This window comes from Anolis carolinensis, chromosome 2, assembly GCF_035594765.1.
Source record: "Anolis carolinensis isolate JA03-04 chromosome 2, rAnoCar3.1.pri, whole genome shotgun sequence".
Lineage (NCBI taxonomy): Eukaryota > Metazoa > Chordata > Lepidosauria > Squamata > Dactyloidae > Anolis > Anolis carolinensis.
In genome coordinates, this window is record NC_085842.1 from 153,592,563 (window position 1) to 153,736,741 (window position 144,179).

The following is a 144,179-nucleotide window of genomic DNA, read 5'->3' on the forward strand; positions in this document are numbered from 1 at the left end:
CACTTCCTTATTCTTGGGAAGGTGGCAGCAATCCATCTCCTCTTCCTCCCTTCTTCACGACCCACTGAACCCAAGCAATGGGTGTGCTGCCACCCAGTTCGTTATTCATTCAACTTTGTCTCTCTTTGTGTAGCAGAAGACATGCAATTCTAACAGAGCTAGACACTTCTCCAGCTCACCCTTCCCTTGGAGGGGCAGCACTAAAGAAAAATAAATCAAGCCCAGTCTCTCTCCTTCATACACTTTTCCTTTTTGCCTTCTCCTTTCTGCTAGAGAGAGGCAAATGAGCACAACTGTAACAAGGCTTGGTTCTGGGCAAGGGGACTCCAGTTTTCTCTCTCCCTTCACCTGGAGCACTAACATTACTGTAATATGCTAATCTAATGCACACACTAATTTTCTCAATGTAATTTGGGAAAAAAAGATGAGCATTAGAACTGTGTAAACATACGGTAGTTGGGTTTTTTCCCCTGACTCTTAATGGAAATGTATATTTTAAAGTTAATATTGCAAAGGCTCTTTGGTAAGGGCGTGATAACAGACTCACTGGAAGTGGCATTTGGCTTGCACTCTGCCATACTATGACTGCCTTGTTCACTTAATATAAACAAGCATACCTATGTATTCCCCTCTGTCAACCATTGGAGAGAACAGCTCAGGCAATGCAACCATTATCACCATAGGTGTTCATGATTATTTCCACATTTCCCTGGAACTGTTACACAGCTGTATCCAACCCAGCTCTGTTGTGAATTGCAACAAATTTTGACCCTCTTTGCTTAACTGTTGGGAGCCACCATCATGTCTTCCACTTTGATTTGTTGCTTACATGACCTACAGCTCCAGTCATGGGCAAGGGGATACAGACTGCTTCTAAATTATGTTCAACTCACAACCAATGTTAAGTTACAACCCATCAACTAGTTGTTCACATCTCATTGCATAATGCAACATTATTTAAATTGAAGTGACAAACAAGGTCTTTAATAGTTAATGGTGTATCTTCAGCTCTGTGCAGTACTATTGCTTTAAGTGAGAACATTCCTCTGCTTTTCTTCACAGCATTAGGCAGGGGTTCTCTCCTGCACTTCAAATATACTTATTTGATTTTAGAGCTTTCCCTTATTTATGACAAGAGCAGTCTTGTCACAATTGCACCTCTTTTTTTTTACAAAGAGCATTCTTATAACAATGGCCTAATTTTCAGCCTCAACTGAATCCACATTCCTTCGCTAGACCTAGCCTGTTTTCGTTTAACTGTTTCATGAGGATGTCTTTGATCAGATCTTTAGGATGATAGCGTTGATCCTTGATGTGGGAGGAAGGAAGGACTGCTGGTAGTGTTAACCATCTGTTCATTGGTGCATATATGGCATAAGCGAATGTCTGTGCCCCTGGATTTCGCATAAGGACCCCCTCACATAACCTAACCCAAGCAATTTCCTGTATCATTGAGGGCATACTTCATCCAAAAAAGCATAAATGTTGATTTATACAATATTGATTTATTAGGTTTCCCCCACACCACCTTTTCAAACTGAGACTCAAGGTGGCTCATAGCAGGATAAAAGGAGGTACAGACAAAAAAAGAAAGAAAGAAAAGTCATAATGTTAAAATATAATGAAAATGTCATATTAAAAAGTACCTGTTAAAAGCCCCTTTCTCAGCAGTAGACAGAAGGTTGCCTGAATTAAAAAGTTTTTTTTAGATATTGACAGAATAAGCCTCCCCCCCCACCCCCGTTTTGACATATTGCACAGCCTGGTAATGGCTATCAGAACAATGGCTACCAGAGTCCTTGGTTGGGCAGGTAGAGAAATGTACTATCTGGGGGACGATGGCATTGCCTTCATCAATATGAATTCTGCTCTTTCCCAAATACATTTCCATTTGTCCTTCAATTTCTATATTTGCAGTAATATAAAAATTTAGTTGAGTATTTTGAAATCGAGTCTGAGGATCCAAAGAAAAGGATAGCTGGCAAAGGTACCAAGGGAACATGGACACAGCAAAGAGAAAAGCCTGAAGTGTGAATGACTGGCAGTGTCTCATTCTTTGCAATGCCAAAATATTTGGTGATTAAAGTAAAATTTCTTTGGGGTGGGCACACCATTCCTGCTTGGATGGTCTAGTGCTCTTATTTTTACCCCAAGCCATAGCTAAACTTCTGGCAAAGGGCAGATTCTCCATTAATTTTGTCTGAGACAAGACAACTAGTTTGGACATTGTAAGTGGACATGTTGCTTGTCTCTATAAAATGAGATATATTCAGCAGAAAATATTCAAATGCACAATATTTTTTGTCACTCTAGGGAATGAAATATAAAAGTCTATTTGCCTAAAGTTAGATTTCTATATTTATTTTAAGGCTCTGATTCAGATAGTGGTTTTATATTTATTTGTTTCATATTGTTTTGTCATGCCTCTCTGATTTGAATTGTTATGCCAAAATGTTACATTATGTTACATGTTACATCGTTGCTTCAAAATGGCTCTTTGTATTTCACTCTAGAGAAAGGTACAGTACTTCTTCTATAGAATGGAATCCCCTATTTGATGAATGTTTCCGTTTGTTTAACAATGTGATATGCTAAAATGTGCAAAAAGGACATAAACAACATAAACCTAGAGGGATCTGTTCAGGACAAACTCTTAGTTGGTTTAATAGATTTACTCCCAGATCTGGTTATTAGGATTACTTTTTCTATTATTATGAAATTCTAGTAAGCCAATGAAGCCTTCCGGCTACAGGATGAAGGAGTCAATGCATAAGATCTCACAACTGTATGTCAAAGCTATGATGGATCGATGGGCGATGTACAGCTGCAAGCCACACATTCAGGGCAGTAGCTCACTTGTTTAGACAGCTGAGATGGAGAAAATGTTTGTCATTTAAAAAGTACTTTGCTCAGTGCGGTATAATAGGAGTTGCTGAAGCCTGGGAGCATGGATCAAGTCCTATTAAACCACCATCACCCCCCCCTCCCCCAAAGCCGGCTAGAAGAATTTTAACTGCATTGTGCCGTAATGAGCCGTGCCCAAACTACTGTTTTCTGTCCCACTGTTTATTTTATCCCTTTATTGTAATGAATCTCAGATGGCCATTGTTTATACTAGGCCAGGGCAGAGAGAGCGTGCTGGAATCAGTCTAATTAGCTACAAGTGGCTTTCAGAATTAGGGCATAGGAAAGAACAAATTTTTCGTAACTACTTTAAATTGAAGTCTTCATTTATTTTCATACGGTTAGACAAAAGAAATTGAGTGTTTTCCCCAACTCCAATGTCTTAGCACAAGGCTCTTTGATTCTCCCAGTGGGCACTTGCATTCAGTTTTATTGTAGTCTCTCCTTTCTCATCAAATTTGCTCAAATTTTAGTCCAGGAAACATAGCACAAAGAGCTGCTCACAAGTTACAAAGGAGGAGATACAGACATCAGAAGATTGTTTATAGCCCTGCTCCATGCATCTTTATCCAAAGCCCCACTAAGTGCAGTGCGATTTATATTGTTGTATTCATCTCACATTTTAATTAAATCTTTTAGCAGTTGTCAATAATAATAATAATAATAATAATAATAATAATCTGAAAAGGTTACTGAGAATGAACATGTCAAGCTACTCTGGGACTTCCAAATTCAGACAGACAAAGTTTTGGAGCACAATACTCCTGACCTCACAATCGTGTTAAAAAACAAAGTATGGATTGCCGATGTAGCAATCCCAGGTGACAGCAGGATTGAGGAGAAAGAACTGGAAAAGCTGACATGATATGAGGATTTAAAGATCGAATTGCAAAGACTCTGGCACAAACCAGTCAAGGTGGTCCCAGTGGTGATCGGCACACTAGGTGCAGTTCCTAAAGACCTTGGCCTGCACTTAAACACAGTTGGCGCTGACAAAATTATAATCTGCCAGCTGCAGAAGGCCACCTGATTGGGATCTGCACACATTATTCACCGATACATCACACAGTCCTAGACACATGGGAAGTGTCCGACATGTGGTCCAATACAGCAGCCAGCAGGATGTCTGCTGTGGACTCATCTTGTTGTGTTTCAAATAATAATACACTTTATTTATATTCTGCTTTATCTCCCCAGAGGGACTCAGAGCGGTTTACAGTATACAGATATAAAGCAACCATTCAATGCCTTTTACACAGTGAACAACAATGACATATAATACACCAACAAAGGTAAAGGCCTTCCCCTTTCATCTCCTGTGTCTAGAGGTTATGCTTGACTCATGAAACCTCACAACAATACTGCAGGTTTACATGAGGCAGTCTGAAAGATAGTGTAATGTGAATGGTTGCCAGATGAGTTGGAATTCCTATTTAAATATTCCTCATTTCAATGAACAAACTCATGTTAATTTTAGCATCCCAGTTACATAACAAAGAGTCACTCACATGGCACATAAAATGGGAGAACCCTCCACAAATAAATTAGGTATCCATTTCAGTTGCTTTAAAAAAATGTCACCACCATAGCAGAATTGACAGTATCATTGTATTACTAATGATCATTAAGACTACAATCTTAAATACATCTATTGGGGAACAAGTACCTGCTTGAGATGACCCATGAAAACTGAGATTCATGGCCTAGCCCTGATACCTGATGACCTCAATTTTCACTAACTATATTTCTGGCCATTCTAATTGAGGAAAAGAACAAGTTATTCCACTGAAATTTAAAGGAAGAACAGTCACTGATTAAATTCAAATCTTGTTTGTTTTGCTCATTAGAAAATAAAACAATTGTTTTTTTAAAGCTAGTGCTAGTTTGAAGAAAATGTATCTTTCTCAGATTAAACGAGCCCTGTAAAAGAAATTAGCTAACATATTTGGGAAAGCTACTTTGGGTGAAAGCACATTCAGATTAAGCCATGGCAGATATTATTTACAATAGATTTATTTTCCACCAAAGTCTCTGCATGTTGGATTCAGTGTTGCCAACTGTCAGTAAATTTACGAACAGCTAGTAAATTTAAGTGCTTCCCAGAGAGCTATTGGTATGTGTATAAAATACTGAATTTGTTCCTAAAACATAGAAATTTGTTTCTATATATGAAAAATAAGATAAAAAATACATCCATATAGAATATAATTAGTAGTCTTTAATGATTAGATCCTGTGGATTTTAAATCAACTGCAATAACCTGCCTTGCCAATGCTAATAAGTTAATAATAAGCTAATAATATTTCCATTTGGAGGAGAAGTAAGCAACCATAGTGTAGCAGATGGGGGGGACGGGACTGTAACACCCAAAAGCAATGATGCAGAGGGCTATTGGAATTTGTCACCTCAAAACAGTTTCCCACTGCTGAAGCAGAGCCATTACATTTGAAGCAGAGTTCTGGACTTTGTGGTATGGATCAGAGGGTTTGTTCACACCAGAAAAATAATACAGCTACAATAATACAGCCACTCAAAGTCCCTGCACCGTCCCCTGATTTGCTAAAAAATGGTCAGACATGGATCCAGGTTGTCACTGGCTGGGAAATCCTTGTGACATCAGGGGTGGATGGAGTCTTTCTCATGGTGGGAAAAATGAATAGCTGTTATTTGTCCATTTGAAGTTGAATCCATTTAAAGAGTCCACCCAGAAGGAGAGGGCTGGACTGGCGATATGATTTGAGGCAATATGTAAACTAATCCAAGATAGGATTATTGGCCAAGTCTCGTCTACAAAAAGAAGTGAGTCCCTGAGACAATGGGGCAGTTATTTAAATATGAACAGTCCAATAGAAGACATATAGATTTCATCAGCGAGCTATTTTGTTTCTGGTAGTTCCCATCCTCTGGATCCTCTCAGGAGGTTAGGTTCTTTGTTGACAGGATTTGACCCTTCATGCCAGTATTGTCTTCTTCAGTGAACTCACACCACAAGGAGGAGCTGGGAAGATTCTGCAAGCATACACATAATATTTCATTTAAGAGTTTCCCAGATGCACTGGACCATATCTAGGCACCTCCACTTCAGCATACTTTGGTTCTTTTAATACACACACACACACACACACACACACACACATATATACACACACACACACACACACACACACACACACGAGTCCCAAATAGAATATAAGTATGTGTATTTCATACAGGACATTTCCAAAGAAACCAGAGATATATAGTTCGAAGGTATGGACTGAAACTCTTTTTTAAGGGGATTTGGGTTTTGATTTATAGTCTTGTAGTGAGTTAATTTCTGGGGAGGGATCAATTTTTTTGACAACAATGTAATTGCCTTGGACTAGACTGCAATCCTAATTGGCCAAGATCAGAAGCAAATTGAATCAAAACCAGTTCTGCTGAAGATGTGTTGTAATCAACACCATTCAGTGAGGTTTGGGGAAAAATATTTAAAACTTCAATTATCCTGTCATAACTATGCCCAGTGCTGATGGCAAGCTATTTTGCACCTTAGGCAAGGCCATCCACTACTCTCACAATTTCTAACTTTGATTTGAAAAAGAGATGTAGAAAAAAAATGAAAAATACAATGTCTGAAATGGCTACATTTATTTTAAATTGCAAGAATATTCAGCTGTACACAACCCATACTATCAGTATGTGATTTATTTCAGGCAAAACTATCACTAAATTTCAAAAAATAAAAATGCATCCAGTATGCCCTTGTTATCCACTGTGATTTGGTCCCTTGAGCCCCTGAAGATACAAAGATTTACAGGGGCATAATTATGCTATTATATACAGTGACATAATATATTTATGACCATTATATAAAATGGCAAAATCAATATTTGTTTTCTGTGTTTTTGTAGGGGGGATATTTTCAAGCATGAATGGATACAGAATATGTGGATACAGAAGACTGTCTGGATTAAAAAGATACATTTAAAAACCCAGAAGATTTGAATATAGATTTTTTTTCATAAAATTTCATCATTTATTAAATTCAGTAGTATTGTTTCCTTATTCATCTAAAAATTAGAATACATTGCTATTTGCATTTTTACAAAGGTTTAAAAACTTAATCCATGTAAAATTGTGTGCCTAAAAGCTCAGCATTATTCCCCTCTGTGCCTCAGACAGCAGCCTAATGATAGCATTGGCCCTGACTATGCCCAAATTATTGCCATGGATCTGGCTAAGCTCTTTTGCTGCAGACCTCCTTACCCCATGGCCTTTTTTGGCTCTTTAGTCCTCAGATTTTAGCTCAATCTACAGATCTCTGTGACCAGCTGACAGAAGAGGCATTTCTGTTGGTAGGAGGGGTTTTTTTTTTGCTGTGAAAAGAGACTTGTACCTAATCCTAATCACTTCTAGCCAACACATTTCTGGGTTACAATCGCTTTGCCTGAAAGTCTATTTTGGGTGTCATGAAATGGCTTTACATTCTTTATTATTTAATTTGGTTTTATTGTATTTTTATGGCCAGGAAGGAGAAGAGGTGGTTGTGGGATTTTCTACTTCAAGTGCCAAAATAACTTGGTTGACCGGGTATATAGGCTTTGGTACATTTATGCATAAAGAAATGAAATAACTATGAAAGAAAGGATAAGTTCCCTCTCCCTGATAGATTCATTAAAAAAGCACAAATCAAAACCAAGTATGTGGGAATCTTTTTAAAAAGTAACTTTCAAACTGCAATCTTGAGTTGTCCAATCAAAAGTTCTACTGGTTCAGCCTACTGCTACATCAACTCAGTGCCCAGAACCGTTCTTCTGACACAATCTTTTTACTTCAATATGCAGTCCCATTGAGTTCAGTGACTCTTACTTCCAGGAAAACAAAACCTCAGAAGCACATAAAGAATATGTCACTCATGAGTCATTGGTCTCATATTAGGAAATGTTGGAAATATGGAATGTGTACAAAATTTCCCCCACAAGATGGCAGAAAGAAAAGTATATATGGTAAAAGACAAAAATTGGCGGATTATGTAAGGCCTTGCTTATTTGCAGCAAAGTGGGCAAAATGTGGCACCATAGATTTAATTTCCAGCAGTCTCAACCATTATATTGAGGTACAGTTATATGTTATGCAAAATACATTATCAGACATCCTATTGATGCCATACTGTAATGTAATTAAATCAGCATAAGTGACAGAGATGGAAAGAAAAAGATCTTGACAGCCATGAAGAAAGTTCACCCCTGATGGTTTGGGGAATAAGAATCAAGAGGGTGTTCAAAGATCTAGTAATATGCCTCCTAGTGGCAGGATTGACCAGGAGCACCCAGAAGAACAATCTACCCCTAGCCCCAAGAACGACCTGCGGTAGGGAAGTAACAAGTACCCCTTTCTCTGGCCCAAGACAATCTAGGACAGTCGTCACTGAGAATATGGCCCAGAGAGTGAACCTTCTTAGGAAGATTCAGACAATTGGGGCAATCACTGACAGTACAATGAGCCTTGATGTCACCTGTAGGGGAATAGCTGAGGCAGATATCCCACCATTCCCAGAAACTTTGTCCCCGGAACTGTTTTCAAATAGTCTCAATTAGTCTTTTGAACTGTTGCTAAGAGAGTTGTCAGAGAAAACACACTCTCATAGTGCTATGGACTGACTAGGCCAACAATCTCTCTAATTCTTCATTCCATCAATTAATGGTATGTACGCAAACCTAGGACCGTGCAGCCCCCCCCCCCAAATTACCCCTCTCAACTTACCAACGGTGGCGGTGCTCTCTCCAGCCATTGAACTCCAGGAAGTCTTTGCTATTTTCACGAGATTTCATGAGATCTCGCAGAAATCTCGTGAAATCATGTGAGAATAGCAAGGACTTCCTTGTTCCTCGGCGAGCGACCCAATGGTCGCCGCCGTCGTGAGAGCACCCAGCAAGGGCTGCACCCGAAGCAGCGGCTTCAAGGGCTTCCATAACGAACCGACCGTGGTGGTAGGAGAAGATATGGATTGAGGAAACAGGATATGAGATTCCCCAAATCTGCCCAAGATTCCCATCAGACACCCTGCCTCAACTACCATGGATAACTCTGGTAGCCAACACCACACTTGCTGCTGGTAAATGCTAGGTCGGTCAATGGAAAAACAGCAACCATCCAGGACATGATTCTGGATGGCTAGACCGACCTGGGACATATCACAGAGACCGGGCTGAATGAGAGCGGAGGGCTTAACCTTTCTCAACTCTGCCCTCCAGGCTTCATGACCCAGCAGCAGGCAAGGTTGGCAGATTGGGGAGTGGGGGGTCACAGTGATCTATTGGAGTAACATCCCCTGACCAGGATCCCCTTGCCTGGTTCATTGGATTTTGAAGGTGTGTCTACCTTAGATTGGGTGACTGGGACAGACTAGGCATCTTGTTGGTGTACCGGCCACCTCGCTGCACAAAAACCTCCCTACCTGAGCTAATAGGATTGATTTTGGTCCTGGCCTTGGACTCAAAAGGCAGTCCAAAAGATCAAAAGGCAACTTGACAAGATGGCACTACCTGGAGGAATCAGAACTGTGGAGCAGAACAAACAACTCCACATATGTATGCTTGCCCACAATGTCCTGCCTTATGTACAGAGGAGGAGTTGTTTAAAGCTACGGACAATGCGGTTGCTGTTGCCCGCTTTTGGTCTAAAACTATTTAGTGGCTTGTGATTCCTTTTTTTATCACTTTAAAACTTACTTATTATGCAATGCTTTTGACATGAAATAACATAAATAAACAAGCAAACAAAGAAATAAGGTGGAGTTTGTGAAAGACATTGAAAACTGAAATCCATTTCAATAGGGGAATAGCGTCTAGATCCAGGGAAGTTATGCTTCCCCTCTATTCTGCCTTGGTCAGACCACACCTGGAATACTGCGTCCAATTCTGGGCACCACAGTTGAAGGGAGATGTTGACAAGCTGGAAAGCGTCCAGAGGAGGGTGACTAAAATGATTAAGGGTCTGGAGAACAAGCCCTATGAGGAGCGGCTTAAAGAGCTGGGCATGTTTAGCCTGCAGAAGAGAAGGCTGAGAGGAGACATGATAGCCATGTACAAATACGTGAAGGGAAGTCATAGGGAGGAGGGAGCAAGCTTGTTTTCTGCTGCCCTGCAGACTAGGACACCGAACAATGGCTTCAAACTACAGGAAAGGAGATTCCACCTGAACATCAGGAAGAACTTCCTCACTGTGAGAGCTGTTCGACAGTGGAACTCTCTCCCCGGGGCCGTGGTGGAGGATCCTTCTTTGGACGCTTTTAAGCAGAGGCTGGATGGCCATCTGTCGGGGGTGCTTTGAATGCGATTTCCTGCTTCTTAGCAGGGGGTTGGACTGGATGGCCCATGTGGTCTCTTCCAACTCTACTATTCTATGATTCTATGATTCTATGATCTCAGCATAATTACCATAGCATCCTACTACATAAGCCTGAAGATCAGGCCTGGATAAGGGATACTCAATCTGTAGTAACAGACAATTAATTCACCGGAGATATAGAATAATTATTTGTATTTCTTTAAAAAATGAATAAATGAGATCAAGGTTATACAACAACATCAGTAGCAAATTCTGGATTATTCTAATTCTAGTGGCTCCTAATGCTGCTTTAGTACCACATTGCCACAGCTTACTACTTTGCTACTGGAGATATCATCAATACTTTGCTCTAAAAGACATGGCTGTATTACCTTCAAACACACTGGAGAATAGTAATAAACATGATTATTATAAAAAGACTAGCTGTGCCCGGCCACGCGTTGCTGTGGCGAAGTATGGTGGTATGGGAAATAAAGTATCGAGGAATTGGTGGTAGTTAAGGTCAAGGGTAAAGGTTTTCCCCAGACATTAAGTCCAGTCGTGTCTTACTCTGGAGGTTGGTGCTCATCTCCATTTCTAAGCCGAAGAGCCGGCGTTGTCTGTAGACTCCTCCAAGGTCATGTGGGATGACTACATGGAGCGGCGTTACCTTCCCGCCGGAGCAGTACCTATTGATGCACTCACATTTGCATGTTTTCGAACTTCTGGGTTGGCAGAAGCTGGAGCGAACAGTGGGGGCTCTCTCCGCTCCCCCAATTCAAACCTGTGGCCTTTCAGTCCAGAAGTTCAGCAGCTCAGCGCTTTAACATGCTGCGCCATCAGGGGATATTATTTCCTAAAGGTTGTGAATAACCAATATTTCTGATTGGTTTTTTTTGTTTGTTGGAGGCAAGTATGAATGCTGCAATTAGGAAAAATGATTAGGATGTAATGGCCTTGCAGCTTTAAAGCCTGGCTGTTTCCTCCCTGAGTGAATTTTTTGTTGGGAGGTGTTAGCTGGCCCTGATTGTTTCCTGTCTGGAATTCCCTTGTTTTCAGAGTGGTGTTGTTTGCGATATTTTATGTGCTTCTACTGTCTGTGGCCCTGAGAACACAGAGGATTTTCCAGACTTTGATGATGGGAATACTTTGTTGGGAGGTGTTAGCTGGCCCTGATTGTTTCATGTCTGGAATACCTGTGATGTCTCATGGGCCTTGTAGTCCCGTTCCTAGTACTATGGTGGCAGATGAAGAGGAAAACATGGGATTTACACCGTTTCAGCCAGAAACGGAGCCCCTGCACCTGCAGGATGTTTGCCCTCAAGAATCCAGCCAAACAAGCCTTGGGCAGAATTCTCCCCCGTTTTCTCGAAAAGACAATTATAATAGAGATAGAGGGGCGAGGGAGGCTAATCGCCGCTCTCTCAGAATCGCTGCCAGACAATTAGCTGATTAAGCCTGTTTCCCTTGGGAAATTCTAAGGAGTCATGCATCTGGACACAGTTTTGGGTTTCACTTCTTGTTCTCCAGGGAAAGTGTTCCTTGGCGGGAAAACAAGATCCTATATAGGTGTTTTACCGCAAGGAGATCCTTGCGGAGTCAATTCGTCAGCTTGAGGAGTGAGATCGTGTGTGGACTTCGCAACTCCAGTTCCTTGTTTCCAAGACCAAGTTCCAAGCCTGCCTTGTTCCCCGGACCTCGCCACGGACCTTGTTCTTGCTTCTTGCTTCTTGTTGCCGCGTATCAAGTCTTGTTTGCCAAGAATCTAGTTTGTTTTCCAGCCTTGTTGTCAAGCTCCAATGGACTAAAGGACCTTGTCATTTCCCCACACTTTGCTCGGCAAAGTGTGTGTTTCGGTTATTGGATTATAACTTTGGACTCTAATATCACATATTGGACATTGTTTTCCTGGACTATATTTGACCTTTCCTGAAAGGTCTACTTCTGAACTATATTCTTCACTTGTTTTTATTGACTTTATATATTCCTTTAATAAAGATATTAGATAGATTCTGGTCTCTGCGCATGGTTATTGGTGCTCTGCAGCCTGAGTTCTGACAATACCCTTGTTTTCAGAGTGAGACAACAAATTTGTCAGAAAAAGTAGTTCAGTACACAGTAATGCTATATAGTAATTACTGTATTTATGAATTTAGCACCATAATATCACGATATATTGAAAGCATTGACTACAAAAATGCGTTGGATAATCCAGGACGTTGGATAAGTGAGACTCTACTGTAAATACTACATAGCATTACTGCGCATGGAACTACTTTTTCTGTCAAATTTGTTGTATAATATGATGTTTTGGTGCTTAATTTGTATAACGATTACCCAATTTGATGTTTAATTGGCTTTTCCTGAATCCCTTCTTATTATCCAACATATTCACTTATCCTGCCGGCCTGTTTACATTGGATAAGTGAGACTCTACTGTATATTTCTAATCTTATATTATTTGCTCAGAACTGGATTATCTGAGGCCCCTTCTTCACAGCTGTATAAAATGCACACTGAAGTGGATTATATGGTAGTGTGGAGTCAAGATAATCCAGCGCAAAGCAGATAATATAAGATTATAAATGGGTTATATAGCTGTGTGGAAGGGCCTTGAGTCTACACTGCCATATAATCCAGTGCAAATTAGATAATCTGTGGAAGAAGTCTAAGTGAGGCCTAAATCTGCCTGTCCCCTAACTGAAACCTGGCTGTCCCTTGGTTGCTAGGCAACCAAGTGGGCATAGATTAGCCCTCTAAACTGGCAGCAATTGGATAAAAAAAATTATTGCTCTCCCTCTAATTAGGACTTTATTTTTCTTTTCTTTTTGTTGTATCAACCTTGAGGCGTGGATGATGGGTTGTGTTGTCAAATTTTGAGGTTGGGGGGCCTGTACTTTTGTTGTTTTGTGAATTGCCGTGATGCCATCACTCTTTTATATATATAGATAAGGTTACTGAAAACTGCCTATTGCCAAGCTCTAACTGACTGTAGCTTTAAGTTTTGGCTAAAAAAGGAGCCAGGGAAAATTTAAAATTCAGCAGTAGTAGCTATTCAGTGGAGTTGTTCTAGTATTTGTGCCAGGAAAAACTCCTACTGAAAGCTCTAATTTATCACACACTGAGGTTACAAACCTGTGCTCCTGGTATATTGAGGCAAATGTGCACCAGGTTTCAACACACACACACATACTCATATGAAAAATATGGAGGAATCTCTGTCTTAAGTGACAAGAATCCTGTCTGCTATTCTCAATAAGTTGCAATGTTGGTTGAAGAGATATTTATCTTACACACACACACATTCGAACACACATGGGGGGCAAACCTAGACTAAGTAGACTCAACATTCCTTTGCTACTTTGCTGCCTTGTTAAGTTTAGAGTAACGCATTTTTGAGGTCTCCAAATTTATGTCGGATTTGTTAACTTTAGGATCAAATGTTGACTATTCGAAGGAAATATCATTTTGAGCCCGCACATTTACTAGAACATTTACAGCAGACTCTGCCTTTACAAATACACACTTTAAAATTACCAGCCTTTCCAGGAGATTAAAAAGATATTTTCCACAAGATAGAAGCTAGAGTTCTATCAAGGACTGCTCACACCTGCCTGGTTCTTTAACATCAGGTATGTAAGACTTGCTTTCTGACCTATCATTTTTGCAGTTAGATAATCAAAACAAATATTTTCAATAAAGACAAGATAATTACTGGTGTCTCATGGACCAAAATTGGTAGTGTGAGTGTATGAATTCAGATAAAGCCCACACTTCCATATCCTGCCTCGACCACAAGCCAATCAACTGATATGTCTGGAATTTGCTCCTTGTGCGCCCATCTTTGTTCATTTTAAAGAGAATTGTTAACATATCTTTTGTTCAATTTATTGTTGTATTAAATAAATTAATCACTACTACAGTAGAGTCTCAGTTATCCAACATAAACGGGCCGGCAGAACGTTGGATAAGTGAATATGTTGGACAATAAAGAGGGATTAAGAAAAAGCCTATTAAACATCAAATTAGGTTATGATTTTACAAATTAAGCACCAAAACATCATGCTATACAACAAATTTGACAGAAAAAGTAGTTCAATACGCAGTAATGCTATGTAGTAATTACTGTATTTACGAATTTAGCACCAAAATATCACGTTATATTGAAAACATTGACTACAAGAATGCGTTGGATAATCCAGAACGTTGGATAAGCGAGTGTTGGATAAGTGAGACTCTACTGTATTTAGGTTTTGAGGCAAGATTTAATGATAATGATGTTATTTTTGCAAAAATGTATGCAGTTACTTTGCAATACAAAGTACTGTAACTGCATAATTTTTGTGAACAATTTAGCTAGAGTAAACATATTAAATCAACACTTGGATTGGGGTTATGGATTTTTAATTATTTCATGACTGTTTGTACAGAACTGCTGATATATTAAAAATGATCATCTACTTTCTGCTTGCTTTTTCTTCTTTGTATATTGGGAGGATCAACCATTTGCTTCACATTCAGAGCCCTACTTTAAAATGGTGGCATACCCAGATTGAGCTGGAAATGGTGAGGAGAGGTAGATCCTGCCAGAAATCCTGACAAGAAGCCATCAAAAGTACCAAAGTGTGGCCAAACAGGTTGATTCCAAAAGGCTCCAGTTTCCTACAAAATTATTTTATGTTAATTCAAAAAAGAGGGGGAGTTGTTATGTTGCCAAACTGATCATGATATCATCCTCTCCATTTTGTTTAAGACTCAGCAAGAAAACAACTCATAAACTGGGACAGGTGAGGGTGAGGAACAATTCATTGGGGGGGGGGGGAGTCTTTCAAGATCTCTTAAGGAACAATGGAGCCCTCTATCTCTAGTTGCCCAATTGTGTGCCTAGATCAATGGCTCTCAACTTGGGGTCCCAAGATGTTTTTGGCTTTCAACTCCAAGAAATCCTAACAGCTGGTAAACTGGCTGGGATTTCTGGGAGTTGTAGGCCAAAAACATCTGGGGACCCCAGGTTGAGAACCACTGGGCCAGATGAACCACTGGTCTGACAATTTCCTCCTATGCTACTGATAGAACCTTTTCTAGTAATTTACTGCTTGTTATATCTTCAAGGATTATTCTTGTTTTTCCAGGGAAAAACAAACTTGCAACATTTTGACTTGACATGCTTTCTTTCACAAGATGTTATGGGGGAGAATGGGGGAGTTTCCTGCTTTTTCATAGCAAACTCATATCTCCTATGATATCTTGCTCCAGCCTTGTTTTGATCCCCTGGTTTTGTTGCAATGCAACTGATGAAACATGGTGCTATTTCCAGCATGTTTAAAAATAAAATATTCAACACTATTCATTTGTTCAACTACATCTTATTGCATTGATGGTTTCAGGAAAAAAATCAAACAGGAGAAATGAGGAATGTAAATAAAAGGGAAATGTATTTTCTCCTCTTACCAACCATTGGGAAACACTAGAAATCCCCCAACTCGAAATGTTATTAGGACTTGTAGTGAAGATGATAATAAAAAAGACAATGTGTGCACAACAAGATTTTCTAAAAAGCTACCAATCACAAACTAGGTGATAGATGACTTCCTGTAACAGAAAGTAGGTCTGTCTATTCATTGACAGAGAAGTTAATATGATTTTGAGTGTTTGTGTGACTCTGTTTTCTGATATAGGGTGTTTTCTTTTTGCAATTAAAAGCTCCCTTGGTCTGCAGCCATGGAAGATAATTCTGTAATGCCTTTTGCATTTCCACATTGTGATATCTGAATTGCCCACTTGGGGAAGCAGAGGATGCATTTGTGTACTGTTCTGTTAAATAATAATAGCAATAGCAATAACTTATTAGGTAAAAGTGACACTGTGAATTACTTTGCTGGGTAGCAATGACTAAAGTAACTTGATCCTTTTAACACAGTGGTTTTCAACCTGTGGGTCCCCAGATGTTTTGGCCTTCAACTCCCAGAAATCTTAACAGCTGGTAAACTGGCTGGGATTTCTGGGAGTTGTAGGTCAAAACACCAGGGGACCCACAGGCTGAGAATCACTGTTTTAACAGATAACATCATGGCTTTTGTGTAGTTGTCAAGTATCTGCAATGAGAGTATCAACAAGTGCTGCAAAGGTATCCTCTGACTGTGTAGAATTGTATGGATCTCTCCATGGGTAGAATAGTATCTTCAATAGAATAGCTAGACCCTTGTGAATGTCCTCCTACCAGTCATGGCAAGCTCTACAACCATTTTTTTTTTGCTGCCAGTGATGGTTAAGAAAGACATGTTAACAGGTGGATCATAGGTGAATTGCTGAATCTAAAGCACTCTCATTCCCCAAAAGTGGCACTGGAATGAGCTGGAATATTTTCATGAGTGATTGGTACATAGAATTGTTAGAATTTTGCTTCATCCCTTTCATGGCCAAATGATCTTACTTGCAGAGGATTGTTCTGTGCCTGGACACATAATCTATTTGAAGAAGCATCACACTACACTAGAGTAATGTGAATTATATGACAAATTGTGTGTGTATGTCCCTTCAGGTTGTTGACTTATGGCAAGGAATTTTTAGGAAGGAATCCTCAGAAATAGATTTGCTAGTTCCTTCCTCTGAAATATAGCCTACACTGGTATTTGTTGTAGGCTATCCATCCAAGTAATAATCAGGACTGACACTGCTTTCCTTCCAAGATCTGATGGAATCTGGTGACGTTAGGGTATTGTAGTGTCTTGAAATGGCCTCACAACCGTACTATGTCAGCACATCACATGGTCAGCTTATCCCACTACAGTATCATTTTTTCTTAAATTACGGTGTTTCTCCCTCCCATTTGCATCTAAAACATATGAATTATAATGTGTGCATTTTATAAAATATTGTGCTATTGTTTGTTCTCTCTGTGTCTTTTACAACAACTTAAGTGATCATCCTGCACCTAGAACTTTCAGGGATTGCAGGAACGGCCAACCAAAGAAATGCACACAATCTCAGAAGCAATTGGAAACCAACTTCTGGACATTTTCCAGTGCACCCACTTTTCAATTGCTGGAAGCTTTTGATGAAGCCAAAAAAAGTGCTTGCAAGAGAAGATGCTACAGATGGATCCCACATGCTGCCTTTGTCCCACTGAATGAAAAAAGATAGAGAATTCCAAAGACCATTACTCAAACTGGTTTAAACAGTCTCATTCTAAACCCGACTAATGGAAGTGATGTGTGAACTGCAGAAGGGTGCTGTATCCTGTGTCTGTGACATTTCTGATGTTCAGGGTTTGTAACATAGCTAAAAACACTGACAGAAAGTCATTCTATCTGGCTGTGGCATGATGAATTGACACTACGATTAGAGCCTATGGCTCATTCATAAATGGACTTTCTGTACTTGCTTTGTGTGCAGGGCCATTATGGTATGTATTTTTATATAGTTGAATGCTGCCATGCGTATATTTCATGCATATATCAGCGGGCAGGACTTTGTGGTCTATATATCAGATTCAAAATACCTACTGTAGACTCCCTGGAACCACAGGTTAAAATCCTGGCAAAGCAACCTCAAACCTCCAACCTCCTGAGGTAGACAAAATGAGTAGAAAGACCTTTTCAGGCAGCATATTTAAAGCAAAAAAAAAAAAGCCTATCTACTCTGGGCACCTATTAAAATCCCATTATACTTTTGGTAGGACCAGAGTTTTTGCTGTGGTGTCACTTGGCTGAAAGTTGTTTCCCACCCACAGATGTAGTATACATGCCATTTGGCCAGACTAGTTGCCACACAAACACACACATATCTCCGCCTTCACCATTGGCTGCATTCTGGTCGGGGCTGAGAACCAGATGGTGTTAGACTTGCAAATAGTTTTGGATGGAAGGTGTAATATTGCTGTTGTTACACATGGAGTGATGTATAGTATTTCTGTGTGGGCTATGACATAAGAGTTGGAATATCCACCATCTTGACTGCATTAGAGATGGATGACTTTGTGGGAAGATCTTGAAACCATTGTTAATGCAGAACCGCCATATGGTTCTGAGAATGGCTGAGCCGACAATAACATAGCCATTCCAAGACAGTGATTCACTAAATACACAAGTCCTCCCCCCCTCTCTCACACACACATACACACACACACTATTTCTCTTGCTTTCAGCAGCTGGAAAAGAAGACATCTTTAAAGAGGTCCATCTAAACATGTAATAATAAAGCAAATTCCACAGGACAAAAATATGTTGCAACAGAAGATCTTCACTTCTTAAACTGTGGGTCCTGAAGCCAAATGGGGTACCCTTAGCTCAATGCTGGGGTCGTGAAAGATTTTTCTGAATGTCACATCTACTGGCTGTTTTAGACATTCACATTAATCTGTTGTGCAGTGGATTCTGAAGAAAATGCTTCAGTTGTACTTCATAAAAAGGAAAATCAGCCTGTTTAGCAAATGCAAATGCTGATTTTTAAAATTGGTATATGTTTGATTTTATACCTATTTTTATACCTATATACCAGGGATCACATAAACATTTCCTGAGCAAAATGAGGTCCTGAGTGGAAAGTTTAAAGAAGCTCCGCTGTAGAAGACCCAGCATATCCATCACCACATTAGAATATGAGCTTTTAATACAATCTATAAGGGATCACTTGTGGTCAAGTATGATTGTCTTCCAAGAGTAGAGTCTTGGTGGTGAATCTGTAAGTGATTACAGAGACCTATTCTGGATTTTGCAGTGAGGATATTGATTTCCAGATGGAAGGCAGTCATGACAAGGGTTTCATTGATGTGCCTTCCTCTTGGCATGCTTTTTCACCCTCTATTTGTGCCTCTTCAAAATCCATAGCACTGTTGGCAAGAGCTGACCTCCAGTTACAACACTCAAGTGCCAGGGTTTCTCAGTTCTTGGTGTTTGTTCCACATTTTTTTAGATTAGCTTTAAGTCCTTCTTTAAATATCTTTTTCTGTCCACAAACATTATATTTTCTGTTTTTGAGCTGAGAATAAAGTAATTGCTTTGGGAGATAGTGATTGGGCATTCAGACAATGTGGCCAGCCCAGCTACTTTACTGTGGAGGATCATCGCTTCAATGCTGGTGGTCTTTGCTTCTTCAGAACACTGATGCCTATCTTTCCAAGAAATTTGCAGGATTTTCCAGAGGCAACGCTGATGGAATGTTTCCAGAAGTTAAGAGTGATGTTTGTAGATGGACCATGTTTCACAGGCATACAACAAAGTTGGTAAGACAATAGCTTTAGAAACAAACATCCTGGCATTCCTATGAATGTTCTGATTTCCAAACTCTCTGCTTCATTTAAAAAATGATGTTCTTGTAGAGTTCAGACGGTGTTGTGGAGAGGTGTCTACTGTTGTGGAGAGGTGGCTGCCTAGGTAGTGGAAACAATTAACATTTCCTAGCATCACACCATTAAGCTTTATTGATAGCGTTACATAGGGATTGATTGGTGCCTGCTGGTAGAACACTTTGGTTTTCTTGATGTTCAGTGAGAGACCAAGCTTTTCATATGCTTCTGCAGATATTTTTAAGGTGGCTTGTAGATCTTCCTATGAATGAAAGCATTATCACTAATATATTTGAGTTCTATAATAGAGTTGTGTGTGGATTTTGTTTTCCCCACTTCATCCGTTTCCTTCAGTACTTCAGGAGCATGTAACAGGAAGGGCTCTCCCAGTACGAAAACCTGCCCGATATGAAAGCAAGCGAGAGCCGATCTCAGCTTCTCCTCCCCTATTTGGCATCGCAGTGGAATCTTTTTTTATTTTATTTTATTTTTTATTTTCCTTTATTTTCCTGAGTCTTTTTATGTAGTGGGACTGACTGGGTGATGGGGACCTGAGGGATGGTGGGTGGGGTGTGTGCACCTGCGTTTGGGGAGTCACCCTTTAACCTTTTTTTCTCTTTGAGCCTGGAAAGCCCCAACCCACGTAATGGGCCAATAGAAAGCGGATCTTTCGGCACCCCAGAGAGAAAACAGATATCTGCCCTCCTGTATTCGGGAGGCTCCCAAAAACTGATTGGGGCCCCCACCGAAAGCCAGGACATGAAACAGCCCAAGGTTTACCTGGATTGCACAACTCTATTCTATAACAGAGGTTGTTGTGACATTCCTTTTGACTTTCAGGATCCTGAGTTTAAAAAGCTTGCCATTTGTCGGATAAGTGATTTCCACACTGATGGAAAGCTTCCTGTTAACAAGGTGCATACTCATTGCTATGAAGATGGAAAATAAGGCTGTGGCAATAACGCATCCCTGTTTGACACCTGATCCTACCTTAAATGAGTCACTTTGAGACTCATTGCTGTCCAAGACTGTTGCCATTGTGTCATCATAGGGAGCCACAGGATGTTCAGAAATTTATCAGGGCATCCAATTTTCAAGTGGGTGTAGTGCCAGAGAGCACTACAACTCACTATGTTGAAGGCCTCTGCAAGGTCAATGAATCCATGTACAAAGGTTGATTTTGTTTCCTGCATTTTTCTTGGAGCTGTTGTGCAGCGAAAATCATATCCACTGTTCCTCTAGAGGGGCAGAAGCCATTCTGGGATTCAGGGAAGATGTCTTCTGAAATAGGCATTAGGTGGTTTGCAAGGATTTTCTTAGTGGATCTTCCTCTCTTTCTGAAAACAGATGATAACAGAATCCTTTGAAGTTTGTTGGGATCTTCTTGGTCACCCACACTTTTTCAATGAGTTTATGGAGTTGTTGTGTCAGCGCAGGCCCACCCTCTTCAAAATTTCAGCAGGAATCCCATCAGGTATACTGGCTTTGTTATGTTTTAGTTGGTTGATGGCTTTGTTGACTTCCTCCAAACTTGGGAGTGCTGGAAGCTCATCCTTGGTTTGTTGTTGGAGGATTTCTTTTATTTTTTTTATTTTTTTTACTAAATTATATGGGGGCCAAAATTTCCTATAATCTTTTAGGCATTTTAAACTTTTAAAATTATTTAAAATTCTGTTAATCTAATCACATTATTTTTATCAGTTTTCATTACAAATTTCTACAATTTTGGCATGAAATGCATAAATATATATTTGCTTTCATGGGCTTTTCCCAACAAGTTATGAATTTTCCTCAAGGTATTTTATGTTTTCAGTTTCCATTTATGGTCTGAATGACAGGACTATAAAGGCATAACTCCCCAGCAGTAAAAGATCAGCAGAGCATTTTGTGATCTCGGAGAAGGGGAAAAAGCAGAGAAAGAAAAGTTTGGGGTTAGCCTGGTTTCTGAAGTGGTGAAGATCTGATATATGCACATTTCAGCACCCGAGCAAGACAATGGCACCTCAGTTTGAGCCAGTGGTGACAACCGTCCTGCTTCAAACTAGACCCAATTGAACCACCTCCTCCACTGTGGAGACTTTCTATAGCTCATTTGAGTATTCTTGTTCTGCCTACCCCAGTGATAATTAGTGTCAGCTGTGGTGGCGAGTTGGCAGATGTGGACATATATCCATGGGGATTTGAACAGAGACCACCAACTCAATCCCCAAATATATTTTTATAATGCTACCTTTGCTCTACCATATACCTCAACTTGTTTAGCTAAACCAATCCTCCTAGGAGATGTGGGAGAACGTACACATACCTATCCCTATCCCAACACCTACACATTATACACACAGGGCATATATCACATGCTAATGAGAATTTTACTGCTGATGTCCATCAAAAGAGCTTACTACAGCTAAAGGGTGACAGAGGGAAGGGGGGCAGCTTCTGTGTTTTTGCAAGGTTGATGGATAAGACACATCCTTTTATTAACTCTAATTATAGAGATCCCCACAAATTGATGTTAAACATTTTCAGGCTATTTTTCTGTGATGGAAAGGGGAAGAACTCCACCTTAGCAGGTCAGGGGTTTTTTTTTCTCTCCTGTCCTTGTTTGTTTTACTATTTCCACTGTTTTCTTAATCTTCAAGAGATCAAGGAGGAGGAGGAACTGAAGTGGGGGGAAATAAGGAGGACAGGGGGATTGCCTGCAAAAGTTACATGCCCTCTAACCTCTGGCTGAAAGCAAATATTTGACACTGTTGGGGGGGAGGGGGAGTCAGAAACAACTATTGTGAATGAGTTAACCTGAAACATGGAAGGTAAGAGGAAGTTTCTTACAGTCTTACTAGATGCTACAACTACTTTCAGTCCCACTGCTATAAATAAGATTGGACTATCCAGCAGGTAATGCTATATTTGTTTAACATGACAATAGGTGCGTGTATATACATGTGTGTGTGTGTGTATCTGTTTACTTGCCATAAGTCTTTTTTATTTTGTTGCAGTTCAGTTAAGTAGGTCTTGGAAGAAACCTATAGGTCCATCTTGAAAGTATTTGTTACCTACCATGCAAAGTCCCCAAACAAATAGCAAAAAATGCTAACAATAATGCCAAATCATGGGGAGCTTAAGCTGAGTTGATGTGGTTGCCATGAGCATGTCCCAAAATTGAGTTAGATCACCACAAGACTTATGCACTTCAGCAGTTTGCACTCCAATTGGCATTGGTTCTTCAGGGTGTAACACTCACCGTGTAGGGAGGCAGATCTGTGACTTACAAGTCAGCTACAACATTATCTGTAAGGATGTCATGTAGAACATGGAGCAAACTTTATTTCTACCATCATATCATTGTAAAAAAACAACAGAACTCACAAATGGACCCCGAAGCCCAGGGCTATGAGAGTGGCCAGAAACAGAGTCTGCAATAACCTTTCCCACAGTTTCAGGTGACTTTGCAATGAATACGCCAAAGTTTGCACAAGCACCACATACCCTCTCCCAGTCAATATCCCACCATTTACTCTAAGAAAAAAACATAATCCTTTCACAATATCCTAATGATCACATAATGGGCTTAAGATGAGCCATAGGGTTTTTCCAAGATTTTATCTAGCCCATCCCTGAAAACATTTCCTGATTCCAGTTGCTAGATCAGACCCTGTTCCCTGGGGTCTCCACTGAAGTGCTGCCAGTGTCCCTGGCACACATAGTGTAAGCAGCCAAAGCCCATTATTCTGTTCCGGACAGACAAGAACAGAGCCATCAGTCCAATTAACATTAACCTAGCCCAAATTCCTTTCTTTCTACACCCCTTTCATGGCTTGACCAAGAAACAGCCACCAGACTTCAAATCAAGCAATGACAGTTTATTATATTTTCTGCCACACCTGCAAGGCAATCAACAGTGATGATGAACAGTGCTCCTGCAGGAATCAATGAATGGATCCTAGCTTACATCAGTTTGGACCAATCAGTGGCCAGAGAGGTAAAACCCTTTATTTCACATAGCTGTCAAAGCGCTATAAATAAATCTGTATGTTCACAATTGAGCTTACATCAGTTTTTGGAGCTCAGACTCTGGTGAGATCCACTTTGGACAAGGTGAACAAGCATCTTTGTTCTTTGCCTTCAACCCATCTGTGTCTTATTCAGTCTTTTGGAGCTTGACACACTGGGACTCTGAACCCATGATTCTTGCAGACCTGAAATCGCATCACAAAATGGAGCAGAAATTTACCTAAATATAAGAAAGAATTTATTTGGTATTAGAGCTGTTCAACTATGTAATGAAATATCCCAACAGATGGTGGACTTTCTTTTCTTGGAAATCTTTAAACAGAGATTGGATGGCATTCTATCTGGAGTCCTTTAATAATGTACGTATTTCTGCATAGCATGTCCTCATCCAATGCTAAGATTCTATGATTTTCTGATTCTATCATAAGAGGTAAAGGTAAAGGTTTCCCCTGATGTTAAGTCTAGTCATGTCTGACTCTGGGGGTTGGTGCTCATCCCCATTTCTAAGCCGAAGAGCCGGTGTTGTCCATAGATACCTCCAAGGTCATGTGGCTGGCATGATTACATGGAGCGCATGGATTTGATCATATATCATATATAATTCAGGAGGGGAAAATCTAGTTTTAAAATGAAAGGAGCTCTGCAAGATTAGAAATAAATTTGGCCGAGTAGAAAATATGACAGGAGGGGCTGCAGAAAGGTACCATAGCATTACCTGTTACATCCCCTTTGCTCTTAAAAACCTATGTAGTACTCTGAATGGAAAAGACTTGGGAATGTTGCCTGCTGCTATCCCACCAACTTTTACATTCCATCCAGGTTCGTGATTTGCATCAATTCACATGCAACATTTGAATATTCTACGTTTCTTGATGCTTGCTGTCACTTCCCAAACTGCTCTCTTAACTTTGAAAATACAAACTCTTCATTAGAAAGCTAGCACATTTTGGTCAATTTGTGAGCATCTTCCTCATGATGTGTGTCCAATCTGTTCAAATCCCTGAAGTGTTTTTCCATGTTCAGTTTGGAGAAGAGAATAATGAGAAAATTTAGAAAGGGGCAATTTCAATTTTCAGCCAGAGAACTCTTTAGGCCTCACTAAACTACAAAATATAGAATTCCATAGAATTGAATGGGATGGCAGTTAACATGGAATGTATGCTATAATAGTGTAGTGTGATATAAATATGAGACTGAAAACAGAGAGAGTTTTCCCAGTAAAACTTGGTTTAACAAACTAAACTATTTTCCCAGCACTGCAAGATGGGAAAGTTGATCGGTTAATTCTGAATACAATTGTAAGATCGCTTCTCGGCCTTTTGGCTAAGATCAAGTGTAGTACAATTGTAAGATCATTTTGAAATTTGTCGTGGGTCTGATGAAATCCTGCATTGTCTAATTCTGGTATCTGCCAAATTGTGTTCCTAAAATGATGAACTTTGCAAGATTACTGCAAGACATAATATATGTGATAATACTGAGAAAATACATGCAGAATGAACACTTTAAACATTCTGTCAAATACTATTGTCATCCCTGTCAAATACTATTGAACAATGCAATACACAGAATAATTTCAGTGTTGGTATTAAATAATATAATAACTGACTGTGTCCATTGATGATGGTTATTTATTACTATTAATATAGTACCAACTGTACTCAGAGCTGGAGTAAAAAGTGGGCCCTATATACTGTCTAACTTTTATTACCAATGGGCATTGGCTAATACTTTGTGTATTTTGGTTTTCCTGACTCTTTTCTTTTTCCATCATTCACATATGTTTTTTGGAACACTGACTGTATCCCAGATCCACATTTTAAGGAACCTTTAGCATCACACATTTAAACCTTATTACTCTTGGCTAGGTAATAAATGATATTTTATTCACTCATAAACAATGACACTTGGGAATTATTCTACATTTAGAAAGCATTATGGTTCAAATTATGGAGTTTAGTGGTATGGAAGATTCAATATATAATACACAGCCCAACAAGAAGTATTATTGGTCTTTTGGATTTTAGGCCTGTTCTTGGGGTTATTTATAGAGGTGTGCAATATGGTGTAAATCCTGTGCCATTTCTGGTGTCCAATTGTTGGGTGCTCCCATTCTTTTTTGGGCGGGGGGGACTGCCCAAATTCGAGAGGGAGGCGGTGAAATACCATTTATTGATCTGTCAGCCAGAAGTTCTGTTTTTACTCCAGGAAGACCTGGCCCATTGGCAGCAATGGGGGAACTTCCTAGGCTCCGCGTTCTGTCATTTTTAGGGCTCTTGGGATGAAAATTGCCACACTTGGAGGACACATTTACTACTGCAAGCCCATAAAGTTTCAGAACATTTGAGCCATCCATTGATTTTTAAGAAAATCTTAAACTTTCTAGAATAAAATCCTCTTTACAAAACCCCCCAAAAGGTATCCCTTGGGATTTTTCTAGAGTGACAATATAGGAGGAGCAGCAAGGTATCATTCTTATCAACTTTCATAAAGATCTGCATAAAGATTTTATTTAATGAATCTCAGTGGAACTAAAGGAAATGTCAATAACATTCATCACCCTTGATCTCTGATTAAAAGCTGTCAAATGAGTTTATGATTGGCTACATTTGTGTTTGTATGTCTTTAGGCACATGTGCTTTAGCGCATATGTATATGACATGGAGCAATCCTGTATTTGCCATTTCTAACCCCCTTAGACTGATAATAGTTTCAGAAACAGTTTCCTAGTACCAGGCACAAGGAGGGGGCTTAGTAATGCAACTCATGCTGTGTTTTATGTTTTCCAAAGGCCAACCACTACTGGAAACAGGGTGCTGGTCAAGAGAGAACACAGAACTAGCAAGACTTTTCTTCTGTTCTTAATTTATTAAAAACCAGCTGTGGTTTTTATTCTTAATCTTATACACTGACTGTGTTTCTTTGTATTTCAGTGTCTTGAGTTTTATAAGAGCTCCCTTAAAGCTTTAAAACAGAGATGGGTCAAGGCTCAACATGATGTTCGCTGGGTATTATTCACCATAGAGACTATTCAGGTCAGAAAATTTCATAGCACATTAGGAAAACTGTAATGTTTAATGAAGAAGAAAAGCCATTGACTTTCACAGAGGCGTTGATTCACGGAAAAGCCATATGACTTGACAGACTGCGAAAGCTGAAGTGTGTGGGGAGGGGAGGGGAAAATGTGCTTTTCCTGCATGCTTGCCAACATTTAGTATTTCCAAACCTTGGCTTCACAACTCTATATAGGCCCTGGGTGGTTTTGTTCTTTCAGCAAATCTGGTACAGTGGCCTATCAAAACAGAGCTGAGGCTGTTGCACAAGATGGGAGGGATTTGAATATGTTATAAACGTTTCCAGGGAGTGGTTGTCTATAGGCCACAATGTGATTCCTCACCACAGGAGGCATTGTTGTGGTTAACCTTCCGATCAATTTGCATCATATCAGCGGGAAAAAGCTGGATTAATGTTACATTATCACATAGCGCTGCGGGAATTCTGGCTTGCATTTCAGTGGTCAGCAAAGTGAGGCAAGCCATATTCTTCCTAAAAGGAGAGCAGAAGAGAACATCATGTAGTCCTAGTAACAACATGACACTGAAATATAGTGTTCAAGTTTCTACTTCCAAAAACTAGTCACATAAATAAAATAAAATAAAATAAACTTAGTTTTAATTACTATTTTCCAATAGGAAAATAACTACTTTCATTTACCTATAACAATAGTTCTTGGAATTATAACTAATCACTTTTTAAAGTTTCCAAAATTTGGTCTTTTAAACACTGAACAAAATTATAATACTCAAAGAATTTGCCTTAATTATTTTACACCTTCCTTCAGATGCCCTACCAACTTCTAAGTACTTAAGCATCATTCCCAAGACCTCCTACTGTCAGTATCGTACAGGGATTAAATTGGGAGAATTGCTATACTGCTTCTTTCCAAACTGGTGGAGTAGAGTCGAGACCATCCAGTGGGGCCAAAACCATTTTGGCTCCACTGAACTGTCACTTTAACTTAGCAGTCCTCTGCCACTACTGGTGGTCCTCCACAAAGCAATGGTGGCTTCTTGGCCATTGCTGGGTGCCTTTACTAACATCAGCAAAGGTTCTTGCATTTTTTAGGAAGAAGGAGAGGCAACGACCAGATGCTCTTTACGGAGGTATGTCATGGTGATGGGAGGGTGACTTGGTCACAGAATGCAGGAAAAAGAGGATGGGTATGCCTTGCCAAAACAGTGGATCAGTTAGAATTAGATTAATCTTGTTCTTTACTCATTTCCATAAATTGATAACTGATAAATATATTTATTTATATTTAAATATAACAGCAAAGAATGGAGCAACAAATGGCATTTTCCCCAAATCAGAATGAATCACATGAGACATGAGGCAGACCCCCCCAGCACCTTTCTTCATCCTTGATAGCAAAACACATAATAATAACAAAGTAAATAGCTCACATTTTACCACATTTTTGACCCCACATATCAGTTACCTAATGGTAGAGCTGGCACCATTTCTATGAATGAAGCTTGGATCTGCACCACATGGTTTAATTTATGACTCATGCTAACAAAGGCTGTTTCCCTTTCCTACCCTGCTTGATTATGTGTAACCAAGCAATGGAAAAACCCGAGGCCATATGGGAACAGCACAGGCTCAGAAGCAGATTGAGACTGACAGTGGAGCAAGTGAGTGACAGCCAAATCTGATGCTGTTCAGCAATTGAAAAGGCTGACGTTTAAATTGCAGGCAGCCCATGGTCTCATTCCAGGAGCTGCTTGCTGTTGTACAATGTTTTGATCATCTAAAGGGACTGGAGGTAAGAGAGAAATCAAATTGTTCTCGGAAATCACATTTAATGTAGAAATCTGGTTAATATTAAATTGTAATCTGCAGTTTTCAAGTGAACTACTCCTCAAGGAAAAGGTTTCCTGCTTTGAGACTGCTAGAATTAACGGTTCCCTACATAACATCACTTCCTAAGTCAGGCCCAGCTAGCCTTCAGACTATATTAGTGCATTGATAATGTTAATTTCTAACTCATTTTGTGCTGGTTTTTTTTCTTTTTTAAAAAAATTTGGGAAATATTTCAATCATCTGCATCAGTTTAGCATTCTGATGTAGAAGTCAAGATGGAGCACTGACCAAGGAAATGTTAGTTGCATTTGCACACACACACTTTTCAATGGGCTTCACTGAATGCAAGTCCATGCTAAATTCTAGTTTCTACAACATATCTAATAAAATTTAACATTTGAATGGGGGTTACAAGGAAGACAGAGGGATACAACATGGGAACATTGCTCATAGAAAGGAAAAATACAAATAACAAAGTTAATCATTGGCTTAGAGATTTACATGGCATTAAATTTGGGGGCAGAGAAATTACTACCATAAATATAATGTGTACATCTACAGCAATGAATATTGCAAATATTATAATTCTGTCCAAAAGACCACCGATTCCAAGAAGGGAAGGCTTGGTAGCCTTCTATCACTTCAACCAAAGTAGGGTTGAAGTGATGACCTTCAGACAGAATTTTCCCTGAAGAACAATATATTTTTGAGCGGTACCTCTATTATAATCAAAAGTATTTTGTGGTAGGCTTGATCACAAATGGACAATTTAGTTGGACAAAAAATTAACTATGTATGAAGATGAAAAATGGTTGAACTACTTTGTTAAAACGGTTCAACATAGCTGTGCCTTCACTTTGGGGTCTCTTTGAAGATGTGGCTATTGGGAGTCTTATAATGAGTGCCTGTGCTTTAGAGCTGAGTCTTAGATCATTTGGAAGGACTCAATACATTACAGGAGCAGCAAGAGCTCTAGTAAATTAATATCTACTAATTTATTAGTGGTAGCAGTAGTTTTTGTAATTTATATCACATTCATCTTATGGGTTTACCATAAATTATTGTTTACATTAGATAAATCATAACAATTTGTTATTAGTTGTTATGTTCTTAGATAGTTTATGTTATCTAGTTTATGTTAGATAGTTTCTCCTTATAAAATCATAAATCAGGGTGCTTCTACTGATCTAAAATACAATTTGGTGTTTCATGAACAATTTCCTCTTCTTACATATCTCCAGCTGCATATAGAGATTCTGTCTGAGGCCAATTCTACACAGACACTATAATGCAGTTGGAAGCCAGCTCAAGAGCAGGGTGTCCACAAAATGCACACCCCAATGTGTGCTGCAGTGTACATGAAGCCAAAAATAGCACATCAAAAACTCACTGGAAAATCCAGAATAAGCCAGATAATGTGTTGCAGCCAAGCAGAGTATATCCCATGCTCAAAACCAAGATCAGAAAATGCAGACCACTTGTCAGGACACCCCTAATGCTGAAGCACTTTTAAAATATTGAAACTCAGCTGGCTGGGAAATAATAATTACACCCCCCCCCCCCCCGGGAGAGGAAAGTACATTATTCCCATGGGAATTCTTGTTTTCTGCCCCTTTGTTCTCCTTTCCTGTGCCCTGTCACATTCCGGACATGCACATCAGATCAGATGCAATCAAGACATATGTCATCATAGCCAAATCTGACATTTTAAGGGATTGGTGCAGCTGGCACCAAGTTGTTCTCAGAAGCCCGGAGGGGGGGAGCATGTGGTGGCTCTCACCTCTCCAAGGTTCCTGTGGATATCCTTAAGCTGCAGAAATGGAAACATATCCAATAGTAAAGGCACCAAGATGAAACCTACAGGACTTGTCTCAATTATAGTATTCAAGTCAGAGCGGATCTCAGGGGTGCTGTAGACAGTTTCATTTAAGAAAAGGTGTCCACGGTCGTCTTTAACAGAGATTCTCTCTCCTCTTCCTGGTTTGCTTTTTGCATGTTCAGAAAATACTATTCGGAGGAAAATGTAAAAAGATAGGTGAAATAAAAGGGGCTACCCATCTTTTAGTCAGAATCTCCCCTGATCAAAGTCCCCTCCCTGACCTGGCAGGCATTTCTGATCTAATATTTTGCATGGAAATAGCTATACATTTAATACGATGTACTCCTTGCAGTGATTGTAATTAGTGTGGCACAAGACCATTCAAATTGCAGGCAGGCTATGTATACTCTCATTACAGAGAACACCTTTTTATCAACATAGGATGCTTGTGCATGTTCAGATATTCAACACAGTTGCTGCCATGTGTTAAATATTATCACATGGGACAATATTCATATTGTTTAAATTATGTGGTGTTACTCCCTACATTTTAGCATATAATGTCACATAATATACATTAAAATACCATGAAAATTATCTGCTTTTAGTCATTCTAGAGTTTCATGCATGTATTTTCTGTCACTTTCCCTCTATTTATATTTTGTCATTTTTGACAACCATTATAAGTATATTTTGTTAACAAAGTGAGGACATATTACCTCATGAATTGTTTCTCTATTAAAATTGATTCTTTCGGAGCCCCATTGAACTGAATGGGAAATCTATTGCAGGTGTATAAACTGGAGTTTCCATAATCATAACTAGTCACTGGCCTGAAGCATTATGTATGTTCTATAGAAATGTATGCAGGAGATTTTTGCTTGTGTAGTAGTATAAATAATATTAGTAGTAAAAAATACATCATCCCCTTTTCATCCCAGTTGAGAACTCAAGGAAGATTCCAAAGTTTAAAACAGATAAAGTTTTAAAATTCCAATCATGGAAACATTTGAACATATATGCCAACTAACAATAGAATTAAAAGCAGTTAAACACAATGCCAGTTCGAACAAAACAACAAAGGGTCAATCTGGCATATTTTTGCTCTTGAACATTCAGCTCTCAAGCCCTGCTGAAATAAAAACATATTCACTTGCCTATGAAAGGACAGTAAGGAAGGTGGCTATCTAACTTCTATAGGAAGAATTTTCCATAAAAGCTAAAGAAGCAATTTTTCAGTAGCTTTCCAAATTCATTTTAGTATAAATACATAGTGCAGAACAGGTGTGTGAGAGATAATAGTGCTAATCCAAAAACAAGAAATCAAAGAAGAAAGAATGATGTTACGATAACTGTTTTTAAAGAACTGTCAAAAAGAAGATGGAGCAAGTTTGTTTTTTGCTGCTTGGAGGAGAAGATCTGGATTCAATAAAAAAGAAAGGAAATTCTGACTAAACACTAGGAAGAACCTTCCGATTGTTATTGCTGGGTGAACAGGCTACTTTGAAAGGCTCTCTTAGTTGTAGAGGGGGGGAAAAACACTTCAGTGTGGAAAGAAGGCAAGCTGGTAGCATGGACCTGTTTAAGTGGAGAACCATGCTTCATGAGTTTTTTTGGGAGTGATATCCCCCTTTTAAAGAAGATATGTGCAAAATGTACACACTTGTTTACTAGTGGGAGCTCTTATAGGTTGCAAAAATGATAATGTGGGAGCCGAGATTCCAAAAGATCAAAAACATGTGTTAAATCTGAAAGGTGTCTTTGGCTGCCTTCAATAGCCCTGTCACCAAGCTGAGCAAGGACACTGTATTTATTCATTTTGTTACACATTGCAATATCTTCAGAAAGCTATTTTGATGAGCATAGCAGTGCCTTGAGTTCACTAGGACAAAGTAATTCTTTCAACATACATTTTCCGCACTTGTGATTATACTGTTTGAAGTGACCTTAAGATTCAAATATAACACTTTTTTTTTACCTTTAGTGATGGAGGCAACATTTTATATGATTATACTGTCTGCAAGATTTGGGAGCCCTGTCTGTTTAACCATCCTTCATAAATTCTGAAGGAAAATGAAATAAATATGAAATCAATTGGCAAAATTACAGCATAATAACCTATGTCCTGCTTTGTTCTGACCTCATTTTTTTCTCCTCCACCTTTAAGTCCAAGATAAATGATAGATAATGACTCACTCATCTCAATCTACCACACTAAGCCTAACAATCAAACCTTATTGTAAAGGCATTTGAGGTATGTAATTTTAAAAGGGGGAGTTGTCAGGAGTGATACAGAACAAAGCAGACCTAAAGTTTAGTCAAACTGCAATCTTATTGGACTTATTTGGAGTAGACATGCATAGGGATGCTCTCTCAATAATTCCACTTTGTTACAAACTGGTGATTTCCCTGATTCGTAGTGTTACATTGCTTCAGCTTTTAACTTCTTCTTCTTCTTCTTCTTCTTCTTTTTTTTGGTCAAATGCTCTTTTGAAAAAGGGAGTGATCGGTTAGCTGTGTTCCCTTGTTGAGGGCTATTGTTGTAGGTATGGTTTCAATATACCCACAGTACTTGGCATTGAGGGCCATTTTCTGTGTCCAGGAAATCTTGAATTGTTTATTGACTCAAGGCAAGGAATAGAACATTGAGATGGAGCTAATTGGCAGGAGACATAGTACATAAGTCAGCTAAATATGTATTCCCATTAATTGAGACCCTGCCTTGCAGTTAAAAAGCTGCCTGTTCTAATATCAGTAACGTCTTGAAGGTTCTCTCTTTTTAAAAAATTAGTCAGACTTTCCATGTGGCAGACAGAGCAGCTATGCCAACTGAAATATTGTTGCCATATCACAAATTCTACAAAAGCACCACAGGAATGGCCAAAGAAAACATCCTAGGGTGTTTACTGGCTATCCCCATCATCAGCATAAGTAAATTAATTTCAGATTTACTACAGAGCAAGGATCAGAAGGAGATAAACATGTTAGACTGGCTTGATGGCTGTGCAATGCAGACACATGTAAATGTCCAAAGTGAGGGAAATGCCTGTATACTTTGTTGCTCCATGGTGATCATTTTTGAAATGTTTTCCTAACGATCTCCTCTTCCCCATGAAGGTGTTGTCAACTTGACTTTTCCAATATAATCAATATCTAGTATCATATTTGGCTGTAATTTCTTTCCATTTTCCTCTTTTAGAACCAAAAGCAAAGAATAACTATTGCTTAGAAGTGCATGTTATATATCAGGGGTTCTCAAACTGTATTGGCTATTACCCGTCACTGGCTATTATTTCTGCAAAGCATTGAACTCTTTTTTTTTCCAGGCACAGAAATTGTTATTAGAACTGAAAAGTGGTTTTTCAGGCATGAAAGTTCCTATATGGAATTGAACTGGCTTTGCAGACATAAAAACTATTCTTCTGTGGCTTACTCCAGAGTAGTTAATATCCACATACTGAACTGTGCTGTTTTTGAAAGGTTCTGATTGATTTCTTTAAAAATCTCAAATTTTTGAGTCAGCCTCAGTTACAATCAGCTCCCCATAGTCATATTCTGTGAATTTGATTATTCAAGAGTCTGTAACTGCTACTTAACTAGCTCAGCTTCCTTACCCGACTTCTTCTGCTGCTCTTCTGCTTGTCCTTCAATATCTTCCCAGAACTATCAGCCTCTCATTCCGTTTATCACCCTTCCCAGCACATTCACCCTGATTTCAAACACCTCTTCCATCAAGCACCTTCTTGCCTCTCTCCTGATGCCAGATTTTAAATTTCGTATCCACTGAAGAGGGATCTAAAATCTGGCAGGAGGAATGAGATTGGTGGGAAAGGGTTTAAAACTCTACTTGGGAATAATGGGTTGGGTCTGTTGGTGGCAAAGGAGTCTGTAGTAGGCATGGGAGCAAGGGTTTTTGATATTTGAGAGTTTTTTTATTAAAAAATGTGAGTTCATGAGCCCCTACACCAACAAAAGGGTTCTGTGTGCTTTTAGAATGCAACCCTTCCAAAATTGAAATTTAGCTCTTGAGCCAAAAAACATTTTTTTTTCTCCTGATGTACAGAATAGAGTTTGCTTGCATTTATGATTGGATCAACCAACTGCTTTGCTGAGAAAACTGAAATATATGCATATCTCTTTTTAAAAAAATAGTTTTTATTAATTTTGACAAAACAAAACACATTGGGGATGGGGGAAGGGAGAAACAAAAGGAAAGGAGGGGGGAAGGGGAGGTGGAAAGTGAGGGAAGGAAAGAGAAGGTTTTGACTTTGATAAGGGAAGGGTATGTAGATAGGGCTAATGGGGAGGGAGGAAGGGGAAGGGAGAAGGGAGTTTGGGTGAATCTAAGGTATGATAGGTACGGGTCAGTTAGGGGGGGGAATAGGGGGGAGTGTGGCGACTTCCTGTCTTAATGCTTCTGTCTTCTTACTCTTCTGTCGTTTTTGCCTTCACTTGTTTACAGTCTCTTTATTTCTTTAAATAATCCTCCAAACAGGACCAGTCCGTCTCTTTTGTTTTTCTGCCATCCTTCTTCTTTAATAAGAAGGTTAATTTGTCCATATCTTTTATATCAGTCACTTTGTCAACCCACCCGTCTTTCATCAATGGTTTCTCGGATTTCCAGTACTTGGCGATTACCATTCTTGCTGCCGTGATGAAAAAGGTGAAAAGTTTATCTGTATTAGAATCCACATTATCCTGATGGTCATATAGCCCTAGTAGGAGAAGCTCGGGTTTAAGTTCGAATTGTGTTCCTAAAATTTTATTGCATTCCTCTAATATCATTTCCCAATACTTTTTTACTTTCTTGCAACTCCACCACATATGTATGTATGAACCTATTTGTTCTCTACACCTCCAGCAGCTTCCATTAACATTTTTATACATTTGTCCTAATTTTTTTGGTGTGAGATACCACCTATGTATGGTTTTCAACCAATTTTCCTTCAGATCTGTGGAATAGGTGTATTTCATTTTAACTCGCCAAATTGATTCCCATTCCTGTATTAAAATAGATCTTCCTATGTTTCTAGCCCACTGGACCATAGAATTGGTAATTATCTCTGATTCTGTCATCCAGCTCAATAGTTTGTTATATAATATGGAAATATTTTTTTTTCCTATTTGAAGGAGTTTTTCCCAAAACCTTGCTCCATATCGAATCCTATAATTAGATCTTTTTTGTAGGCTTCTTTTAGTTGGATATAGTGATACCATGTTATATTCTTATTTATCCTTTGGATTTCCTCCAACTCTTTTAGTTTCGGTGCTCCCACCTTCCCTGTTTCAACCAACAAAATTTCTTTGTATGTGGGCCATTTTAACCAGCCCAGTAGCCTTCTGTGGTTGGCTTCTAATGGTGACAACCAAATCGGAGTTCTGGAGTGAAAGTATTTTTTATATTTTTCCCAAGTTCTGAACAGGGCTGACCTAATGTAGTGATTTCCAAATTGTTTTTCAATTTTTGACTTTTCGTACCAGAGGTACCCATGCCACCCTCTCCTTAGGTCATGACCTTCCAAAATTAATAATTTTTTTTCTCCAATTTAATCCAGTCTTTAATCCAATACAAAGCACTACCTTTGTGGTATAATCTCAAGTCAGGGACACCAAATCCTCCTGTATTTTTTGTGGATATCATTGTGGTATACTTTATTCTGGGTCTTTTATTTTTCCATATAAATTTCATTATTTCTTTCTGCCAATCTTTGAATAGTTTGGGTTTCCTAATAATCGGGATATTTTGGTACATTAATCTGGGAAGAATATTCATTTTGATTGCTGCTATTCTTCCCATTAATGAGAGATTCAAGCTAGTCCATTTCTTTAAGTCTTGCTGGATTTCAGACCATTTAAGTGTATAGTTTAGGTCTAATAGTTGATTATTTTTGGCTGAGATCCAAATACCCAAATATTTGATTTTAGATGGAGTTTCTAGTCCTGAAGTGTCTTTCAATTCCTTTTGTTTTTCCTTGGACATATTTTTAGTGAGAATCATCGTTTTCTTTTTGTTAATCTTAAATCCTGCTACCCTCCCAAATTCCCCAATTTTATCGAACCAATTATGTATATTCTGTTTTGGATATTCAATAATACCTATAACATCGTCGGCAAAAGCCCTGTATTTATAATTTTGTTTATCAGTTCTTATCCCTTGTAACTTCTCATCCCTATTGATCGCTTTAAGGAGTAATTCTAGCGCAAAAATAAATATTAAAGGGGATAGCGGGCATCCCTGTCTCGTACCTTTTTCAATTCTGAATTTCTCTGTTACATCCCCATTTATTATGATCCTAGCCCATTGGTCACTGTAAATTCCCGTTCTGGAATTGCAGGCCCATATCTAATTCCTGAAACATTAATTTGAAAAACTGCCAATTTAAGTTATCAAAAGCCTTTTCGGCATTTAATGCTAAAAATCCTACTTCTTTTTGAATGTTTTGGTCATAGTATTCAATTGCATCAATTATTGTGCGTACGTTATCTTTAATATTTCTTGATGGCAAAAACCCTGTTTGTTCTTCACTTATCCAGTCCGATAAAAATTCATTTAATCTGTTTGCTAAAATTTTGGTAAAGATTTTATAGTCCGAATTTAATAGCGATATGGGTTTGAAGTTCCTAACATCCGTTAAATCTGATCCCTCTTTCGGGATCATTGTAAACCTTGCTTCTTTCCATGAATCCGGGACAACTCCTTCTTGTAAGGCTATATTCATTAATTTTCGTAAATATCTAATTACTTCACTATGTTCCAATTTATAAAATCCTCCTGTAAAGCCATCAGGCCCTGGAGCTTTGTTGCTTTCTAATTTTCTAATTACTTTAAGGATTTCTTCTTCTGAAATTTCTTTATTAAGTTTTAATCTTTGTTCCTCTGATATCTTTTCTAGTCTCTGTTTACCTAGATACTCCATCACTCTTTCGGGGTTAATACCTTCATCCTTATACAAATTTTCATAGAAAAATTTGAATGCTTCCTTTATCTCATACATTTTGGAAAAAATATTGTGTTTTTAAAATCCACACGTAGGGCATTTGAGCAGAGTATTTATGAATTTATTTCTTGAGGTCATACCTGTAATGGCTATAATAGTATATATATGAAAATCAATGGCAAAATCTTCTTTCTAGTCTCCAGTTGAGGAAGCCCATGAACCCAATAATACAATAATAGTCTGCGTTGTTTTATCAAGTTTCTATTGATTCATTGGGTCTACTTTAGAGGGGACTAACAACTAAATTTTAGCCAGACCATCAGAACAAGTAATATCCATATATTTCTCAGGACTAATCTTGTGAGCAGGATCAATTCAAAGAGCTATTGTCTGAAAAACAACAATAGCATCATATAACATCCTTCTACAGGAACATAGGCATAAAACCGACCTTTCAAAATACACAAGAGGAATTGTAGATGTGTTTCTTTTTATTTCCGCCCTGTTTAGATGATTCCAGAGAAATCTGCTTCCTCTGATTACCTTCTCTCAAATGTTAATTTACTAGTCAGGATGGAAAATGCTATGGGTTTAAGAGGGCAATAAAAAGACCTCTTTGACTGATGCAGTTACTGGGAAGTTAGTGAACTTTTTTTCTCCATAAGTAGGCCATGAATCATTTCCTTAATTGTGGGTGTTATATCATAACAAAAACTTCAGATAAAGGTCAAGCGCAAGGCAGGTAAAATGAAATCCCACAAGGTACACAGAGTTATCTATATTATGAAGAATAATCATGCTGGTGGAATATAATGGCCTTACAAATCTTGTTTGGTTCCCAAGAACGGAAGTATCCCATTATGTGCCATTTAATATTTGATAGCCTTGGAGGATTATTTGCCAGTCAGAAAGGGAAAAGAGTTAATGGACTGTGACAAGACTGGGTGTTGCCTTTGTAATCTCCCTGCTTTTCTTCTAGCATTAGAGAGGCAAACAGAAAACCACAATGCTGTTCAGCAAAGCATGTAGAATAGCAGCATTGTGGCATAACGCTAGAGGTAACTGTTGATGAATGGCCTGACATATAAGCAATATCATTGCATAATTTGATCCAAATAAACAATATGTGTTGATCAGTTACATAACAAAGGAAAGAGGTGTTTAGTGCAGGGGTGGAGAAAAGTGTGGCCACATGTAATTGGGCTGGAACTCCTATCATCCAACACCATTGACTGTGCTGGATGATGGAATCTGTAGGCACCTTGCCCATTGCTGGGTACATAGATAATATATCTGAGATGAGGGCAGGCATAGTGAAGCAACGGCTGCTGATGTCACCGAGATATAGATGGCATCCTAAAGCAGGACTCGTCAACCTGTGGCCCTCCAGATGTTTTGGATATCAACTCTCAGAATTCCTGACCATTGAACAAGCTGGCTAGAGCTTCTGGGAGTTGGAGGCCCAAACACCTGGAGGGCTGCAGGTTGAAAAGGTTTGCCCTAAGGGAATGAAATTTTACTTTGCCAGAAATAGTTGGTGGATTCCGTGACAGTGGATGACGGATCTGTTCTGGATTTTGAACTCTGAATGGGCTTGCATCAGATCTCCTGGTCCTTCTCCTGTTTACTTTATATGTTCTGGGCTATCAGTGGGAATGATTCCACTCCCATGCCAGCTGCCAGACTCACCCTAGCTGTACTCACTGAGATGTTCATCACTCTAAAGCAGCCATAGTTTATCTTGAACTAATGTCAGTGTCCACCAGAGCCAATACATTGAGCTCATTATTGCTAGCAAAACTGCATTCCTTTCCGATTGTGCCCCTCTTGCGGGTTGATCAATAAATGCACAGAATCGTCAACATAATACAATTGCAGTTTATTTGAATTTCCCACTACAATGGGGACCAACAAGTGATGACATTTGAGGGATTTTCAAACCAATTATGAAGCAGACCCTAGCTGGACAGTTTCTGAGCTAATCAGGAGCTTGCATGTGTATCTTGAATAGCTGTTAAATGTAATAAATATGCTCTGTATTCAAAATTGTGGCATGTCAGTTCTTTGGAGTGCTTTCTTCACTGACATCCTCTCTGACCATAAGATTTTTTCCTTCAACTTGTCTGTGTTTCATTCAATCTTTTGGAAACCAGGAACTCTGGGCCTTGAACCAACAATTTAGTGGAGCTGAAATCACACAACATTTTTTACACACAATTCAGTTCAATATATAGTTCCTTTATTTCATTTGATTCAATAGGACTTAATCCCAAGCAAGCGTGTCTTGGATTGTTGCCTAAACCAAGGGTTGTAGTGGGTATCTAAATATGTGCATAAAGTTGCAGTGGAAAGATCTTGGAGTCCTTGTGGACAACAAGTTAAACATGAGCCAGCAATGTGATGCGGCTGCTAAGAAAGCCAATGGGATTCTGGCCTGCATAAATAGGGGTATAGCATCTAGATCCAGGGAAGTCATGCTCCCCCTCTATTCTGCCTTGGTCAGACCACACCTGGAATACTGCGTCCAGTTCTGGGCACTGCAGTTGAAGGGAGATGTTGACAAGCTGGAAAGTGTCCAGAGGAGGGCAACTAAAATGATCAAGGGTCTGGAGAACAAGCCCTATGAGGAGCGGCTTAAAGAACTAGGCATGTTTAGCCTGCAAAAGAGAAGGCTGAGAGGAGACATGATAGCCATGTACAAATATGTGAGGGGAAGTCATAGGGAGGAGGGAGCAAGCTTGTTTTCTGCTGCCCTGGAGACTAGGACGAGGAACAATGGCTTCAAACTACAGGAAAGGAGATTCCACCTGAACATCAGGAAGAACTTCCTCACTGTGAGAGCTGTTCGACAGTGGAACTCTCTCCCCCGGACTGTGGTGGAGGCTCCTTCTTTGGAGGCTTTTAAACAGAGGCTGGATGGCTATCTGTCGGGGGTGCTCTGAATGTGATTTCCTGCTTCTTGGCAGGGGGTTGGACTGGATGGCCCATGAGGTCTCTTCCAACTCTACAATTTTATGATTCTATGGAAAGAATGGCAGTACATAAGCTCTGTTATCTTTGTGTCAAATTGGGTGGTGGTGGTGGTGATGATGATAATGATGATCATGACTCCTCTATTTAAGACCCAATTTTCTCTCAAGACTTGGATTCAGTGTGGCTAAATTGGGATTTAAGATAGTATACTGGAAATGCTTAATATGTTTTAAAAAGAGGTCTTCCCTGAAGTAGTTTTTAAAGTGTTTTGTCACAGAATGTGATTGATCTTAGCTATGTATTCTACATTGAGTGTACTTTGTTTTGTGGTTGCTGTTTGGAAGGTAAATATGGTCTTAATTTACAAGTTTGATTGCAAAATTGCACTTTCCAAATTGTAGATTCTTGATTGCTGACGCTTGTTTCTCAGAGGAAAACCTGTTGTGAGACAGAAAATACGTTTATTGCAGGAAATATGCATGCCCCTTGATATCTAATTTTACCTTTGTCAGTCTTAATTTCTTCTTAACTCAGAACTTCAATGAAGCTTAAGTTGTTTCTGTCATTTTGCTGCTTGGCACACAAATATTTTTGAGGTGTCAAGTTTACTGAAGTTGCAAAAGTACCATTGGATTCCTAAAACAGTGAAGTCTCCTGTACTTTCAATATTCCCAAATGAAAGTTTCCTAATGCTATTCTGGCAAAAAGCATGATCTATGCATTCCATCATTTCCCTCTTATTTTTTCCCAGCAAGAAAGCAACAGGAAAGAGAATTGGATAAACACAGATGAGTTGCACTGAAAAGACAATGCCATCTGCAGTGTTTTTAACATTTTGTGAATGAAACAGGGTGATTATACAATAAAAACTTCAGCTGGAAACATTCAGTCCCAGGTGAAACTTACAGGTGCCAGAAAATCCATGTGATGGGGAGTGTAGGACTGAACCATCTCACTCTGCTTACACAGCTGTGCCCCATACTGTTTCTCCTCTAAATATATTGGAAAATCTCTTCAGTGAGGGAATTCCTCCAAATGTGCATTGGACTCTCCCCATGATTAAGAACAAGTTACTATAGTTTCTGCACTTGGTAGGCTTCCTCATTGTATATGTCATTTTTCAATATGTTAGCCTTATGTAAATATTCACTGTGTCACTGCAGGGCTAAAGTAGGGACATAAAGATTGCAATTCCATTACATTTTAAGTATGTTCATTCAAATGTACATAAAAACCTCTTTTCGGATTTTGTACCAAGCTATCGTATAACCAGAGTATTGACCTTCTTGGGACTAGGGCATATATAATCATGCAGTCTTGGTTACATAAAAGTCTTTGTGATGCCTTCAGATGTGCAGTGACAATATATACTTCCCCTTTCTCATGTGGTCGCTACTCATGGGAAGGGAAATACCCAATGTCCACAAAGACTAATGTCCTTATCACATCGGCTGCTGGAACCACCATGGATTGTGGTGAATCCGGTGGTGCCTGGCAGGGGGCAGGAAGAACCCATCGCTCCATGCCTCGTATTGCCTGACTTAACCTCATCCCAAAGGGGGAAGCATCTGCAACCCAGCTTCCCCCCCATTGTTGCTAATGCAACATAGGAAGTTTCCTGTCTTGCTGTGGCAGTGGCATATGCCAGTTCTGGTTTAGTTTAGCCATGGAGCCCCACAGGAAATATCTGTATGTTGTGGTATGGGAGCCAGTGGGCTCTGTGGCTAAACTGGAGAAGAACTGGCATATGCTACTGAATTCAGCCCCATCTTATGAGGTCGTAAGAGAGCAGACAGGTTCTAGAAAATTCTTTGCTCTCTACATAAACACATATTGGTTGTGAATAATTATGAAATTCTATAAGGTATCCTTCTCATGGTTAGCCTGTTGCGTAAGGGCAGTTTGCACCCTAGAGGCTAATCTGCATTGACCATGTAGGCCAATTCGCAGAAACTGGTTTTGCAGGGTGGATTATTAGATTGCCATTTCTGAAACAGAAGGTAGCTTCAAACCAGTTCCAAATTCTGCAATACCCATAACTTGACTGCCATAATTTTTCTTTCTCAGTTTCCTGGCAGGATGTGCATGTATGCTTCAGAAACACTCAAGGTGGACCGAAAAGAAGAAGAAAATGACAATTAGTAGTGGAAGTATTCCCAGGAAGTCAATTGGTCACCTGCTACCCAGCCATGTCCTTGGACATTTTTTGTTAGCCCCCGCATTCCAAAGGTTACAACTTGTATCAGCATATTGGGTGTACACAAGGCTCTTTGCATTCTGCAGAGCTGATTGTGTGGCCATGATGCTTATTTCAGTCTGCCCCCTGATTTAGCTCAAGTCAGTTTAAAGTCTGTAAAGTGACGTGCATGCTTGGCTACATATGTGATACAGCTGCTGCAGTTTGAAGCTAGCTTTGAACTGCATTATTTGTTCTGTGTAGATGTGCTCCCAGCAAGCAATTTGTAGGTATTCCAGAAACCTGCAAATATCTACCAGACTTTTGCACAGAGACGTGATCAGCATAACACCAACGTAACTACAGTAGTGTAACCTTTCGCTATGCTATAGGATCTTAGCCAGCCAGAGTTGCAGTGGTTTGAGCTGTTATTATATATTTTCTTTCTGTTTCTGGGCAGTAATAGGAAAAGCTGTCTTATAATCATACAATCGTAGAACAGGAACAGCCAATAAAATGCTCCCTCCCCCTTTAAACTTGCTACTGATGCTAACTGATGTGTTTCAATGTACATTAAAATGAAGGGAATGCTTAGGGAGTTTACTTGAGGCAAAGTTCACAGTTTAGAAATAAAACACTCCCATTCCCCCCCTCCTCTTATATGTACCGTGAATGTAGCCATCTGCAAGAGTTCAGCTCTTTTGCTTATCATTTGACCTTGTTGCTGCTATCGTGTTTACCCGAAACTCATAAAGTTAGCCGTAGCAGGATTTCTAAGCATTTGTGCAATATAAGCCATACCCTGAAAATAAGACATAGTGATAGGCAGGTTACTGGCACAGAGCGGAAAAGAAGGCAGCCACCCCTTCCCTCTGCTACAGCCATGGCTGACTTACCAGCTCACACCCGTATGCCCTCCTCCCTGCTCAAACAAGGAAAGGGTGCAAGGCACTCCAAAGTCTCCCAAATGGAGGGAGCAGGAGCAGTGGCAAGCCCTGGTAAGGGGAAACACTGCAAAAAGGTGAAGCGGGCAGGACCTGGTCAGATCCCCACCCTGCCCACAGTACAGATGCAGGGCTCTTCCCCAGCGCTCTTGCTGCCGGAGAAGGATGCTGGAGCGTTACTCGCTGAGCCACCTCTCCCTCTGTTGCAGGGCTGGGGCACCACTGTGTTCCCTCCCTGACAGGAGCAGCAACCCCATCCCGACTGGAGGCATCTGGCCATCATGCCATCTGATTGCTTGAGGATGGCCATGGATATAAAAATAAGACATCTCCTGAAAATAAGCCATAGTATGTCTTCTTGAGGAAAAATAAATATAAGATAGTGTCTTATTTTCAGGGAAACATGGTGTTTTGCTGTTGTTGCAAAACCTGTTGAGAAGGCAATGTCAGAAAAACAAAATTGTCCCTTTTCAGATTCTGGCATTTTTTGTTTCACACAAAGTCCTTCCTGCTTCCTGTTTGCAGTCCCACTGTTGATTCCAAAACAGAAATTCCAAGTTTTTATGGAACATAGAGCTGTGCTAGGACAGAATGTGAACTTGGAGTTAAGAGTGATTTGGAAAAAGATGTCATTAATTCAATATTGAAGGAGAGCAAATCTTGAATATTCTAATAGTCACAAGGTTGGCATATGAACATTTTGAAATGCAAGACAGAGTGGTGGTGATGAAGGTGTAAACTCCTCCTCTTAGCTTTACATTTTCCAAACCCATCTTCCATGCAGCCAGGAAAACAAAAACCACAATGTATGTATATTAAGCTGCATATTAATTCAAAAGAGCCAATGTTCCCATGTTTTAATGGTTTCACAGAAAAAAAGACATTCTGAAAATTTTATCTTGCCATAAAAACTTGGGGAAAGTGTTGCCTGCTGAACTTCCTTTTCTTAATCAAACAGTAAAAATTAAATGAGGTCTATCTTTCTTTGAATTAACTCACCCAACATAAATATAAAGGCAATTAATAAGAACATTATCCTGAAAGAGGCCCAAGCCAGATAAATGTAATCATTAGGCATGGGCGAAATAATTGGAACTGTCATTAATCGTAATAAAATTGTATCTATTTTGGGTTCCAAATGGGGTTCTGAGGTGATTTGATGCTTCTGAATTAACCTTCCAATTCGAAGCATTGGAGCCCATCCCCGGAATACCTTCGGACATATGAGAAAGCATTTTCAACCAATCTCCTGGCTAGCATCGGGCTTAAGAGCCCCAAAGAAACCAAGCCTGGAGTGTTAGCATTGGGGTATAAGAGCCTCATAGAAACCAAGCCTGGAGAGTTTTCACTCCTGGATAGCATTGGGGCATAAGAACCCCATAGAAACCATGTCTGGAGCGTTTTTACTCCTGGATAGCATTGGGGCATAAGAGCCCATAGAAATCAAGCCTGGAGCATTTTCACTCCTGGATAGCATTGGGGCATAAGAACCCCATAGAAACCAAGTCTGGAGCGTTTTCACTCCTGGATAGCATTGGGGCATAAGAGCCCATAGAAATCAAGCCTGGAGCATTAGCATCAGGGCATAAGAGCCCCATAGAAACCAAGCCTGGAGCATTAGCATTGGGGCTTAAGAGCCCCATAGAAACCAAGCCTGGAGTGTTTTCTCTCCTGGCTAGCACTGGGCCGTTTTGAGACAGCATAGTGTAATGTACTGGTTTGAAAGTTGGACTACGTTTATTGCTTGATTCCCCACTCAGCCATGGAAACCCACTGCGTGATCTTGGGCAAGTCACACACTCTCAGCTCCAGAAAACCCAATGAAACAGGAAATAACACTTTCAAACAAGGAACAGATTTCTTTATTCAGAGGCTGATGGCCATCTGTCAGGAGTGATTTGATGGTGTGCTATGATTTCTGTTTTCTGCTTTTGTTTGATAAATGTCATTTCCTAATTGGTTCTGTGATAAAAACAGCAAGGGACGTCGTCCTATAAAAATAGCACATTATGGTTTGTTGAGTCTCTCTCCACCAATTTAACAAAGTATCAGCCACAAAAACCAAGTTTCCAAAGTAGAATGACAACTTTCAAAGTAAATGCAACCCAATGAAACAAGAAATAACACTTTCAAACCAGGAACTGATTTTTGTTATTATTAAAAATGTTTTTTAATAAAAAATTGAATATTCACCAAAAATCTGAGGATAAGTCAAACATTCTTAGATTTGGTGAGCTAACAGTGGTAAATGTGTCCTATCACTGTAGCAAATTTCATTAGGATAGCTCAAAAAATGAGGGAGAGAGATGCCCCTCAATTTTCCCCATTGGCAGTAATGTTTTCCTTCATGCGCATGAGCATCCGCCATTAATGAGGTACATATGAAGATTCGGAAGTTTCGAAAAGTTTTAAATTTTTTCCTTCAAAATTCAGAAATGACTTTAGAAATGAAGCGCCAGCACCCCCTACTTTCAAAGAGAGTTTAGAACCATTTTTTTTGGATCGCACATGCCTAGTAATCATGATTAAAGAGCATTAAATACAATGAGATATTAGGCATAATGATGTTTCAATTGTTTGAACAATTTAAGATTTTGAAATCTCCAATTTGCCAATATTAAACCAGCAATTTGAAGAGAAAAGAGTTTCATAAGTTTCTGCTTTCTTCCAACACTTACTTGGCTTTTATAATTCGCTAGCATGTTTTTTTAAGTGTAAGAAAATGGAACCTTTTGGAGTGTATGTAAGTGTGATTATGTAAATGTGGGTCTTACACTGTTGCTTACAACAATTTTAGCTGGATCAAAGAAATTGAAAATGTTTCTCAAACTGAGAGGTGTGGTTAAAAAAATAAGTAGACAGTGGAACTCATTTTAAGCTCTGCCCATTTAATTTCTGCAACATGCAAGCCCCTAGTCATTTCACTAGTAGGTCCATCGATTGGCCTTCCTTTACAATTTTTGAATGATCTAGGACCTAGGACAAAACAAATGCTCATGCAACACACTCATGATATTTATGCTCAATTGGACCTAGCAAGTATAGGTAGGTCTTCTGCCACAAAGTTTTTAGCCTCCCACAAAATGAATATTCATTTAGAACACTATTTGACTATTCCAGTTCCGTTACTCTTAAGAAGAATATATACCAGGACCAGGTTTGAACAACTCGGTATTATGATGCTAACTGGTCGCTACTGTAACATCCCAAGAAATGAGAGATTTTGTGTCTGGGGAGAACAAATAGTGGAAGATATCGAACATTTTTTGATTGACTGCCCAGCATATGCTGAGCTTTGACACAGATATTTACATCCATTACTATCTAATTTTAGGTCCCCCAACAGAAATGATCTTGCAAGGACAAGAAAGATCCACCATAATCAGAGTAAGCCTTTTTATCCTGAAAGCTATCAAGAAAAGAGCACATTTCCTGAAAGAAGAATCAGGAAAATAAGATTTTGATAGCAAACAGAAGGTCAGCTGCTGTCCTCCCATCCTTTTTGCCTTGTTTTTATTTATGTTGCACTTTGAAATGGTCATATGACTGGTCAAACAAATAAATTATTATTATTACTAGTAGGTCCATCAAAGTCAAAATACCCCATCAGCCAAATCATTTTCATCCAATCACTTGGGAAGGCCAAGAGCTCGAACACTGTTTCCATCCTAAATATCTTGGTGTCACCTTAGATCGAACACTAACATATAGGAAACACTGCATGAACACCAAGCACAAAGTAGCGGCACGCAACAACATCCTGCGGAAACTGACTGGCAGCGCATGGGGTGCAGACCCACAAGTAATAAGAACATCAGCCCTGGCCTTGTCTTTCTCAACTGCTGAGTACGCCTGTCCTGTCTGGCAAAAGTCTGCCCATGCAAAGCAGGTGGACATAGCAATGAACAAAACATGCAGAATAATCACAGGATGCCTTAAACCTACACCTGTTGATAAACTCTACAAGTTAGCTGGCATTGCCCCTCCTGACGTGCGACGAGAAGTTGCTGCTAACTGTGAGAGAAATAAGGTCGAACATTGTGAAAGCCATCCACTGCATGACTATCAGCCTCCTTCCACCAGACTCAAATCAAGGAAGGGCTTCATGAGAACCACCACTCCTCTTGATGTTCTTCCAGCAGTAGCAAGGGTGTCCCTCTGGGCAGCTAAACCTGGCAATTCCAACTGGATGGCCCCCCACGAGGGTCTTCCTCCTGGGGCAAACCAAGAATGGGCAACTTGGAAGTCCCTGAACAGACTCAGAAGCGGAGTGGGCAGATCTAAAGACAACTTGGCGAGGTGGCATTACCTGGAGGAATCCTCCACCTTGTGTGACTGTGGAGCAGAACAAACAACTCTGCATGTGTATGCTTGCCCACAATGTCCTACCTCATGTACAGAGGAGGAGTTGCTTAAAGCTACGGACAATGCGGTTGCTGTTGCCCGCTTTTGGTCTAAAACTATTTAGTAGTTTTGTGATTTCCTCTATTTTTTCATCATTTTAAAAATGTATTTGTTATGCAATGCTTTTGACACGAAATAAATAAATCCACTTTAAATGCTGTGACTGTTTCCTGCAGAATTCTGGGGCTTGTAGGTTAGGGAGGGGCCTTTCAACTGCTCATCCAGAGAAGCCCTGGGCCTCCCTAAACTACAAGCCCCAGAATACTGCAGGAAACAGTCACAGCATTTAAAGTGGAAAAATGCTCAAGTGTGATGAGGCCACTGCTGTTTCCAGTTGTTCCCATTAAAATGTATCAACTGAATTAATGGAACCTGCTAGAATTATCAACTTCCCATGGATCCAGTAGGTCTTGTTTAGATGAGATGATTAATTGAACTGAAGATACTGAGGCCTGGTGGAAATTAAATGCAACTGGGACTAAAAAGGATAATTACTAGGCTTGATCGATCCATGAAAAATTTGATTCTAAACTCGTTTCAAAACTAGAGGGGGCAGTTTTTCGTTTTTGTTGCTATTTACGAATTTTGTCCCCAAAATTTTTCGAAATTAACGAAAATTCGTTATTTTCTAAATTAATTCGTTAATGGCGGACGCGCATGCGCAATTCCCAAAAACAGCACAGAGGGAGAGGACTTTACAGGACTCTCCCACCCTCATTTTTTGAGTGATCTTCTTCCAACTTGGTACAGTGGTAGAACACATTTAACACTGATAGCTCACCAAAATTTTCATAGCTTTTATAATAAACCATTTTTTAATAATTGCAGAAATCTGTTCCTGGTTTGAAAGTCTTATTTCCTGTTAAATTGGGTTGTCTTTACTGTGAAAGTCATTGTTCTACTTCAGAAACTTTGTTTTTGTGGCTGAAACTTTGTTAAATTGGTGTGTGTGTGATATATACTGTGTAATATATATATAGTCCCTGCATAATGTGTGTGTGTGTGTGTGTGTGTATAGGTAAAGGTAAAGGTATCCCTTGACGTTAAGTTCAGTCATGTCTGACTCTGGGGGTTGGTGCTCATCTCCATTTCTAAGCCCAAGAGCCAGTGTTGTCCATAGACACCTCCAAGGTCATGTGGCCGGCATGACTACATGGAGTGCCATTACCTTCCCGCCAGAGCGGTACCTATTGATCTACTCACATTGGCATGTTTTCAAGCTGCTAGGTTGGCAGAAGCTGGAGCTAACAGCGGGCACTCACTCTGCTCCCGGGATTTGAACCTGGGACCTTTCGGTCTGCAAGTTCAGCAGCTCAGTGCTTTAACACACTTCGCCATCGGGGCTCATGTATATATAATATACATACACATACACACAATGTGGAGAATATGTGGAAAGGTAGATAGATAGATAAGTTGGGAGCCACAGCGAAGGCACCTTCCTGGGAGCAAGGTCTAATAATAATAATAATAATAATAATAATAATAATAATAATAAAAAATCCCTTACAATATCCAAGATGGGTACCATTATTGGCAGAGAAAGCCAAGCTGTAGGAGTTGAAATCCAATCATTTATCCTCCCTATAGAATCAATTTTATATGCATTTTTAGCTACAGAAAAGCTAAAATCAGGACAGTAAAAGAACAACACCCAGAAAATGGGAATTCCAGACAGGAAACAATCAGGGCCAGCTAATACCTCCCAACAAAGGATTCCCCCAGGTAGGAAGCAGCCAGGCTTTGAAGCTGCAAGGCTATTCAATGCTAATCAAGGTGACCAATTGCAACATTCACACTTGCCTCCCACAGACAAGAGTTCTTTCTCCCACCCTGGACCTTCGCACAGACGTCAAAACCTCACCGCCGGGCCCCTCTCTGTCTCTCTCGGTCTCGGCTCCATCCGCCGCCTTCCCGCCTCAGAGAGACACCAGGCCTGAGCTGAGGCGAGGCGGCGGCGGCGGCGGCCATTTCCCCCCTCCGTCTTCCTCCTCCTCCTCGGCCTCCTTCCCCCTCGCCCCCTCCCATTGGCTGAGCCCGTGACGCCCCTTTTGCTGAGGGGCAAAAGGAAAGGGCCTGAATGGTTTGGGTGATTTGCAAAAGCTTTTTTTTCCTAACGAAGAAAACGACGACATAACGAAAAACGGCCTCTCGCGATTCGAAACCGCGATATCAGACGTGTGGACAACCAATGCTTCAAAATTGCTTCAAAACAAACGAAAATAACGAATTAATAACGGTTAACGGGGAAAACGAATTATTTGAGCAAGCCTAATAATTACCATATTATCAACCAATTACCAACAGTTCTGGCCCAGCTTACCTGTCCGAACATATCTTCCCTTATGAGTCACCTCGAAGATTAAGATCATCTGGGGAGGCCCTGCTCTCGGTCTTGCCTGCTTTGCAAGCACGACTGGCGGGGATGAGAGATAGGGCCTTCTTAGTGGTGACCCCTCAGCTGTGGAACTTCCTAGTGATATAAGGTACGTCCCTTACCTCCTGGCCTTCAGAAGGAAAGTAAAAACCTGGCTCTGGGGTCAAGCTTTTGGATAATAGTGCAGTGCAATAATAATATGCAATGCTTTTGACACAAAATAAATAAATAAGCCAAATCATTTTCACATATGTGGCAGAATGATCTTGTCAGCCACTCTGCTCATCCCTGGAAGTAAAACACAACAAGTACAAATTAAAGAATTTACAATATGTCCTTTCTTGATAACTCACATCTTGAATATTACATTGTAAGCCTGGGGATAAGGAAGTGTTGGGTTTTTTTTTTGTTCTTCTACTTTAAAAAGCGCTATGTAAGGTAACTAGCTGTGCCCGGCCACACGTTGCTGTGGCAAAGTGGTGGTGGTATTGGTTAAAAATTGTTGTGTAATTTTTATTTGACGTTATTTCTATTTTTTAATTAATTTTATTGTAAGTTATCTTTTTATTTATTATATTTTATTATTTTCTTGTATAATGTTTAGTTATTTTTTGTTATTATGGTATTTTATTGTATTAATTTTTTAGTGTTTTTAATTATTTTTTAGTTTTTTTATTATTTTTTATTGTGTTGCTAGGAGACCAAGTTGGAGGAGCTTAGCCTTCTAACTGGCAGCAATTGGATAAAAGCAATTATTCCTCTCTCTCTAATTAGGACTTTATTTTTCTTTTCTTTTTGTTGTATCAACCTAGAGCGGTGGATGATGGGTTGTGTTGTCAAATTTCGAGGTTGGGGGGCCTGTAGTTTTGTTGTTTTGTGGGTCGCCGTGATGCCATCACTCTTTTATATATATAGATGGAACTATATAAAATAAATGAGGATAGTGCTTCTGATGATGATGATGATCATCATCATCATTCCTCACTCCAACTATTGCTGGTTCCAGTTCGTAATAGCCATGAGATGCATTAGAAGAAAATGTGATTGAACTTCTTATATATTCATAATATATTTATTACTAAGGTTACACTGTAGTTGACAATATTATTTGGGCTTTTTGTACCTAAAAAAATAGTTACTGTTCACTTCCCTTCCTGTTGAGAAATATAATTTTAGCAAATCCCATCAGTTCCAACAAGCTTTCAACAACTGTTTGTCATTCCTTCATTCATTCATGCAATATCCTTTCTTTCCATCATAATCGTACTCATGGCATAGCATAAGAGTAAATCAAATCCAAGCATCACATTACAGAATAATAAATCTGATTAAAATAGAATGAAGGTACAATAGATAGGAAGCCCCCTAAGTATGAATTTAATGAATTTGATATGACTTATGATGACTAACGAAAAAATGCACACCCCTAGTCTCTGCAGCCACCTACAGACCCACCACTAAGGTCCTACACTTGGAAGGCAATCATACTGGGCCACAAGGGGAACCCAACACTGATGATAGGTGCATCCCACATTGATAGGAGAGGGACAGCGCTCTTTATAGTTGTGTTTTTTTCCAGTGAAACCGAAGTGTTGGAAGAGTCAAGCCTGAATGAAAATGCATTTGTGTGCTTCTACCCTGTTTATGGAGACTATATGGCAAGGGCATTTGCTATATTTTCAAACTGTGGGAAAGTAGGAATTAAAAGACAATTATTGGCAGAAGATGATGGGAGTTGTAGTCCAGCACCCAAGTAGGGAAGATATGGTATGAAACCCAGTCCAAATTTCAACTTTTCTTTAAAAATGATCCCTTTGTACACGAATGCTACAAGCACATTTCAACCATGAAATATGGCATATGGTCTTATGATAATCCTGAAAAGTATAGCACTACTCAAAGGAATTTCAGTTCTATGTCTACAATAATTACATTGCAGCAATTTCCAAATCTAAGGAGGTTACTGGAATACAGATAGTAAAGCAAAGAAGCAACAAGTCAAGGCAATGTTGTCCTTCCCAGGAACATACAGTCCCGAGAGCTAAGAGGCAACATTAACCTTCTCTGTACTGTTGTTCCTCACTGCATCCTCACATTTAAATGTTTCTTTGGAGTAAGTTTGATTCAATTTACTGGGATTAAGTGCAAAGGAGGACATTTACTTAGGATCGGTGTCTTAAATACTGAAATGTTAAAACCAGAATTTGGTTAATATAAAATAAAAATTTGGGAGAAATTCAATCAACATGCTATTGACTGAGGCTGATCAGGGTATGTTCAACGGGATTATTATGAAGACACAGGTCCACAGTCTGGGGGTCCTCCTGGACTCAGCACTGACACTTGAAGCTCAGATGTCGGCCGTGGCTGGGGGGACCCTTTGCACAATTAAAACTTGTGCACCAGCTGCGACCGTATCAGTAAAAGCCTGATTTGGTCACAGTGGTCCATGCTTTAATTACATCTAGAATGCAATCTATGTGGGGCTGCCTTTGAAGCTTTAAAACTGCAGTTAGTGCAAAGGTCAGTGGCCAGATTACTAACTGGAGCTGGTTATAGGGAGCACACAATGCTCCTATTACAGCAGCTGCAATGGCTGCTGACGAGTTTCCAGTCCCAATTCAAAGTGAAGGTTATTATTTATATAGCTCTATATGCTTCAGGTCCAACCTATCTTTGAGACCGCATCTCTTTTTATGAACCAGCGTGGGTGCTTACATCTACTGGAGAGGCCCTCCTCTCGGTCCCACCTCCGTCCCTGGTGCAGTTGGTGGGAATGAGAGAGAGGGCCTTCTCGGTGGTGGCTCCCCATCTTTGGAATGCCCTCCCGAGGGAGCTCAGGCTGTCCCCCACTCTGCAAGTCTTCAGCACACAACTGAAGACATGGTTGTTTTGACAAGTCTTCAACTATAGTTTTGGATTTCCAGAAAACCTATACCATGGTATAAAATTACAGATGCTTAATGTTCAATGAGCTTTTTTTTTTTAAATTGATTGGAGAAAAAAAATCAGTACATTGTCTAATACTACAATTCTTTGTGAATTCTCCAGCAGTTAAATCAACAACCAAATATATTTATCTGACAACTTAAGGATTAAGTGGGGCTCATTATGCCATATTAGGTCTCTAAACAATGTTGTGCTCATCACAAATTTAGCAGGTGATATTTCCTCAACTTTAATGGGCGAAGACATATTCTTAAATTTCTTCATTTATCTCTTAAAGATAATGTCAGAGAAATGCTGGAAACTGTAATCATAGCTCATGCCAGCAATTAAGGGACCAGAGCAAAAAGAAATGGTAAAGTAAATGGTATTGTAAGATTTTTTTTTTTTTTAAAAACCATCACATATTTTTTTGTTATTGTCATTAGATCAAAAATAGAAGGTTTTCAGTTTTGCCAAAAGAGGGTTGGGACTTCAGATGGAAAAATATGATTTTCAAGTGATGGAATGTATTCATTTCTGAAGATTGTGTGTGAATGATACTACTGAAGAAATGGTGCAAATTTTGGATGGAGTTTTTTAAAAAAATGATCTTCACTATAACTGATGTTGTGGCCTTTACTCTCAAAGTCAGAGGTATTTCCTCATATTTGTTCCAGTTCTGTGTTATGCAACAGCTTACATGCCATCAATTATTGTTCTGAATAAATACCTTTGAGAGTGGCTCAGTTCCAAGTGGGATGATTTGATGCAACTTCACAGGTTACAGCCTGAAAACATAATTATGGGAATTCACCCCATTCCAAAGCACAAGTGGGATAACTGAGATGGCTTACAGCAATATCTCTTCAGATTAAAACAAAACAAGTGAAAAGTCAAGTCAACAGTTCAAAGTCCCTAAAAGAACAGAGGCAGGTGGGAAAGAGAATGCATACCTCCTCTGATACACTGCTCACCTCTTGGCCCTGAGATATTTGCACAAGTTTTTCTATCCCTAATATGGACCATGTTAATCTGCCCTGATTCCCGCCCCTTTTAATGATACGGTTTTACCGTATTAAGTTATTGTATATTGTATGTTGTTTTGCACTGGTTGGAAACTGCCCTGAGTCCCTTCGAGGAGATAGAATGGTATACAAATAAAGTTTTTATTTATTTATTTATTTATTTATGCCAGTGACACTGGCAGGTTAGAGCAGAAACGGGTAGACAAGATATTAGGAGTCCAGAAGTACCTGATGAGAAATGCTGAGAAGGTTTGGAAAAAAAGTGCAAGGATCCAGAAAAGGGCAAAGAAAACTGTAATCTAAAATGAGAAGGTGTACAACTGGAAGCTGCTAGACTCTCTAGTATGACATTCCCTACATAGGAGACTTGGAGAAATACTAAGGATGCTATAAGGCCTTGAAAAAATGAAATCAATGTACCAGATGTCTATTAAGCTGAAACATCTGAAAGCATCCACTTTAGGGAAGTTGATTTCAGCTAAGTATTGGGACAGGATGAGGAATTTCTTGACCTGGGGAGTTCCCTAGATCAGTGTTTGTGCTAAATTTGGTCTAGTGAATGAAAATTAATCCTTTGTATCAGAGGATTGAGGCTTTTAAAATATAATATTTTAGAGGATTTTGTTTCTGCTGCTACCAAAATATAGAGGATTTGAACTCGCTACCTTTGCTAATGCTGCCACCAATGCTTTATTCAGGAGCCTCTTCTATATTAGGATATTGAGAGAGTCACACGAGACACTTTATGTGTGGAAAACAAGTGGTTGTTGTTTATTTGTATTTGAACAGTAAATAAGCATAGCAGTTTCATTAACACTGAATAGTAAAGATGTGTGACGGTTTCATTAAAGGCTTAGGCTTTTCTCGTCAAAGGATGGTCTTATAACTTGGTTTCTGTGGAAATATGTTCCTTCACAAAGGAAATGCAAACAGGACAATTTAAACTTTTAAATCAACTTCTCCTGGGATTTTAACACCAAAACTCTAGACTCTAGAGTTCGCAATATAGTTCTCAGCCCTTCTTTTTCCAGAAGGCTTTAACTATATTCCTCAAAGAGCCTTCCTTTTAAAAACACAGTTCCCAAAACTATATCTCTATCTTCACATTTCAAACTCCAACCCTCAGCTGACTGAATTCCAAACTCCAACTGGAAAATAATTCTCTGGCTGCCTAGCTCCAACTGTCACTTTGGCTAAGCCCATCTCCAGTTGTTAAGCAACTTCACATTTGCATCAGCCAATCAGACTGCACTAACAGCAATGGCTGCCTGATTGCTCCTCCACCTTGCCCTGCTGAGCTTTTGCAAGTAAGGCTTGCAAAATGGCCACACAGCAGCCCTGCAAGGTGGGCCACTTACCAACCCTGTAATGTAGGCAAGAACCATTACAGTCACCACAACATGAGGAACTGTATTAAAGGGTCATGGCATTAGGAAGGTTGAGAACCACTGCCCTAAATGATAATACCTTTGATCCATAACACCACATTGGGTAGTTTTCCAATTCTTGTACAGTTGTTTCCCCATTCTAAAATGGGGTATTGAGTCTAGTCATTTCATTGCAGATTTTAATGGATGTAATCTATGTGTGGTTCAGCACCCTGGATTTAGAGTAAAATCCAGAGCTGATCCCCTGCACCCCTGACACGAAGCATGCCATAACCCGAATGGTATTTGTATAAAAGGCACTATTCCTACTGTGGGATTCCTGTTAGTAGAAGCAAAATCTTCTCTCTTTAATTGTTTTCAAAGGGTATCTAATGAAGTGACTAGTTACAGTACATTTCCAATCTGAGTCAAGATTTTCAAAAGGGCCAAACTCATACAAAGGCTCTTCACAATTGTGTTGGCATTCCCAGGTACTAAATGCAAGTGGCCACTCATGCACTCTTAGTGTGAGACAAGGACAAAATGTTCTACACTCATTTACCCAGATTGCCATGAATTTCTCCTCTACAAAAATCTCATTCGTAGTGTTTGATTTGGCTCCATTTTCCTCCCACTTGATTTTACTCAATGTGTCATAGTCCTCCTGTCAGTCACTTAGTTGTCTTTCCTCATTCTTTTGTGTTTATCTCATTCTATCAAGTTCCAGCCAATCATCTCCTTTCTTTCTCTTGAGAAAACTACACTTTTTATCAGCCTTTGCACTGTTGTTGTAATATTTGGTAATCTGCCTTGACTTCAGAAGCTTAAGGACTCGATAGATCATTAACCTCTCCAGTGAAATAGTCTAAACATTCTGAGTACCACTTGTGATATACAATTGAGACAGAATGAGAAAAGTTAGATTACTTAAATTAGATTTTCAGAACAGCCACATTCCTCTCATAAAGTCTTAATTCCATGATGTAGACGACAGGCAGTATAAACAGTAGCCTCACCTTGGGGATTTGGTTAATGGGTCTTATCCATTAGAAATAACTTCTGCAGAAAGTATGTATCATAAGGCTACATAAACTCAGAGATGGACCTTTCAATTTAAAAGGAATTTCAATGGTTAGGAGTTTACTGAATGCAACAATTTCATCTTAATACCAATTCTTGTCCCTTCAAAAGTGCAGCATGTTTGAAGGAATAGCAATAACACCTTAAATTACCTTGTTTGTATTCATTTTACTTCTGAACCTACAGAGGAACTTGTGTATTCTGTTTGAGGACTGGAGGAGGTCCAAGACCATAGGATCTTTCATGCTTTTTTAGTTATAGTACTTTTGTTCTATGTAATCTGTCACAGAAACATCTCATGGAATTCTGGGATGACAGTTAAAGTGAAATCATTACATTAAAACTGTGTACTAAGAAACAGTCCTAGCGAATTGGGTTTTATATATTTTTTAAAAATACAGAACCAAACAATGCTCAGCATCCTGTTGGTGACATGAACAAGCGTAAGTTCAATGTAAATCTACCTACCAAAAGCTAGAGACCAGTTACTGGACAGAGAGGCAAACTTCTTGCCTGCAGCTCCTTCTCATTGGCTTTGTGGGCAAGGGTCTTAGGGTACATAAAAGCTGCAGTCTAGTCTAGAGAACTACATGTACTCAATCCAATTTTGTAGTTTAAATGCAATTTTGCTTAATAACCAACTTGGAGCCTTCAAACTGTTGCTCACTTATTTTGTGACATTTTGCAAGATTTTTTAAAAAAGATTTTGTTTGACTGAGTTTTTTCCCCAATTAATTAAGGTAATGTTTGAATCAATTAAACTATCAGTAACACCTAACCTACTCCAAGGACAACATGATTTTCTTTCTCTATTTTTTTGCAGGGAATAAAACATCTATAGATATAAAATGATTGCAGGAAAAAAAAACACAAATCCTATTTTTTAAAAAGGATCTGCAGCACAACTTGGCCTGAGAAGGGAAACTGGAGAAGTACTTGTCTTCAAATACATTATTAGGTTCAAATGAAATTCTGCAAAGGCAGGTTTTTCACTGGAAACTCCACCAAAGAGAGTAGAGTTCATGGTTTTACAGTCTGGCCTGCATCTGAAGTACCATGATAGCAAATTCTAGTTTGTGTCATTGACTGCCATAAAGATGACCACCCTATGAAGATTCTATGAATGAAAGACCTCTAAGTCACCCTGTCCTCAACAGGCTACTCAAATCTTGTAGACTCAGCCCCCTTCCACATAGCTGAATAGAATCCCACATTATCTGCTATTAATTGGATTATATGGTAGTGTGGACTCAGATAACCCAGTTCAAAGCAAATATTGTGGATTATCTGTCTTGATATTCTGGGTTATATGTCTGTGTGGAAGGGTGCTCAGGGCTGTGGCTTCTTTGATTGATGTCCATCCATCTGGAATATGCTCTTCCTCTTTTCCTACTACTTGCTGCTTTTCAATAATAATAATAATAATAATAATAATAATAATAATAATAATAATAATAATAATCTCAGCCGCTATCAGGACCTCAAGATTGAACTTCAGAGACTCTGGCAGAAACCAGTGCAGGTGCACTGGGTGCCGTGTCAAAAGATCTCAGCCGGCATTTGGAAACCATAGACATTGACAAAATTACGATCTGCCAACTGCAAAAGGCCACCCTACTGGGATCTGCACGCATCATCCGAAAATACATCACACAGTCCTAAACACTTGGGAAGTGTTCGACTTGTGATTTTGTGATACGAAATCCAGCATATCTATCTTGTTTGCTGTGTCATACAATAAAATAATAATTTATTTATATACCGTCCTATCTCCCAGAAGGGGCTCAGGGTGGTTTACAACAAAGATACAGACATACAATACACAACAATATAAAAACACATTATTACACAAAAATAAAATTTACATTAAAATAACAATTAGTAAAATCACAGCAGCTTCCAAATGGGCTTAATAATGTCATAGGTAACATAGACCATGATCAGGAAAAGAGGAGACTGTACAGTATATTTCATGCCAAGTCGGTGGAATAGCCAGAATGGAATTCATTCAAACACCTGCTGAAACCACCAGGTTTTGAGCTGCTTATGGAAAATATGTAGGGTAGGGGCCAGCCTAATTTCCTTAGGGAGAGCATTCCAGAGCCGGGGAGCCACTACTGAGAAGGCCCACTCCCTCGTCCCCACCAACCTTGCTTGGAATGATGGTGGGAGCGAGAGGAGGGCCTCCCCAGCAGATCTCAAGGGCTGCAGCAGTTCAGAGGGGGAGAGGCAATCACAGAGATAGGCAGGGCCCGAGCTGTTTAGGGCTTTATCGGTCAAGATCTGCACCTTGAATGGGGCCTGGAAAGTTATCGGCAGCCAGTGGAGCTGCTTTAATAGGGGTGTTGTGTGCTCCCTATAACCAGCCCCAGTTAGAACCCTGGCTACTGACTCTTGAACCAGTTGAAATTTCCGGACCATCTTCAGGGGCAGCCCCATGTAGAGAGTGTTGCAGTAATCCAATCTGGATGTAACCAAGGTGTGGACCACCGTGGCCAAGTCAGGCTTCTTGAGGTATGGTCACAGCTGGCGCACCAGCTTTAATTGTGCAAAGGCCCTCCTGAACACCGCTGACACCTGAGATTCCAGCATCAGCGATGAATCCAAGAAGACCCCCAAGCTGCGGACTTGTGCCCTCATGGGGAGTGCAACCCCATTGAGCACAGGTTGCCACCCAATACCCAGATTAGTCCCATGATTGACCAGGAGGGCCTCTGTCTTGTCTGGATTAAGCTTCAACTTGTTAGCCCTCATCCAGTCCATCACAGCTGCCAGGCATTGGTTTAGGGTCTGGGTGGCTTCCTTGGAATTAGGTGGAAAAGAGTAGTAGAGTTGGGTGTCAACTCCAAAACTCCGGATGACCTCACCCAGCAGTTTCATGTAGATATTAAAAAGCATGGGGATAAGATGGAACCTTACGGGACCCCACAGGTCAAAGGCCAGGGGTCTGAGCAAGTGTCCCCCAGCTTCACCATCTGGGTGTAATCTCTCAGGAAGGAGTGGAGCCACTGCAATGCAATGCCCCCAGGACCCATTCCCGAGAGTTGCCCCAGAAGGATACCATGGTTGATGGTATTGAACGCCACTGAGAGGTCCAAGAGAACTAGTAGGGATGCACTCCCCCTATAAATAAATAATAAACTTTATTTTTATATCCCGCCCCATCTCCCCGAAGGGACTCGGGGCGGCTCACAACAGGGACAAGCCCAAAACAACAACCCTATCCAGCTCTCTGCAGAGGTCATCCACCAAGGTGACCAAAGCCATCTCAGTCCCGTGACCAGGCCTGAAACCAGACTGCAACGAATCTAGATTATCTTTTCTAGTGGGTCATCTCTTCCAGGAGCACAATATTCTGCCACTTCCTTGTGCTGTATCTATAGAGAGAAATAGGTTCCATAGCTTTTGATGGCAACATTCAATTTTTTATTTTCTTTTATTTATTTCCTGCCTTTTTCCTCACATATGACTCTGAGCAACTTACAAAAAATACAAATAAAAATCTAGATAAAAATCTGATTTCTGTCAAGAAAAAAGCAAACAGAGAAAACACATCTAAAACATATTATGCTATATACTCATGAATAAGTCTAGAAATTATAGTAAAAAAAAAATCAACCCAAACAACTTGGGTCAAATTATTCATTGGTCAATGTGAGTACTGTACCTTAATATTTATCACACACACACACACATACAAAGAACTATCCCTTTCTCTGAGTATAGTGATGAAAGAAGAGAGCTTAGTTCATCATGGGCGAACATAAAAGCAGCAACAACTTCCTCTACTGTCTCTGCTGTGTCACCACTTCTGACCTTTTCAAATACCCGAGTGAGTTCTGAGATACTTGACTCTCTGCGGATGCATTGGAACTTTCTCCACTTCATGGAATGACCCTCAACTTATCCATGGGTCATATCAATTTAAAATCCATAATTCTGTTCTCCAAACCTGTCCACAACTTATAAAGAGATCAACCTTTACATGAGTTTATATGGTAAATAATGATATAAAAGCCTAGCATATCATATTCAAAACACTCTTTTACTTCCTTTTTTTATTTACACACTAAAGGTCTGTCTAAATAAAAAGGTATTTCCCTGCTAGTCGGAAGAGAGCAGAGAAGGGGCCATCTAAATCTTCCATAGAATGGGAATTCATGCCCTGATGTACAAAAAGTCTTAAACTTGGGCCAACTTATATAAAGAAAATACCATGTTTTATATAATCTTGGCATGCAGTTTTATTACATGATAATGATATTAGAATTATAGAGTAGCAAGAGACCACAAGGGCTATCCAGTCCTACTCCATTCTGCCATGCACTCAAAACATTTCCAACAGATGGCTATTCAGCCTCTGTTTAAAAACAGTCAGAGAAGGAGATATCTGAGTTTATGCTTCAAATACATATACAAAGGCACAGTGCTAACAATTGATATATATTTACTCCAGGGGAGCGTGCTTGCTCCATCAGTGTTTAACATCTACGCAAATGACCAGCCACTGCCAGAAAGGACAGAGAGTTTCATCTATGCTGACGATTGTGCCATTACCACCCAAGCAGGGAGCTTAGAAGCTTTAGCTGCTCTTACTGCTTATTACAGGGGAAACCAGCTGATCCCTAATCCATCTAAAACACAGACGTGTGCTTTCCACCTTAAGAACAGACAAGCATCTCGCGCTCTGAGGATTACCTGGGAAGGAATCCCACTAAAGCATTGAAACACACCAAACTATTTGGAAGTTACCCTGGACCGTGCTCTGACTTACAAGAAGCACTGCTTTACTATCAAGCAAAAAGTGGGCGCTAGAAATAACATTGTATGAAAGCTGACTGACACAACTTGGGAATCACAACCTGACACAGTGAAGACATTTGCCCTTGCGCTTTGCTACTCTGCTGCTGTCTGCTGAATACACATGCCCAGTGTGGAATACATCTCATCACATTAAAACAGTTGAAGTGGCTCTTAATGAGGCATGCTGCATTATCACAGAATGTCTACGTCCTACACCACTGGAGAAATTATATTGCACCACCTGATATCTGCCGGGAAGTAGCAGCCAAAAATGAAAGGACCAAGGCATTGACATCACTGACCCATCCCCTGTTTGGATATCAGCCAGCATGCAAATGCCTTAAATCAAGAAATAGCTTTCTAAGATCTACAGAGATACTCGCAGGAACACCTCAGCAAGTGAGAGTCCAAAAGTGGCAGGCTAAAGCCCGGAACCTTAATCAGTGGCTGACGCCAGATGAGAAACTCCCCCCTAGGCACACAGAAGACTGGGCAACTTGGAAGGCACTGAACAGACTGAGCTCTGGCACCACGAGATACAGAGCCAACCTTAAGAAATGGAGCTAAAAGTGGAGTCCGCAACATGTGACTGTGGAGAAGAGAAAACCACAGACCACCTACTGCAATGCATTCTGAGCCCTGCTACATGCGCAATGGAGGACCTTCTAACAGCAACACCAGAGGCACTCCAAGTGACCAGCTACTGGGCAAAAGACATTTAGTATTAATGCCAAGTTTTTTTCCTTTAAAAAATCTCTATGTTTGCAAATCCATTACAACTTGTACCCTTGGTTCGCTCCTGACATGAGAAATAAAATAAATACTCTAAAACATTGAAGACGAGGTCGTTAGAACCTAAGTTCTTGAATAACTCATTTTGCTGTCTGTAGGACCCCTAAGGTGCTCTGAAAACCTCTTGTTCCATCCTTCATTTTCCCACTTTTTCAGTTACTTTGCACTATAAACTGACTTCAATTATATTTATGTTCCTATATAATTTGCTGCTGAGCTTGTAATGGGATGAAGAAGGAGGGGCCATGTGTGCATGTGTGTGTGAAAGAGAGAGAGAAACAGAGGCCGTGGCACCAAAAGAAGTTTCCATTAATTTTGTATAATTATGATATAGAAAATATTTGTAGATCGTGTTTTTGTCCCATAACAAATGTGACTGTTGAGTGCAAAGCCCTACGTGAGTCTGACACATTTTACAAGAACGAGGACTGTGGCGCATGTGCCGAGAGGGAATATTTACACCCCGGTGCCTTTTGGTGACGTTGCTGAGCAGACACGAATAATTGTGGCTCAAGGGCTGGTTTTCATCACTCAGCTTGTTTGGAATTCCCTCTGTCAAAATTGGGAAGGGGAGGGGCAATTCCCAAATTGCTCTGACAGTATGGTTTTTCTTTCAGCTTTAGGTGAGATTTGACAAATAGGTAGGAATTAGGAGCAACATAAACAGAACCCAAGAAAGGTTTATAAATAAGAGGTGGGTTTTCAAAAATGAAACCGGGAGAGGGGGTTCTTGCTTATGGTGGCTCAAGGCCCAAATTCTCTTTTCTGTAACATGAGGACTGAAACCACCTTTCAATGGCACAGATTTGTATCTTGAGAGTCTGATGTATTCTGACTCCACTTGTAGCAACAGAGTCTAGGGTTCAGACTTCCACTGTGTACTATATATGAATGGCCCTTGAGCAATGCAAAAGCCAGGCAGTGGGATAATCTGCACAGAAGAGTGGAGAACTGAAAGACAGGCATGAATTGCAAGACAGAATTTCTTTTCTTCTTTCCATTTTTGTTTTTTGTTTTTTTTTTAAATGAAATCATTTTCATAAACCTGCCTATTCTAGAGGATGGTTTTATCTGTGGCCCCCATAATGTGATAGAATCTGGCTTGTACCTAAATCCTTCATTGCACACAAAATTGCTCATTCAGGGGGTGATGTATCTATTTCATGGGAGGTTCTGGATGACTAAATCTTACATGCCCATGGGCATATACACCAATTTCATTCTGGTCTCATTGTATGCTCAATCTACTGTTTGAAGAACAGGCTTGCTCCTAAACTATATAATTCCAAGAATGGACACACACACATGTAGAATATATTTGTGAACCATGTGGCATGTTACCACTGCAATAAAGAACCATGTACATGGCATGATCTTACAATGGCATTTATGTTATGGTGCATACTATGGTGCATTTATGTTATGATGCTTATTAATTTGGTGCTAATGTTTATTATTGATACACTCTGTGTCATGGGATCCCATGTTCTGACCTCAGTGAATTCAGATTCAAAATACGTCAGCTAATGCTAAATGGAAAGACTATGGAATATCAGGGGAGACGTTCTGATATATTTCCATTTGTTTGATTTTAAAATGATAGCATGTGCATGTGTATATGTAACCAACTACAGCAGGTATTAATAACTTGTCTCATTTTTGTAAAACATGTGTCTACAGATGTTTGCATGCTTCTGTTTGTGCAGGCATGCATATGTTGCATAACCCATAATATTGACAAGTTAGGAATTGGTTCCTCCCTGGGACATTTGCTAGTTATTAACCAAGATTCTTCAGCCTTAATTTTTCCTTATCTTGCCCTAAGATAGCTCTCCTTCATCTCCCTTTTACTCCTGCCTGCCAACAATTGTAGTTTCAGACACCAGACAGACCCACACAGTCAAATTATACTTTATCTAACTTCAAAGTTTGCTCATTGCTTCCTTGGCTTTCAGCTTTAGCAAGGATGTTGCTATTCTCCACAGTATTACATCTGCCAATAACAACATACCCCCTTTCATCTTTTTCAGCTTTCCTGGGAGAAATTGTGGATTTTCTTTTACTACTCCCCTCCCATAGCCAAATCTTAAGCTTTAGGAAAGGTCCCTGAAGTTGGAGTGCTCCCCACCCCCACCTCAACATGGGCCTCACAGTATTTCACTCCAAAACAAAATTGTTGATGTACATTTTCAGTATGATGGCTCCCCCCCCCCCAAAAAAAAAAAAACCCGTTTCCCTAGAAAGCCCTTTCCAAAGCTTCGGCCCACTTGCTTGTTTAAAGCCATGCTTCCCCTGCCAGGAGGCTTATGTATATAGATGACATACTGGAGGGAAGGAGGATGAAGAGGAGGAGGAGGAGGAGGAGGAGAAAAGAGGGGAGGAGGGAATGAAGCCCTTTGACTTCACTTTTTCTTGGTCCCATATTATGCATTTCCACACTTACGTGGGCAGATGCAACATTTGAATCATACAATAATTGGCTTTGGGAAATCAGTAGCTCATAATAATAATATTGTGAGTGGCCAGAATAAAAAGACTTATTTCTTTGAATGATGGGGGCCATTAATCATGTGTGTGTGGGCTAATGTAAATGTTGCCAGCAGTTGCAAGGGGAATAGACGCCTTTCCTAGCACCATGTCTCCTTCTGCCTTCAGACCTACCAAACTGGCAGACAAAACAGAGCCATTTCTAAGTTCATGTGTCCACTGAGAAGGAAAATCTCTTTCAGTCTGTGGTATTGAGCACAGCAAGTAACATGGATAATGACTTGCAAGCTGAGGTGTCTCCTGATTTGACTCTGCAGTACAGCTCAAACGACAATGAGTGTGTGCCGATGGATCATCCCTTGAGACAGCTGGATGCACAAACCGTACTTGGATCCCTGAGCAGTGCAGAGACCACACTAGCATCTTTACTGAAGCCAGAAAAAGCAGAAGAATTATCTTAGGAAAGAGAACTAAAAGGAAGACTATGAGAATCTGTCTGGTTTCTGAAGCAAGGCATGCTGGCGTAGTAAGAAAGAAGGACTGGAATGTTATCACAAGATGGGATAAGAAGCAAATTAGGAATAAAATGCTTCCGGTGTCTGACCCATGTTGAATTTGCAATGGTTACAATCAGCCTTGTGTGTAGTCAAAATCTGATGTCCCCCAACAAATGTAGACTGCACAGATAGGATGGACTGATAAGTTCCTCTGATCCCTGGAATTAGTTCTGCAAGAACAGACAGAAGATGTCAGTAGCATTGGTCCATATGAAAGCCCAGACATCCAAAATCTCTAGTCCTATCAAGACATTGGTTCTCCTGACATTGACATTTTTAGACTCACATTGTTCTCAATGACTTGTGCTAATATACAATAGAATCATTTCTATTGTATATTAGAGACCCCAAGGACCATCCAGTCCAACCCCCTGCCATGCAGGAAAGGACAATCAGAGCACTCCCAACAGATGATTATCTAGCCTCTGTTTAAAAGCCTCCAAAAGGGGGGTCTCCACCACTCTCCAAGTGTCACGCCCAAGGCTACGGAGCACCAAGAACCAAACACGGAGGCCAATAACTATCTAATATCTTTATTAAGGAAATATATAAAAGTAATAAAAACAAGTAGAAAGTATAGTCCAGAAGCAGACCTATCAAATGAGGTCAAATATAGTCCAGAAATGTTTTGTCCAATAAATGATATTAGAGTTCAAAGTTAAATCCAAACCGAAACACACACTATTGCCAAGCAATAGTGTGGGGAAACGTCCAGGGTCTTTCAGGGTCCAAGGTAAAAATCCACAACAAGGTACGAGGGCAAGACTTGATTCTTGAAGCAAGGTCCGTGGCTAGAAGCAAAGCAAGGCAATTCTTGAAATACTTGAATGAGCAAGGCAAGGGAACTAGATTTGCGGACTTTGCGAAGTCCACACAAGGCTGGAACGCGATTTCACTCCTGAAGCTGCTCTGTTGACTCCGCATCGGACCAACCGTGCCAGGCACCTATATCTGGGTCTCGTTTTCCCGCCAAGCAGGTGTGCAGCGTTCTCTTTCCCTAGAGAACGGGAAACGAAACCCAACTTTCTCCAGATGTGAGACTCCCTGGATGTTCCCAGGGGAAACATGGCTAATCAGTGTCTTGTTTGGCTGCAATTCTCAAACTCCTGTGAACCCGCTCTTTAACTCCCCTGTCTGCAGCAAAGGACTGTCTCCTAGCAAAGGGAGGTGAGAGCTGTTCAAGGTCTGTCTTAATTGGCTCTGGGGCGAGAACATCAACATCAGGCATCTGGAAAGATTCCGGCTGTTGTTGATCCGGAGAAAACCCCATGTTTTCATCCTCATCTGTCACAGTGACACTAGGAGCGGGACTACAAGGCCCATGAGGCATCACACCAAGGCAGAGAGTTCAACTGTTGAACAGATCTTATAGGCAGGAAGTTCTTCCTAATGTTCAGGTGGAATCTCCTTTCCTGTAATTTGAACCCATTGCTCTGAGTTCTAATTTCTAGGATAGCAGAAAACAAGCCTGCTCCCTTTTCCTAATGACAGCCTTATTTGAACATAGCTATCATGTCTCTTCCCAACCTTCTTCTATGGGCTAAACAGACCCAACTCTTTAAGACGCTCCTCATAGGACATGGTCTCCAGACCTTTGATCATTTCAGTCAGCCTCCTCTGGACACCTTCCAGCTTGCCAATAACCCTCTTGAATTGTGGTGCCAAGAATTGGACACAGTATTCCAAGTGAGGTCTGACCAACGCAGAATAGAAAGGCACCATGGCTTCCCTTGATCTAGACACTAGACTCTTTTTGATGCAGCCCAAAATCCCATTGACTTTTTCAGGTGCTGCATCATAATGTTGACACATGTTCAGCTTGTCTTCCATTAAAACTACAAGATCTCTTTCATATGTACTGTTGTCTACCCAGGCGTCATCCCTCCTGTAGCTGTACATTTCATTTTTTCTGTCTAAGTGTAATATCCTACATTTGTCCCTGTTGAAATTCATTTTGTTAGTTCTGGCCCAGTTCTCTAATCTGTTAAGACCATTTTGAATTCTGGTCCCGTCTTCTGGACAGAGGCAGTCCACTGGCGAGGCTAATTAGGCGCTCACCTGTGGCGCAAAACTACCGGGGGCGCAGTTGAGGTGCCCCCGCATGTGCCAGGCCAGGCCAAAGGAAGGCCTGAAGGTGGGCGGCGGGCCCAGGCCCATCGCCCAAAATGGCCGATGGTCCTGTGCACGTGTGCAGGGCTTCCCTGCACCCGCGTGGACATGGAAGGCATGCCATCCACCCTTCTGCGTCCTACCGTGTCCGTGCGGGCAGGGCTGGAGAGGGGTGACTGGCTCCTCCTCTCCTGGCTGCCTCCCAGAGCCCCGCATTGCAAAGAAGCTTCCCGCCCTGCAAAGAGGCCTCCCAAGTCAGGAGGCCACCCTCTTCCTTTTGGCCCATGGAGCCTCCGTTTCGGGTCCTTCTCCCCCCAAAATTGAAGCTTCCAAGTACACAAAGGCATCAAGACCCCAGAGCCTTGCTGTTGCGCCAGAGGAAATGTCAGGAGAGAATGCTTCTGGAACATGGCAGGCAAGAGTTCTTTCTCCCAAACTGGCCCATCGCCCATGGGGGGGGACGCCAAAATTTGGGGGGGGGATCCGGTTTGCCTGCTCTTGAAAATGACCTAGGGACGGCTCTGCTTCTGGAATATTAGCCATCTCTCCTAAATTGGTGCCATCTGCAAATTTATCTATCCAGACCTATCTTATGTTTTGGCTTGTGTATTGATGGGGGAGTATGCTGCTGTCTAGCAACTTTATTTACATTTTGTGCTTCTAGGTGGTGAATTTTCTGGACTGGCTGTGGTAGCAACACATATATGAACATCCTCCTAAGAGACAAAATCCGTGTTAAACAAAACAACCTCCATGAATGTTCAAGACATTCAAAAATGTGTATTCGAGGTGTGGACATTTTGCAGACTTGCATACAGCAAGCATATTAGAAGCAAGTGAACTCACATTCCTGTACTTTTATCTTCTACAGATAGACAAGGTCAATAAACCTATATCAACAAATTTTTATCAATACCTCCTGGACTGTGTCCTTGGAAACTGTATTCCTACTATTTGGGGAAAGTCATCACTACCATTTAATTTTCATTTAATCAGATGCTTCAGAAAGAAAGAAAAACCACTTTGTCATCCAGAAAGAGAGGTGTACAAAAAGTAGTATCAAAGAGCTTAAGAAAGGCAATTCTTTTTGTATAAAGAGCCTTCAAAATTTGTCACTTGAATCTTTTTCAGCCAAACACAACTAGCTGAGCTGCCACAGATGTAATATTTCCATGACATCCATTTTCACAGACTCCCTGGCTCCAGTCTCTGTCCTGGATTACTCCCTTGCCACTATGCAACACGAAAGCAACAACAGCAATAACAGAAATAAAGCAAAAAGGTTCTTTTCATGACAGAAGTTTAGGCGAAATGAAATCAGTACAGAATACAGAGTTTTAAATATCATTTTAGTTTGGCTTGATTGGATCAAGGGTATATTTTTTCTGAATATCCTCTTGAAATGGATATATTCCAGTCACTACAAGTCACTGCCAAAAGAAGGGATATAAGAATATTTTTTTCTTGTCCATGACAAAATGTCTGAATTATGTTAGCGGCACACCATTTGTCCCAACACATTGCGACATCTCAAAGATAAAAAAATTATCAACTGCATAATATTTTTCATGCATGAGTTAAAAATGGGGAAAACTCAGTATTTTATCTCTTTTTTTCATTTCTGGATAGGATTTGCTCAAATATGTGTTTCTAAAAATATTTTTATAACATTTTTTTATTTTATTTCATAATGCTCCCTGGCAAAATATTGTTTTTGGTGATAAACTTATTTCCTTTTATGCAAGAATTTTTCACAAATTGTGAATATCTACTCATATATCTAAGCAACCGTGACTCAAACCCAGATTATGTGCCTTCAAGTTGACTTGGGGTGCATCTAAACTGTAAAATTAATTCAGTTTCACATCAGTTTACCTGTCATGGTTCAATGCTATTGAATCACCGAAGCTGTAGTTTCTGAGGCACCAACATTTTGGCAGAGAAGGCTAAAGAGCTTGTAAAAATTCAACACCCATGATTCCATAGCATTGAGTCAATGTAGCTACCACAATGTAGATGCAATCTTTGTTTTCTGGAAACCCCATTACAAACTCTTCTTGGCACAATGCATTCAGATGACATTGACCATTACCTTATGCTGAGTCTGAGCAAGTATGACTTACCCAAGGTCACCTAATCGGTTGCCATGGCCAATCAGGAATTCCAACGCTGATCTCTCTGAATCTGTTCACTAGATCATACTGGTTCTATCAAACCCCAATCCCTTCGAAAAAATGAACCTGCTTGGGCTGACTCATTTGACTTTTCAAGAAAATGCCCTAAGGGCACCAGACCCCGTTTGAAGCTAAGAAGAGTCAGCCTGGTTAGCACTTGGATGGGAGACTGACAATGAACACCATATGCTGTAGATTATATTTCAGAGGAAGGAACAGTAAAACCACCTCTGAAATTTTTGTAGTTGTCATATGTTGATGGGGAACTTAAAGGTCATTTACACAAGTCTTTCAATGAAGAAAACTGTTGCATGCATTGCATTTAACAGGATCAGGAATTTTATAGACATGTCCTACATAAGGCAGCACAACTAAGTAATTTAATCTAAATACTGTCATTGTCTCTGGCATCAACAAAATAAAGACCAGCTGTTTATATAACTGTTGTGATACAAAAATACCTTTCTGTGGCTATAAGTGTGTCCTCTGCCTCTTTTCAGTATACCCCTTTCCTCTGTTGATTTACCATATGAAAGCTGGACAAAGTTGCATGTAGGCAAATGGCATCCCACCAGCATAATTAAGAATATAATTAGATCTTCTGAGGTTAACGCTCTGAAATTTTTCCCTTGGTAGGAAAATCCTTTAAAAACACAGACATTTTTATCTGAAGTAAGCCCACCAAAAAAGAAAAATAATGAAGAAAGTAGCCTAGAAAGACTGTTGAGCGGTCTTGAGCTGCCACAGTTTTCCTTCCTTGCAGTAAAGCATGGCTAAAACAACACAAACTCCTCGGGCTTACTAATTTTTCAGGCCAATATTTTTGTATAATTTGTGTGCTTTATAAGCCTTGGAAAACCCACCAGAGGCCACACGTTTCTGATGTAATCGTCTTTGAATTCAACAAAGCCCATTACCATGTCAATGAGGGTGGGGGAAACTGGTTCCAAAAATCAAGAGGGGTGGTGGGTTTCTCTTAGAGTACACCGGAGGGAATTTTCACTACAGCTACTGAAATAATAAACTTCAGCGCCCAGCTCCCATGTATCGCTCTCCCAGCCAGACGGGTCATTCTTAATCTCAGATAATTCTTTTTTTCTTTTAATTGTGCCATATTTTCATGTAATGTTATTATACATAACAAAGGCTGCCACACATTCGAACTGTAAAGTCTGTGCACATTCATCAGTTGGAATTCTTCTTTTTTTTTTTACATAAAAAGAAATATATTTCTTTTGCAATTTGAATCTCATGTATAAACTCCACTGCAATTTTATCACCCATTCTTCTGACTTTCCCAGGTTTTACGATATATTAGAAATTACCTTTACCAGAAAGTTTTCATTAAAAGGGCTTAATTGCTTATATTGCATATGTAAGAATTGGTTTAAAAGTAACCTCTTCTTGTAAGTAATCCTATTACTTTAAATGGAACTCCAAATGTAAAAGAAAATATTCTTATAGTACCCCAGACTTTGAGTACTTACTTTTAGACAAATCCAGAAAGATTTTGTCCCAAAAGAAAAAGGCATTCCAATACATAGTTTAAAAGTGTGGCCAGCACCTGGGGAAGTTGGGTTCTTAACACGCTCTCACACTAAGGCTCTGCATTTTGGGCTTCTTCTGTCGCTTGCAGAATTCTGGGAAATGTAATTTAGTAGGGTTGTGCCCAGATCCATTAAAAAAACCAGTATTCATCTTATTTAAATGTTGTAGGGCTCCACCACCATCTTTTTTTGTCCGAAACAGACCATGCGGCTGCCAATCATAGCTACTTTCGGTTTCTATTTGAAGACACCTGGAGGCTGCCGTGTATTCGCATGGGGTTTCCCTGTGACCCCTGCCTGTTGAACTAATAAGAATAGATTATAGCCATGATGTGTCTTACCCAATATAAATGGAGTGAGCACCTCCATTTCTCAGTTGGTTCAATGTACACACATTGTGTTTCGTGCACAAAATTAATAAAACTTAATAAACTATAAAATTTTGGCAGGTTTTTTTTAATGTCAGGAGTGACTTGAGAAACTGCAAGTCACTTCTGGTGTGAGAGAATTGGCCGCCTGCAAGGACGTTGCCCATGGGATGCTGGATGTTTGATGTTCCCATCCTTCTGGGAGGCTTCTCTCACGACTCCGCATGGAGCTGGAGGTGACAGAGGGAGCTCATCTTCGCGCCCCTCGGATTCAAACTGGCAACCTTCATGTCAGCAACCCAACCTGCCGGCACATGGGGTTTAACCCATTGCACCACCGGGGCTATGTGTATAAGGTGTATAGGGTAAAGGTTTTACCCTGACATTAAGTCCAGTCATGTGTGACTCTGGGGGTTGGTGCTCATCTCCATTTCTAAGCTGAAGAGTCAGCGTTGTCCGTAGACACCTCCAAGGTCATGTGGCCGGCATGACTGCATGGAGCACCGTTACGGAGCGGTACCTATTGATCTACTCACATTGGCATGTTTTCGAACTGCTAGGTTGGCTAACAGCGGGCGCTCACTCCGCTCCCGGGATTTGAACCTGGGACCTTTAGTTCAGCAGCTCAGTGCTTTAACACACTTCGCCACCAGGGCTCCATATAAGGTGTATATGAAACCTAAATTAATTTTGTGTTTAGATTTGGATCCCATCTCCAAGACTTTTATGTACATATATGCAAATGTTGGCATTCCAAAATAGTTTTTGTGCCAGGGATTTTGGATAAGGAATACTCAATCTGTATAAGTTTTTCCTTTTTGTTGTTTCTCAAAGCGTAGACTTAGTATCCAGACAACGTTTCTTCACCTGTAGCTGAAAACATTAGCTCTTTACTTGGCTCCTGTCACCCTATATAATAGCCCTTGGGCATGGCTAATAAATTAATAAAGGCAATGGGCTGACCCACTCTGGCTGCATTCCAGCTCTAGACTTTGCTGTCTGGGTAATACACAAAAGATTAAGGAAAATTCTCAGGAGTAAACAAAATGTCATGATGGCCATAATGAAAGAGCAATGAGTAATATAGTAAGTAATGCTTTAAAATTATTTGCCTCACCAATGGTAACAGTTTTCCACCTTTGTAATGAGTTACATAATAAACCTTTAAAAATATTTCCACGATATGTCTACAACAACAACTTCTTTGTGAAGTTTCTGTTCTTGGCATTGGGGCCAGGGGGCTGAAATGACAATATTTCATCGCCAAGGACCCTGGCAAATGGTTTTGACAGTGCTGAAGTTTTTGATGGTGCTGACCACTTAAGAGACATACTGTTTTCCATGGAAATTACATTTTGTAAGAAAACTTGCCCTAAATATTTTATCAAATAGCAACTATTCAAGTATATTCTAAAAACTGATTCATTTTTTGAAAACAAAAAAATGTTCAAGTTAAAAATTGAGTATGAGGCTTGTTAACAAGGATTTTTTTTGGTCTAGTTAAATGTTCTCAGATATGTTTCTGAATCACTTGAAATAGACATGATAATAAGAGAGATCTAAATGAAATGGTCCAAATCCTTTCTGGTCTCAGTACATTCATGCATTTATTCTGCCTAGGTTGCCTTATTTCAAGAAATCTGGAGCATGCAGATAACTGTGTAGTTTTGCTCCTAAATTTAGCATCCCAAAATTGGGGGCACAATCCAGCTCCTTTAAAATCAGTAGGAATGTTGCCATGACATTTCAATGGAAGGTAGATTGTACACTTGGGTGTTAGCTCCAGGAAGAAAATTTTGCATAAATTTCTGATGAGGGATTTATTTTGGGTTTCTGCCGTGTGGTGTTTAGTTGCCAAACTGGCAGAGTGTATCACTATTTAGAGCCTTGAACAGGCCTCCGTGATGAATTGGCCCCCAACCTGCTTTGCCCCACACATTGAAACCACTTCTGAATCTTGGCACCATTTTCTTCCAAAGCCATTTTACTTCTACAGGGTGTACAAAGAGGAAGGAATACTGTTGCCAGACATCCAGGCTTGACCAGGAAAGGTCAGTCTTGTCAAGGAAGTTTCCAGGGGAACCTTTATTCTGACTATAAAATGTTCAGAAATTCTAAAAAAAAATGCAGTTCTGACTAAAATTTTTCCCTATGTTTGTGTGTTAGGGGGAGATTTTTTTCTTATCAGAGATTCATCCAATGTTTACTCTTAATGATAAAGATGTGCCTTAAAGTTTTACAAGTGACATTTTGCAAATTATGCAAAACTCCTTAGCTGCAACTTTATGTAATTTTTTTCTAGACATCAATTAAGGTGAAGGGTCCCCATGTAAAGTCCAGTCTTCTGTGCCACATGTTGCATATGTTAGGAGAAGGCAGCAAGGTGTTAGAGGAGAGAGTTTTGTGTTCCATGCCGTCTGTGGTCCACCTCATAACCTGGTCTATTTCTTCTAAGTATGATGGTGGGTTCTGTTTCCAGCCCTGAAGAAACATTCAGTGAGTAGCTCTGTCATCCTTTCCATGTAGCATTGGAAAAATGTTATCTTGTTATGATTAAATGTCTTGATCTGGTCATGGAATATGTCATGGGACTATCCAACACACTGTTATTACTCTATATACCATGTTTGAATTTAAAAGTTTTAGGCAAAAAATCAACCCCCCAAAACAAGATCATGTGTCAACAGAAATACCTTATCCTAACTCTTATAAAAAAGAACTATCCATTTCTCAATGAAGAGAAGCACCAAACCCTTCTACTCTCCCCACCACAGCACCACTTATAGCCTTTTCAAATGCCAAGATGGGGAAAATGTTGGAGGTAGCCAGGGACTGCTGGCCCTCTGTGACAGCATTTGTGTTTCCACTCTCTGCAGAATGACCCTCAACTTAACCATGGGTGATATCAAAATCTATAATTTTGACCCCAAAACCTGCCTTTGACTTGTACATGGGGTTAACTTATAGTTCAGTATATTTGGTAGATCTTATTTTTTCACTCCAACTGTTTGCCAGCTGTTGGTATCACACTACTAGGTGGATCTCAGGACTCTAGTAAAAAGTAAAACATGCCTACAAATGCTTATATCTGCCCACCTGTGTGGGGTTCTGGCTTGCCTATGGTTCATGCTGTACTTCCCAATATGTTTAGAGGTGTGCATGCACCAAATCTTTACATAGTATGCATGCTTAAACCTACTGGAGTGTGTGTCGGGGGGGGGGGGGGGAATATTGTTTCCAAAACACCACCATTTGGGGAGGAGACTGAGACAAGCAGCTTGCTTGAACAGCAGCTATTAAGCATTTATTAAGACCATGTTTTATAACTTGCTTTCTAATAAGTCTTTTAAAGAAGGGCCTGTATGTATATAATCATTTCATAAATATGAATGCAGAATTTGGAAAGGGAGACTTAATTTAAAGTGTTGCCTTTTTTATTAGCAAGTGCATAGCTTAATTATGGTAATAAAAATATAGATTAGTTAAGCTTGGGCTGCTGTTCTTATACCTGAAAACACAGACCAGGCTGCCTGCCTTTTTAATAAGCAGCTTCTGAGGAGGTGAACTAAATTCCTTTGGCGAGGAATTTAAGGGGTGGTGTGCTGAGGGTGTGGGGGGATGAGGGCTTACTATTAGGAACTGGCTATATTCTTTAATAAGGCTAGACAGCAAAATGACTTTTTCTTGCTGTCTGCAGTTTTTTGGGGTGGTTGTGGGTGGGTTGAAAAATGCATATAAGTCCCTTGCTAAATCCATGGGGAGCCGGGCCCGGGGGGTGGGGGTTGGCTGGATATGGGTGGTGAAACTTGATGTGAATAAATATTTTTGAAGGAAAGCTCCCTTACTGTTTTCAGTACAAAATGTAAACTGAACATTCAGAGGAATATATTTTAAACACACACACACACACACACACACACACACACACAGCTTTTATTCCAATAAAATTGTGTGCTTTTAAGGGGCCTATTTTAGCATGCCAACTGGATGGGAACATTGCACAAAGGCTGTTTGTAACTTTAAAATGCACAAACACTGTTTTGAAAAACAACACTTCTAATGCAGTGCTGAGTCTGTCTGTTCAGAATGAATCCACACTTAACTTTCTCAAATGTTTACAGGATACCGTCCTTAAAATGTATAATCCCTCCTCTCAATCTGTTCATCCAATGGGCTACAGACTCCATTATCTGGTGTACAATATTTGACTTGAACTCCTTTACTTGTGTTATGCCTTAAAAGCATTCAGAATGCTTTCAGTATCTTTTGTGGAAATACCTCTAGAATGGGAAATCCTATGAAATGTGAGCTATTAGAGCCACATAGAGTGTGACTTGGTAGATTATAAACCACACATTTATGTGTATATGCATAAAGATATTATGCACTCACTTCCCTTCTATTCTGGATCTTGCATGTAGAAATAGGGAGAGTTATTTGCTGTGTTCTAGCGTTGGGGTTGCCAAGAGAGGAAAAGTTAAACCACCACTAGATTGTTGTTTCCCTGCACCAGATGAAAGCACAGAGCTCCATATGAAGTTTAGTGAGTAATATCAGTAAAGGTGAAAGAAGTAATATCCCCATTAAGATTGCTGTTTTTCCACAGCAGAGAGTCGTGGGTTTCCAAGTGACTGGAGCTCATTCTGGACCTCAGTATAAGGGAGCTATCCAATGTGCTGAGTCCCAGACACCCCGAAATGGGGGCAATTAATTCAGAAAATTAAATATCTGGACAAATGTAGTCAATATGCTGAGTACAGATGATCAGGAAGTCCTTCCTTCGTGATTCAGAAGGAGAGGGAGTTGAAATAAGAGGTGAATTTTTGAAGCCCTCAAATTTTTGGTGCCACACAAAAAGGTATATACTGAATATCTCTTTGTATCTCTTTCCTTATCATTCTTGTCCTGAAAGGATCCTATAAATTTCATCCTGAAAGTATCCTAAAAATCATCCCTAACTCCCCCCCCCCCCCGTTTGCTTCCTCAAAAGGCAGCAGAGACAGGAGCGGAAGAACTGGAAGAACCATTTACCTGCCCAATTTCATTCTCATGACCCTTGTAATAACCCTCAATAGACCTCCTAAATCACCAGATTGAGAAAAAGATGAAAAAGACCTTCTTATTTCTTACATACCCCTATTACTGCTCCCATTGGTGACATTTAGATAGATAAAGATGGTAGTTGTTCTATGGATCAGGAAGGGAATGGAAGAAAGCTATTTGGATAATGGGCCGGGCTGTGGCGAAGCTGGCTAGTAACCAGCTGCAATAAATCACTACTGACCGAGAGGTCATGAGTTCGAAGCCCAGGTCGGGTTAAGCCCCCAACCATTAAATAGCCCGGCTTGCTGTTGACCTATGCAGCTCCGAAAGACAGTTGCATCTGTCAATTAGGGAGATTTAGGTACGCTTTATGCGTGGAGGCTAATTTAACTAATTTACAACATCATAAAACTGCCAGCAAAACACGAGGAATGGAATGAGGAAGTACAGCCACTAGTGGACAGTGAAGCAACAGCTCCCCCTGTGGCAGGAATCGTGAAGCTGGAAAAAAATGTTAAATGCCTCTGTGTCTGTCTATATATGTTGTTTGTCTGTTGGCGTTGAATGTTTGCTATATATGTGTTCATTGTAATCCGCCCTGAGTCCCCTTTGGGATGAGAAGGGAGGAATATAAATACTGTAAATAAATAAATAAATAATGACGAAGACTGATAAGGATGATATCTGAATCTTGGGTTGGCTCAGAAAGTGATCCATGTACTTTCGGATTTCATTGGGGAGTTGCGGGTGAGGGGGGGAGAAAACATTTCCTTCTTCAACTTTTAATTTCTTTCCAAATACATTTGCATTTTCAGTTCTGTGTGTGTACATATACATGATACATCTGAAAAGAAAGAATGTACCTCTATAGAATGTGTGTTTTAAATGATGTTCAACAATTAGCATTAATTCTTTGATGGTTCTGTCCTTTCTTTACTATTCCATTGCTTTTGACAAGATAACTAGACCTGTGCCAAGATCACATTTTAATGTATGTTTTAGTTCTGTAACATAATCTGTAAAATGCAAGAGCCCAAGGGGTCTTGGAAAACCTTCTGGGAGTCAGTAAACTCTTAAGGTAATGGCAGTTGTCATCTGACAGAGAACTTTTCAGCTATACAATTTAGGATAGTGTTACCAAAAAAGAGAGAAAAAACTGACAAAGTTATTGTTCTGCTGCATTTTATGTCAAGCTCAGACTGCAGAAAAGCCTATAAAACACCTGTGTTATATTAGAGATAATAACAGAATTTCCTTTCATGACTTTAGACATGACAGAATTTTTAAATGTTCAGATTTCCCAGCTGCTTTACCTTTAAATGCACAAGGATGGAAATAGTCAGACACTGAATACACTGGAGACTGGGGCACACAGGGAACCAAGGGAACCAAGGGACTTAACCAGCTATGATGAGAAAAAATATATATATTAGCTATTTTTGAATGCTTTAACCTTCTTAAGTAAAGCACCACCAATGTTTGGGTGTTCAACCCCACTCTCAGTAGATCTGCTGTGAGGATCTCATGCCTAGGCCTATGCCCAACCCATTCCTTTTTGTTGCTCTTTTAATAATGGGCCAGTTGAAAAATAAATCATAATAATACTCCAGCTTTAATATAGTATCTTACAGATTACATTCATTATGATATGTTGGAAGAAAGACACAATTTCTTGTGGAACATACCAGAACCAAATGTTAAGTATTACTTACTCAGATTGTGCATGGATCAATTTTTCAAGATGGGCTCTGGCTGTTTTGGCTGTTTCAGCTCTTTCAGCCAGCCGTAACTGCACAGGCTCTGCCACCATTTTTTTTCTGGCTACAACTGACTACATGGCTGTCGAAATGACTGCATGTGTAGCCGAAAGAATGGTGGAGAGGCAGCTGTAAACATCTTTTAGGTAAGGTTGGCTTCCTTTTTTCTGTTGCAAGCAGAATTCTGAGAGAGACAGATCAATGATCTAAATTCTCTGTGCCATTCACAGCTCTGCGTGGTTTGGCTTGCTTTTTGACTCAAAAAGCAATAAATAAGCAGTTTACTTTCTACACACTTAAAAAACTGCCACCAATGGTGCCCTTCACACGAGGCAAGCTTTAAATGTTGGGTAGAAGATGTATCTTACCATTTCTAAAGCCACCATAAAATGAGGAGGTAATGTATATTTTTATTTAAGAATGGCAAATGCTCCTTCAGGTGGTATGGCTCCCATTGAAATAAGTGTTTAAAAAGGGTGCCTCCTTTAATTCAGCTTCACTGAAAGGGTGTTGAGGGCAAATGAACCCAGAAAGGGTGGTTTCTTAAGACTGATGCCTTTAATCCAGGTTTTATTGAAGGATATAAGAAGAAAGGATCCTAGAAAGAGTGATTTCTTAAGACTGAAAATGATGGGAAGGGGAGCCTCGTAAGTTCCCCATTGTCACCAATGAGCTAGACCTTTTGGTTGCCAGGGCGAAAAACAGATCCCCCGACCGAATTTAGGAGGCTCCCAAAAAACAGATCTGGAGGTCCACCAAAATCCGAATACCAAAAACAGATTGGGGTTTAACAGATTTGCATTCCCCTATTACTTACCAGAGGATTTTGATGTTTAGAGTGAGAGAAAAAGTGAGAATAATTGAGAATGAAATGTGGGGCAGGGATGTCATCACTTCTCTCACCAAGTAAATATTTTCTGAACTTTGGGGACCAAACAATTTTTTGCAATGAAAGTAGAAGAGGGGAACTTAACTAATGCCTTTTATTGCAGAGCAATTAGAACTTGAAAAAGATGACCCAAGGGTATCAAATGAACTAATATTTTCATCTTCTCCATTTCCTATCACAGAGCTCCACCTCAAAACATTATGGTTAAGTAAAGAAAATCTCCCAGTAATATTTGCAGTTTCTCTCAATCCACCTCAATGCCTATCAGATAGTGATGTGAGATGACAGACTTAATAAGGATTGAACAAGAAAATAGAGGAGAGATATGAGATTGACTCTTCCAATGTACTTTGATTCTCCATAGGAGATTGCTTGAGAGTACAGGTTGAGTATTCCTAATCCAAAAAATTGTTTTGGAGTTTGGAATTTTAGAATTTTTGATACTTGAATTTGAATATATAGGCAGTCCCCAAGTTATGAACATGATAGGTTCTGTAGGTTTGTTCATAAGTTGAATTTGTATGTAAGTCAGAACAGGTACATTTTTCAAATGTAAATCCACACACACACACACTATATATAGAGTAGCTGTGGCTAGCGTAGGGAAGGGTTAACAGCCCCGTGGTGTTTGTTTTACTCTCTGTGCCCCTATTCAGAAGATTTCACCTCAATTTCTGTCCCAGTGATAATTGGATATTAAAAAAATTGATTTGTTGTGGAAACAAGAATTGGGCTTTCAAACAAGCTTCAGTTGAGACACCTTTTCCCCATGAGAATTCTTTCAGGAGTGAATTTCCTTTCTGAGGGTTAGAGTTCTCTCACTTCCTGTTGTCTCACCCCTGTTCTTAACTACAAGTCATTTATAAGTCAGATGTTCATAACTTGGGGACTGCCTGTATGTACATAATGAAGTATCTTGACGCTGCCACCCAGATCTAAACATTGAATTTATTTATATTCCGTGTATACCTTAAACACATAGTCTGAAGGTAATTTTATGTAATATTTAAAAATCAATTTGTGCCTGACACAAGGTTTGTGTACATTGAACCATCAGGAAGTCAAGGTATCACTATCTCAGCCAACCATGTGGAGAATTTTGGATATTGCAATATTTCAGATATCGGATAAGAGATGTTCAACTCATATTCTTCTAAAAGCAGCTATAATCAGGATTGTTGTTGTTGTTGTTGTTGTTGGTTCTGTGGTGTATGTGCCACCCCACTAGGGGTAGGTTCGCACTTCGGTCCTGTTTTAACTTCTGAGAGTTATCTGTACAAGCAAATTAGGATTGCTCCAAGGGTTACAGACATTATGTGAAATTTATTTATTTATATCCTCTACTTATACTTCTTACCCCCAAAGGGGGGACTGAGGGCTGCTTACAAACTATGGCAATAATTCAATACCAGATTTTAACAATAACAATAACAGTAAAACACAATATTATAAAACTGTAAAAAAATATATATAAATATCAATTATAAATAATCTTTCAAATGAGCCCCCAGATGGCATAGTGGACTAAGGGACTTGAAGGTTGGGTTGCTGACCTGAAAGCTGCCAGGTTCAAATCCCACCTGGGGAGAGTGTGGATGAGCTCCCTCTATCAGCTCCAGCTCCATGCGGGGACACGAGAGAAGCCTCCCACAAGGATGGTAAAAACATCAAAACATCTGAGCGTCCCCTGGGCAACGTCCCTGCAGACGGCCAATTCTCTCACTCCAGAAGCGACTCAAGTTGCTCCTGACACGAAAAAAAAAATCTTTCAAATGAATAAAACATATTGAAGATCTAGGACCAACTGAGTTTTGTACACATTAAATCAATTCCTTTTGCCATTCCTATTCAGAACGATGAAATGGCACAAGCTTCAAAAGAAAAACATAAGCCCTTACTTCACCATTGATTGATAACCTAAATTTAATTCTTACATTTTGTCTATCTCTCAAGTATAATAATAGAATCACAGAGTTGTAAAAGATCACAAAGGTCATCCAGTCCAACCTGCTGCCAAGCAGAATACATTACACTGCTAACTGTATAGCACTATTGAAAGGAAAAAGCCTAAGGAAAGTCACAACATGGAGGCTTTTCCCAACACCCTTGTCAATCCCTTATTATAGCTTCAGAGTATGAACAGTAAAAGTTGAAAAATAAAAGAAACCATCTGCAAACCATTTATCTTTTCCTTCACCAAATTTCAGATATGAATCATTGTTTATGTATTGAATGTTATAAGGAACAAAATTCATCCATCAATCCATAAGTATTTCTCATGTCTTTACCAGCTCTGTTTCTTAAACTGGGTTGAGCCATGACTTACAGGCAAACACAGAGACACTGGCATGATCTGCAGAAGGCCAATTAGCATGTGGGAAACAAAATGCTCTTAAAACGAACAGGCCTCCACTTTGTCAGGCAACCACAAGGTTGACAGAGCTTTTCTTTACAGGCCCTCATATGCCAAACCAAGGGCAGCCTGTGGAGATAGGGCATTTGATTTACCTCATAGTTATTTCTCACAGGATGAAAGGAAATGAGAGAAAGGAAATTAAAAACAGAAGCAGATTACTGAGTCAGCATATATATATGTGTGTGTGTGTGTGTGTGTGTGTGTGTGTGTATGAGTGAGAATGAGCTGGCTTCCTTCTCTCTGGCTTACGTAGCTGATAGTGGCACACATTAAACTTGGTTAAAATCTACGGGTTATGTTACTTGATGGTGGAGGCCATGTGTTAAAAGAACATATCTCATGAGTGAAGCAAAGGAATGAGAAAAGGATGCTATAGCAGGATAAGAACAATAGCCAGAAATCTAGAGAAAAATAATATTTGCATTCAGTTCTATATAAGTGTAAGGGAAGATCATATGGCATAGTGGACTAAGTGACTTGAAGGTTGGGTTACTGACCTGAAAGCTGCCAGGTTCGAATCCCACCCGGGGAGAGAGCAGATGAGCTCCCTCTATCAGCTCCAGCTCCATGCGGGGACATGAGAGAAGCCTCCCACAAGGATGGTAAAAACATCAAAACATCCGGGCGTCCTTGCAGACGGCCAATTCTCTCACTCCAGAAGTGACTCAAGTTGCTCCTGACATGGAAAAAAAAGTGAGAATAATTATTTACATTCCCCATTATCTCTGGCCCCTTCCACACAACTGTATAAAATCCACATTGAACTGAATTATATGGCAGTGTGGACTCAAACAATCCAGTTCAAAGCAGATATTGAGGATTATCTGCCTTGATATTCTGAGTTATATGGCTATGTGGAAGGGTCCTCTGTAACTTTGACTGTAAATAAAATCCCTGTAAATAATTTCAAGCCAAATGTAAATATAACACTTAGATTGCTCCCTGAATAATGGACTTTCAGCCAGTAATCCCTCCTCTCTGTTAGGAATCTAGATTCTGCCCCCACCCAGGCTTGCAAGACTCCATAATTTTACCATATAGAGTGAAATTTGACAGAAGATGGTGTGTTTTGAGAAGTATAAATCTGGGAATCCCCCTGGAGTTTGCTGTCAGCTCTTCAGTCAATTGATGCGGCCTTCTGCACATCCCTTGGTGGAGAGATGTCTGGTTTCTTCTGACAAAGTGACTGGGACAAAGTTCTTTGGCTAGATCTTAAGTGGATTATGAGCTCCCTGGAATGAGGGACAATGTGTCATAATACCCTATATAGGAAGAGAGCCAGAGATGCTATGATCCAGTCAAAGGTAAGCATTTTAAAGCCCCAGTTGCTCTCAGTAGGAAAGGCTATGATGCCTATGCTTCCCATTGGAATATGGGTAACTGAAAACAAAGGCAGAATATTTGCTGCTGGATATTTTTGTTATGAAAGAGAAGGCTTAAACATAGTAAGGATATAATACTTTCCATTGAAATTTCCTATCTCCTTGTATTCACCTCTCTTGTAGTGCCTTTGGTTTGAAAAGACACATGACAGACAATCAGATTTGACCTAGAATGAAATTATATAGTAGAGGTGTGCAAAATTCCAAATATTATTTTGGATTTTGGAAAATATGGCAATTTGGAGATGCCAACTGCTGAAATATGATATGGAACATTTACAAAGCAAAGCACAAGCCTCTAAATCTTTTGGATAAATTCAGAAAAATTGTTGATTTGGAGTTTTTTTTTTTTTTCAATGTAACATATTTCTCCGCCACTCCAGGGCAGGGACTGGCTGGTGTGATTTACAAAGGCAGCTGCACACAGTTTTTTTCCTTGTCAGCCATTCAGAAGAAGAAAGATGATCATGTGGGCTTTCTGCTAAGATGGTCTATATATAGAGCCACCTGGAGCTCCTCCATTTCCTGTGAGTGGCATGGTGCTGGAGAGAGATTGTGTCCTTTTTGCTCCGTTCCGTTTCTTTCTGCCAGTTTCTGACTGTTTCTTAAAACTTAGGAGCGCTACGTTAGCTACTAGCTTTTTGAGAATTCTTTTATATTTTGACATCTATCTTCCTTATCAAAATTTTATTCTCCACATTCATGAAAGGAAATTCTGTTATTCCTAAAACTCAGTGGATAACCAAAACATTCTGAAACTTGGTAGGCTTACAGTCATAAATGTGGCCTACAAGTGTGGCAGGTTTCATCCCAATAGCCAAAAAAATATTAATTTTTCAATCATCTGAGGCTGAGACATGTGACTTGCCCAAGGTGCTTAAATTAGAAAAATCAGTGGATGGTCAGATCTTTCTGAACGTTTGCAGGAATGATGCCCTATCATGTTCTGATACTGTGGAAAAATTCAAGGGGATATTTCTTTTAGTTTTTTAAAGACATTTTATTTGTAAAAAAATTAAAATCCTAAAAACCTAAAATCCTAAAAATTCATTCTGAATTTTGGCAGGATTACAGTTGTAAATGTGTTCTACAAGTGTGGCAAGTGTTTCATCCTGATAACCATAAAAATGACAGAAAGATTAGCCTCGCAAGTTTCCCCTTTGGCGTGAATGGACTGAATCTTAGCGAAATTCTGAATTTCTAATTACAAATAGAAATGCCAGCTCCCCCAATTTTCCTGAATCTTCCCAAAAAGAAGCGGGTGGAGGGGAGGGGCAATCCAAAATTTAAAACAAAACCAAAATGGATTTCTGCCATTTCACTCGCCTCTATTATATAGGACAAACAATTCTCATCCAGAATATAGGCAATTTTCAGCTGCATTACCGTCCTTTGCCCTTGGTGACATCATCATATGCCTGAATCTAATTGGTTGGCCATGCCACACTTTTCCAAAGTAAACCTTTTTTTTAAAAAAATGGAAAACAGCATGAATAAATACCCTTTGAAATTATTGCTGCCAGTGCCTATTCTAATTGCTTTGGCATCAAAAAGTGTAAGTGCATCCCCGAAGGTGTTTTGGGAACACAGGGAAAAACCCACTGGCCCTTCATTTATAAATGTTTCAACCGAAAATTTAAAATGACTTAACTGCCTGGATCCTTCTCAGATCACATGGAGATATACAGAGAGGAGAAAGAAAATAACCCAGCATAATTTGTGATCATTTATTTGTTTGTTTATAATTTTATTTATGTGTTGTCTTTATTCCAATTCCATATACCAAGTGGCTCACAACACAAATTAAAACAAAATGAAGATTTTAAAAAACCCAATCAAAATAGTACAAGAAAGGCAACTAATAAGCTATACAGTAAGATGTCTATCTGGCGAATATTCATTCTGGCTGTACTATGGTTATGTAAAACCATAGATATGACTAAGTAAAGGTAAGGTAATAACCATAGATATGACTAAGTAAAGGTAAGGTTCCCCTGACGTTAAGTCCAGTCATGTCTGACTGGGGGTTGGTGCTCATCTCCATTTCTAAGCCGAAGAGCCGGCGTTGTCCATAGACACCTCCAAGGTCATGTGGCTGGCATGACTGCATGGAGCGCCGTTACCTTCCCGCCGGAGCGGTACCTATTGATTTACTCACATTGGCATGTTTTCAAACTGCTAGGTTGGCAGGAGCTGGAGCTAACAGCGGGCGCTCAAGCCACTCCCAGGATTTGAACCTGGGACCTTTTGGTCTGCAAGTTCAGCAGCTCAGCGCTTTAACGCACTTTGCCACCGGGGTTCCTATAGATATGACTAGACACCATTAAATTATCTGAATTCAGATATGTATATACTACAGAGTTGCATTGGAGGACTTCGAGATTGCTAGAGAGATATGATCTCTAGGAATCTGGTTGGTTGTCTAACACAACACTATGATAAGCCTTGGGGGAAGTATGTCATGCATTTACATGGAAGACCTGGCAAATTCTTACTGAGACCATTTCCTCCCCAGGCACAACTAAGTAATCCCATAGATATGGATTCAATGATTATAAGTGTGTTACTGTACCATTAACCTAAAACTTTTAATAAGTATTTAAAACACAACAGCGAGGACAAAAGTATTAAAGACATACCATATTTAAGAAACCCATTTATCCACTTTCTGACGGATGAAGAACAGAGAAGGGACCAGACTCATGTGCGTGTTTCTAAGCACTGCAGCCACCAAGAAGGCTCTCTCTTACATTCTCACCAAATGTGCCTATGACAGTCATGAGATTTACAGAAATCTTACTCCAGATGAACTAAAAAATGAAGAAAAGCTCACTATTTTTGCATATGATCTAAATATATTTCAGACTACAAAGTCACTTATGGTGTGCTTCAGCAAATACTCTAACCATTCAATTCCAACCACACATGTAAAGGCCGTGTTATTATACAGGCTGGACTGGTAAGACTTTACTGAATGAAAAACTGACTTGAAGTAATCACATTTTTAACCAATGTGATTAGAGTAGAGGTCATTATTCATCATGTGCAGTAAGGGATTTCCCCAACCGTGCTTCCCTAATTATATTTTGGAACTCTAGAAGTTGTTGTTGTTGTCTTCAAGTTGTTTCCAATTTATGAAGACCTCAAAGTGAACCTATGACAGGGTTTGCATGGCAAGACCATATTCATGCAGGATTCCTATCATCATAGTTGGCTATATTTACATACTACTATTTCAGCAAGGCATTCTCTCTTCCCTTTATTTCTCACAACAGCCTTCTGTGGTAGGATCAATAAACCTCAGATTTGAACCTGGATTAGCTGTGTTCAAGCCTACAACATTGATTTACAAAACCTTTTATTAACACATGAAGGCTTTCAAGCCAAGAAAGTTTCAGAGGATGCTCACATGAATGTATTATAATCTTTGAAATCTTTCCCCTCCTCCTCCTCCTCCTCATCATCATCATGATTGGGACAACAACATGAATATCAATAACAGTAACAACAATAACAATCTTTTTATTGTAGGACAGGCAATATGCATTCTTTAAATAATAATAATAATAATAATAATAATGATGATGATGATAATAATAATAATAATAATAATAATAATAATAATAGCAAGGTGTATATGACCGGCAACATGAAAGTGCATGTGCTCATCATACCCTATTGCTAGTGAATTTTGATAGAGGCATAGTGTCTCTTTAAAATAAAACATACTAATTATTGAAGTGAGAAGGTTACAAAAGAAACTGGGAACAATTTCTAAAGTTTATCAAAATTGAAAAATGCCTCGGCACTATGGAGAGAGGATTTTGAATAAGATTGAACCAGGAAAAATCTCACCTCAAAAATTATCTAGAAACAACAAGTAACCAGAGGGTCTAATCTTGAGTTGCACAGGAACTCAACAGAGAATACCAAGGGGGAGTGGAGAGGCAGGGAATTAAGGGTACCACAATATTGCATTATATCTTGACCAAAATATGTAACATCTGCAATGCAGTTGTAGGAAAAAAACAAAACAAAATAAAGTGTACTGTGCACACACACCTTTTGGTTTTCCTCTTGAAAACACTATTCACGATGTAAACAGGGTGATTATTCCTTTTGAACCATGTTCTTAATGCATGTCACTTCTGAAGGACATCAAAGATAAAAACACTGTTCGTCACCCATAACCTTCTCCACTGCCATCAACCTTGTTCCTGTGTCCAGGCAACTCTGTGGATGTGGAGAACTTTCATTTTCCATCACAACATGATTCATCCTTCACAGAAAGGAGCCATTAAGAATAGAGAATTGTTTGGGGTTTTTTTGTGCCTGGCAGCAAGGCAAACGATTAGAGCTAACGTTCTGTACTACAAAGGAGGCATCAACCAAACACAACCTCTGGCAAGTTTTCTTGGTTTATCCTTTGTTATTATACACACTTATGCAAATGAAAGGAAATCCATCTCATCTGTTTTGCTTTACATGTTTAATGAGAGACATATTCTATCCTCAAGCTAAAGATGTAAATTCAGTTCAGAGCTTTCACGGAAGCATCAGATACGTGTGTGCAAGAGATATGAGGCAGTTTAAATTTTTGAACATAGATTTTTCAGTCATTTTCAATATGGGGAAACTTCAACATTTAAATATAATTTTTCAAAAAATATAAAAATACTAAAGCAAAAGGTACCAAAATTTGTTTTACTTTCACCAAAGTCTGTAAGAAACTGCTACACTGTGACAGTGTGATATTTCGGACTGTAGAAATTAAAAAAATGTCATGTTTCTACAAAAAAACCCCAAAAAAACCCCTTTAACTTCTGCACTTGAGAATTCCTACAGACCCGTGATTCTCAACCTGTGGGGCCCCAGATGTTTTGGCCTTCAACTCCCAGAAATCCTAACAGCTGGTAAACTGGCTGGGATTTCTGGGAGTTGTAGGCCAAAACACCTGGGGATCCACAAGTTGAAAACCACTGCACTAGACCCTGTAATTGAGACAGGGTAGCAAACATTTCAGCAGATCATGTAGAGTCTATCCAAAAGCAATTCATTATCATTAACATTACACTTGTATGCGGGGCCGGCCCCACCATGGAGGCCATGTGAGGCCGCCGCCTCGGGCGCAGGTCCCGGGGGGGCGCCGTCAGGCTGGGCGGGAGGCGGGACACCGCCCTGATGGTGCAGCGCCTCTCGCCCAGTGCGCCCTGGCCTGGCTGGCAGTGCACCGCCTCCCGCCCAGCATGCCCTGGCCCCGCCTCCCACGCAGCGTGCCCTGGCCCCACCTCCCACGCAGCATGGGAGGCGGGGCCAGGGCACACTGGGCGGGAGGCGGGGCACCACCCTGATGGTGCCCCGCCTCCCGCCCAGTGCGCCCTGGCCTGGCTGGCCTTGCCCGGCCAGCTGCCGGCTGGGCAAGGCCAGCCAGGCCACAAGGCCAGGACGCACTGGGCGCGAGGCGGGGCACCGTCAGGGTGGTGCCCCGCCTCCCGCCCAGTGTGCCCTGGCCCCGCCTCCCACGCAGCGTGGGAAGGGGGCCAGGGTGAATAGCGCGGGAGGCGGGGCCAGAGTTGGCCCCATCTCCCGTGCTACTCACCCTCGCCCGTCTGGCCTTTTCTAGTTGGCCAGACTGCAGCGGAGGTCCCAACTGGAAAAGGCCAGATGGGCGAGGGTGAGTAGTGCGGGAGGCGGGGCCAACTCTGGACCCGCCTCCTGCTCTATTCGCCCTGGCCACGCCTCCCACACACCATGGGAGGCGGGGCCAGGGCACGCTGGGTGGGAGGCGGGGCCAGGGCACGGGAGGCGGCACTGGCGGGGGGGGAGGCGCTTTTCAGCACCCCCGCTTAACATTGAAATTTATCTCCGGCCGGCCCTGCTTGTATGGTCACTCATGTAAATCATTGCTTTTCTTTCACTTTTAATTCATCCCCTTTTAAGGGGAAAAATGTAAAAAACAAGTAAATGTCATGAAAAATCCTTTTCTGCCTATAAAAAGAAAATGGCCTAATTTTTTTCTAAAATTTGAAACATTTTAAGATGCCCTGAATGCATTTTTGTCCCAGAAAATAATGACATAAAAGGACTGAAAATTATTTACATGAGAAAATTAAGTGACTGCATTATTTTTCAAAAGGAACGCTATGGTTTCCTCATTATCTATAAGAATGAAATATTGGTAACAAAGTTTCTTCTAACTTTTTACTTCTAAGCTATGAACCAATATAGTGCAAGAATTGGTATCTGAAGCAGATAGAAAACCTACCAATTTCCAACATCTGAACTAATTCATTTGCTACTTTTGAGCTCAGTCATTCAGTTTATCTTTTATATCTTGCAACACATGGCAAAAAGCACAAAAATGAGTAAGGGATTCTAAGATGACAAAATCTATGAAGTTGTGAAACTGATAAAAACAGATACATATAGGCACTAGCATTTATTACATATATGTAGCATTATGTCTATGGAGCCCACAAGTAGTGTTATCAAAATATATATTAACAAAAAAAATTGCAGGTTGCAATATAATAAATACATTTGATAATCTGCCAGCAAGTATCAAAGTTTCAGGAAGCTACTTGGGAATTTAAGTAGAGGAGGTATACTCAGTCTCAATCTCTCATTCTCATAAAAGAGGAAAAAAAACTCTCTCTATAATACTAAACAATTCTGACAGAAATGTAACAGAAGAGGTTGCATTTACATACACTATTGAAATGGCAGTGGCAAATGGCTATCTGTTCCCATTTCCTTATCTGTTCACATATGGTGTTAGGGAATAATAGGAACCCCTGTAAAGGTTATTCATCATTTGTCATTTTTCAGATCCTTAGCTAAGATCATTTTTGTCCATTTTGTTTTTAACTTTTTTCTTTCTTTCAGTCTTTCAAAACTATATCTTCTCCTCCCCGCATAATAGCCACCATTCCTGCAAACCTATTAATTCAACTTTTGGGTTTCAGCGATAAAACTCTCCCACAGTGATCCATACTACGTAAGAATAATGTTGAATATTGATGGAGCCCATGTAAAAAAATTAGACTGCATTCCATTTCCAAACATCATATGTTTATTATGTTAAAGTATACAAAGTTCCTGGCAGCAGTAAATCTAGGCTAGCCAGTGGCGATAAGGCAACCTCATATTTACAGGAGCCCAGATGAAATAAAAATACTGATAAGATTTTTACCACTAGCAAGGGGATTAGCTAAGTAAAACCTGACACTATTTGGCATATGGGACGAGGGAGCAGACACCAGCAAAAACAGAATTTTCCCCAACATTCATTACCCCAAAATCTAGATCACACAGCAATTTTCCCCTTTTACAAAGATATAACACATCTTATGTGTACCAGAGAAATAGTAGTGATTCTCCTTCAGTGCGTAAAGATATAGCAAATCCAGGCATAAATCCCAGTAAAAATGTAGCAAATTCAGGCGATGTTTATTTGATACATCAGAATAAAAGCGAGGTAAACACCTTTTGATCCATACATTCTCTACACAACGTTTGTACATCACCTTTCTGAGCGGTTTTCAGTAAATATAAAATTGTGTGCATGCATATGTGTATGTTTAAAAAACAGTGGGCATATCTGTTTAATATTTGAATTCAAAATCCACATTTAGAATATTTGGAAAGAGAAAGAGCTTAGTTCCAATCTACAGATTAATTTGGGAGGTGCAAATCAAGTCAGCTTCTAGAACTTCAGTTTCTGTTAGGACATTTTCATAATAAAGTTTAAATCAGCTTTGCTTTACACCAGCTCTTTATTTATTTATTTATTTATTTCCAACATTTATATCCTGCCCTTCTCACCTGAAGGGACTCAGGGCGGCTTACAGGCGTCTTTATGTGTGTATGAAATATACATTATGCTTTAAGTTTTTTTTGGGGGGGGGGGTGGGTGTTATACATTTGTCCCTGACATCAACAACATTAATAATTGACTTTAAAAATCTGATAGTTTCAAGTTACTTCTTAAAATAACATGTTTATGAGCATACTAAGCTTTTCCACCTGTAAAATGGGAATAAAGGTGAATATTTTGTGACAAAGAAATCTGATTATGTAAACACAACATTTAACCAAACTGCATTATGCTGGTGCCCACAAAAGCATTCAGCTCCCACATGCAAGGCCAATGAAGGTTATGCACAATGTGTTTCTCTATTAATTTCCCAATATGTGTAGCCTTCCATGCCTATTTTCTGACCCATCTCGAAGAAGATGGTTCATGGAATGTCTACCAATGCTTTCCTATGGCTGATGGAATGCTGTTTTCCAAAAACCGGGCATTGGAGCTGGATTTCATTTCAGGAGCCAAGGTGTTAAGCCTCAGGAATCTCACTGAGAAGATACACGGGCTGAGACAATTTAAACTTCCAAAGAAAACCAAAAAGCAGTGTGTCTGGTTTAACTGGTCTTTTCCCCAGCCTCTTCAAATGACAGTTCCTGCCTCTGATATGGGAAGAAGGAAGGAATCTCCCTCGTGTGTTGTTTCTCAAATGGCCTGTATGTATGTGCACATTTTTTGAGATTGACTTTCAGTCTCCCTTGGTAACTATGTGAAGGTATCTGCCATTCTCCCTTTCCTTCCATTATAGAGAAGTAATTTTGAAGCAAGGTTGGAAATGAACTGGCACGGCCTGCCTTAACTTGTCTCTTGGCATGCATAGCCCAAAGTAAACAAGATCTCTTAAGACCTATTCAAGCTAGCCCAGAGGTGGTGATGGGGATGGAGACTTTTGCTTGTTTGCCCTGTTTACCTAATTGCTTTTTTAAAAGGTGTGTTATGAGCGGGATACATAAGAAAACAACGAGGCCAAAAAGTCTGGCACATACCAGACAAGCAAAGCAGCTGAATGCTTCTGGCTTTTATCAACAATCTGCACTGTGCCAAGGAGCCTGGCAGTAGATCCTCCTTTTCCTAGTAAAGGTTCACTTGAATCTGACCCTTATCACAGGTAGCCTCAGACCTAAACCTGCCAAACCCAGAGACCCAGCCCTTAAAATACTCTCTTCACTGGCACCAAGACGTTTGGTCAGCTCACATGTACAACTAGCTAACTCTGTTCCTGACATTTAGGTTGAATATTTTGATTGGCATACTGCTGTTTCCAATGGGTTTGGTAATGTATCCTCTGGAGACCCTTCTGAAAGATCTCCAGATATTCAGTGTCTACCCCTGAAAACAGGACTGCTGGCTACACTTAATATAATAAGAGAAATCACACTGTAAAACAAGCTAGAATATTAAAATTTACAAATAATATCTGAATAACAAGTCATTTTTAAAAAACTGGATTAAAATAGCCATATAGATATATATCCTGCTATTGTCCAATACATACAAAATCAACTTCCAGATTTCCCTAGTCATCACAGAAAATGTAGTTCAACAAAAATTGTATTCAGTTGTTCCTGGAAGTTTTAATTAAAGGTAACTTTCAGGTCTGGTAGATGCTTTAGATTTCCTCTTCTCACACAACCACAACAACCACAATCACAACAACAATTTATGTTGAAAATGGCAAAATACCCTAAATACCCTAAAATACCCTGGTTAGATCTTGAATGAGAAACCAGCAATGGATACCAGATATAGGTTAGATTTCAGAGGTAGGACCAGTCAAAATAATTGCTGAATATTATTTGCCTAAAAAAAAACTATGAAGTTCATTGGGTCACCATAAATCATACACACACACACACACACACACATATGATGCCCTAAAACTGTGGTTCTCAACCTGGGATCATCAGATGTTTTTGGCCTACATCTCCCAGAAATCCCAGCCAGTTTGCCAGCTGTTAGGCTTTCTGGGAGTTGAAGGGCAAAAACATCTGGGGAACCCCAGGTTGAGAACCACTGCCCTAGAAGAAAGAAACAGCAGAAACAGTAATTTGAGCAATACTACAATGCTTACCAAAATAATATAAGGATTATTCGAAACAGAATGTGTGGCATGCATTTTTCAAGTTATCGGGAGATTTATGATGGCCCAACTCTGATTTCTCACCTCCCTTTTTCAGCAATCCAGAGAAAGAAACCATGAAAAAAACTTAGCTATCTTTCTTTGACCTATTGTGTTTAGATTGATCAATAAATCACAGTGTGACCGGCCCATATGGACAAACATTATTTGCAGTTGATAAGCCAGGCTTTCTACAGTTTTCTGGCTTATCACCATGTAAACTGGACATGTTATGCAAATATTCAACTTTGGAATAATTCTCAGAACTAAAATTGCAAGTTTCTTCTGCCTGCCATGAAACTTTCTTAAGACGTTATATTATTTTATGCTGTTTTTATTCTTAAATAAGAAATTATTATGCAAGAGTGAAAACCTTCTCATGAAATATCACAAACAAACAACCCAAGTTCAAAAATTTATTTGCATGTACCAGTGTGTGAGATTTATTGTTAAAAACAATACAAAAACTTATTTACAGGTATTGGATAGAAAAAAATATTCCATCTGAAAATAACTTTGTTCTTCAAACTCTTAGAAATGGATGAATCACGTGGAACCTGTAACAAAACGATCCTATATAAAGAAGTCCACTTCAGGCTTCTATTAGACATCTCTTCTTGTAGGATATTTCCATTCTATCTTCCTTCTGTTTTTTTTAATCTTCTAGGCAATAGACATTCAATGTCTGAAGGCCATGAGTATGCTTAGCCTTCAAGAAGCTGTTTTTTAAATTAAAATCTGTTACCTCCCTATAAAATATTGTTCTTGCTATTGCTATAATTTTTAAGAGTGTGAAATACTACTGATATCATGTAGTGCAGATCTCACAAATGTGGTAACATAAGGATAGCCACTGTCACTATAAGGCAGGGGTTCTCAAGCTTTTTCAGCATAGGGCTTGTTCATGGTCCCAGAGATTGTTGGGGGACTGGACTATAATTTGAAAAAAAATGCCTATGCAGACTGCACATATCTTATTTGTAGTTCAAAAAAGATGAAAGAACAATGTTTAAAACGAAGAACAATTTGAACCAGTATAAACTTACCAGCAGGCCCATAGCCAGGATTTTGTTTCGGGAGGGGCTGGGATTTTGGTTGGGGGGGGGGGCTGAGTCTGAGCGGGAGAGGGTCTAGCCCTATTGTTATCCCAATACCCCCATGCATATGGGATATATTGAGCATGGTGATCAGATCATGATATGAATAAACATAACAGTTTAAATCATAAATGTAAGGCCTTCTCGTGGACCACCCTGAGAATTTCGGGGGGGGGGGGTGAAGCCCCTCAAGCCCCCCCCCCCCGGCTACATGCCTGTTTATCAGTAATTGTTTGTTGTTTTATATCTTCAAGTCATTTCAGACTTAGGGCAACCATAAGTCTAATGTTTAGGGTAAGGGTGGGGGCCTGGAGGACTTAGTTTGGGGACCCGTGTTCAAGATTATAGCCAGAGAGTTACACTCTGCTTGTATGGGTACAGAAGCAGATAATATGCCCCTATATTGCTATTCAGCATTCAACATGGGCAAATAGTGGATAGATGACTGATCTGTACATTAAAGGATCTCTACTAGAGGTGTGTGTGTGTGTGTGTGTGCAAGTGCACAATTCTAAAACCCATGACATTTGTTCTAAGGCACTAGCATTGCAGAAACCTAAACAGAAACAGTGAGAACCTAAAGAACGGGGACAAGCAAAGTTCCCAAAGAAATATAAACACAGAATATATGAATTATATAGATGAATTATCCCCCCCTCTCTCTGCTGTGCTAGAAAATTGGAGACTGAAGGACAATTTCCTTTCTTTCTTTCTTTCTTTCTTTCTTTCTTTCTTTCTTTCTTTCTTTCTTTCTTTCTTTCTTTCTTGTTCAAATTTTTAATTTTATTTTAAATAAATGACAAGCAAAAGCAAAAATTACATTAATTAGAAAGACAGGTACATTGCGACATTCTAATAAATCCTTTCCCTCCTTCCTCTCACCCATGAACCCACCACCTATGACTTCAGTCACTACTCGCTGTGAATCTCGTACATCTAATAAAACCTACCTTTATAACTATTTTAGTAAATTCCCCTTTTGACTACTTTAAAGCCAACATTTGTTTTTCTTTCCAAATATGAAATACCAGCCTCCATTTTGTGGTGAACTCTTCATTGTTTCCTCCCTGGATACAATTAGATAGCTTGGCCATTTTAATATAGTCTAATAACTTTTCTCTCCAATCCTTTTTAGATAGCTCTTTTTAACCTTTTCAAGATTTTGCTATTGTCAATCTGGCTGCAACAAAGCTATATTGTCAAATTTCCTCATCCCCTTTACTAATTCTCTTCCTAAATATTCCTAAAAGAGACATGTCTGGATTTTTCTTAACCTGATAAATCATTTTGTTTGTTTCCTTAATCACATTTTCCCAAAAATCTTGTATCTGCTTATAGGTCCACCAAACATGGAAAAAGGTGCCTTTCTGCATCTTGCGCCTCTAGCATTCTCCTCAATGAGATTTATTCATTTTAGCTATTATCTCTGGCCTTAAATAACTTCCATAGAACATTTTATACATATTTTCTCGACGGAGCCAGTTATTGAAAAATTAATTCCCCTTTTCCATAGATGTTTTCAATATTTTCCCCTAAGTCTTTAACCCATGAAATCATAGCAATTTTTATTTGGTTATCCTTCAAATTGTACTCTAAGATATATTTGTCTAATCTAGAGACTAAGCCCTTATTCTTCTTCTCAAGAATGCAGTACTTATGCCAACATATTAATGAGGAAATAAGAACCTACAAGGAGCATCTAATTAAAGAAAAAGATCAATGGAAATAAAAAGTGAGAGAAGAGATAGGGATAACCACTTGGTTCCGTTACCATCAATTACATGATCGATTTAGGAAAGATGTTAATGTATGGTTCTCCAATAGAAAATCAGTATTGGAAAGAACAATTGTAATAGAGTATGTGTTCATACAAAGATTGATAGAAAGATATTCATATGTTACACTGAACATATGTTGATACTATGACAACATGACTAGTGTAAAAATAGTTGTGCAAGCATTAAGGATTTCTTAGGGGCATGTGAGGTCTCTGGTGCATTCAATTGACCCTTAAACAATTGGGATTAAGTCAAGATCTGATTAAATGCTGCAGAATGTATTGCACAGCCCCAGTATAACCATAATTGCTTTCTGACATAACTGCCTAAAGACAAAGCTATCATAGAGTTTACCATGGCAAGATTTGTTCTGGGTTGTGGATTGCTTCCCCTGAGGCGGAAAGAGTGTGTCTTGCCCAAGGTGCGCGTCCATGGCTGAGTGATGATTTAAACCATGTTGTAGTCCAGTGCTCAAAACATCACACTATGCTGGCTGCTATATAGTACAGTAGAGTCTCACTTTTCCAACACTCGATTATCCAACGTTCTGGATTATCCAACGCATTTTTGTAGTCAATGTTTTCAATACATCGTGATATTTTGGTGCTAAATTCGTAAATACAGTAATTACTACATAGCATTACTGTGTATTGAACTACTTTTTCTGTAAAATTTGTTGTATAACATGATGTTTTGGTGCTTAATTTGTAAAATCATAACCTAATTTGAAGTTTAATAGGCTTTTCCTTAATCTCTCCTTATTATCCAACATATTTGCTTATCCAACGTTCTGCCAGCCCGTTTATGTTGGATAAGTGAGACTCTACTGTATATAGTGTAACCATGCTGGTGTATATTCATGTATGGTAAAAATGTTTAGGATTTTAGATTGTATGTACAGAGGTTTAGATGTCTGTGAAAAATTATATTGTATAACAATCTACTAATTAAGATGATAGTAGCAGAGCAGAAAGTTAGAAAACCAGTGTTATACATGGTGCGATCTTAGCTGTGTATCTCCCCCTAAATGCTACTTTCTCTCAGACCCTCTTTTTTTTCTTCAGTGAAATTGGGAGAGAAGGAGGCAAGGAAGAGATGGAAATTGCAGTTTTATATCCATGCAATGCATAGGAAGGGAATTGATGAACTATGTAAAGCAACTCAAATGAAGGAGGCCTGCTTATCAGAGAAGAAGGGATATTGTAAATCCTGCTAAGTTCCCCTAAGTTTACTCAACAGTGCAAACAAAAATAAAGGCAAGTGTCGGCTTGCCTGTTAAGGAGGGCCATGAAAGGTGACACTGTGTCACTAATTCCTTGTTGCTATTCATTAAATACATCCTTGGGATTGTTAATCTTCACACTTTCCTTTGGGGGCCACCAGGCAGCAAGCTGGGAGGTCTTGACCATGGCAGAGAGGCCAAAGATCAGCCTGAAAGATTGGTGTGTGTGTGTGTGTGTGTAAAAAAAAAACCCCAAAGGAAAGGGTTGGGGATTTTAAGCAATCCATATTTCTGCTTCATTTCTGTACATAACTTTGATATGAAAATAAAAAATATGGCAGCAATGGCAATTGCCTTTTGTCTCTAGGCCACTGATCTGCAAAAAAAAAAAAAAAGTCTGCTGTCATTTGCTGTGTTACCCAGCCACAGAAAGCGATCATAATGGATAAATAATGCATCCCAGCACGCTGTGTCCCATGCACTTTCCTGTAAACAAACAAAGATGTTTTGGATGCGCCCCTCACATGCCAGTTTCCTCCTCTTAAATGCATTACAAACTAAAATTCAGAGGAATGTGAGACAACTTGGGGAAAGCAGAATGGAGCCATTATTCGGATACTTGCTTATCAGCATTGGCCTCCCGAACCTGTTCTAAACATAGTTTTTCCGGAGCTATTTGTGGTCTTGGATGTGGATCAAAGACCAGTATCATTTAAATAACAGTGTTTCCTCTTTTTTGTAGATAGAAAGTGGTATCATTTCTTCAACCATAGTGAGGAGGTTGAAGAAATTGATAGGTGACCCTGCTGGAACAATAGAAGCCTGTATTTAATAGTATCCAATCCAGTGAATTGTGGCCAATGGGGCACATAATAAAGAACTAAATACGACTGGCTTTACTACTGTACTTTGGAAATGTCCTAATCACTTTATATCTTATTTAGATTTGAATTAGATTTTTTGAAGGCATTTAACCATGAAAGGAGCAAATTCTGCAAAGAGAAATTGAAGTGAATTTTAGAAGTTGTTGCTCCACACACACACACACCCCACACCTTGTTCTGCCTTGACTTTGCAACAATTTCCAAATGACTTTGAAGGAGTTACCTTTACAAAGAAGACACCTGGACGTGGGTGGTGTGTTTATGTGTGGGGTGACTGAGAAGCCAAACTTGTAACTGATAAATTTGTCTGTTGACGGAGTAATGCTACACACTGCCTATAGGCTTGCCATTCTGAAGTTTCCCCTTAATTTGTTCCATTTCTTTTATGCCTTGTTCCTAATATAGTGAAGCAATATGGGAGGGACCTTTGGGGAGCACTGGTCAAAACAGTAACTTTTCAAATTTCTACTTCCCAACTCCAGTGTATGCACTTTTTTTCAAAGATCTTAGGAAAGGACACTTGTGCATTCCACAGTGATTGCTCTGCAATATTTTGTTTAAAGGAACATGTCCCAGGAGAACAATGTAGGTTGGAGAACAATGGATACAAGACACATATGGAATTCACTATTTAAACTAGGAATATAAGTGTGCTGTTGTTTCCAGGCTCTTGGATATCTATACCCTATGTATCAAGGAATACTTCGCAATATAAAAACGAGCAGTCGCACCACACAGAAATGCTAGTAACCTTTTCAAATGGCAGAGTTATGCAGCCAGCCTCTGATTGGTCCACTTTGCAGAAGCAACTCATGAGGGATAAGGAGCTGTGATTACAAAATCTAAAACTTTCCTTATTCTTCTTAACGCAGAATAAAATCATGCCTTCATTTTGTTTAACTAAGTCCTGAAAAAAGTCCTGGGGAGTTGTCGTTTAACAGGATTGAACAGTCATGCGGAACTACCAAGAGGAAGTAAAGTATGAATTAGCCAAGCTGGACCATAGCATTAGAGCAGTGGTTCTCAACCTGGGGTCCCCAGATATTTTTGGCCTTCAACTCCCAAAAATCCTAACAGCTGGTAAACTGGTCGGGGTTTCTGGGAGTTGTAGGCCAAAAACATCTGGGGGCCCCAGGTTGAGAACCACTGCATTAGAGGGACCATGTCTTCCAATTCTAGTTAAACACTTCGGAGTCATTTGAGACGGGAAAATACTTGTTTGGACTACAGCTCCCTGATTTTCCCAGCCAGCATGAGGAGTACATACAAATACGAACTGGGGGAACCCTAGGAGCTGGAATCCAAAAAGAGAGGGGGAAAAATGATTTTGCCCAATGCGATGGGAGAATCCTATAAATACCCCGTTTCCCCGAAAATAAGACATCCCCAGAAAATAAGACCTAGTAGAGGTTTTGCTGAATTGCTAAATATAAGGCCTCCCCCCGAAAGTAAGACCTAGCAAAGTTTTTGTTTGGAAGCATGCCCGTTGAACAGAACACCAGAGCATGCAGGATCAATAAATGTACATACCATATACATGGAAATAATGGTAATAATAAGATATTCCTGATAGGATTCACAGTTTGTCTGGTTATGCTGGTTTGTGATGACAACTACTGTACAGTATATAATAGATGTTCATTTTTTTGTTCAACAATAAATGTGAATTCTTCTTCATGGAAAAATAAGACATCCCCTGAAAATAAGACCTAGCACATCTTTGGGAGCAAAAATTAATATAAGACACTGTCTTATTTTTGGGGAAACACGGTAAGCAAAGGACTTTCTTGAAAAACATGGTATTCTAATATTCCAGTGAAAGAAACACCCTCAAAACCGAATCCTTGATTTGCCTTTATCTAATGTTGTTTATAAATAAGACCAGGCCTGCTCGCTGCACTATACAAGGTATTTGTGAGAAAGTGGGGTCAAAACTGACAGGTCATGTGTTTATTTATTGCTTTCATTTTCTTGTGCTGGTGGTTTCCAGGGATAATGGCTTAAGGCCATATGGCCAAGAGCACAGAGTGATGGAAATGACATACAGCTCAGTGAACCTGAAAACAACAACAATGAAACATGCTCTCACTTGACTCTTTTTTCTCACAAAAATGTTATTCAGTTAAACTACAGTCTTGGCCTCTGGGCACATGTTTAAAGGTTTGCTTTTGATTTCCCCTCACTCCTTTAAATGTCTCTATTGTAAAGGTTACAACATGAAAACATTTACACATAATACTGTCTCTTTTGGACTGAAGGGTTTGTCTCTATACATTTTATTTCTTGGCTTTTAAGATATTTTCCCCTTTCTGATGACGTGTTCTCAATGTGTCTCATGACAAATTATGTAACATATTCTTACATTGTTTGAACACAGCTCTACTTTTTGTCATAGAGAAAATGAATGTTTGCCTTTTATAAACTGAGTATAAAGGCATGTAGATTAATGCTGTTTTAAAGAACTTCTAGACTGTCCTTCTATGTTAGCCAGAAGTGGGTGACTTCAGCAGGTCCAAAGGTCATTTGTGTTCTAATGCTGCTGCAATTTGCACTTCACTCTATGTGCTAGTGAAAGACAATAACAAGGTAGAAACCAGAAATGGAATAACTCCATTAAGTTTCTCCAAATACTGCACTCACATAAAGTGCCCAGGAAGAACCTACTGTGTTTTAGAGCTGTATTTCCTAAGGTATCTCATGCTAGGGAGATCAGCAATTATTTTCAATGTGCCAGTGACAAATTCCATATTTATTAGAGGTGTGCAACTCAGCAAAAAATCATGTCATTTTCGGTCCCCTTTTTGGCTGTGTGGGTGGTTGTGAGGTCACCCACACACCACAGCCACTGCCTCAGGTAGAGTGTCTCTCAGCCCCATCACTCTCATTAGCTGAAAGATCTGGCTGTTGTGATCCGTTTCCAGATGAGCCTTCATCTGGGCCCTGCCCAGTCCATTTTCAGTGATCTGGAGCTGGATCTCCTACTTTCCCTGAATTCGGAATTGGCAAACGGAATATATGCCCATTGACTACTATTGGTTGCTTCTTTCCCAAAAGCTTTCATTTCATTCAGTTGGCTGTGGGATTATCATCAGTCTATGGACCACAACTTTGTATGTATTAGAGGAAACCTGCCCTTCCAGGAACTTCTGGAGAGTCTTCTTTTAGCAAAAAAACTGTATCTTTAATACACACCACCAACTACAGAAATTAGTGTGCAGGCTGAATCAGGAAGAGGAGGAGGACAATGATTAGTAGCTGGGAGGGAGGTCTCCTATGTATTTGTATTGTGAGTCAAAATCCTTGGAGCTTTTGAGTTTTTGAGAGCTCATCATCAGTTCGCCACAGGCTGCTGGTCCTACAGATAAGCTTCATCAAGTTACTGATAAAACTGATACTAAGGAGCAAGAGGTGTGAGGGTTTCATTAGGTCCAAATTTCAAAGCAAGCCAACCTCACCTTGACACTATATACACTTTGACATCGTTCTAATTGCCATGAGTGCAATTAAATATGTAACTCAAGAAATTTGAATCTAAAATGTTAATCTAAAACCTGGGACAACTTATCCATGGGTAAATTATAGATAGATATAATGCCAGTATCAACTTGATGGGCTCTGTTCTCCCTATTATTTGGGCTCTTAATGTGGAGTAGAGTGATGACAGTTAGAGAGACAAGAGCTGGCCAACTGCCTTTCCCTCCCTTCATCTTTCAATATCTGATCGCAGATTATCTGATTTGAACTGGATTATGTGGTAGTGTAAACTCATATAATCCACTTCAAAGCAGATTACCTGGATCCAGAAACTGGAATATATGGCAGTGTAGATCCAGCCTAAGAACCATCCTAGTTTGGAAGAGATAATGGGATGAGAGTGTTGATTCCATACCCTGCCATGTCAGAAGAACATTTCACTTCTGCCTCTTGCACTGCCTTCTGTCTGGATCTCTAATAGAGACAGGCTGCTTTCCTTGTTCTTCTTTCCTTTTTTTCAGCCTGCATACCTATTCTTTTTCCTCATTTATATTGCTTTCCCTATTTTTTATTTGTATAAATGTAGACATTTTAAGACTAGTAATCCAATTTACACACACACACACAAACCCTGTAATTTCTCAAACAAACCAATCTTCTTTTCTGTAGTTCTTTTTAAGCAGAGTAAAGGAGAGGAAAATATTTGTTTGTTACATGCCGCTAAATTTTACCCATGACTTATCTGCATGTTGTAGCAAATTCCTATGCTCAAAGCACTACATCATGCAGGCTCTCGGTTAAAACCTGTGGAACTGGCTGGCTTTACTATCGGTTCATAATTTAAAAAGAAAACTTGTTATTCATAAACTACATTAGTTGTAAGAAACACCTGGAATTTTCATGAATTTGCCACAAAAACATATACAGAGAGAAAAGCGCAAAGGTGTAGTGCTATAATTCAGGGTCTTACTGTTATCAATCCTGATGCTAATCGTTCACTTTCTCCACCACCAGCTGTCTTCTCAATACCAATGTGCTGCTATCAATTAAAAAAAATAGTTAGAAAGTAAAAACAAGGCTTAAGAATTTGAGATTTATAAACCTGGAACAAGTTAACTTCTCTCCCAAACAGACACATCTGAATGAACTGTGCAAGGTAGATTGAGCTTAAGTGCTCCCCTTGTTTATTTGAGTTAAACAAGTCCACTTTCCCAGAGTTTACCTAATAGAATTTTGGGATGGAGAAGAGTGGAAAGGGTGAGAGCAAAGCAAAGTCTGACTTACTGAAGGATTTGTGTGACAAGCAGTCACTAAATCAGACAAAATAAATTAACAAAAATTTAATTAGCTTTTATCATTTCTGTCAAAACTGACAACTAAAACATGGGCGGGGGAGAGATCATTTTCCCCCAAGGAACATTTTATCCTTCTACCCCTAACACTGTGCCATATAATCAACCCTACCCTTAAAGTCTATTTATACCTTTCTACATGCTCCATGGTTTCCTGTGGTTTTAGATGGATCAAGAGTTAATAGATAGAATGAACAACACTTTCCTTCTAAATGAGGGCTGCGTTCATATAGAAATTTATACCAGGATAGTGCTGTAGTCTTGTCGTGTGATAGATTTGCACAAACTGCTCACCACTTAAGATTACATTGATCACTCTCTCATATTTCATATGCCAAAGACTGATGCACGAGCAGGTGAATTTTCTTCAATATTATTGGTGCCTCCACTGCATCCAAAGTTAGTTGCCTAGCTTAGGAGGTATACATCAGGGTGCATGGCATATGTTTCCCGTCTAATTCTCTACTGCTGTCTTTCTGTCCCATGTTTTAAAGCCTTGAACACCAGCTAATACAAGAGAAAATGCTATATAGGAAAGGCCCACAAAAAACCCCCAATACATTTTAGTCCCTGTTCCAGTCTTTCAATTTTTGGCTGGCATTTAATATTGAAGATATGCATGTAATCTACAATTACTGCTTTGTATTCACTAATCCTGCATAGGTACGTCCCACCTTAACAGCCAGCAGCCCCCAGCCCACTTGATCGGCTAGCAACCACTTTGGATGAAAGAAGTCTGTTTGCAGGCAGTTGGGGTTCAAGGAGGATAATATCATTCCCCTCTTGTTAATAAGCAAAGCTGAGACAATTAGAAACTGGACCCCTGTCATAAGCTTTTATTGGTTAATCAAGGATGAAGCTGCAGTGGCACAATGCGTTAAACTCATGTGTGTCAACCAAATAGAGGTTGGCTCATACCAACCTACTCCATCTGAGCAAACCGGTAAGTAAGTAAGTAACTTTATTTTTCTATCCCGCCACCATCTCACGGCAGGGACTCGGGGTGGCTAACACGGGACAAAGACCCAAAAACACTGGACAAAGTAGAATAATTAAAACATATTGCAATAAAAACACAGTAAAATTGACATTTTACAAAACAATTACATTAAAACAAAGCAGTACATTGAACCATAAAAACTCATTAAACATATATAATGAGTTAAAAATAAAATAAGATGGACCACCAGGTTGGTGGAGGGGGATAGCGTGGAGGGGCCTGCGATGGAGGCGGGAGCGAGAAAAGGGCCTCCCCAGATGAGCGAAGTCCCTAGCCCAATGGTTAATATTTCTGAAACTCAGCTAGGAAACGCTCAATGACTAAATACAAGCTCTAAAACCCTCGTGCCAGCTGGACTGCTGGCCTGAAGATTTGGTTGCTGACCTGAAGGTTGCTGGTTCAAATCCGTGAGATGGGGTGAGTTCTTGTCTGTCAGCTCTAGCTTGCAGGGACATGAGAGAAGCGTCCTGGGTGTCCCCTGGGCAGCGTCTCTGTAGATGGTGAATTCTCTCACACCAGAAGCGACTAGCCAAGTCACTTCTGACACGATTAAAAAATATCAAGGATGGGATTTCCAGCTCCCTCTCACCATTGCACATTAGTGGGAAGGATCCTGAAATCTCTTACTTGATTGACTTGACTGCCAGATCAACTGACTTCCTTTGCCTAACTGGATGGCTGACTGTTAAGATGGAGTGAGACCAGGAGATCTTATATACTTATCTCTCCTTAGTTAAGTAGCCAATTTAGGCTTTTATGTCATGTGGTAGTCCTACTTAATAATGCCTGTGTGCCATTTTCTCTAAAACTATTACTACAAATGTTCTGCTGTTATACCTCTAGTAATATTTACTGCATGGCTGACATAACTTCTGTATTTCTGGGTATTACATAACCATGGATATGAAGCAGAAATGAAGAGTAGTTATTGAGTTCTTGACCAAAGAAGGATGTATTGGTGTGGACATGTACAGAGGGCTCAGGAATGCGTATGGTGAAGCAACAATTGATGACAGCAATGTGTGAAAATGGGTGAAAAAAATAAAGACAATGAAGCCAAATTATGTATTGGAAGGCCATAGATAGAAGTCACAGATTAAAATAAAAACAGGTTGAAAGACATGATTTGTGCAGGCTGGCATATGATCTTCTGAGAGATCATTGTAGAACTTGGCAGTGGCGTCAAGCAGATTATCTACAACTTTTGGTACAGGAAAGTGTATTCCTATTCAATTAACAGGTGATTTGAAAGACAAGAGATTGCATGTGTGTTTGGAACTACTGGGAGCCAACAAGAACAACTTTTTGAGTTATGTTTGCTTAGGTGGTGAGCCCTGGACATACTTGTATGACTGAAAGACCAAAAATCAGTCATTGGAGTAGGAGCATTCCACCTTCCCTCCACCAAAGAAATGTTAAAAAAATAGTGCTCAGCCATGAAGATTGTGGTAAATGTATTCTGGGATGACAAGAGATAACCTTACAGCCCTGATCTGATGCCCTCCAAGTTTCACTTGTTCAGGAAGGAAAGTCTTTAAGGATGACACCTCAATGATGAATGCAAAGTAGAAGATTGTATCCAGTACTGGACTAGTCAGTGACTGCATTTTTTTCACATTTAATTTGATAAGTGGGTTCAAAGGTGACACAAATGCATTGCCACGGGTGGAGACTGATTTGAAGAGTACTATGTTGTAGACAAAGAGCTATTCTACACAATGTAGATAATTGTATATGCCTTGTGTTGTTAATAGGAATTATGACCTGAAAGGCATTACTTTCAGCACGACCTTTTTATCATAACAGTTCTTTCTAGTCTGAATAGAATCACACACTCTGAGTATATGGACCATTGCATTTGCTGAAAGCCTTCTGTGAGATGATGCTCTGTGGACTTCTTACATGGGTAAATGGATTTGCGCATGTGGTTTTGGTCAAGTTTGCTTCCATCCTGAGTGTTTTTGGACTTGCAAAGGCAAACACAACATGAAGCACTGCAAGCTGTATTACTCTGTTTATAGGACATTGTAGGAGCTGGTGCTTAGTAACTACACCAGGACAGATGGCTTTGGTCCAATTTTGATTTGATCTTATTAAGTGAATAAATTCCCGAGGTCCCTGACTGTTTCTTGGACTCCAGCATTGGCTCATATAAAAAGAATAAAGTCAAGAGCTTCCTGATCTATATGACACAGGCTGGGAAAAAAGATATTAAATGATCAGCCATCATGAACTAAGTGGTGATTTGTAACATGTCAGGACTATTTGGTCACAAAATGGCAGTGCCAAATGTCTGGAAAAAGACGTTTGCCTTTCTTATTTGAGAGGTGGTTTGGTGGGGGGAGTTAGTAGGCAAAGACTAGTTCTTGGAAACAGAGCACCATTACTTTTATTTAGAGAGAAGTAATCTCTTCCAAGAAAGAACATTAGTAACTTGCAACTCAAAGAATGTCATATAAATAAAGGGAATAGATTAACCTCAAAGCAGAAAGGAGACTAATACTAGATTCTAAATCCCTCCCTGCCTGTTCTCTGTGGAGATATATTGAGCAAAGATTTACTTAGCAATTACGGGTTTGATGAGAAAACGTTCCGTGCAGCACTGGGCAAAAAGTCAAAATCTACATTTGAAGGGGATGTTTAAGTATTATACAATGCATAGGAGTTAGTGAGGGTTTTTTTTTTCCTGTTGACACAGCATTTTGTAATATTACAGTTATACAGATGACTAGACAGAAAAATGTAACAAAGTGGGCAGATGTAGAGAACAGAAGAAAATGATGTAAAGTCAGTATGTATTCATGTAGTTAACCTACGTGCCCAGTTGTTTATGACAATGGATTTGGGATTGTTCCCTATTTGAATGCATCTGTCATGAATGCTCCCATTTTATGTTTCAAGGCAAAAATTATGCTTCCAGCAATACAAATCTATTTTGATAACCAAGTGCCTAACCAAACTGAGGAAAAAGTTTTTGCATTCCTTCATACAGCTATTATTTCTCCAACATGCTGTTGTTTTGGCACCATTCTTTCAGTGATTTCTTTTCCTCAGAATGATCATGTGAGTGGTTCCAACCAAAATGAAATCAAATGAACATCCATAAAAGTCCTTCTCCAGTCTTCTGCGCTTGTTTTCTTTTCAGGACTACCTGAGATACATTAGTATTACATTTCCACCATCTTCAAGAACATGTTTTTGAATACAGCCCATAATTGCCAACTGAGCAACAAGAAGTGTTTCTTTGAATGGACTGGATTCTACGAGATTCCATTCTTGTACCTCTAATCTGATGTATGTAATAAAATCGTACATTGAGAAGGTTTCCAGATGAAAGAAAGGGTGGCCTGATTCAGTAAGTCTAGGTGAAAATTACTCTTGGGTTATGAACAAAGTAGAATTGAATGAAAGGTACTTAGTGTTATGGGCAACATGCTCAGCTAATCTGCAGCAGGAATAAATGTCTGCCATCCTTGTAATAATAATAATAATAATAATAATAATAATAATAATAATAATAATAACAACAACAACAACAACAACAACAACAACAACAACAACTTTGAAAAAGGAGATGGAGGGCCGGATTCTTGCAGCCCAAGAACAAGCCTTGAAGAAGACTTCAAACAGAAGACAATTTTATTAAGATCTCAGCTACCTTCCATATATGAGGTAGTGCTGCTGTAGAAACCTTTGGAAGAGCTGTACAATTCCTTCGATCATAGGCAAATGGATTAGTGTATTTTATAACATAGTAATGAAGTGTTATAATGTAGCACATTTTAATAGGTTGAGCATCTCTTATTCAGCATTCTAAAATACTCCAAAATCTGAAATTGTCTATGTAGTTCAGTATATACAAACTTTGCTTCATACTGTATAAAATGTTGTATAAACACCTTCAGGTTATGTGCATTAAATTTATATGAAACCAAAATGTATTGTGTGTTTAAACATGTGTCTCATCTCCAAGGTATCTTATTATGTATGTATGTGCAAATACAACTATTCCAAACACACACACACACACACACACGCCAAAATACTTCTAGTCCCAAGCTTTTCAGATAAGTGAAAACCTGCATTTTATTTGCATTTAAAAAGAAAGCTAAAGTCAGTGCAAAAACAATCAAGATGCATTCACTGAAACAGTGTGTATGTATATTTCTCTATGTATATGTTTTTGCGTGGGGATCATCAAAATCTTCTCTAAACTGTTTTGCTAACATCAACATTAAAGTTTTAGCAACCTCAGTAATCCATTCCAGTACATACTAATCAGCTTCCATTTATTCATTTTTCAAAGACACATGGACATCTGGTTTAGAGAATCTCATCAATATATTTCTTTGGTTCCAAAAATAACTTCCCTTCCTCAGAAGTCCTTGCATATGATAAAACATTTTTAAAAGGGAGCTGTGCTGGCCAAAAGAAAATTCCTACAAAAATGTTACAATTGATGAGTTTTTAAAAATATCATTAATTTTCTAGTCTATCTGTATTTTCCTGCACATGACCTTCTGGGCTCGGATATAAGAGGGAGGAGGGGGCTCTCTCTGTCTGTGCAGCCTCACAGCCACTGTTGATTGTGGTGTGATGGTAAGCCTACCTGTTGACTGCTCCCAGGATATAGAACTCTCTTCCTAGAGATATTAGACTGTCCATTCTTTGCTTTCCTTGAAAAAAAAATCAAAATCAGGACCATATATTTTAAATTAAAGTCTTTTAACACAGTTGTGCTATTCAGTATTTACTTGATTTACTTGTTTTATGGGTGTTTTAAATATTTTCTCATTCATTTCAATTTATCTCAAAGTACCAGCACAAATTAGTCGCTTGGCCTATCCATGATGGCACCACTCATGATTAGTTAGCCCTCTTGTGACAACGTTCTGCCTTTGTTTATAGGTAATGCAAAGGTTTCCCTCTGACGTTAAGTCCAGTCGTGACCGACTCTGGGGGTTGGTGCTCATCTCCATTTGTAAGCCAAAGAGCCGGTGTTGTCTGTAGACACCTCCAAGGTCATGTGGTCGGCATGACTACATGGAACACCGTTACCTTCCCGCCGGAGCGGTACCTATTGATCTACTCACATTTGCATGTTTTCGAACTGCTAGGTTGGCAGGAGCTGGGGCTAACAGCGGGCGCTCATTCCGCTCCTGGGATTTGAACCTGGGATCTTTTTGGTCCATAAGTTCAGCCGCTCAGCGCTTTAACACACTGTGCCACCAAGGGACCCCACCTTTGTTCATATGCAGCACAAAGTCTGTGGATAATAATAATAATAATAATAATAATAATAATAATAATTTTATTCTTATATCCCGCCCCATCTCCCCGAAGGGACTCGAGGCGGCTTACATGGGGCCAAGCCTGAGCAGAACAATAAAAACAAAACAATAAAACCAATAAAACCAATAATCAGACAATAAAAGCAAGTCATAAAAACCTCATACAAGATAAAATGTTAAAATCATGGATTAGGTTCAAAGAATCTAGGCCAAAGTGCTAAAAGTGCAAATATATCATGTCATCAAGGGAAGGAGGTTACTCAGCTGTAATGGCTATAAAGTGCCATTATAATACTGGGGAAGGCGTTCATTGAAATGGACAACAGGTCGATCATACAGAGATCAGTCACCAAAAGCCTCCCGGAAGAGCCAAGTCTTCAGGCTCATCCGAAAGGAGAGGAGGGTAGGGGCCTGCCTAATCTCCCCGGGGAGTGAGTTCCAGAGCCGGGGGGCCATGATGGAGAAGGCCCTCTCTCTCGTCCCCACCAGCCGTGATTGTGAAGGTGGTGGGAGTGAGAGGAGGGCCTCCCCTGATGAGCGAAGAGGTCATGCAGGTTCCTAGGGGGAAAGGCGGTCTCAAAGGTAGGTGGGTCCCAAACCGTTTAGGGCTTTGTAGGTGATAACCTGCACCTTGAATTGGGCCCGGAAAATAAACGGCAGCCAATGGAGCTCCTTAAACAGTGGCATTTAATGCGCCCTGTAATTTGCTCCAGTTAGAAACCTGGCTGCCGAGAGTTGTACTAGTTGCAGTTTCCGGGCCGTCTTCAAAGGCAGCCCCACGCAGAGTGCATTGCAGTAATCCAGTCTAGAGGTAACTAAGGCATGGACCACCATGGCCAGATCTGACTCTCGAGGTATGGTCGCAACTGGCGTACAAGTTTTAATTGTGCAAAGGCCCTCCCAGCCAAGGCTGACACCTGAGCTTCAAGTGTCAGCGCTGAGTCCAGGAGGACCTCCAAGCTGCGGACCTGCGCCTTCAGGGGGAGTGCGACCCCGTCAAGCACAGGTTGCCACCCAATACCCCAATCAGACATACGACTGACCTGGAGGACCTCTGTCTTGTCAGGATTAAGTTTCAGCTTGTTCACCCTCATCCAGGCCAACACAGCGGCCAGACGCTGGTCCAGTATCCAAGGGGCTTTCTTGGATTTAGGTGGAAAAGAGTAGTAGAGTTGGGTGTCATCCGCGTAGAGATGGCACCGAACTCCAAAACTCCGGATGACCTCGCCCAATGGTTTCATGTAGATATTAAAAAGCATGGGGGGCAAAATAGAACCTTGCGGGACCCCACAGGTCAAGGCAGTAGATCTTCTCAGAAAGCCATTCAAGATCCTTTTAAAAATTGAGTTGGAATACAGTAGGCTTTATTTATACCCTTAGAATATTAGAGACCAAATAATCACTCTGGAGAATCTAGGGATGCTTAGAGAAGTGTTTCCTCTTGGCTTCCAATGTGATTTTATTGTCAGCTTTCACCAAAGGTTCACCTAGAAATTGTACTAGAAGTTGACCATAGAATCACACTGGATACCAAAGAGAACATTTCCTTAAGCAGAGCCATTCTGTGCCATGCTTTAAATGGAAGTCCAAAAAACTCTTCAAGTATGAAAAATATGGTTCCAGATTATGTGAAATCTATATTATGTGAAGGATCCTTGAAAGGATCCTTTGCCTATTACATTGGTCTACTATATATATAAAAAGGCTCTAATCATAATTCCCTTAACTTAAACAGCAAAACTACTGGAGCAAATAACACCAAATTTGGCAACAAAAGACATAGTCACCAGATATGTGTTTTTACATCAAAAAACCATAAAAATATAAACACAAAATAATTTTAAACCCCCAAAACCAAAATGACACTACAGCACATGCGTGAATGCCTCCCCTCCTGTGCGAGGGGAAAATAACGCATCAAGCAACCATCACGAGGGGAGAGAAGCCTAGCCATGGAGTTCAGAGTGACTTAGGAAAAGATATCATTGCAGGAAATACCTGGATAAATCAGTCCCAGATAAATTCTTGCCTGCCGTAATTCAAGACCAAAGGGCCACCGAAGAACGGAAGAGACATATTTCATTTCCTTTCAAACCTCCTGATGATCCTGTCAAGGAAGGGCTCCCCTTCCCTCCTTCCCCCTTCTCCTCTTTCGGAAGCTTAACCAGAAATACTGCTTTTTGGAGTGAGAAAGACATTTATAATCTCGATCCCCATTCTTTTCAATTGGAAGAAGCCAGAACCATATATTTACCACTTGAGAGTGCCCACCTTTTCCTTCTTAAAAGGGCGATGAATAATTTGGAAATTGGGGGCGGGGGGAATTTCATAACTTAATAATTCATAATAGTTGGGTCTGTATTAATTCCATTGAGGGGATTTGGGGGAAGACCTTATAAAGAGGTGGGAAGCCAGCACCCCATATTTCCCTTTTAAAAAAGGAATAGGGGACTCACCTTCCTCTTCTTAAAAGGGCAAGAGATATTTTGGAAAGGGAGCATTAGAAGGTGATGAAAGAATGGGGATAAGTGTTGTAGGAAAGGGGAGGGGGGGATATGGGGTGATGTTTTCCCCTTTTCATATCCCCCTCTTTCTATAACTGGCCCTTTAAGAGAATGGGGCTCTCAGCCTTCCCTGTCTTAAAGGGGTGAATGATGTTCTAAGGACTGCATATATATACTGATCCAAGGATCCCATAGCATTGCCGTGTTCGTGGTGGCCCTGTGGTTTGGACTTCGTTTTCCAGAATTCCTGTCCCTTGGACACACTGGCTAAGGCTTCTGGGAGTTTGAGTTCCAAGGTAGGCCTGAAAGGCGCGAGGGGGCCTTTCTTCTCTCAGCCTCCTTTGCGTCTCCATCCGGGTGAGAAGGAAAGGGCACTACCCCAAGTCCTCTCTCCCTTCACCAGGCGTGGACCCAGCCACCCCCGAAACCCAGGGGAAGGAGGCGGAATGGCAGCAGCTCTTCCTCGTGAAAGGTCCCCAGCCTCAGTTTTTGCAGGAGGAAGAAGCAGGGTGCATATACAACAGGCATGGGCAAACTTGGGACCTCCAGGTGTTTTGGACTCCCACACTTCTTAACAGCCTCAGGCCCAGGGGGAAAAGCAAGGCTGTTGAGGCTGTTAGGAATTGTGGGAGTTGAAGTCCAAAACATAGAGGGCTCAAAAAGGAATTCCAGACAGGAAACAATCAGAGCCAGCTAACACCTCCCAATAAAATATTCTTCCAGGTAGTAAGCAGCCAGACCTTGAAGCTGCAAGGCTATTCAATGCTAATCAAGGAGCTCAATTGCAACATTCACACCTGCCTCAAGCAGACAAAAGTTCTTTCTACCACCATGGACATTCCACAGATCTATAAACTCCTTTGTTGCCCAGCTTGATTATCACTGAACAGCCTTGCAGCTTCAAATCCAGGCTGCCTCCTATGCCACAGCAAAAAATAAAATCCAGTTCAGTGTGGATTTTATACAGTTGTGTAGAGGAGCCTCATGTAATCCTATTCTAAGCAAATAATATAAGATTATAAATATAATATGTAATAATTACTGTGGTATAATAATACAGAACAATATAATCTCTAAAATCAGGACAGTAAATAAAGAACAACATTCAGAAGACGGGAATTCCAGACAAGAAACAATCAGGCCCAGCTAACACCTCCCAATGAAGGATTCCCTCAGGCTTTGAAGATGCAAGGCCATTAAATGCTAATCAAGGTAACTAACTGCAGCATTCATCCTTGCTGCACTGAGACTATTCATTGCTATTCCACCTGGCCAACCAAGAATTCCACAAGGTAGAAAGCGGCCAGGCTTGCAAGCAGGAAGGCTATTCAGTGCTGTTTAACCTGGCCAACCAAGATTTCCCCTGGATAGAAAACCCTAAGGTTTTCAAGCCATGAGGCTACTCCCTCCCATTCTACCAGCCCAAGGAATGATGCCCCTATATAGAAAGCGGCCAGGCTTTGAAGCAGCGAGGCTATTCAGTGCAATTCCAATTGGCCACAGCAACACGTGGCAGGGCACAACTAGTAATATAATAGAAAAGATCCATTGAATTGCCTCTGGGTGAATCTTATACAATGCAAAGGGAGAAAATGTGCAGGAGAGAGGAACCATGTGCAAACGCTTTAAACATTTTTCCCTTGCTAGTTATTTGAAAACTTTCCTAGTAAAATAAATAGGGGGAAAGTCAAACCAGGTTTCCCTCAGTCAGCACATCATCATTTTCATAGCCATTTCTATCTTGTTAAGCTAAAATCTATTAGAAGGAAATTATCTTTTTGAAAATCTAGCCTATGTCGCAGGCTAAGTGCTTCTGATATTTTGAAAAAATAAATCCACATGTTGTTTATAACAGTCTTTTGGAAATTAGAGCACATAAAAGAAAACACCATTATGGTCAACCACAAGAAACAAGGGCACAATGCACCAGGATTTTCGCAACAGATTTTGCTCAGATTTTGTTCAGTGGGACAAAAAATTGGGGAGTTAGAATCAGGATAATAAAAGGCTTTAAAAAAATTCTTAGCAATTGTATGCTAGATTTGCAATTAACATCTCATTCCTTTTATATTGGTAGCGGATGGCCGCCATAACTTCTGGCTGCTGGCTACTTATGTAAGTGGAAGAGCTATAGGTTTTCCTGATGCTGACTCTTATTCAATGTGGTGTAGTCTATACAGTAGCCCATCCATTTATCCCCTTAAAGTGAGTACTAAAATACTGAAGGAGCACCAGTGTTGCAGTGGCCATTGGGAACCAAAATAAGCACAATTCTTCCATCAATAATTAGGTCCGCAAACTGCCAATCCAGTGTTGCCATGGAACCTGCTTTCAGTACTTCACTTCATTCATGGTTAGCTTCCTTTTGCCCAGTTCCTTCTGTGTCTTTCTTTCCGGCTTTCCTTTCTCTGACGGCTTTCCCTGTTCATGTCCTGCCTTTGGATTCTCCAGTGGCATCATCACAGGGGGATGCAAACTCCACTGGGTGACAGAATCAAAGGATATGACACCAAAATGACTGCCTATAAAAGTATTTCAGTAGAAAATTGTTGTTGTTGTTGTTGAGACAAAGACATAGTATGACACAGCAAACGAGATCTATATGCTGGATTTCGTATCACAAAATCACATGTTGAACACTTCCCAAGTGTTTAGGACTGTGTGATTTATTTTCGGATGATGCGTGCAGATCTCAGTAAGGTGGCCTTTTGCAGTTGACAGATCATAATTTTGTCAATGTTTATTGTTTCCAAATGCTGGCTGAGATCTTTTGGCACGGTACCCAGTGTGCCGATTACCACCAGGACCACCTGTACTGGTTTATGCCAGTTCGATTTTGAGGTCCTGATAACGGCTGAGTTTTTCCTGTTGTTTTTTGTCAATCCGACTGTCACCTGGTATAGCAACATCAATAATCTAAACTTTTTTCTTTTCCACAACCATGAAGTCTGGTGTGTTGTGTTCCAAAACTTTATCAGTCTGGATTCAAAAGTCCCACAGTATCTTTGCGTGCTCATTTTCCATTACCTTTGAAGGTTTGTGATCCCACCAGTTCTTTACTGCTGGCAGATGGTAATTGTGACATAAGTTCCAATGAATCATTTGGGCTACATCGTTGTGCCTGTTTGTAGTCCATCTGTGCAATTTTCTTGCAGCAGCTAAGGATATAATCAATAGTTTCATCAGCTTCCTTGCACAGTCTGCATTTTGGGTCACTAGCTGATTTTTCAATCTTGGCCTTTATTATTATTATTATTATTATTATTATTATTATTATTATTATTATTTTATTATGACACAGCCAACATGATAGATATGCTGGATTTCATATCAAAAAATCACAAGTCGAACATTTCCCAAGTGTCTAGGACTGTGTGATGTATTTTCGGATGATGTGTGCAGATCCCAGCAGAGTGGCCTTTTGCAGTTGGCAGATCGTAATTTTGTCAATGTCTATTGTTTCCAAATGCTGGCTGAGATCTTTTGGCATGGCACCCAGTGTGCCTAACATCACCGGGACCACTTGCACTGGTTTCTGCCAGAGTCTTTGAAGTTATTATTATTATTATTATTATTATTATTATTATTATTATTATTATTATTAGGCCTTGTAGCCCTGCTTTCATGCATACAATATCAGACCTACAAAACTGAAACTGTGTTTATTTGTGCATGCATTCAGTGTTGTCATTATTTCTTACTCGCAATGATGATTTAAATCATGTTTCATTTGCATGCACTACCAGCATGCACTGTTGTCTTCGTTGATTATGATGATGATTATACATGCACACATGCACACATGCACACATGCGCGCACACACACACACACAGATGTTTTGGGAATTTGTTTTGGTATTTTAACTACAATATTGTGGTAGGGTCTGATATGGGAGGTGGTCCATGAAGTGGCACCATAAAATACTGTGTTGGGTGACACTGACCACAACAATACTACTGGGGTTTTTGTTCTTTAGCTTCCCTCAGTGTTGAAACCAATTCTCCACCCTTAGCATTCCCTGTATGATTTTGCAATTATAATCAAACTGACAACATTCCTCTCCCTTTCAAACATTAGACAATATTGTAGCAGCCAAGCCAACCAATGCAAGATATGACTTCACTAGAGTGCAATCTCTTCATCAAAATTGCCCCCTCCCATTTTCTCCAGATTGGAAGATGGCTCTTGCAGCACTAGGTGAAACCGCAATGTGATATTTAGCAAGAAATAACACAGATGTTTCTTTTCCTTTTTTCCCTTCAGCAAAACAGCACAGCAGTCAGAATTTTTAAACCACATCTTGACTTTGCTGGCTTGGCATTTTTTCCACAGTGCCCAGCTCAGGGTTAAAAAGCAGCACCACAAACCCAAATTTCCACCTCAGGTTTTCCGTAGGCCTCCAGCACTGACCTTCTGAAGCCATGGCAGTGATCTCAACCCCAAGTCTTGAATTGCTCCAGGCATGTGTGATACCACTTGAATAATTTCATATTCACCTCCCACATACATACAGTATGTACTCTACTTCTTGATCTCTGTGCAGCTAATAACAGCTTAGGGAATTAGGAATTCATGTTGACGCAGAAGCAGTGGGAAGCTGGGGAGGGAAACGGCCACCGAAATGCCTACAAGCTCATAGGAGATTTGCTGTGCTACAAAGTGTTGTTTGATTTACTTGGCTGTCAAAACTAAGTTGTATACATAGAGATCAATGCCATTCACTTCATTTCACAAAGTTATGTGTGTGGCACATGTAGAGATGGAAGGGCCCCAAAAATGTCAATTTCACAATTTAGAAGAATGACACCAGTGCAATCACTGCCAGACAGTTAGCACCACTGATTTGAATGAATGGTGTGATGTAGCATAAGGAAGCTTCCTGCCTTCCTGTGATGGCATGTGTTTGAAGCCTTGGCAGCTACATTTAAATAGATAATAAATATAAATAAATTTTATTTATTACTCCTCTCTTCAGATGGCTTGAGGCAGGGTACATCAAATTAAACAAACATATGAACACAAAATATAGACAATAAATTACATAGGTAAAGGTAAAGGTTTCCCCTGACATTAAGTCCAGTCATGTCTGACTCTGGCGGTTGGTGCTCATCTCCATTTCTAAGCCGAAGAGCCAGTGTTGTCCATAGACACCTCCAAAGTCATGTGGCCGGCATGACTGCATGGAGCGCCGTTACCTTCCCGCCGGAGCGGTACCTATTGATCTATTCACATTGGCATGTTTTCAAACTGCTAGGTTGGCAGGAGCTGGGCCTAACAGCAGGCGCTCATTCCGCTCCCAGGATTTGAACCTGGGACCTTTCGGTCTGCAAGTTCAGCAGCTCAGCGCTTTAACGCACTGTGCCACCAGGGGCCCCTAACAATAAATTACATAGATAAAACAAATAATATAAAAAATGTTTATGAAACACAGATACAGAGTTGTAATACCATGTAAATAAAAATTCATGATTGAAACTTGACTGGGTAGGTCTGCCAAAAGAGATAGGTCTTCAATTGTGTTTTAAATTCCAACAGCTCATTTAGCTATTAGAGCTCTTCCAGCCAGTTGTTCCACAGTCTTGGGGACACCAATGAAAAGTTCCTCTAGGTGACAGTTGCCAATCAGGTTCTGATTGGTCAGAGAAAAGCATCCCCCAGAGGACCTAAGTGTCATAAAGGGTGGATTGTGCAGGAGAAGACGATCCAATAGGTAACCTCGACCCAAACTATGTATGGCTTTAAAGATCAAAACCAACACTTTGCCCAGCAGCCAGTGGAGTGACTTTATTATGAGTGTAATAGGCCCACTCTTAGATGTTCCATTAACCAATCTAGCTGCCACATTTTGAACTTGGTACAGAGGTAAACCAATGTATAACGCATTGCAGAAGCATGACTTTGAGGTTCCCAGTGTGTGCACTACCATCTTTAGTTCCTCAAATTCTAGGAAGGGTCTAACCACAAATTGCAAAATATAACATTTCCTGATAGAGTTCATGTGCTGAATGAAATTATTACATTTGTGCTGACAATTTCCCACTTAGATACTGTTCTGTCACGCGCTGGGCCTGTGACTGACTGTCTGTTATATAGGACATACGCTTTACGCCCAACGGGAAGCCAGGGGCCTAAAGAAGGGTCGTTGAGGAATTTTCCTGAAAAGATGGCCTTGAAGTCTTTAAAGAAATAACAAAGTCTTTATTGACGAACAAATAATAAATCTTCAAGGAGTCCTGTCCCACAGGACAGGCGATAGGCTTTGAATAACTGTGGAAACCCTCTTATAACCCCTCCCAGGCTATCTGTTATCTGGGTCTAGCTAGTCTGGGACCCACTGCCAACTCCAAGTGCGTCTGGTTGTTGAGTGGACCTACCAGCCAATGGCTTGCAGATGTTTCTGTGCTGTTGTTCTGTATCCCTGGACAGTCAATATCCCTGGGGTTCTTTAACCTTGGTGCTCTTTATCCCTGGTGCTCTTTATCCCCGGTGGTCCTTTATCCCCGGTGGTCTTTATCCCTGGAGGTCTTTATCCCTGGTAGGTCTTTATCCCTGAAATAGGAAGCCTTTTACAGGACGAGCTGGTCTATGTCCTACAGCTGAACTTCCCAAGAGAGACTAACTTAAAAATGGCTCCTTCCCTCCCAGAGCCCTGAACAGGGGGCGGAACCAAACTTAATGGTGATTGACAGGTGGCCTGTCCTATGGCTGCAAACATTTGCAGCAAGAAAGTAAAATAGAAGGTTCTGGTACAGCTGTACCAGCACACTCCTGGCCTAGATTTCTTAATGATGAGAAATCTACACTAAAACATTAACAAACAAATTTGGTAATGAACTGATTATACATTCAACAACAACTCAATATCACAAATTGGTCTGTGTAAAACAGAAACATTGCCATTTTGGCACACTCTTAGTTTTACCTTCCTTACCAATCCGTCCGGACTTGGCAAGGTCTCTACAACTCTGGCCAAAGGCCACTTGAAACGAGGTAAGGATTTGTCTTTGAGAAGTACAATGTCTCACACACCCCATGTGAGACGCATGCGGTACATTAAACAGCCATGTATCCTTTTTTGAACTCAAATAACTGTTGACACTGGGGTCCTTGGCAAACTTAAAAATACAGTCTAATTCCTTGGTTGCCCCAACAAAATTTGTGCCACAATCAGACCTGATTATCCTAACAGGTCCCCTAATTGAGATAAACCTCTTTAAAGCATTTAAAAAGGCAGAAGTATCCATACACTCAATCACCTTGATGTGAATGGCTCGGATAACTAAACAAGTGAAAATTACTGCCCATCTCTTGTTGTAAACAGGGCACCCACGAGTTCTTCTAATAGCCACCTCCCACGGATCAAACACATCAACACCAATATGAGTAAAAGGAGGGTCAATCTGGGTTCTATCTGGGGGTAACTCTGACATGAGTTGGCTTTGGCAACGGGCTCTTAGCCTCTTGCATGTAACACATTTGTAAATAACACTACTGACCAGCCTTCTAGCACTGAGTAGCCAGAAACCTTTTCTTAGTGCCCCTTCTGTAAGGGCCCTGCCCTGATGCTGCACCTTGCTGTGAGCATAACGAACCAGCAAAGTGGCTAAATGGCCTTTAGGGATGATGACGGGATTTTTGATGCAGTCTGAAAACTCAGATCTATTTAATCTCCCACCCACTCTAAGGACTCCCTGAGAGTCTAGAAAGGGGTTCAACAACTTAATACAGCTCTCTTCAGGGAGACTGGCTCCCCTTTGAAGGCAGTCGACCTCCTTTTTAAATGTGTCCCTCTGGACAGACCTGAAAATCAAATTTTCAGCCTTTAAAAGGTCTAGGCCTTGGGGGTTGCCTCCCTTCTTGTGCACAGCTAAATGGAAGAGTCTGGCCACCATGCCCTTCAGTGTGGGCCAGCTTGAAAGGTGTTCAAAAATTGATGGATCCAAAACTCCAAACAGTTTGCTGGGCTCTAGAGAGGTGGCTTTGCAGGACTGAGCCTCAGGAAGGTCCAGCTCCTCCGTAAATGAAAAAACCTTTGGAAAGTCGGGGTTGGCTAGACACTCTGGTCCTATCAGCCAGGTGGAACTTAAAGTCTTGTGTGCAGGAGCGTCACGACTAGTGATATTTGCAGGGTTGTCATCGGTGGTTAACTCAGATGAAACTCCTTGGCAGCAGACAGAGATGTGGCTGAGGCAACTCTGCATGAGGGTGACTCTGCCACAGCTGAGAATGTTTGGCTGATCTGGACACAGAGAAGATGGAGGATGCATTCTGTTGACACATACAGGTCCCTGTATGGTCCATCCTAAAGGAGTCTTCTGTGCCAAGGGTGCACCAGGAGGACCTCTCTTTTCAGCCCGGACGCTCATCAGGCTTGGACAGTTGGATCCGATGAGCAGGACTATGTCGATGCCTGGCTCAAAGGGAGGAATGAGGTCCTGTAGTCCTTTCAGGTGAGGATGTGCTTGCATCACTTCTCTGGTAGCAATCTGGTCCTTATTTTGTGGGATGGACGCACACTCAATAAGGTCAGGTAACTCAAAACGAATGTCTTTGCCACACGGCGAAATGATAAATCCCGAAGCAACACGGCCCTGTCTCCGTTTTCTGCCTGTACAAGTTGAAATACAATATTCAATAGTCTTTGTTTGCCCTTTGAAGAAGCTGAAGAATTCAGGGGTGGCCAGGGAACCATCACTTTGGTTGTCAAGGGCCACGTACATTCTCTTCTTCATCCATGGCTGGCTGGCGGGATAGACATCTGCCAAACAGATGGGGTGGCAAATCTTAGCTTTCTTTGGGCTGCCACACAGCTGGGTGCAGGCCACAGAGGGTGCCTCAGTGCCTGATGAAGGTCCAGCCGAATCTTCTGGATGCACTTCTGGGATGTGTTGACTGGTTGCTCTGCTCTTGGCCTTCAGAGGCACAAAATCCTTATCATGCATCGCTGAGCAATGTCTGACGGATTGACATACCTCGCATTTTACCTTTTCTTTGCATGACTTTGATTGGTGAGGGGTAGCACCACAGCACCTGAAGCAGATCCTGGATTTCTTGAGGATCTCAACTTTGTCTGCGTGAGGCTTTCTGGCAAACTCTCTGCAGTCGGCCAAACTGTGGGGCTTTGCATGCAGTGGGCACAAAACTTCTTTTGGTGTCATCTTGGCATCAGGTAGGGATGGGATGGTCTCTGTAGTCTTGATGGCGATGTTTCTTTTGGTGTTACTGTCTTTAGCAGGTTTCTTGGTTTCTTTGATGGGCCTATCCGTCCTTGGAGCCCCATAAAGAGTTGGAAATCCTGTCTGTGGGTCGTTAAGTTGCATGGCAGCATTCGTAACAAATTCCACAAGATGGGTGAATCGTGGGTAGACCTGATGATTAGCCTGCTTGTATCTGAAGACTTCCCTGTCCCATTCTTCCTGCAAGAAAAAGGGCAGTCTTTGAGTGATGGCAGTTTGGGACAAGTGCTGGTCCAGGCAGGCAAACCCTGGAAGCTGTGGGTTTCCCTTAGCTGACTGGAGCTCAACCAATAAGTCTGATAGGTCCCAAAGCTGTTCAAAGTCCTTAGGTTTGAGCACCGGGAACTTATGAAGTCTGTCCATCAGCGAAGCTTCAATTTGGGTGCTGGACCCGTAACGCTGGTTAAGCCTTGTCCATGCAGTGTCCAGTGCTCTTTCTGGTTGGTCGATGAGGGCTGAGAAGATTCTTCTCACCTGGTGGGCTGATGTTGGACCAAGCCAGGCAACCATAAGAGTTAGTTCCTCCTCAGAGGCGAGTCCTAAATTCTGTATGGCACGCTGAAAGGTCTTCTTCCAAAGTAGGAAATCTTCTGGCCTGTCAGAGAATTTCTCCACACCTTTGTCCCTCAAATCCTTCTTCGGGTTCCTGAACAGAGACTCGAGCTGTGACTGAGGAATCTGAAGAAACGGAAGGGGTGTTTGGTCAGGGGTAAAGGTGAAGTTCTTCTCAAACCTAGAAGGTCCCTTCAGAGGAACATCTGTGATCTCAGGTATGGGCGAAACCCTGGTTTCTATTGGCCTCGCAACCTGAGTTGGTGGCTGTGGGCTCCTGGCCCTGGATTCTTCGACCTGCCTGTGTGGCACGATGACGCTGTCCACCTGCACCAGCTTGTTGTCTTGGAAGCCAACGTGGGCTGGCAGAAGAGGCGTTGTTGGTGGTGTTGGTAAACGGTTGACGTTTTCCTGAGACAGCTCTCCTTGCAGCGCCTTCGCCAGGATGTTGGCACGAACCCTCTTTTGAGCTGCATCTTGTTGGACGTGTGTGAGCTTTAACTTTGCTTCTAATTCAGTTTGAGCCTGCTCGAAGTTCAGGCTTAGCTCTGCTGCTGCTGCCTCAGCTTCTGCCTCGAGGATCTTCTCCTGCAGCTCCATGCGCTTGGCTTCCTTGTTGTAGAAGGCCGCCATCGATTAGGAGCTTCTCCTTGAAACAGAAGATCCAGGCACAGAGTCATGTCTGCTGCCAAACTTCTTGCTGGGGTGGCTGTGTTTGCTATGGGCAGACATGCCTCCCTGACTATCCTTCAAACTTAAGGCCTGTAGGGAATGTTTAAGGAGCTCAGGGCTCGCATTACGGGTGGGTGTAGCTTGACCATCTTTGTCCCTTCTGGGGGAGGGGCTGAAGTCAGCTACATGAAACAGGTGTGCATAACTTAGTTCCCTATGCTTAACACTATTTAGAAACTGTAGAGCTCTAAGATCTGCTTCCTGGTTGTTTATTTTGCTAAGCACCTGTGTGATGCCATCCACTAGGGCTCTCCATTTGTTAACCAGAACCTTGAGATTAGCCTTGATACATTGAGACTCCCTAGTGTCTTTAGAACCTTCTAGCTGACCATCAAGGTTAACAATAGAAAGCCAGACGCTTTCAGCCTTATTTGTCAGCTGAGCCTCTTCTAGCAAAAGCAGGTCTAAAGCCTTTTGGGTAGGATGAATTGAACCCTAAGATCTCAAACTATAAACTTTTCCCTCTGATTTTGCAGAGCCTAGGGCAGGGGTCCCCAAACTAAGGCCCGGGGGCCGGATGCGGCCCTCCAAGGTCATTTACCTGGCCCCCACCCTCAGTTTTATAATATAATATATTGTATATACATATAATATTGAAAATAATATTATAATGTAATACAATATAACACTAATAATAATACCATATAATAATATTAACTATATATTCTATATTACATATAATATTACTAATAATATTACAGTATAGTTGTATAGTTCAATATCTATATATATAAAAGGGTAATGAAATTTCAGCCTAGGACAAAACAACAAAACTACACATCCCAGAAACACTAAACTTGGCAGCACAACCCCTCATCTATGCCTCTACGTTCATACAACAAAAAGAAAAGAAAAATAAAGTCCTAATTAGAGGGAGAGGAATAATTGCTTTCATCCAATTGCTGCCAATTAGAAGGCTAAGCTCCGCCCACTTGGTCTCCTAGCATCCCACTCACCCCAGGGGACAGGCAGAGTTAGGCCTCTTCCACACTACCTATAAAATACAGATTATCTGATTTCCCATACCACTGTACTTCGCCACAGCAATGCGTGGCCGGGCACAGCTAGTAGTAATATATAATGCGAATACTGTGCTATGCTAATAATATAATATATTGTATGTACATATAATTTGTAAGCCGCTCTGAGTCCCCTTTGGGGTGAGAAGGGTGGGATACAAATGTAGTAAATAAATGCAGTAAATAAATAATAAATAAATTTTAGACTTAGGCTCACCCAAAGTCTGAAATGACTTGAAGGCACACAACAACAACAACAACAACAACAACCCTAATTAACTTGACTATCTCATTGGCCAGAAGCAGGACCACACTTCCCATTGAAATCCTGATAAATGTATGTTGGTTAAAATTGCTTTTATTTTTAAATATTGTATTGTTCTTTCATTGTTCTTCTTGTTGTTTTTGCACTACAAATAAGACATGTGCAGTGTGCATCGGAATTTGTTTGTATTTTTTTTTCAAATGATAATCCGGCCCCTCAACAGTCTGAAGGATTGTGGACCGGCCCTAGGCTTAAAAAGTTTGAGGACCCCTGGCCTAGGGTATGAGCCATAATCACAAATTAAGCAAACAAAATGGCAATGCAGTTACAAAAGCACACCCAAAACTTATTACTTTAAATCAAGAAATAAGAACACAGCAATAAATCAGTTGCAAACCAAACTTCTGCAAGCACCAAGGAGTTTGCAAAACCCCTTTTGCAGGCACCTGGGTAAATGAAGTAGCAAGCACTGTGCAGACTTAGTCCTGTTGCTACTGGAACAAAATGTTGCAATTTGCTGTGGAAAGCTTGCTTCTGCAGAGCGAATGTAGCAAATGCTGTGCGGACTTGCTTCTGCAGAGCTGAAACTTTGCAAATATAGCAAACTGTGAGGCCTTGCTTCAAAAAGGGCAGGAAAGGCTTGCTTCTGTTGCTGGAGCAAAATGTTGCAAACTGTTGTGGAAGGCTTGCTTTTGTAGAGGCTGGTACTCTGCAAATGTAGCAAACTTGGAAAAAAGGAGGAATGCACCGGCCCCTCCCTTCTGGTCACATGGGCTGCCTTCCAAGATGGCCGAAAATGCAGGAACACATTCACATGGATGCTTGGTAATGGAGGCTTGGAATGGCCCTGAACTGGCTCCCTTATGCACTGCCTTTAGCTTTTTCCAAGTCCTTTACTTTACTCCCGGGTGGCAGAAGCCACCAGCTCCCTATTTCAATGTTCTGTCACGCGCTGGGCCTGTGACTGGCTGTCTGTTATATAGGACATACGCTTTACGCCCAGCGGGAAGCCAGGGGCCTAAAGAAGGGTCGTTGAGGAATTTTCCTGAAAAGATGGCCTTGAAGTCTTTAAAGAAATAACAAAGTCTTTATTGACGAACAAATAATAAATCTTCAAGGAGTCTTGTCCCACAGGACAGGCGATTGGCTTTGAATAACTGTGGAAACCCTCTTATAACCCCTCCCAGGCTATCTGTTATCTGGGCCTAGCTAGTCTGGGACCCACTGCCAACTCCAAGTGCGTCTGGTTGTTGAGTGGACCTACCAGCCAATGGCTTGCAGATGTTTCTGTGCTGTTGTTCTGTATCCCTGGACAGTCAATATCCCTGGGGTTCTTTAACCTTGGTGCTCTTTATCCCTGGTGGTCTTTATCCCCGGTGGTCCTTTATCCCCGGTGGTCTTTATCCCTGGAGGTCTTTATCCCTGGTATTCTTGAAATAGGAAGCCTTTTACGGGACGAGCTGGTCTATGTCCTACAGCTGAACTTCCCAAGAGAGACTAACTTAAAAATGGCTCCTTCCCTCCCAGAGCCCTGAACAGGGGGTGGAACCAAACTTAATGGTGATTGACAGGTGGCCTGTCCTATGGCTGCAAACATTTGCAGCAAGAAAGTAAAATAGAAGGTTCTGGTACAGCTGTACCTGAACAGATGCTTATATGTTCATACATATACATCCCTAGATGAATAGGACTGAAGGTATTTGTTTAAGGCCAAATATTTACCATGGAAAAATTAGGACCCATATCCAGTTGTTTACTCTCACTCTCGCAAACTAATTAAACCAATAAATTAAGTGCTCATTCACCAAATGTGCATTGTTCTAATGGGCCTTATCTGTCATAAACCACAAAATAGTTTTAGACCTATATTTGCTTCACAGAAATCAATATAATTAAATATTGTTGATATTGTGGACTTACTTTACATGTAGTTTAAAGATAGTAGTGACACTTTTTCCCAGATTATACTAACAATTGGTTCATTTTTAAAGGCTTGCAAGCATACTAAAATAAAGATCAACTATTCGCTCCAAGACCCGTTTTAGGTGGATGTATTTCACTCGGTTCCATTGCTATAGAAATAAGACCTTTATAGTAGTGAAAACAACTCTGATGGGATAATATTCAATTTAAATAAACACACTCTAATGAAATTTGTAGTTGCCTACTACTTTGTCATGTTGTGACATGCTGTCGTAATCCTAACACTCCTAAATGCTATTATAAATCTTTTCAACCTAATCTGCTTCTGAAAATTGAAGCTAATGTCTTTCATGCTTCAAAATAAATTATGGACCATGTCAAAGTCAGTCGGTTGGTTCTAAATATTCTCTGAAATTAGACTACGCCAAACTATTAAGATTATAAAGGGTTTTTCCAACCAATGAACCCTCCAAGGATTACCCCCTGTTTCTATTTCTTCAGTTTAAAGGCAAAGTCCCCATTGTTGAAATATTATTATTCAGAATAATCTTCTGATCAAAGTTATGTATTATGAAAGATTTCCATCTGCCAGTAATTTCCATTTGTTCATTACATATCTCTTGTAAGGGAATTCATGTTTTGGAAATCATAAATTTAACTGTGATGAGCTATACCTTTGGACATGTCTTCTGTCATTTCAGCCTTCTGTCAATTCTAACTTGAAAAACAGCAACATGTCAACATCAAAATAATTGTATAATTCATATATTGAAAGTAAACACATGTAAAATATGGGTTTAAATTATACCATAACATGATCCACATACAATTTGTGTTACAAAATTGATTAATGTAGAAAGTGGACGGAATACATATAGAAGTTAAGATATGAAGAATGTGATGTGGATTAGAAGTTGATCTAACAGTTCTTCCTCTCTAACATTCAGGTGTAGCATAACCAACATGGACCACTAACCTAGCAGGTTTTTCCTCTCACTTCAACAATTATGGTCAGAAGATTCTGAGCAAAATGGCATATTATCTTTTTTTAACTAAACATTGTTGGGGAGATGGAGAAGATGCCAATAAATGGCTGACTGCCTGGTTTTTTTGTTTTTGTTTTTTTTGTTTTTTTGTAATTATAATGTGACCTCTTAATAATTATGCACTTGAAATGGTTACATTTAACTTTCATGTAGCGTTAGTGGAGGATGTGAATTGCTTTGTTCTCTTCTAACAGGACTTCTTGGCCACAAATTTGTTATATTTATGTGGCCATAGTTATTATTTGTTTTAATTATATTTTAACCTAATCCACACAATACTATTTAATTGTGTGTTTTTTTATTTATTGTATTCGCTTTGTTTTGAAACGGGACCAAAGTGTTTGGTTGTTAACCACCTTGAGTCCACACTGGGAGAAAGGTGGGGTATAAATAAAATAAATAAATAAAATTAAAATAAATTAAAACATTTTTCTGCTAGTAATTTCTCACAACATTTTCTCAGAAGTTGTTATAAGGAAACGTTAGAATGGCTGTAGATTTATATCACATTATAAAATAGGGGTGTGGAAAATTTTCATTAGTTATTGTAAGTCAGATCAAATTCATTGAATTCATTCAACATGATATCTGCTGGATGGGCATGGCCCACGCCAAAAACTTAAGAACCAAAATGTACCCCATCCTTTTTTTAAAAAAAATTAAACTTCAAAAGACTCCTAAAGTCAGTTTTATTTTCAGCGCAAGCAAGCAAAGCAAAACCAAAAATTTAAATTAAATGGCCTCTCACCATTAGGAGAGGGAAGCAACAGGAAGAAAGCAGAGTTTGCTGAGAAAGAGACTGAGAAAGCACAAAATTCTGGGAAATGTTGTTTGGGAAGGCAAGAAGCCCTATGATAGAGAATTCAAAAGGCCATGCCCTAAACTACATTTCCCAAAATTGGGCTCAGCATCAGAAAGCCCCAATCAGGATAGGGGAAAGATTTGTCCCTCCCTAGCAGCAGCCAGCCAGAGTTCCAATAAACTGTTGAATCTACAAACAGGAGGACTGAGGGTGCATCCAGATGGCCTAAAATATGCGCCCTCCAGGGGAGTCCAAATGGTGCCTCTGGTAAAAATGAATTAATTTGAGACAAAGCAGGAAAACCCTGCTTTGTCCTGAAGTAATTTGACAGCTGGAAAGACCTGGGTCTTTCCAGCTGTGGATGCTGTGTGGATTGGGCCCGGGAATTGCGTTGTGCAACCTCTGGTGCTCATCCACACAGCTGTCTCGGTTTTTTTTTGGGTTCCTGGAGTCAGAAAAACCCAAGACAGCCCCCACTTCATCCCAAAATCCCTTTTAAAAGTATTTTAAAAAGAAAATAACTTAGCTGGCCGCCATTACCATGCTGCCGAAGCTCTCCTGGCATGTAAAAATGATGCACCAAGAGAAGTGGGAGGAGGAAAATCGCTCCTGACCCCCTTCTCCTGATGGGTCATTTCTGCCCCCCCCCCCCGGAAAGTGCATGTGCAGGGGGGAGATGTGTGGACTTTAACCCTGGCCCAGCTGGGTTTACAAAACCAATTGGGCATGGGTTAAAGCCCTGTGTAGAACCGCCCTGACTGATACTTCTAGTAAATAAATCTCTGTGCTGAGCTGGGAAGAAATTCCTAAATAGATATTCTATTGGTTAATATGAGCAACCTTCAATGAGATTGCTGTTGTGACTTTTAAAAATTCCCTAAAATCGGTAATGTATAAATATTTCTGAAAGTTGGGGGGAATTGTTCCCTGTTATCTTGTGGCATTTTATAGAAAATTCAAGGAGATAGCTCTTGTAATTTTTAAAAAACATGTTGTTTATAAAAACTTTGAAAATTCCCCAAAATTCCATGGATAAGTGAAACATTCTGAAACTTGATGGGTTAATAGTGGTAAGCGTGTTCTACCATTGTAACAAGTTTCACCCCAATATCTGTAAAAATATTTTCCTATCCTCTACAATTATATACTTATCTATTACTTATTTTTCCCTTTCTCTCTTCCTCCCTCCCCCTCCTTCCAGGAACAGTTATACCTCTTCTCTATGTATTATTTTATTTGTTTGATCATGAAGATTTTCTGATTCAGTTCCTTGTATTTTCCATTCTCTTTTACTCTGGCTTATATAAGTGCTTTCTATTTTGACTTCTAGTTATCCTTAGGATGTCCATTCGTATATTTAATTCTCCTTTCAACCCATTTTATTCCCACCTTTACCTTCTATTTTCTGAGTAAAATTGTTTTTTTAATTCAACTATTTTTATCTCTAATGTTTCCTCCATCTCGTTCTTAGATTTTTTTTAAAAAAAAATTGTAGCTTTTCTCAGTCCCACCACATATGGATAAAGCTTCAAATTCCACCAGCTTCTAACCGTTTCTTTTTACAGTGCTGCTTGAACTTTGCAGTCCCATAGTAATGTTGGTGGTGATGCTAGGGCTAAAAATATAAGTGGGAGGCACATGCAGCATGGATGTACCTACCACCAACCTCTGTTTGCAGTCTTCAGCTCAGGCTTCTCCCATCGTGAAATAAGTCCTGTTCAGCTTTAAGGATTAGGTTTATGTTCTGCAAGGCTTAAAAAAGCCAGATATTCAAGTTTTTGAAGGCTTTTTTGGAAGTACAGTAGAGTCTCACTTATCCAACGTAAACGGGCCGGCAGAACGTTGGATAAGCGAATATGTTGGATAATAAGGAGAGATTAAGGAAATGCCTATTAAACATCAAAATAGGTTATGATTTTACAAATTAAGCACCAAAACATCATGTTATACAACAAATTTTACAGAAAAAGTAGTTCAATACACAGCAATGCTATGTAGTAATTACTGTATTTATGAATTTAGCACCAAAATATCATAATATATTGAAAACATTGACTAAAAAAATGCGTTGGATAATCCAGAATGTTGGATAAGCGAGTGTTGGATAAGTGAAACTCTACTGTACTTTGCAAAGTCATCGCAAGACTATTGCAAAAGCATGAGCTTATTTTTCTTCAAGAAAAACAAATGTTTTCTGTAACCCAATAAGCGAAGACCTTAGTAATGAATTATATAGTTGAAAATGTTCACTGATTGTTTCAACTATGGTTCACTTTCAGATGTAGATGTAAAGAATGAAAAATGTTTCCTTTCTTACGAAATCAATGCTTTTTTGTGTTTGTTTGCAAAACCATCATTTCCAAAATGTGAATAACAACTACAAGTAGTTGTGATAGATGAGATTTTTCTCCCGTGGGCTGTCATTGTGTCAAGACATGCTTTTTTATTGAAGATGGGACTATATATATATATATTGTTCCATTCTAGCTATCTAACACTTCCATCCAATTGTGGCTTTATTTGTATCCTATTTTGAGCAACTACTGGTTTAGATCTTGTACAGCTTGGCATTGCAGTTATTTGTCATGTGGGGAAGCTCATACAATGTGACATTGCCCCAAGTCAGCTCCTTTCTCCATTTTGCCCATGCAGGAGGCATTGTGCCCATGCTGGCTACTCAGAGACAAGCTATACCATCTGGTGTTAAAATCGGTGGGGTCAAATAATGTTCTCACTATTTAGTGTAATTAACTCCAACCGCCTGTCTGCTGCACACCCCAGTCCTAGCCAACACAAGCAAAGCTGGGCCAATTGAAAATTTCTCCTCATTATTAAACCCAAGTCTAAGCACTTGTCTGTCTGTAAAAACAGAGCAAAGGGAGGAAAACTGAAACCGGTGGACAAGGGTTGAGGTTTCAATAAATGTCAGGGAACGTCAAGTCTGTTTGGATTGCAAATTATTGCTGGCGGATGGTCTATTATTTTACAACTAGCGATTGCTGTCATGGAGGTGAAGGAAGCTTTCTCAAATCACTGCTATATAGAAACAAAAGTTACCAAATACTGTGACAATCATTGGGTGTGTAGATGGAGAGGCTTTAATGTTTTATTTCACTTAGATCTTGTGCCACAAATGCCAAACAATTCATTTTTGGTCATTGTGAAGAGTGTGTTTTGAACTTCTGTCCATGGTGGAATTAACACAAAGAACTTCTAGTACAAAAGCAGCAAGACTGTTTTAGAGGAGCATAAATCTAACCAGAATTACCTAACATAGTGTATAATTTGCTACCTCCTTTTCTTGAAGGCTTTTCATATCATTTTGCAATGGGACAATATTCTCCACTACCAAGACAGTACACTTGGAAGGTCATCATTCTCGAATAACGAGGGATCACCTAAGTTAGTAAGTAATCTCCACAGCACAACAGTTGCTGAAAGATAATGGCAAAAGATAACATACAGTCCTCGGTCTATATGAACATAATATGCAATAATCTTAGAGTGGTGACAGACATTATCTAATGTGCAGAAAATAAATTATATTAAAGAAGAGCATTACATCTCAGTTAACAATAGACATTTGCATACGGGGGAGTCAGTCTAGTATAACTGTTTGAGTGTTGCTGTAGGATTACAGGAAACTAGGATCAAAATCCCTGCTTAGCTATGGAATCCCACTGGATAACCTTGAGCAAGTCTCACTCTGTCAGCATCAGAAGAAGGCAATGGACTCTGGACAAATCTTGCTGTGAAATTTGGCACCAATATAATTTTAAGAAAGGGCCAAATGCCTGGAATAGCAGCAGCAGCAGCAGCAGCAGCAGCAGCAGCAGCAGCAGCAGCAGCAGCTGCTGCTGCTGCTGCTGCTGCTGCTGCTGCTGCTGCTTCTTCTTCTTCTTCTTCTTCTTCTTCTTCTCTTTATTTATACCCCACCTTTCTCCCCGTGGGGACTCAAGGCAGATAACACACCTCACTAAACAAGTTTAAAAGATACAATACAAAAGTTTAAAAAACAATTAAATAAAAGTGTGGTAAGAACAGAATTAAAATACAGTAAATACACTAAACAGACAAAGACATGGGGAACAAAGATGTTGATCCAGTTCATTCAAAATCTCATTATCTGTTTCCCCTGACGTTAAGTCCAGTTGTGACCAATTCTGGGGATTGGTGCTCATCTCCATTTCTAAGCCGAAGAGCTGACGTTGTCCATAGACACCTTCATGGTCATGTTGCCGGCATGACTGCATGGAGCACCTTCCCGCCGGAGTGGTACCTATTGATCTACTCACATTGGCATGTTTTCGAACTGCTAGGTTGGCAGGAGCTGGAGCTAACAGCGGGCGCTCATTCTACTCCTGGGATTTGAACCTGGGACCTTTTGGTCTGCAAGTTCAGCAGCTCAGCGTTTTAACACACTGTGCCACCAGGGGCCCCAACAACACTCCTTACCATCTACTAAACTAGTGATATCATTGAAAAAAATACAAGATTAGTTTCTCAAGAATTGCTCTTGACAAATCCATGTTGGCTTCTTTTGATCACTACACTGTCATGAAGATACTTGCAGACATTGCAATATTTTCCTAGCAATTAAGTTATGCTGGTTGACCTGTAGTTTCCTGAATTTTCTTTTTTGCCTTTTTTTTTTTTTTTGAAGAGGGACAGTGTTTGACCTGCTCCAATCCTCTGGCACTTCACCTTTTCTCCAAAATTTCTCAAAATTGTTGACAAGGATTTCAGTGAGTAATCAGCAAGTTTTTTCAGTACTCTGGGATTCAGTCAGCCAGTCCCTGTAGATTTTAACTCATTTAAGTGATTCCTAACTTCCTATCAATCTTGACTTGCAATCCAGTACCCTTGTAAGTTCTCTTCTTCTGCGTAGAAGCACACACTTCTCTTTTTGGATATAAACTAAAACAAAATAGACATTCCTTTGTTCTGTATTTTAATTGTGATCTGTTTGTATTTTACTATCATTATTGAACAAATGACTCCCTGTTTCCTTGGTCATTCTCATACCTCAAATAGATCTTTAAAAATCATTTTTGTTGCTCCTTGCTTGCTTAGCCAGTCTCAGCTCATATTACAATTTGTTTCTACTGTTCCTGCAAGTTTGGGTGACACATCTGTACTCTTTCTTGACAATTCATCTTTCTATTCTTTATACATGTTTTTCTATTCTCTTCCTCCTTGAGTTGGCTGTGCAATCATTAGTTTTTTTCAGATGTTTCTCACTGTTATTCTTTTGTGAGATTATTTGTGATTGTGTTTTCTAAAACTCTGTCTTCAAGAAGTATTACCCTTGTTAAGTGTCTTTTTACATTAGCATATCTATCTAGCCATGTGATTCTACCCAATATTTCCTTGGACTTGCAAAAATCAACTTTCCTGGAACCCAGTGTCTTTGTTTGACCACTCTTCTTTGCCCTATTCCACAATTATGAATTCTAAAATTACGTGGTCATTTCGTGATAATTTGCTGACTACTTTAATTCCAGTAACCAACTCCTTCCTATGGATTACGATAAAATTCTGGTTTCCTTCCCTCAACTTTTAAAATAGAAAATCATCTGCAAGGCACAATTTCTCAAACAGGCTATGGCTTGCAGAGTTAGTGTGAATTAATGTCGTTTGACCCCACTTTAACTACCATGATTCAATGCTATAGCATCATGGAAGTTGTAGATGGGGTCAAACTTAATTAATTGTACAGTGTAGATGCATTTTCTCTCTCTCAGCAAATACCAGGGTCATTGGGCTCTGTTATAACTACTGCTTCTTACACCTAAATCAGCATTATTACTTATGCGTGACAATACAACCCCCTCACAAGAGGAGAAATAATTGGTTTCTAATTTAATAACTGCAGCACAATTGCTAATAGCAAAAAACTGGAAAGAAAAAAGGAAATTCAATTAGAAGAATGGGAAATTTGGAACATAGCTATTAATGACAAGCTGACTTGCAATATTAAAAATAAAAAGGGATTATCGAAACAAACATATTTTTGGAAAATATTGGGAAATTTTATTGAGTATATCTTTAATGAGGGAAAGGGGCACAAGTTGGCAACAGAAACAATGAAATTTTGGACTTGTGAAACAATATGAGTTGGTTGGTCCTGGTGAAGGGGGCACAAAATAAGGGTAAGGGGAAGAAGGGGAAAGGAATAATAATAATAATAATAATAATAATAATAATAATAATAATAATAATAATAGACAAAACATGTATAAGTAGATAAAAGGTGTGTAGTAGAGATATGTAGTACAAGTTGTATTGGAAAAGTTAAAAACTGATAAGAATATGCTTAAAGATGTGTTTGATTTTTTTACTGGAGGGACAGGGCCTTCTCGGTGTTGGCTCCTCGGTTGTGGAACTCCCTCCCCAGTGACATCCGGCAGGCTCCATCCTTTCTGAGTTTCAGAAAAAAGGTGAAGACCTGGCTTTGCGAACAAGCGTTTAATGAATTAATTATGATGGCTTTAACACGGTCCGGACTAAGGTTTACGTGCAAGGTTTATGTGGACGAATGGATTAAGTATTTTATTATACTGTTTTAAATGTATTTATTGGATTGTCTTAAATTGATTGTTTTAATTGCTATGTTTATTTTTGTACTGTATACCGGCATCGAATTTGCCAGATTGTGAGCCGTCCTGAGTCCCTTCGGGTGAGAAGGGCGGCATATAAATGATGGAAATAAAATAAATAAATAAATAAATAAATAAATTGTCGGATTGTATACAATGTGACATACTCTTTTGTCTAAGATATTGTAAAAAGAGGAAAGAATGTATATTTACACATTTTGATTGATAAATTTATATATATATATATATATATATATATATATATATATATATATATAATTGATAAACAAAAAATAACTACTGCTTCTTGCATCCTTGGTTTTTTGTATGAGTTAATTTGTCTTTGACATATAACACTATTCTTCCTCCTTTTCTATCACATTTGTTCTTTTAAATAAGTAAACCTTATAACCTATTCAAAGTAGAATAGGAGAGATTCCCTTATTCATCAGTCAAAATGTGATCGAAGTGACCACCCCCCCCCCCCCAGGACTTTGTAAAAGATAGTTCAAAAATCAAGACTTTATGTTCTATATTCCATATATTTATAGTAGAAGGTGATTGAGACTTTTTACTGGAGTTTACTGTGACTCTCTGCACAAAAGGTGTTTGACCTTTTAGCCTGAGGCAGGAGATAACAACTTCATGAATTGTAAAATCAGGCTGCTAAAACTCCACTTTTATGAATTTCCATGCTGGGTTCTCCAGATGTTATGAACTTCGTTCTTATCAAATATTTTCAATTGTTTATATCATTCATGATTCCCCTTTATGCAATGTAACTCACTTTTATGGATTCTCCCTTATTTCCATGAAATCTATCTATCTGCCTATATGTATTTGTACTCTTTGGGATCCCCGGAAAATATGTATTTTTCCCAGCAGGGTTTATATTCCAACTTTATTTTATTTTTCATTTTATTTCATATAATTGTCAAATCATGAAATCAAATAGGAAATATTTTGAACTCAACATGAACCCCATTTCCTATGACCCAGGCTTCCTTTCCCAAAAACAAAAGGATAATCTGCCCCCGCTAAATCCAATCAAATTCAAATTGCATGGACAATATAGGGCTTGAGTCGCCGAATTCGGAGTGTTGACCTAAAGGTGATTCGCCCCAAGGCAAACATTGTCATATCTCACCCAAAGGAAAATCCAGGACACCTCAGGAAGGCGCCCTGCAGAGCCTGTCAATATGGCTCATCACCACCCATCTTTGCTTCCACCTCTGACACCCCAAGGCATATCTAAAATCTGTATACGTGACAGAAACCCGGACACCCTTGATTGCTGCCATTAATAAATTAAGCACCCTTTAGAAATCGGTCTAGCAGGACTTAATCCGATAGTTCCTGCCCGGTCACCTCATTGTTTCAATAACTCCCGCCTTCTCTTTCCTGATTGGCCCGAGCAGAGACAAAAGGCAGCTTCCTATTGGGCCAATGGAGCAAGGCGGGAAATGAAAGCCTTCTAGCCTATCAACGATCAGATGGGCGGGGGAGCAGGGCGGGAAATTCAAAGGGCTGTCAGACTGAAATTTTGTATAAATATGGCTTTATTTTGATTGTATGGTACCCTAGTAGACCGAATGATCGCTACTAGAGTCCTCTTCAGCTGAATTGCTCAATAAAGACTCCTTGGCGGATTTTCCTTCAACTTTGGCGGACCTTCTTCATTTCGGCTTCAGGTTGTATTGCGGCTCGCAATTCTCCTTTTGGCTTCGCCAAGGTCCGTTCTCTCAGGACCGGATCGGGTCTCTCCTTAAGGGCCCGATCCCCTAAAACGCGGTCGACAACAAAGACATGAAAATGATTTCCCAAAAAATAATTTTTCTGCTCAACATTGAAAATGTAATGGTACTACTAAATACAGGAAAATACATACAGTACTTAACAATGTTTTGTTATTTTCTGATTTTAGTCTTAGGCACATAAACACACACATGTACACAGATTTTTCAAGAAGCAGCAGAAAAACATATTAGGAAAAGTTCTTTCAAGACAATAAAATAAAATAAAAGCAACAATACTAGAAGTCTGTTCCTACTCAGTTTTAAACATTTTATATAGCAGTGTTAGAAATTAATACATTTTGAAAAAAGACTAAATGTATATAATTTGTCATCTTGCAAAAATAGTTGAAAATCAAAAATAAAAGATGTTATTTATACCCTGTAATGTCACCTCCTTCCCCAAATGGATACAATTGTTATTAAACTGTAGCTTAACATTTCACACCAATAATTTTTTTCCTGGAGCTAAAGTAATTAGATCAAAATAAGAGCAGCCTAAATTCCTTTATTTAGATTTGATGGAGCTCACTCTAGATGGCAAGAGATTTTATTTTGCAGAAGGATTAAATCTAAAATATAAAATTGTACTGGCCATAGAGAAGCAAATTAAGAGGCAGAGGTAGATGAGAATCTATTGAGCAATCTCCGCTTTACTGTTTTCTATAAGCTAACTAGTAAAATAGGTGATAAAGATTACAATTTATTATATACTGTAAGACTGCTATATTTTTCTCTGGAATTTAAATGTAGCACAAGTAAGAAAATATAGGTGCAGAAACAAATGAATACAGGCACATAAGAATGAAAGCATAATGACACAAACAATAACTAGACTTAAATGATTGCAAGACAACTGAAATATAAAAATGATCCAATGCTTAGACACAAGCCCTGTGTGATCAATAAAAAATATGTTTCAATGCTCATTACTAAATGGGGGGGGGGGTTGCATTGGCAGCAAATCATTTCTAAAGTGTTTCTAAAATATCATAAGGGGTCTGTATTGTAGTTATAATGATTAGTTACGTTTTCATTATGTAATTGTCAAAGGGGCTGAAGCTTCTGAGGCTCCTTTCTCCCTCATTTTCAGAGCAATCAGGATGAAACCTGCTACAATCGTAGAACACGTTTACCACTCCCCCCCCCCCAAAATTTCAGAAAGTGTTACTCATCCACTGATTTTTGGGAATTTAAAAAGTCCAAATATCTCAAAAGGAATCTCAGCCAGATTATAGGATGATTTTATGAATAGGATATTGAGGTATACTGAAATTCACCTTATAAAAATTCTGGGAGCTGCTGGCTTCTTGTTATAGTACTTTAGAAAATGTGAGCTAACTGAGTCTTCTCTTACCAATTCTGTGCCTGAAAGGTGACAATAGAGATTTCAGTCAGATTAATCAAACTGGCAAGGCAGAAGCTGATCAACAACAATTTCCATGCTCATTAACCCATGTAGGATCTAGCAGAGAGAGGAAATAAGTTTTTCTGCATCCACAAATTCAACCATCCACAGCTTGAAAATATTTTTTAAAATCCAAAAAGCAAACCTAAAGTTGCCATTTTATATGGGGGAACATCATTTTACTACTTCATGGTATATAACTGAACCATGGGTTTTGGTATCCACAGGAAATCCTAGAACCAAACCACCGTGAATACCAATAGCACACTGTTGTCAATACAGTCATTCAAAGGATGCCAACACTGGAAGTCACTTACAGTGGGAAAAGTATTTTCAACTTGTTTTCAATTTGTTTTTGATAAGAGTTGCATCTCCTGGAAACTGCTGGAAGTATGATACTCTTTAAAAATGAAGTGCCTATGTGTTTTATTTTCAAGGAAAGAAAATCCTGATTGTGCTGCCATTCTCTGCAGCAGCTGAAGATTTGGAAGAAACAAGGATAGGTGAAGCCTCCACTAATATTTTCTGGTTGTCAGCTCATTTATTTGTGTAGTTGCATTGCTGACTAGGTGGAGGTTTGTAACCAATGGGCTCAGAGAAAACTGAAATGTACAAACACCAATAATTACCTTTGTAATGGCCATTGCTGGTAGAAAGCACCACGTCTTTACACAGATGAATTGATTTAAGACAGTAAATTTGTTCAAGTTTATAGGACTGTTGTGAGCAATATTAAGGCAGGACTCGTGCCTATGAAACACTTTCCACATTGAAATTGTCACAGAACAGATACCTAATCTTTATTTAATATTTAACATCTCTCCTTAAAGGGCCCTGGCCTGTACTTGTTTTATTTAACAAATTCAGCTTGTTTCCAATGAACAATGAAAGGCGAAGGGGGTTTTATGCTCCATCATAACTTATATTCTGTTTAATTTGGACAAGAAACAAAGATCTCCTCCTCCCCATGGTTAACTTTCATTAAGAATTACATAATGAGGAAATGCTACTGAACCAGTTTTTAAGACATGGAATGAAGATTGGATGGATGGGGCCTCTCTCCCAAGCACACAAGACTGCTAAGCATCCTGCTGTCCTGGGCCACCCCAAGCTCAAATATTATTTAATGCGGGCGTAAAAAGAAAATAATAACATTGTAGTGCCAGTGTTCCCATGGTGCCTCTTTCAAATCACCTCTGGCTTGGCAGGCTTCTGGTAATGATTCATTTCTCCTGACAGGAGGGACTTCTTGGGTGGAGCCAAGTCAGTAGGAAGCAAACCCCAGAGCAAGCCATTAAACATGATGTGGGGCAATTGCCAGCCATTATTAAGTTAGCAAAACTAAATTTTGCACTAAGAACTCCTTCAGTCTACAGTAAGAACCAAACTGTCTGATCTCCATTTCGGGGAAGGGGGGAATAATGTATGTGTGTACATAGTGTTCAAATTGTGGTGGAACAAACCCCAGTGCAGTCATGTTGACTAGTCCCATTGCAGCAGTAACATGTTATAAAAGATCAAGTTTCAAGACAATTAGCTTCTGGCGGCAGTTTATTGCTCCATTTGTGGTTTAAAATATCATTTCTCTCCTCCCTTCCCCCTTCCATGAATGCCAACAGTCTTTAAGTGTCTAGAATGAACACTAATAGGCAATGCAAAGCGACAAATGTCCTGTGCCTCACCAGATGATGCCAGACTAAAGTTCCCATTACTCCTCACAATTGACTTTGGTGGCTATGCTTGGTGATAACCAAAATCCCATAACATTGGGACAATCAAATGTTCTCTTTCCTTTATATCATCTGTAGTATATAGATCCAGATGAGGCTTTTAGAACATGACATTTGACTCCTGTTCAGTAGATAACGGAACACTAAATGGAGCGGGAATCTAGAAGCAGGAGGCAAGTTACTTGCATAACATTTAACATTTCATGTAATCTATAGCAGTTCTTTTGGTGGTATTATACAGGCATTAACCAAAAAAGATGCCAGAGTAGGTACTTGGGAAAAGTACATAAGGACACTGCACATACAAGTGCAATAAAGAAACAGCCCTTCTCCTTCCCAACTGCCAATGCCCTGGTCTTGGAAGGAGGTAGACACAGCTCCATCATGCTTATGCCCAGAAGTAAGTGACAGGCCATCCCAGCTGCCACCGCCATTCCTGCCTATTTATCTTTCTAATCTGTCCTTTTCAGGGCCAGAGCTAAGGGAAAGAAAGAGGAAAGGAGGGAGGGAGGGAGGAAGAAGAGAAGGGAGAAGGTAGGGGAAGAAAGAGAGAAAGGGAAAAGGAAGGAAGGAAGGAAGGAAGGAAGGAAGGAAGGAAGGAAGGAAGGGAAAAATGATGAAAGAAAAGATGGAGAACAAAACGGAAGGAGAACGAAAAGAAAAGGGAAGGAAGAAAAGCATAGAAGGTGTATGAGGGAAAAGGAAGGGAGGGAGGGAGGGAGGGAGGGAGGGAGGAAAGAAAGAAAAGAAGAAAAAAAGAAAGGAAGGGGGAGGGAAGAGGAGAAAGAAAGCAAAAGAAAGAAGGAGGGAAAGAAAGTAGGAAAGGTATGAGGAGAAGGATGGAAAGAAAGCAAAAAAGAGGAGAGAAAGGAAGGGGAGAAAAGAAAGAAAGAAAGAAAGAAAGAAAGAAAGAAAGAAAGAAAGAAAGAAAGAAAGAAAGAAAGAAAGAAAGAAGAGGAAATTAAGGGAAGAAGGGAGAGAGGAAGGAAATGTATTGGATAAGTTAAGACCACAGATAAGAGGATCAGTGCCTGGCAAGTGTATGCTAAACCAATGGGCCAGAACAAAGAAACAATTCATCAGTTGAACATAAGCCACAGAGTTTTAACCCAATCTGGCCAAAAGGGATGAAAGTACAAGCAGAATGCTTCAAAGTAAACAAGCATAAACATACAGATGAAAGCAAAATGTCTTACACAGTTTGACAACTATTAAAAATTCAAACTCCCTTCTCTGATTAGTTGAGAGCAGGATTGGTCAGGATCTGTGCCCTGATTGGCTGGCAGTTGTAACAAAGGTGATGATCTTGGGCGATCAAGATCTTGGCTGTCAATAAAGAGGTTTAACAAATGCATATACTCTGAAAAGCTGTTTCCATGGGCAGCAATCTCTCAGCTTCAAGTGAACCATATAACTATACAAACAATTTTCAGTTTATCTGGGCTGACACGGAAAGTCACCTATCTCTGCATACATGTAAACAATGGACTTGGTGATTATCTGGCTTGGGAAATGGCCAGAGGGGATTTCTATTTCCAGCCTTTCTGTTTCCAGGAGATTATCTTGGCAGGTTCACAGAGAGTCAACAATCTCTGGGCTACATATTGATACATTTTGTAAGCAACTTTTATATATATTTATATAAGAGATAGATACAATACACAGAAAGATACAAGAAAGTAAAGAAAATTGATAAAAAATTATTGAAGGATTAAAAATGAAAAGTCTTTGGGGAGGTGCTGCTGCTGGCTTGCTTCTGATCTCCTGATGTCTCAAACTGGCCAAAGTACGGAAAAGTTTTTTTAAAAGAAAAAAATAATATATTTATTACAGAGCCCTTGGTGAACTATAAATCTTCTAGGGGGTATCATGGCTTGACAACAGAAGGAAGGAAACGAAAGAGGGAGAAGGTATACAAGGGAAAGGGAGGCAGGAAAGAAAGAACCATGAAAAAAATGCAAACCTGGGCAATGCTGGGTAATATAGTAGTAATAAACAAGCACAAGTTAATAACTACCAGTTTTAGATACAGGACTAAATGCCTTGATCTTTTACACAGCAATAGTTTCCTCCATAAGGCAGAGACTTTGAAATATTATATTTTTGGACTGTAACTCCCAGAATCTCCCAGCTAACACAAGTACTACTGGAGATACTGGGAGTTATATAGGCTTTTGAAAAGGATTTCTTGTCCCTTCTTCTTCTGTTTAAGGAGAGCAGCCAAACCCTTCAAAAATCATCTAAAAATATCTCCCAATTGTTCCACGCCTAAACCCTGGGGTGTGTCTTTGTTATGTATCCGTGCACATATGCACACTGCCAAGAACAGCTGACTGAATATTTTTTTGGTCAAGCTCGAGCTAATTTCTTGACACTTTGGGTAGAACCTGGCTGTTGATGTCAATTTAGTTTCCCTTGCCACCAGTCTGTTCCAAATTGACATCAAGAAAAAAAGAAGAAATAATAAAAAGGTGTGGGAGAAAAGCAGCTGACAATGACTTTTTTAAAAGGCTGTCTATTTTTAGAGCACTTAGGCCTTACTGGTCATTCTCCAAGGAAAAATGGTCCAATGACCTAATAACCAGCCAGTAAATGAAATTGGAAAGACTGAATCTGGGAAGCAAAATCTGTCTAATGACCTTTAAGAGTGGTTACTGAAAATAAGAAGCTTATGCCACTGTCTTAATGTTTTGTTATAATATTAATACTCCTTAGCAGCCAGCTCACTTTTGCCAGTGACTCTCCTTTTGGTTAAAGTTAAAGTGAAAGACCACAGATGTAAAACAATGGTTTTACTTTGTATCCATTAGGCTTGAGCAAATTTTTCGTTATTTCGTTAAATTCATTAAAAATTCGTTTCGTAAGCAATTTTGAATTAATATTGAACCATCTGCTCACTGCCCTTACAAATATTACGAATTTGAATAATAAAAGTACCTTTTTTCGTTTGTTTCTGATGTCTTCGGATGAAGCTGTAGAGGAGAAGCCATGTTGGCATGCCTCTCAGTCAATCAGAGCGGAAGAGGGAGGGAGGGAGAGGCATGGGACATCGATCTGCTAGCATTTTAAAAAAAATGTTGCTTCAAAAATCCCCAAAAATCAGTGGATGGGTCAAACATTATGAAACTTGATAGGCAAAGAGTACTTAATTTTTGCTTCCATTCTGGCAAATTTCATCATAATAGCTTTCATAATGCAGGAGAACGAAGCCTCTGAATATTGACCATTAATGAAGCAATTCGCCATAACGAGAGAAAAAACTCCATTTCCCAGAAGCCTTAGCAAGCCAATCAAAGTGGAAGGAAGTGGAAGGACAGGGAGGCGTGGCTATCGATCTGCTAACATTTTAAAAAAATGTTGCTTCAGAAATCCCCAAAAATCAGTGGATGGGTCAAACATTATGAAACTTGATAGGCAAAGAGTACTTAATTTTTGCTTCCATTCTGGCAAATTTCATCATAATAGCTTTCATAATGCAGGAGAACGAAGCCTCTGAATATTGACCATTAATGAAGCAATTCGCCATAACGAGAGAAAAAACTCCATTACCCAGAAGCCTTAGCAAGCCAATCAAAGTGGAAGGAAGAAGGACAGGGAGGCGTGGCTATCGATCTGCTAACATTTTAAAAAAATGTTGCTTCAGAAATCCCCAAAAATCAGTGGATGGGTCAAACATTATGAAACTTGATAGGCAAAGAGTACTTAATTTTTGCTTCCATTCTGGCAAATTTCATCATAATAGCTTTCAAAATGCAGGAGAACGAAGCCTCTGAATATTGACCATTAATGAAGCAATTCGCCATAACGAGAGAAAAAACTCCATTTCCCAGAAGCCTTAGCAAGCCAATCAAAGTGGAAGGAAGAAGGACAGGGAGGCGTGGCTATCGATCTGCTAACATTTTAAAAAAATGTTGCTTCAGAAATCCCCAAAAATCAGTGGATGGGTCAAACATTATGAAACTTGATAGGCAAAGAGTACTTAATTTTTGCTTCCATTCTGGCAAATTTCATCATAATAGCTTTCAAAATGCAGGAGAACGAAGCCTCTGAATATTGACCATTTATAAAAGCATTGGGCTGAAGCAAACGTTTCTCCAATAGTATTATGCCCGCTTTAAAACTACAATTCCCAGGTGTTCCAGGCCCTCTCTCCTCTTAACATTCTCCACCCCCTTTTGTCCTCGCTTAGAATCAGAGAGTCATTGAACAGTAGAGTTGGAAGAGACCTCTTGGGCCATCCAGTCCAACCCTATTCTGCCAAGAAGCAGGAAATCGCATTCAAAGCACCCCCAACAGATGGCCATCCAGCCTCTGCTTAAAATCCTCCAAAGAAGGAGCCTCCACCACAGTCCGGGGCAGAGAGTTCCACAGGTGAACAGCTCACAGTGAGGAAGTTCTTCCTAATGTTCAGGTGAAATCTCCTTTCCTGTAGTTTAAAGCCATTGTTCAGTGTCCTAGTCTGCAGGGCAGCAGAAAACAAGCTTGCTCCCTCCTCTCTATGACTTCCCCTCACATATTATACATCATGTCTCCTCTCAGCCTACTTTTCTGCAGGCTAAACATGCCCAGTTCTTCAAGCCACTCCTCATAGGGCTTGTTCTCCAGACCCTAGATCATTTTAGTTGCCCTCCTCTGACCATCTTGACCAAACTTTCATACAGTATGTGAATTCTTGGAAGGTATGAGAAGTTTAGAGAGAAGGAGGGAGGAAGAGGTTTGAATTTTGGACTCCAATTGTGTCATGATTCCCCACTCTGCCACCCACTTGGGCAAGTCACACACTCTCAGCCCAGAAAAGCCAATGGAACAGGAAATAGCACTTTCAAACCAGGAACTAATTTCCTTATTCAGAGGCTGATAGCCATCTGTCAGGAATGATTTGATGGTGTACTACGATTTCTGTTCCTGGGTGATAAATGTCATTTCCTAATTGGTTCTGTCATAGAAACATGGCAAAATCTATGACACTGCCTGAACTTTGTGCAAGCGACATGGATGGAACATATTATGGTTTGGTCCACCAATTTAACAAAGTTTCAGCCACAAAAACAAAGTTTCTGAAGTAGAACAATGACTTTCACAGTAAAGACAACCCAATGAAACAGGAAATAAGACTTTCAAACCAGGAACAGATTTCTGCAATTATTAAAAAATGGTTTATTATAAAAGCTATGAAAATTTGCCAAAAATCAGAAGATAAGGGAAACGTTCCACATTTTGGTGAGCTATCAGTGTTAAATGTGTTCTACCACTGTACCAAGTTTGAAGAAGATCACTCAAAAAATGAGGGCGGGAGAGCCCCCTAAGTCCCCCCCCTGTTAATTTCGAAAAATTTTGGGGGCCAAATTCGTTATTAGCAACAAAAACGAAAAACTGCCCCCTCTAGTTTTGAAACGAGTTTAGAATCAAATTTTTCATGGATCGATCAAGCCTAGTATCCATCCCTACTTGCAAATTAGCAACTGCTCTATGTGAAAAATGTAGAGGCGGGGAGGAGGGATATGGACTAGATGAATTAGTGTTTAAATCACAAAATAATCTAATTGTTAAGTTTGGGATAAATTGTATCTCTCAGTCACCCTATCATACAGTCCTGTGTATCTCATGGGTCATCCAGTCCAACCCCCTGCCGAGAAGCAAGAAATCGCATTCAAAGCACCCCCGACAGATGGCCATCCAGCTTCTGCTTAAAAGCCTCCAAAGAAGGAGCCTCCACCACACTCCGGGGGAGAGAGTTCCACTGTCGAACAGCCCTCAC

The 144,179-nt window shown here is 39.9% G+C and overlaps 1 long non-coding RNA gene and 1 pseudogene across 4 annotated transcripts; one reads left to right on the plus strand and one right to left on the minus strand.

Moving 5' to 3' along the window:
• Positions 1-23,340: 23,340 nt before the first annotated feature.
• Positions 23,341-110,946, minus strand: LOC107983234 (uncharacterized). Of its 4 annotated transcripts, XR_010002993.1 has the most exons (5): positions 110,810-110,946; positions 108,130-108,196; positions 81,846-82,024; positions 26,910-27,058; positions 23,341-23,732 (listed from the first exon to the last, which is right to left on the minus strand). It is a non-coding gene; the product is annotated as an uncharacterized LOC107983234 (long non-coding RNA). The 4 variants fall into 4 exon arrangements; XR_010002992.1 differs by having other exon boundaries at positions 23,341-27,058; XR_001730670.2 differs by lacking the exons at positions 23,341-23,732; positions 26,910-27,058 and adding an exon at positions 29,993-34,840.
• On the plus strand, positions 24,816-24,976 carry LOC134297223 (U2 spliceosomal RNA; annotated as a pseudogene).
• Positions 110,947-144,179: the final 33,233 nt, after the last annotated feature.